The 136,664-nt window shown below is 42.9% G+C and overlaps 2 protein-coding genes and 1 long non-coding RNA gene across 5 annotated transcripts; 1 reads left to right on the plus strand and 2 right to left on the minus strand.

The window, feature by feature from the left end:
* The first annotated feature begins 39,052 nt into the window (after positions 1–39,052).
* On the plus strand, positions 39,053–110,346 carry HK1 (hexokinase 1). Of its 2 annotated transcripts, XM_058187052.1 has the most exons (18): positions 39,053–39,668; positions 54,790–54,952; positions 65,704–65,852; positions 74,489–74,608; positions 77,194–77,289; positions 78,237–78,336; positions 78,422–78,605; positions 80,639–80,794; positions 81,276–81,509; positions 87,142–87,446; positions 89,853–90,001; positions 90,093–90,212; positions 92,560–92,655; positions 95,920–96,019; positions 99,590–99,773; positions 102,319–102,474; positions 103,708–103,941; positions 107,387–110,346. In XM_058187052.1, the coding sequence occupies exons 1-18, from the start codon at positions 39,606–39,608 to the stop codon at positions 107,529–107,531; spliced, it is 2,754 nt and encodes a 917-aa protein (XP_058043035.1). In that variant the 5' UTR covers positions 39,053–39,605; the 3' UTR covers positions 107,532–110,346. The 2 variants fall into 2 exon arrangements, with proteins under 2 accessions (XP_058043035.1, XP_058043033.1); XM_058187050.1 differs by lacking the exons at positions 39,053–39,668; positions 54,790–54,952; positions 65,704–65,852 and adding an exon at positions 69,548–69,693.
* On the minus strand, positions 47,706–53,811 carry LOC131200386 (uncharacterized). 2 transcript variants are annotated; one of them, XR_009155603.1, is made up of 4 exons: positions 53,773–53,811; positions 52,897–53,077; positions 48,906–49,062; positions 47,706–47,911 (listed from the first exon to the last, which is right to left on the minus strand). It is a non-coding gene; the product is annotated as an uncharacterized LOC131200386 (long non-coding RNA). The 2 variants fall into 2 exon arrangements; XR_009155602.1 differs by lacking the exons at positions 52,897–53,077; positions 53,773–53,811 and adding an exon at positions 51,626–52,806.
* Positions 110,347–114,531: 4,185 nt separating the features above from the next.
* On the minus strand, positions 114,532–134,950 carry TACR2 (tachykinin receptor 2). The gene is made up of 5 exons (XM_058187053.1): positions 132,231–134,950; positions 124,178–124,372; positions 119,600–119,756; positions 115,641–115,837; positions 114,532–114,759 (listed from the first exon to the last, which is right to left on the minus strand). The coding sequence occupies exons 1-5, from the start codon at positions 132,626–132,628 to the stop codon at positions 114,627–114,629; spliced, it is 1,080 nt and encodes a 359-aa protein (XP_058043036.1). The 5' UTR covers positions 132,629–134,950; the 3' UTR covers positions 114,532–114,626.
* Positions 134,951–136,664: the final 1,714 nt, after the last annotated feature.

The raw sequence follows: 136,664 nt of genomic DNA on the forward strand, positions 1-136,664 counted from the left end.
GATAAGGCCAGAATTACTCACGAATATATTCTTTCCTCCATTGAAATAGTTAGCTCGCGCCAATTCATTAGCTCGCGCCAACTCATTACTTTGTCCAAGACAAAAAACCAGGAAGTCCGGCTTGGTGGGTATGGCAGGGGAAGGATATTGCAAAATCTCATTCCCACCCCACTCTGAGACCAGCCGGTTCTCCGAACTGCTCAAAATTTCCGCTACTGGTTCTCCGAACTGCTCAAAATTTCCACTACTGGTTCTCCAAACTGCTCAAAATTTCCCCTACCGATTCTCCGAACTGCTCAAAATTTCCACTACCGGTTCTCCGAACTGTTCAAAATTTCCGCTGGTTCTCCAAACTGCTCAAAATTTCCACTACCGGTTCTCCAAACCGCTCAAAGTTTCCCCTACCGGTTCTCCAAACCGCTCAAAATTTCCACTACCGGTTCTCCGAACTGCTCAAAATTTCCGCTACCGGTTCTCCAAACTGCTCAAAATTTCCGCTACTGGTTCTGTGGGCGTGGCTTGGTGGGTATGGCAGGGGAAGGATATTGCAAAATCTCATTCCCACCCCACTCTGAGACCAGCCGGTTCTCCGAACTACTCAAAATTTCCGCTACCCGTTCTCCAAACTGCTCAAAATTTCCCCTACCGGTTCTCCAAACTGCTCAAAATTTCCCCTACCGGTTCTCCAAACTGCTCAAAATTTCCCCTACCGGTTCTGTGGGCGTGGCTTGGTGGGTATGGCAGGGGAAGGATATTGCAAAATCTCATTCCCACCCCACTCTGAGACCAGCCGGTTCTCCAAACTGCTCAAAATTTCCCCTACCGGTTCTCCAAACTGCTCAAAATTTCCCCTACCGGTTCTGTGGGCGTGGCTTGGTGGGTATGGCAGGGGAAGGATATTGCAAAATCTCATTCCCACCCCACTCTGAGACCAGCCGGTTCTCCAAACTGCTCAAAATTTCCCCTACCGGTTCTGTGGGCGTGGCTTGGTGGGTATGGCAGGGGAAGGATATTGCAAAATCTCATTCCCACCCCACTCTGAGACCAGCCGGTTCTCCAAACTGCTCAAAATTTCCCCTACCGGTTCTCCGAACTGCTCAAAATTTCCACTACCGGTTCTCCAAACTGCTCAAAATTTCCCCTACCGGTTCTCCGAACTGCTCAAAATTTCCACTACCGGTTCTCCGAACTGTTCAAAATTTCCCCTACCGGTTCTGTGGGCGTGGCTTGGTGGGTATGGCAGGGGAAGGATATTGCAAAATCTCATTCCCACCCCACTCTGAGACCAGCCGGTTCTCCGAACTACTCAAAATTTCCGCTACCCGTTCTCCAAACTGCTCAAAATTTCCCCTACCGGTTCTCCAGAACCTGTCAGAACCTGCTGGATTTCACCCCTGGTCTAACACATCCTTGCTCAAAGAACTTCTTCTGCGCATGCGCGTAATGGCGGTGGCGTTTTGACTCTCGTGGTGACGGCGGCTGGTGTTCCCAGCCGAGATTTTATTTTATTTGCATTTATATCCGCCCTTCTCCGAAGACTCAGGGCGGCTTACACTATGTCAGGCAATAGTCTTCATCCATTTGTATACTATATACAAAGTCAACTTATTGCCCCCCAACAATCTGGGTCCTCATGATTGTCGTTTGGCCATCCGCCAGGCTGCGTGGACTCCTGCCCCGGGTTGTTCATCGTGCCAGCAGCCGAGAGCGAGGTCTTTGGACCTCGGCGAGCTCTCGGCTGCTGAGAACGGGCCGGAGCCTTGGATGAGTCTTGGTGAGCAGCGGATGGCAGCGGCCATTTTGGGGTGGGGTTGCCATTCGGATGGGCCCTGGCGTGATTCCGGCCGTGTGCAATGTCGGCAGCGTGGAAGGCCGTTCGGGCTGGAGTTTTGAGGGCCCAAGATCAGCCCTCCCCAGCTGACTTTCAGGTCAGGCTTAGCCCCTGCCGCAATTTCCATCAGCGGCAAGCTGGAATATGAATTTAATACGGTTCTAGCGAGATTAATCGCAGCCTTAGAAGTGGCGGCGGCATCGACGGCAATGGCGGTACTGGCGGTATTGGGGCGTGTGGTATTCCATCTGACCACCAAGCGGCATGAGCCCCTTCCTCAGGATGGAGTTAACCCGGGATTCCGAGGGAGACTTTTCCATCTAAGCGGTCGGCAACCGAAGAGGATATTATTGTACCATCTTTGGGGGGGAGACCATTGGGTTTGGCCGGACCTCTGGACCCTTTGGTTGTCTCCTGGATCATCTGGACTTGGGCCGGTTCTCTGGCTCCCCGGAATTCAACGGACTATAGGTTGGCATTTTAGCCTCCCTTCTCCGTCTGTGATGAGGACAGGAGCAAAGTGGACAATATGGTGGTCTATGTTCTCAAGACCCGATTTTACCATCTTATTGCGGGTCTTGATGGACTATTAGAACACGTTTAACATCTTTGCCGGTCTGGGATGTACACTTTTGCTGTCCTAATTGATATTCTTTCATGAGATATTCGTCCACCGAGCTATTACGACTGCGAGGTTCCCCCGCCTCGCAGGAATGGCCCTCTAGGTTATCGAGAGCTTACCTTAACGAAGGGTCTTGGGACCCAGAGAGGTGGCATGCGGCCAAGAAGAATTTTTGGGAGTTTTTAAATAGGTTTTTAAAGAGGGGTCTTTTAAGGGGGGGGAGGGATACGATGGGTGGGGGGAATAACCCGTCGGGAGCGGTCGGCGGACCGTTTGTAATCCTCCTTTGCCCGATTCAGCTGCTGACGTACCAACTGTTGGACCGCATGCAATTCCGTCCAGGAAGGTCTGCGTTCGGGAACAGGAGAGTCCGGTGGTGCCAGAGGGAAGAGCCCACATTGGCAAAGAACAGGGTCATCTGAGTAGAAGTGTGCTGAGAGTTGTTAAAAGCAAACTCCGCCAGGGACAGGTAGTCGGCCCAGTTGTCCTGTTGCTGGTTGATGAAGCAACGGAGATACTGTTCCAGTATACCGATGACCTTCTCTGTACCCCCGTCGGTCTCCGGATGGTGCGATGACGACAGGCATACCTGCTCCTCCAACGCGCCATCAGGCTCTTCCAGAAGCGGGCTGTGAACTGAACTCATGGTCCGAAACCACCCTGTCCGGTAGACCATGGAGGCGGAAGATGTGCTGCAGAAGGGCCGTTTTTGCGGCTGTGGGCAGTCCGCGGCATGGGATGAAGTGTGCCATCTTGGTGAGCAAGTCCACCACCACCAGCACCGTGGTGAACCCAGAGGACGGCGGCAGGTCTGTCAGGAAATCCATAGAGATCCCCCCCCAGGGTCTGTCGGTGTCGGCAAGGGTTGGAGGAGCCGGGAGGGGCCCCGTGGCGGTCTTGGCTTGCCGGCACGTGCACGCAGGATGTCACGTAGGCATGTATATCATGCCGCACTGGGCCACCAAAGGTCCGTGTCACCAGGTGGAGGGTCTTGAAGAACCCAAAATGTCCTGCTGCAGGGTTGTCGTGGCACTGGGTCATGACGAGGGCTCGGAGTGGTCCTGTGGGCACATATAATCGCCTCAAACTTGAGTAAGTCCTCCTCCAAGGTCCAAGGAGGCGTGGGGCCCACCTCCGCTCTCCTTTGCTGCGACCAGGCGTCCTGGCGCTGCGCCTCGCACCTGGGCCCGCAAGTCCACTGGCTCCCGTGCTGCGGCCAAGGCTTCTGCCGGCAGCACTGTCCGTGGAGGAAGGGGTCCTTGGCGCAGGTACTCTGGCTTCGGGACAGGGCATCCGCCCTCCGGTTGTGACCGCTGGGAATGTAGGTCACGCGGAAGTTGAACGGGCAAAAACAGCGACCACGGATCTGCCGCTGGTTCAACTTCCGAGCTGTGGTGAGGTGCTCGAGATTCCGATGGTCCGTTCGGACCTCCACCTGATGTCGGGCCCTCTCAGATGGTGTCGCCAAGCCTCGAATGCAGCCTTGATAGCCAGCAACTCTTTTTCCCAGATAGTGTAGTTGCGCTCGGAAGGGTTGAGTTTCCGGGAGTAGTAAGCGCGGGGAAAAAGTGTGCCACCATTGTCGAGCCTGTAGCAGCACCGCTCCCAGAGCCACATTGGACGCGTCTGTTTCCACCACAAAAGGCCGGAGCGGGTCGGGATGCCTCAGGGCCGGGTTCCGTGTGAAGGCTTTCTTGAGGGCTGTGAATGCTTCTTGCTGCGGGGACCCCACGGAATGCAACCTTCTTCCTGAGGAGCTGGGTAAGTGGAGCTGTCAGTGTGGCGAAGCCGGGATGAAGGTCCGTAGTAGTTGGCGAAGCCCAGTAGGCGCTGAACATCCTTCACCCGACGAGGGGCTTCCCAGCTACACAAAGCTTCTACTTTACATGGGTCCATGGCTATGCCCTCGGGCGAGATGATATGCCCGAGGAATTCTATGGAAGTCCGGAAGAAGACGCATTTCTCCAGCTTCGCATTGAGTTGTTGCTCCATAAGCGTTGCAGAACCAGACTGGCGTGTCGAAGGTGGCTTTCCTGGACCGGGAGTAAATCAGGATGTCGTCGAGGTAGATAACCACGAACCGATCCAACATGTCTCGGAACACGTCGTTCATGAAGTGCTGAAAACGGCGGGAGCATTGGTCAACCCAAATGGCATGACAGTGTATTCGTAGTGTCCGTATCGGTGCCGAATGCCGTCTTCCATTCGTCTCCTTCGTATCCGCACCAGGTTGTAGGCCCCGGAGATCGAGCTTGGTGAAGATCGTGGCCTCGCAACCTTCCAGTAGCTCCGGGATGGCGGCAGGGGTAGCGATTCCGCACCGTAATGGCGTTTAGCCGGCGGTAATCACACAGCAGCGCAAGTCCCTGTCTTCTTCTTCACAAAGAGGACCGGGGCCGAGAGGGACTTTGAAGGCGGATGAACCCTCGGGCCAGGTTTTTGTCCAGGAAGTCCCTGAGGGCGGCCAACTCGGGCTCCGACATGGAATACAGGCGCCCCACAGGCAGTGGTGCGTTGGGCAGAAGGTCCACGGGGCAATCGTAGGGCCGATGCGGGGGTAGTCGGTCCGCCTCCTTCTCGCTGAACACGTCGAAGTCCGTCAGCTCAGGAGGCAAGGTGATGGCAGCGGTGGGGCGTTCTGGCGGCACAGGTGTGGCGGATGTGATCGACGCACTGCAGACTCGGGAAAGAGATGGCGTTCGCGACCAGGCCACCTGAGGATCGTGGGTCCGAAGCCAGGCCATCAAGGACCAAGGAAAATGAAGGTCCGCCGTGACATTAAAGCAATTGGTTCAGTGGTGGGATTCAATTTTTTTTACTACTGGTTCTGTGGGCGTGGCTTGGTGGGCGTGGCAGAGGAAGGATACTGTAAAATCTCCATTCCCTCCCCACTCCAGGGAATGGATACTGCAAAATCCCCATTCCCTCCCGATCAGCTGGGACTCGGGAGGCAGAGAATAGATGGGGGTGGGGCCAGTCAGAGGTGGTATTTCCCGGTTCTCCGAACTACTCAAAATTTCTGCTACCGGCTCTCCAGAACTGGTCAGAACCTGCTGAAACCCACCTCTGAAGTGGTTTCAAGAAGAAGAGCCTTTTCTGCTGTGGTCCCATTCTACCTTTTGGCCTTCTGGAAGGGTATTAAAACCTGGCTTTGCCAATTGGCCAGGAGCCCTGAGGGGGGCGCTCACCGCTGGAGGTGGCTGATGGGGCAAGAAGTCCTCATTCCTATCCTACCTGTCTCTTGGGTCTCTTAACTGAAGTTTTAGTACAGTTTTCAATAATATTTTAATTTCTGCAGCTTTAATGTTTTCAATAAATCTATTTAGGTTTTAACTTGTTTTATAACTGTAAGCCACCCAGAGTCACTTTATAGGGAGATGGGTGGAATAAAAATTTAATCAATAAAATAAACATATATTCTCCAAATGCTTCAGGCACTGCAGAATGGGAATATGAGATCTCGTAATTCCAGTCAATCTATTCTAGAAGACACTAGGACTTAGTGACTCGGTTGAGGAAGGCTGGAGTAAAGAGATCCCTGATATAGTTCCTGCTTTATTAGTAATGATCACATTTGGCTGACTTTATAGTGCTGTCATTTGTTACCCAGGCAGACTTGTTCTTTTGAGTGATGATGTGAATTAATCTTTGGTTAGGTTCCAGTTTTGCCTGGTTTAGCTCCAGGGCCTTCAATCTCCACTTTTGTGCTGGTATCAAGCCTGAAAGTTTAATCTTGCACAGTGTCTGTAGCAGTGGTGAAATCAATTTTTTTTACTACCGGTTCTGTGGGCGTAGCTTGGTGGGTATGGCAGGGGAAGGATATTGCAAAATCTCATTCCCACCCCACTCTGAGACCAGCCGGTTCTCCAAACTGCTCAAAATTTCCCCTACCGGTTCTCCAGAACCTGTCAGAACCTGCTGGATTTCACCCCTGGTCTATAGTGTCTAACACAGTGGTAGTCAACCTGGTCCCTACCGCCTACTAGTGGGCGCCCAGCTTTCATGGTGGGGGGTAGGGTTTTTTTCCATACTGAAGCACTTTCCTTTTTTTTAATTTAATTGACTTTTTAAAAAAAAAATCATAGCATTATTTAAAAACATTTTCATTAGGTTTTCATAAAATTCCCTGTGACAATTTAAATTTCTGAAAATATACTATTTGTATCGCCGCATAAGTTTAGTTCACGTTACGTAAATGAAACTAAATGGCGCTATAGTGCTAACGAACAAAAGAACCACATCCAAGAAGAGCTCGCGCATCTCCCCCAACACCACCCAGCTGTAACAGACAAGCAGAGCTGGTAGCCTGCACCCCCTCCCCAAAAACCCGATCCACGATGCGCGAGAGGCATGTGCAGACGATGATACACGGCGCATTACTGCGGAACCAGTGGGCGGTTAGAAAATTTTATTACTAACAGAGATACAAAAGTGGGCGGTAGGTATAAAAAGGTTGACTACCCCTGGTCTAACACATCCTTGCTCAAAGAACTTCTTCTGCGCATGCGCGTAATGGCGGTGGCGTTTTGACTCTCGTGGTGACGGCGGCTGGTGTTCCCAGCCGAGATTTTATTTTATTTATTTATTTTATTTATTTTATTTGCATTTATATCCCGCCCTTCTCCGAAGACTCAGGGCGGCTTACACTATGTCAGGCAATAGTCTTCATCCATTTGTATACTATATACAAAGTCAACTTATTGCCCCCCAACAATCTGGGTCCTCATGATTGTCGTTTGGCCATCCGCCAGGCTGCGTGGACTCCTGCCCCGGGTTGTTCATCGTGCCAGCAGCCGAGAGCGAGGTCTTTGGACCTCGGCGAGCTCTCGGCTACTGAGAACGGGGCCGGAGCCTTGGATGAGTCTTGGGTGAGCAGCGGATGGCAGCGGCCATTTTGGGGGTGGGGTTGCCATTCCGGATGGGCCCTGGCGTGATTCCCGGCCGTGTGCAATGTCGGCAGCAGCGTGGAAGGCCGTTCGGGCTGGAGTTTTGGAGGGCCCGAAGACACGGCCTTGGTGTGATTCCCGGCATGATCCCCGGCCGTGCACAATGTTGGTGGTAGCGTGGAGGGCCGTTTGGTTTTGGAATTTTGGAGGGCCCGAAGATCAGCCCTCCCCCCCCAGCTGACTTTCAGGTCAGGCTTAGCCCCTGCCGCAATTTCCATCAGCGGCAGGATTCTTTGGGCCGCGTTTTCATCAGTGGCACATTGGCGGTCTGGCCTGATTTTTTTCATCAGCGGCAAGCTGGAATATGAATTTAATACGGTTCTAGCGAGATTAATCGCAGCCTTAGAAGTGGCGGCGGCATCGACGGCAATGGCGGTACTGGCGGTATTGGGGCATGTGGTATTCCATCTGACCACCAAGCGGCATGAGCCCCTTCCTCAGGATGGAGTTAACCCGGGATTCCGAGGGAGACTTTTCCATCTAAGCGGTTGGCAACCGAAGAGGATATTATTGTACCATCTTTGGGGGGGAGACCATTGGGTTTGGCCGGACCTCTGGACCCTTTGGTTGTCTCCTGGATCATCTGGACTTGGGCCGGTTCTCTGGCTCCCCGGAATTCAACGGACTATAGGTTGGCATTTTAGCCTCCCTTCTCCGTCTGTGATGAGGACAGGAGCAAAGTGGACAATATGGTGGTCTATGTTCCCAAGACCCGATTTTACCATCTTATTGCGGATCTTGATGGACTATTAGAACACGTTTAACATCTTTGCCGGTCTGGGATGTACACTTTTGCTGTCCTAATTGATATTCTTTCATGAGATATTCGTCCACCGAGCTATTACGACTGCGAGGTTCCCCCGCCTCACAGGAATGGCCCTCTAGGTTATCGAGAGCTTACCTTAACGAAGGGTCTTGGGACCCAGAGAGGTGGCATGCGGCCAAGAAGAATTTTTGGGAGTTTTTAAATAGGTTTTTAAAGAGGGGTCTTTTAAGGGGGGGGAGGGATACGATGGGTGGGGGGAATAACCCGTCGGGGAGGGGTCTAGCTCCCATGCCCGTTCGCGGCACTACGCCATCTGGTCCGAAGGCAGAGGTGGAGGGGTCCGTTCCAAGAGTAGAGAGTTGTTCAATCTGTACGGTAAGTGGGAGAGGCAGATATGGCGGAAGCGGGGGGCCATATCGAGTGTTGGGAGCACGTGCTCGCTGTTACAAAGCGATCACGTGCTCCGGCCCCTCAGTCTTCACCCGTTCCCCGGGCGGTCATGGTCCTCAGAGCTTGGGTTTCCGGTTGATGTTATGTAATGCTAGGTCCGTGGTGAATAAGGCCCCCCTGATTTGTGATCTTATTCAGGGGGAAGCCGCGGACCTTATGGGCATTACGGAGACCTGGTTGGGTCCAGAGGGGGGGGTTCCCCTTGTGGAGATGTGCCCTCCAGGTTTCCGAGCATTTCATCAACCGAGAGCCCAAGGTAGGGGTGGGGGGGTAGCGGTTGTTATTAGGGAAAGTCTAGAGCCGAGGGAGGCCACTGTACCTCAGATTGCCGGTTGTGAATCCCTCTTTGTGAAGTGGGGCCATCGGAATCAGTTGGGCTTGTTGATCGCGTACCTGGCTCCTTGCTGCGTGACTACAGCCCTACCCGAGTTGTTGGAGGTGCTCGCCGGGGTGGTGGTTGAGACCCCCAGACTTATAGTCATGGGGGACTTTAACCTGCCATCGACGGGCTTGTCATCAACGACGGCTCGGGAGTTCCAGGCTTCCATGACGGCCTTGGACCTGATTCAAGTAATTGATGGCCCTACGCACATAGGGGGAGGCACACTGGACTTAATTTATATCTCTGGACAGTGGTTAAATGATCTGAAACTAGATATGTTAGAAACAGAACCGGTGTCATGGTCAGATCATTTTCTCCTTCGCCTAGATTTTCAGACCGCTACCCACCACTGCAGGGAGACGGAACCAATGCGCTGGTTCCGTCCCAGGCACCTGATGGACCCGGAGAGGTTCCTGACGGAGCTTGGGCCGTTTCCTGAGGACCTGGCCCACGGCACGACTGAAGAACTAGTTGCGGCCTGGGAACAGGCCGCGGCTGGAGCTTTGGACCGTGTCGTGCCCTTGCGGCCTCTGACCCGGCGTAAATCTCGGCCGGCCCCCTGGTTCTCCGAGGGGCTGAGGAGATGAAACGCCGGAGAAGACGCCTAGAGAGTGTTTGGAGGTCCAGCCGTTCCGAAGCTGACCGAACACTAGTTAGGTCCTATTCTAGGACCTACCTAGTGTCAATGAGGGAGGCGAAGCGTTCTTACGCTTCCCCCCTCATTGCGTCGGCAGATAACCACCCGGCCACCCTGTTTCGGGTGACCCGCTCTCTCCTGCATCAGGAGGTGCGGGATGACCCGTTACAGGGACATGCCGAGGAGTTTAGCGGTTATCTATACGATAAAATCATTCAGCTCCGGGATGGCTTCGACCGAAATTGGGATGATCCGGATGAGAGGGCGGAATTGTGTCTTGTGGAGATTGTTTGGGATGAGTTTGACCCTGTGGCTCCCGAGGACGTAAACAGGTTTCTGGGGAGGCTGCATGCCATGACATGTTTACTGGACCCATGCCCTTCCTGGCTGGTGCTGGCCTCTTAGGAAGTGACACGAGGCTGTCTCCAGGGGATTATTAACGCTTCTTTGTTGGAAGGGGTTTTCCCTGCCGCCTTGAAGGAGGCGGTGGTGAGACCCCTCCTCAAGAAGCCGTCCCTGGACCCAGCTGTTTTAGGTAATTACCGTCCGGTCTCCAACCTTCGCTTTATTGCGAAGGTTGTAGAGAGTGCTGTGGCACGGCAGCTACCCCAGTACCTGGATGAAGCCGTCTATCTAGATCCGTTCCAGTCCGGCTTCCGACCCGGATATAGCACGGAGACAGCTTTGGTCGTGTTGGTGGATGATCTCTGGAGGGCCAGAGACAGGGGTTATTCCTCTGCTCTGGTCCTGTTAGATCTCTTGGCGGCTTTCGATACCATCGACCATGGTATCCTGTTGGGGGGGTTGGGAGTGGGAGGCACCGTTTATTGGTGGTTCTCATCCTACCTCTCTGACCGGTCGCAGACGGTGTTGACAGGGGGGCAGAAGTCGACCGCAAACCACCTTACTTGTGGGGTGCCGCAGGGGTCGATTCTCTCGCCTCTCCTGTTCAACATCTATATGAAGCCGTTGGGTGAGATCATCAGTGGCTTCGGGGTGAGATATCAGCTGTACGCTGATGACACTCAGCTGTACTTTTCCACCCCGGGCCACCCGGTGTTTGGAGGCCGTATGGGTCTGGATGGGGAGGAACAGGCTCAAGCTCAATCCCTCCAAGACGGAGTGGCTGTGGATGCCGGCACCCCGATACAGTCAGCTGCAGCCGCAGCTGGCTGTTGGGGGCGAGTTATTGGCCCCAAGGGAAAGGGTGCGCAACTTGGGTGTTCTCCTGGATGCACGGCTGTCATTTGAAGATCATCTGATGGCTGTCTCCAGGAGAGCCTTTCACCAGGTTTGCCTGGTTCGCCAGTTGCGCCCCTTCCGTGATCGGGATGCCTTATGCACGGTCACTCATGCTCTCGTTACCTCTCGCCTGGATTATTGCAATGCTCTCTACATGGGGCTCCCCTTGATGCACTCGGAGGCTTCAGTTGGTCCAGAACGCAGCTGCGCGGGTGATAGAGGGAGTTCCACGTAACTCCCATGTAACACCTCTCCTGCGCAGACTGCACTGGCTACCTGTTGCCTTTCGGGTGCATTTCAAGGTTCTGGTTACCACCTTTAAAGCGCTCCATGGCTTGGGACCTGGGTACTTACGGGACCGCCTGCTGTTACCTCATGCCTCCCACCGTCCCGTACGCTCTCACAGAGAGGGACTTCTCAGGGTGCTGTCCGCCAAACAATGTCGGCTGGCGGCCCCCAGGGGAAGATCCTTCTCTGTGGGGGCTCCTACTCTTTGGAATGAACTTCCCCCTGGTTTACGCCAAATACCTGACCTTCGGACCTTTCGCCGCAAATTGAAAACATATTTGTTTATTCGCGCGGGGCTAGCTTAAACTTTTTAAACTGTTTAGTTTTTAAATTTTAAATTCTATTTATATTTTAAATTGGGGTTTTTAGATTTTAATTATTTTAATTTGTCGGCCAATTGTGTAATAAGTTTCTTAATTTAGTTTTTAATATTGTATATTGTATATGTTTTTAGCCTGGCTGTACACCGCCCTGAGTCCTTCGGGAGAAGGGCGGTCTAGAAATTCAATAAATAATAATAACAATAAAATAATAAAAAAGAACATCAATGGTTTTGAAGAGGAGTTTGTGCAAAGGGGAAAAAAAACCAACCCACCAGAAGCTACCCCCCTGCTTATAGTTAGATAATTTGACATTTGGGAGATGCATATGCTGGGTTCCCCTAAATGTTGCAAGTCTTAAATTTGCTTTCCCCAAAAGACCTTTGCAGGCCTGCCAACTGTCAGGGCAACGGCCGTCTTCTCGGGTATCACATTTCTCAAAAGAACTCCTTGTCCTTCTCACTCATATCACCGAAATAGTTTTTCCCATGGATGCCATTCCAGTTTGGACGGGTGTGATCTTTCTACCCACTGAAAGAACCCTTCAAGAGTTGCACTGCGATAAAAATCTCCTTACAGGAAATGTGAATAAAGTACTGAAATCTGTCACGCGGTGGATTCTTACATTTTCCCCTCCATCTACTCCGCTGCTTTCAATAAAGTGATTGTATTTTTTTTTCCAGGCATAGGCTAGCCAACGGAGGGTATGTGTGAGCTCTCCGTCAAATTTTTCAAATTGCTTATGATTCTTCAATTTTAAAAGTACAAATAAATGTGGGGCCTCTTTTTTCCACGTACACAAGTACTTTGACAATAATTTCATATCACATTTTATGCATCCCATCAACATAAAAATCATCTCACTCTCGGAGCAGATGCAGAGGTGGTATAAGCTGGTTCGGGCTGGTTCGGACGAACTGGTAGCAGAAATTTTAACTGGTTCGCCGAACCGGCAAATACCACCTCTGGCTGGCCCTGCCCCCACCCAGTGGCCCCGCCTGCTAGCCCGCCCGCCTGCTTTATTTCTCCTAAAATAAAGGATTTGTCACTCCCCCTTGTTTGGTTTTATTATGGCCTTTTCTCAATTCTGCAACAGTCATATTCTGCAGAGAATTGTCAAATTGGGAACTTATCCATCTTATCTGTGGAATGTCTCTAAAGGCGGAGCACAGAGAAAGAGAAAGTGAGAGAGGTTTTCTAATGGTGTTGTGAAATTGGGTTAAAGAACTGTAGCAATGCCTATGATAAGCGGTAAAATTTAGGAGAGAATGGCTAAGATGGGCAATGAAGAGGAGAGCTGGCTTCTAATATTTGTTTCCCCCAAGGGATTGTTAGCAGAAGATCTATGTCTACATTTAGATTTACAGCTCAGAAATAAAGGCGTTATAGTTCAAATCTGGGCATGCTCCCAGACAGAAAAATAGATTAAAAAATAAAAACCAAAGACAACAGCTTGACTTTGTGATTATAAAGTTGACCACGTAAAATCCCTCCACCCAATGGCTTTGCAATAGCTCAGCTTCCTCTTCATGCTTACATTATAAACACAGTAGAGCTTGTCACTTAACTTATGACCAGCAAGTGCATTTTTGAAAACAAAACTTAATGCATTTAAGGAGCTCTTAGAAGCAGGGGTGAAATCCAGCAGGTTCCGACAGGTTTTGGAGAACCGGTAGCGGAAATTTTGAGTAGTTCGGAGAACTGGCAAATGCCACCTCTGGCTGGCCCCAGAGTGGGGTGGGAATGGAGATTTTGCAATATCCTTCCCCTGGAGTGGGGTGGCAATGGGGATTTTGCAGTATCCTTCCCCAGGAGTGGGATGGGAATGGGGATTTTGCAGTATCCTTCCCCTGGAGTGGGATGGGAATGGAGATTTTGCAGTATCCTTCCCCTGGAATGGAATGGGAATGGCAATTTTGCAGTATCCTTCCCCCAGGAGTGGGGTGGGAATGGAGACTTTGCAGTATCCTTCCCCTGCCACGTCCACCAAGGCACACCACGCCCACCAAGCCACGCCCAGAGAACCAGTTGTAAACAAATTTGGATTTCACCACTGCTTAGACGTGATGATGAGCAGTAGCTTTGTCTGCCTGAAGCTTTGGCCAGCTTTAATATTATGTTCTATACAAAATGGGCTCATTAATAACCTTAAAAGTGAAGCTGCCAAAGGTTTAACGGTTCCCCTCACACATACGTGCTAGTCGTTGCCGACTCTAGGGGGCGGTACTCATCTCAGTTTCAAAGCCGAAGAGCCAGTGCTGTCCGAAGACGTCTCCGTGATCATGTGGCCGGCATGACTCAATGCCAAAGGCACACGGAACGCTGTTACCTTCCCACCAAAGGTGGTCCCTATTTTTCTACTTGCATTTTTTCGTGCTTTCGAAACTGCTAGGTTGGCAGAAGCTGGGACAAGTAACGGGAGCTCACCCCGTTACACGGCAGCACTAGGGATTCGAACCGCTGAGCTGCCGATCTTTCAATCAACAAGCTCAACGTCCTAGCCCCTGAGCCACCGCGTCCCTCGCCAAAGGTTTAAGTGGTCCCCAGATTCTTCACTTGTAGACCCTTTCATGAAGGTTAAATCCTAGAAACATTGTTAAATCCTAGAAAAACTGTATTGTGCAATAGATAAAAGGAAACACTGGCATATGGAAAGGATATTCCACTGTATCACCTCTGGGAGGAGTGATCTTCAACTGAGTTCCAGGGAAAGAATATTTCCCAAAATCGATTGCAAGGGACCATGTAAGTTGTATTATCATTTGATAGAGCAGATAGATCAATACCATTCGTAATAAGGAAAAGGGAGGCCTATTCAGACATAGGTTGCTGCTGAGGCTTTCAGCCAATTGAAATACTGGCTTAAATACTGTGGCTAAATACTGGAATTTTCATATCATACTGGCTGGGGAATTCTGGGAGTTGAAGTCCACACATTTTCAACTTTCCCAGGCTGAGAAACGCTGGTCTGATGGGTACAGAATAATGTTGTGCTTGAACGCTGCTTTAAAAATTCTATATTTATCAGACCATACAAATGTGAGTACAGTTGAGCCATTAAGAACGTCTAGTCTAGAGATTGCAAATAACTACATTTCTATATATAGCTACTTAACAGCATGATTTATCAATATTAACTATTTACAGCTGAAACGATGTACCTTTTTCATTTGTTGTATTTTTTCCCTTTTTTAAAAGATAATTACAATGTGTTTTTTTCTTTTCTTTGGCAGTGTGTGCATTTTTATTTTTGTGTTTTTGTTTTTCTGTCACAATTTTAAAAGCAATGAAAAAACAATAGAATCATATGGCTGAAAGGGACCTCAGAGCAGGGGTGAAATCCAGCAGGTTCTGACAGGTTCTGGAGAACCAGTAGCGTAAATTTTGAGTAGTTCAGAGAACGTCAAATACCATCTCTGGCTGGCCCTAGAGTGGGGTGGGAATGGAGATTTTGCAATATCCTTCCCCCAGGAGTGAGGAGGGAATGGGGATTTTGCAGTATCCTTCCCCTGCCATGTCCACCCAGCCACACCACGCCCACCAAGCCACGCCGACAGAACCGGTAGTAAAAAAATTTGAATTTCACCACTGCCTCAGAGATTTTCTAGTCCAACCCTCTGCCCAAATTGAAGACCTTAGTGCAGTGATGGTAAATCTTTTCGGCATCAAATGCCGAAAAGGTTGTGTGGTAACATTGTGCACGCATGCGCACGCTCGTCGGGGCCACGCTCTGGAAAAAGCCGAACTTCCAGGTTCTAGTGTGCATGTATGCCTGACGATCAGCTGACCAGTGTGCATGAGCAGGCCAGTTTTCCGCACAGCCATGCACGCGAAGGGATCGCACTCTGGAAAAGCCAAACTTCCAGGTTCTAGCGTGCATTCGCGCCCGACAATCAGCTGATTTTCAGCACTGCCGCGCACGTGAAGGACAGCTGATTGTCATGCGCACATGTGTGCCAGAAACCCAGAAGACAAACAGGCGACATGGCCAGAAGTGCATCCTGGACAAATGGATGTCCAATCTCTTCTTAAAAAACCTCCAGTGATGCAGCACTCACAACGTCTGGAGGCAAGCTGTTCCACTGATTAATTGTTCTCACTGATAGGATTTTAATTCTAGGTTGGATCTTTCTTTGACCAGCTTCCATCCATTACTTCTTCTTGTGTCCACAGGTGGTTTGGAGAACAAGTCAACCCCCTCCTCCCTGTGACAGCTCCCCCACGTACTGGAAGACAGCTATCGTGTCATCCCAATCCAAGAAGAAATAAAGTTTTAAAAAAGAAATCTATGATATTGAACCTAGAATGTTACTCAACTTCAGCCAAAATACTGCAAGCAAGAAATGACTGTCTAATCTAAACTATATTTAAGCCTAGAGTGTATTCCCATATTTAGTAAGTTCTCTAAGTGCTTTGTCACTCACTTGTATCTATGTGCGAACGTGCACGTTGTCACATACTGTCAATCTTATGATCTTAAGAACCATAAATGCCTGAAGCCAGTGTTTATCTATGTTTCTGAAAGTAGGAGCCCTTTGGGCCAAATTACACCAGGATGGACAATCAGGGATTGGACGTCTTGATACTTTCATTTTCCTTCATTTCTTAAAAGACACCTGCAAGGAGGTTTCTGAGTTGGCCTAAAACATGTGGCAATGAAGGGGGAACTTTTAAATTCTTTTTTAGCATGCTTTTTTCCCCCAGAACTACCTTAACCTATGAAGCTATTTTATTCCATGACAAAAGAAAGCATGTAGATAAAAGCAGGCCCCAAGACCTTGTAGATGACACTCACTCTGTCAAGGACCCTGGAGTACTCATCTCTAATGATCTAAGTGCCAAAGCCCACTGTAACAACATTGCCAAAAAGGCATTAAGAGTTGTTAACCTAATCTTGCGATGCTTCTTCTCCGGTAATATTGTACTGCAAACTACAGCATACAAAACTTTTGCTAGACCAATTCTCGAATACAGCGCATCTGTCTGGAACCTGCACTGCATATCGGACATAATACAATTGAGCGTGTCCAGAGATATTTCACGGGAAGAGTCCTCCACTCCTCTGCTCGCAACAGAGAATATCTTATGCCACTAGGCTTGAAATTTTGGGCTTAGACAATTTAGAACTATGCCACCTTCGGTCTGACCTAAGCGTAGTACACAAAATTATCTGCTACAATGTCCTCCTACCTGTCAATGACTACTTCAGCTTCAACCGCAACAATACACGAGCACACAATAGATACAAACTTAAGGTAAACCGCTCCAAACTTGATTGCAGAAAATATGACTTCAGCAACAGAATGGTCAATGCCTGGAATGCACTATCAACTCTGTGGTTTCATCCCCAAACCAGACTGGATCGCCTGATCCGGTAGTGATGGCGGTGGGTGGTTCGGAGAACTGGTAGCAAAAATCCCTGCCTCCCCTTCCCCCCGCATGCCCAGCTGAGCCACACAAAGGGGCCTCTGTGGCTCAGACTGGTAAGACAGTCTGTTATTAACAGCAGCTGCCTGCAATTACTGCAGGTTCAAGCCCCACCAGGCCCAAGGTTGACTCAGCCTTCCATCCTTTATAAGGTAGGTAAAATGAGGACCCAGATTGTTGGGGGCAATAAGTTGACTTTGTATATAATATACAAATGGATGAAGACTATTACTTGACATAGTGTAAGCCGCCCTGAGTCTTCGGAGAAGGGCGGGATATAAATGCAAATAATAAAAAAAAAATCATCAGAGGTTTTTTTACTTTTAAAAGCATTTTTTTCTTCGGTTGAAGAAATGTTTTTAAAAGTTAAAAAAAAAAGCCTCTGATGATCGCACGACTCAGCTGGGATCATCAGAACCTTTTCAAAGCATTTTTTCTTCAACCTCTTCAGCCGAAGAGGCTGTAAAAAAAATGCTTTTAAAAGGTTCTGGTGATCAGGCAACTCAGCTGGGATCGTCAGAACCCTTTCAAAGCATTTTTTCTACAAGCTCTTTGACCTAAGAGGTTGTAGAAAAATGCTTTTAAAAGTTTTTTTTTTAAAAAGTTGGTCATGCCCACCTAGTCACATTACCCCTTCCACCAAGCCATGCCCACAGAACCGGTAGTAACAAATTTTACATTTCACCCCTGCCCCAAACCCCCATAACTTTAACTTTGGTCTGTCTACTATTGACCTCACCCCATTCCTAAGAGATCTTTAAGGGGCATGCATAAGCGCACCAGTGTGCCTACTGTCCCTGTCCTAATGTCCCCATTTATTTGTATCCATTTCCAGTATTCATACTCATGTTTATATATATATATCTGTTACCTTATACATGCTGGACAAATAAAATAAATAAATAAATAGAATAAAAAATAAATTTAAGATGTTTTTCAAACTTGGCAACTTTGAGATATGGGGACCAGCTCTCAGAATTCACCAACCCGCTTGATTTAAAATAAAAAAAGAAAACAGTTCCTAAGAAATCTTCTTCCAATCCATTTCAGCGTTGTGCAGATACCTCTGAATTAAAAGAATCGGTCATGGACATTCACACTCCACCACATCATTCAAAGTTTGGTCCTGAAGTAATGGGTTTTACTTTTAGTCCCACCCTTCCTTCCTGCCCAAAGTTGACTGAATCCGCAGCTGGAAGAGGAAATCCTAAATACTCCATCTGAATGAGGTTCTGTGGCTGAAAACACAAGACTTTCACCAAAGTATTTTTCAGAATATACTTTTCCACCAGATGTTTTCGGAATGTATGGAAATTCAATATTCCTAATCCCTACGTAAGGGACGTGGTGGCTCAGAGGCTAAGACGCTGAGCTTGTCGATCAAAAGGTCGGCAGTTCAGCGCTTCGAATCCCTAGTGCTGCCATGTAACAGGGTGAGCTCCCGTTACTTGTCCCAGCTTCTGCCAACCTAGCAGTTCGAAAGCACATAAAAAATGCAAGTAGAAAATTAGGGACCACCTTTGGTAGGAAGGTAACAGTGTTCTATGCGCCTTTGGCGTTGAGTCATGCCAGCCACATGACGACGGAGACGTCTTCGGACAGCGCTGGCTCTTCAGCTTTGAAACGGAGATGAGCACCGCCCCCTAGAATGACTAGCACGTATGTGCAAGGGGAATCTTTACCTTTTTAAATCCCTACATGCACTCATGGGGACTAATGAAGGATTCAGAGAAAATGCACCAGGTTTCAGAGAAAGGCACACTGATGATCAGGGGAATAAAATGAAAATCTGTGAAAAGGATCTGGATGAGATAAGCATGTTGTGCCTGGGGAAAAGATGACTGATCGGGGACAAGATAGTATATTTCAAATATCTTAAAGTCTGACTTAACAGTTGAAGAATGTCAGGCCATGTTGTCGCTCATTCCAGAATGTGGGGTATGCAATATAGTACTGGGAATTTATTTATTTATTTAACAGAATAAGGGAGATGGAAAAGATATCTTGGAGGTCTTTTAGTCCAACCCCCTACTCAAGCAGGAAACTCTATACCATTTCAGACAAATGGTTATCCAATCCCTTCTTAAAAACTTCCAGTGTTGGAGCATTTAGAACTTCTGGAGGCCAGTCGTTCCACTGGTTAATTGTTCTAACTGTTGAGAATTTCTCTTTAGTTCTAGGTTGCTTCCCTCCTTGATTAGTTTCCATCCATTGCTTCTTGTCCTGCTTTGGGGAATAGGTTGACTGACCCCCTCTTCTTTGTGGCAACCCCTTAATATTGGAACACTGCTGTTATATCACCCCCATTTCTTCTTTTCATTAAGCTAAATATATCCAATTCCTGCAACCATTTTTCGTATGTTTTATCCTCTGGTCCCCTAATCGTCTTTGTTGCTCTTCTCTGCACTCTTTCTAAGTCTCAATGTTCTTTATATTTCATCCTTATTCTTTTTACAAATTAACTCAAGCTGACGAACATACTTAATATTGCTTCCTTCTCCTATTTTCCCCCACAAGTCCGTGAGGTGTGTTGGGCTGAGTGACTGGTTAAGATCACCTAGCTGACTTTCATGGCTAAGGCTGGGCTTTTAACTGATGGTTTCCTGCTTTCTAGCTTTCTAGCCCAAACTGGGTTTCCAAGGATTTAAGTTATGGAAGCTCTCAGAACTTAACTCTCAGAAGAGTTTGGCATTGGAACCAACTGCTTAGAGCTGGTGGGTTCCCTACAGATGGAGATGGGCTGCTATCTGACTGGATGTTTTGATTTGGATTCCAGCACTGAGCCAAGGGTTGGACTTGATGGATCCATTCCAACCCCAACATTTCAAGCAGGCCCTCAAGTCCTGTGGCAGAGGATTTTGGATCAACAGATGTTTAAATAGTGTTGAAATTTTCTGCCAATCTTCTATCTAGCGACTAACCAGGTCTGTCTTTGCTGGGCTTGCTCATGATTAACCTAGATGCTACTACTATCTGCTGTAATATCCTCCAGATCATACTGGACTACAATCAACTGGAGTTAATTGACTGTATGACTGTAACTTTGTTGCTTGTATCCTTACGATTTATATTGATATTGATTGTTTCCTGATTGCTTATTTGTACCCTATGACTATCATCAAGTGTTGTATCATTAAGTGTTAAATTTGTACCCTATGACTATCATTAAGTGTTGTACCTTATGATTCTTGATGCACGTATCTTTTCTTTTATGTATACTGAGAGCATATGCACCGAGACAAATTCCTTGTGTGTCCAATCACACTTGGCCAATAAAAAAATTCTATTTTAGCCTATTCTATTCTATTCTATTCTATTCTATTCTATGCTATGCTATGCTATGCTATGCTATGCTATGCTATGCTATGCTATGCTATGCTATGCTATGCTATGCTATGCTATGCTATGCTATTAATTGTACTGGAAGCTAAAACATATAAAGAACAGTTGTTGGAACTGGGTATGCCTACTTTAATGAAAAGAAGGACTAGGTGACATGATAGCAGTGTTCCAATATCTAAGAGGTTGCCACAAAAAAGGAGTCAAGCTATTCTCCAAAGCACCTGAAGGCAAAAGAAGAAGCAATGGATGGAAACTCATCAAGGAGAGAAGCAACCTAGAACTAAGGAGAAATTTCCTGACAGTCAGAACAATTAATCAGTGGAACAACTTGCCTCCAGAAGTTGTAAATGGTTCAACACTGGAAGTTTTAAAGAAGATGTTGGATAACCATTTGTCTGAAGTGGTGTAAGGTTTCCTGCCTGAGCAGGGGGTTGGACTAGAAGACTTCCAAGCAGCGGTGGGATTCAAGTAATTTAACAACCGGTTCTCTGCCCTAATGATTTCTTCCAACAACCAGTTTGCCAAACTGCTCAGAAAGTTAACAACCGGTTCTCCCGAAGTGGTGCGACCTGGCTGAATCCCACCACTGCTTCCAAAGTCCCTTCCAAATATTCTGTTATTCTATTCTATTTAAAAGTATAAAGCACAGATGAAGCAAAATGCCCCTGCTAAACAACTGGGAAATATTTGACTAGATAAAGACATGGTCTCACTTAGAAGGTAGAAATATTAATCCAGAATGGTATAGGACTTCCCGCTCCAGCAGGGGGTTGAACTAGAAGACCTCCAAGATCCCTTCCAATCGCGTTATTCTATATTCTAAGGAATATTTCCTGTTCAGTTACTGGTTATCTCTGCTGCCCTCCCTCCTGGGTTACCCAAAGCCTTTAAGATTTGGCTTTGGTCTTAGCCTGAGGCTAATGGAGCCTCTGGTGTGGTTTGTTATTGTTATGATTGTTTTAGTCCAGGCTGCCTGTGGTGGTGAATGTTTTAAACTTTTTAAAAAAAAATTGTTTTGTATTTTGTAAGCGTCCCAGAATCCACCAGAATGGGTGACTATAATAAATTTAAATACAACTCGACAACCTGTAACCCATTGGATCATTCTTTCAGAGTGATTTTCTTACCAGATTCCTGAATGCCTTCAGCAACAACAGCTTCTAATATGCTGCCTTCACTGGAAAAATTGAGGATATATTCAAAGATGTAATATAGCCCATCTAGATCTGGATAACCCACTCAAGCATCAGCACAGAAATTGTTTTATGACATTTTCTATTACATCATAAATGCTTGATGGTAATTTTTATGTCATAAAACCTTTCATAAAATTTGCTAATTTTTCATTCCACGGGAGCCCTAGGTTTCGGATTTTGGGTGTGTTCTGCGCTAGTCCGCTTAATGTACCTTGGTCAGAAATGATTGTCGTATGATACATGTTTCACAAGGTTACAGATGTGAGTTTTAGTAGATAATCTTTTTATTTCATCACTGACATATTTATTTTGAGAGTGTGAGCCATTCAGAGTTTAGCTTAAGATAGGCAGCCATATAAATGTTTAAATAAATAAATAAATAGCAAAACAACATGCAGGAGAAATTTTGGGTAAGGATTTGAATCTAAAAAAAAAAAAGATGCAAGGAGTTCATTTTTTCTCTCTCCTCCAATTTCCCTACATTTGCAGTTAAAAGCAACCTAGAATGCTAGGGTGGCTCAGTGGCTAAGATGCTGAGCTTGTTGATTGAAAGGTTGGCAGGTCACCATTTCGAATCCCTAGTGCATAATGGGGTGAGCTCCCGTTACTTTTCCCAGCTTCTGCCAACCTAGCAGTTTGACTAGATAAAGAAATGGTCTCACTTAGAAGGTAGAAATATTAATCCAGAATGGTATAGGACTTCCCGCTCCAGCAGGGGTTGAACTAGAAGACCTCCAAGGTCCCTCCCAACCGTGTTATTCTATTCTATTCTATTCTATTCTATTCTATTCTATTCTATTCTATTCTATTCTATTCTATTCTATTCTATTCTATTCTATTCCTTATTTTCTATTCTATTCTATTCTATTCTATTCTATTCTATTCTATTCTATTTAAAAGTATAAAGCACAGATGAAGCAAAATGCCCCTGCTAAACAACTGGGAAATATTTGACTAGATAAAGAAATGGTCTCACTTAGAAGGTAGAAATATTAATCCAGAATGGTATAGGACTTCCCGCTCCAGCAGGGGTTGAACTAGAAGACCTCCAAGGTCCCTCCCAACCGTGTTATTCTATTCTATTCTATTCTATTCTATTCTATTCTATTCTATTCTATTCTATTCTATTCTATTCTATTCTATTTAAAAGTATAAAGCACAGATGAAGCAAAATGCCCCTGCTAAACAACTGGGAAATATTTGACTAGATAAAGAAATGGTCTCACTTAGAAGGTAGAAATATTAATCCAGAATGGTATAGGACTTCCCGCTCCAGCAGGGGTTGAACTAGAAGACCTCCAAGGTCCCTCCCAACCGTGTTATTCTATTCTATTCTATTTAAAAGTATAAAGCACAGATGAAGCAAAATGCCCCTGCTAAACAACTGGGAAATATTTGACTAGATAAAGACATGGTCTCACTTAGAAGGTAGAAATATTAATCCAGAATGGTATAGGACTTCCCGCTCCAGCAGGGGGTTGAACTAGAAGACCTCCAAGATCCCTTCCAACCGTGTTATTCTATTCTATTCTATTTAAAAGTATAAAGCACAGATGAAGCAAAATGCCCCTGCTAAACAACTGGGAAATATTTGACTAGATAAAGAAATGGTCTCACTTAGAAGGTAGAAATATTAATCCAGAATGGTATAGGACTTCCCGCTCCAGCAGGGGGTTGAACTAGAAGACCTCCAAGGTCCCTCCCAACCGTGTTATTCTATATTCTAAGGAATATTTCCTGTTCAGTTACTGGTTATCTCTGCTGCCCTCCCTCCTGGGTTACCCAAAGCCTTTAAGATTTGGCTTTGGTCTTAGCCTGAGGCTAATGGAGCCTCTGGTGTGGTTTGTTATTGTTATGATTGTTTTAGTCCAGGCTGCCTGTGGTGGTGAATGTTTTAAACTTTAAAAAAAAAAGATGCAAGGAGTTCATTTTTTCTCTCTCCTCCAATTTCCCTACATTTGCAGTTAAAAGCAACCTAGAATGCTAGGGTGGCTCAGTGGCTAAGATGCTGAGCTTGTTGATTGAAAGGTTGGCAGGTCACCATTTCGAATCCCTAGTGCATAATGGGGTGAGCTCCCGTTACTTTTCCCAGCTTCTGCCAACCTAGCAGTTTGAAAGCACATAAAAATGCAAGTAGAAAAAATAGGGATGACCTTTGGTGGTGTAGGAAATTAGCACCCACCCGTCTCCTAGAATAATGAAATATTTTAGGAAATATTAAAAAGGCAGCATATATTTCCCTGGATGAGATAAGCATGTTGTGCCTGGGGAAAAGATGACTGATCGGGGACAAGATAGTATATTTCAAATATCTTAAAGTCTGACTTAACAGTTGAAGAATGTCAGGACATGTTGTCGCTCATTCCAGAATGTGGGGTATAGTACTGGGGATTTATTTATTTATTTAACAGAATAAGGGAGATAGAAAAGATATCTTGGAGGTCTTTTAGTCCAACCCCCTACTCAAGCAGGAAACTCTATACCATTTCAGACAAATGGTTATCCAATCCCTTCTTAAAAACTTCCAGTGTTGGAGCATTTAGAACTTCTGGAGGCCAGTCGTTCCACTGGTTAATTGTTCTAACTGTTGAGAATTTCTCTTTAGTTCTAGGTTGCTTCCCTCCTTGATTAGTTTCCATCCATTGCTTCTTGTCCTGCTTTGGGGAATAGGTTGACTGACCCCCTCTTCTTTGTGGCAACCCCTTAATATTGGAACACTGCTGTTATATCACCCCCATTTCTTCTTTTCATTAAGCTAAATCTATTCTATTCTATTCTATTCTATTCTATTCTATTCTATTCTATTCTATTCTATTCTATTCTATTCTATTCCATTCCTAAATCAATTCAATTCTATTCTATTCTATTCTATTCTATTCTATTCTATTCTATTCTATTCTATTCTATTCTATTCTATTCTATTCTATTCTATTCTATTCTATTCTATTCTATTCTATTATTCTATTCTATTCTATTCTATTCTATTCTATTCTATTCTATTCTATTCTATTCTATTCTATTCTATTCTATTCTATTCTATTCTATTCTATTCTATTCTATTCTATTCTATTCTATTCTATTCTATTCTATTCTATTCTATTCTATTCTATTCTATTCTATTCTATTCTATTCTATTCTATTCTATTCTATTCTATTCTATTCTATTCTATTCTATTCTATTCTATTCTATTCTATTCTATTCTATTCTATTCTATTCTATTCTATTCTATTCTATTCTATTCTATTCTATTCTATTCTATTCTATTCTATTCTATTCTATTCTATTCTATTCTATTCTATTCTATTCTATGCTATGCTATGCTATGCTATGCTATGCTATGCTATGCTATGCTATGCTATGCTATGCTATGCTATGCTATGCTATGCTATGCTATGCTATGCTATGCTATGCTATGCTATGCTATCCTATGCTATGCTATGCTATGCTATGCTATGCTATGCTATGCTATGCTATGCTATGCTATGCTATGCTATGCTATGCTATGCTATGCTATGCTATGCTATGCTATGCTATGCTATGCTATGCTATGTTATGCTATGCTATGCTATGCTATGCTATGCTATGCTATGCTATGCTATGCTATGCTATGCTATGCTATGCTATGCTATGCTATGCTATGCTATGCTATGCTATGCTATGCTATGCTATGCTATGCTATGCTATGCTATGCTATGCTATGCTATGCTATGCTATGCTATGCTATGCTATGCTATGCTATGCTATGCTATGCTATGCTATGCTATGCTATGCTATGCTATGCTATGCTATGCTATGCTATGCTATGCTATGCTATGCTATGCTATGCTATGCTATGCTATGCTATGCTATGCTATGCTATGCTATGCTATGCTATGCTATGCTATGCTATGCTATGCTATGCTATGCTATGCTATGCTATGCTATGCTATGCTATGCTATGCTATGCTATGCTATGCTATGCTATGCTATGCTATGCTATGCTATGCTATGCTATGCTATGCTATGCTATGCTATGCTATGCTATGCTATGCTATGCTATGCTATGCTATGCTATGCTATGCTATGCTATGCTATGCTATGCTATGCTATGCTATGCTATGCTATGCTATGCTATGCTATGCTATGCTATGCTATGCTATGCTATGCTATGCTATGCTATGCTATGCTATGCTATGCTATGCTATGCTATGCTATGCTATGCTATGCTATGCTATGCTATGCTATGCTATGCTATGCTATGCTATGCTATGCTATGCTATGCTATGCTATGCTATGCTATGCTATGCTATGCTATGCTATGCTATGCTATGCTATGCTATGCTATGCTATGCTATGCTATGCTATGCTATGCTATGCTATGCTATGCTATGCTATGCTATGCTATGCTATGCTATGCTATGCTATGCTATGCTATGCTATGCTATGCTATTCTATTTTCTATTCTATGCTATGCTATGCTATGCTATGCTATGCTATGCTATGCTATGCTATGCTATGCTATGCTATGCTATGCTATGCTATGCTATGCTATGCTATTAATTGTACTGGAAGCTAAAACATATAAAGAACAGTTGTTGGAACTGGGTATGCCTACTTTAATGAAAAGAAGGACTAGGTGACATGATAGCAGTGTTCCAATATCTAAGAGGTTGCCACAAAAAAGGAGTCAAGCTATTCTCCAAAGCACCTGAAGGCAAAAGAAGAAGCAATGGATGGAAACTCATCAAGGAGAGAAGCAACCTAGAACTAAGGAGAAATTTCCTGACAGTCAGAACAATTAATCAGTGGAACAACTTGCCTCCAGAAGTTGTAAATGGTTCAACACTGGAAGTTTTAAAGAAGATGTTGGATAACCATTTGTCTGAAGTGGTGTAGGGTTTCCTGCCTGAGCAGGGGGTTGGACTAGACAACTTCCAAGCAGTGGTGGGATTCAAGTAATTTAACAACCGGTTCTCTGCCCTAATGATTTCTTCCAACAACCAGTTTGCCAAACTGCTCAGAAAGTTAACAACCGGTTCTCCCAAAGTGGTGCGACCTGGCTGAATCCCACCACTGCTTCCAAAGTCCCTTCCAAATATTCTGTTATTCTATTCTATTTAAAAGTATAAAGCACAGATGAAGCAAAATGCCCCTGCTAAACAACTGGGAAATATTTGACTAGATAAAGAAATGGTCTCACTTAGAAGGTAGAAATATTAATCCAGAATGGTATAGGACTTCCCGCTCCAGCAGGGGGTTGAACTAGAAGACCTCCAAGGTCCCTCCCAACCGTGTTATTCTATATTCTAAGGAATATTTCCTGTTCAGTTACTGGTTATCTCTGCTGCCCTCCCTCCTGGGTTACCCAAAGCCTTTAAGATTTGGCTTTGGTCTTAGCCTGAGGCTAATGGAGCCTCTGGTGTGGTTTGTTATTGTTATGATTGTTTTAGTCCAGGCTGCCTGTGGTGGTGAATGTTTTAAACTTTAAAAAAAAAAATTGTTTTGTATTTTGTAAGCGTCCCAGAATCCACCAGAATGGGTGACTATAATAAATTTAAATACAACTCGACAACCTGTAACCCATTGGATCATCCTTTCAGAGTGATTTTCTTACCAGATTCCTGAATGCCTTCAGCAACAACAGCTTCTAATATGCTGCCTTCACTGGAAAAATTGAGGATATATTCAAAGATGTAATATAGCCCATCTAGATCTGGATAACCCACTCAAGCATCAGCACAGAAATTATTTTATGACATTTTCTATTACATCATAAATGCTTGATGGTAATTTTTATGTCATAAAACCTTTCATAAAATTTGCTAATTTTTCATTCCACGGGAGCCCTAGGTTTCGGATTTTGGGTGTGTTCTGCGCTAGTCCGCTTAATGTACCTTGGTCAGAAATGATTGTCGTATGATACATGTTTCACAAGGTTACAGATGTGAGTTTTAGTAGATAATCTTTTTATTTCATCACTGACATATTTATTTTGAGAGTGTGAGCCATTCAGAGTTTAGCTTAAGATAGGCAGCCATATAAATGTTTAAATAAATAAATAAATGGCAAAACAACATGCAGGAGAAATTTTGGGTAAGGATTTGAATCTAAAAAAAAAAAAAAGATGCAAGGAGTTCATTTTTTCTCTCTCCTCCAATTTCCCTACATTTGCAGTTAAAAGCAACCTAGAATGCTAGGGTGGCTCAGTGGCTAAGATGCTGAGCTTGTTGATTGAAAGGTTGGCAGGTCACCATTTCGAATCCCTAGTGCATAATGGGGTGAGCTTCCGTTACTTCTCCCAGCTTCTGCCAACCTAGCAGTTTGAAAGCACATAAAAATGCAAGTAGAAAAAATAGGGATGACCTTTGGTGGTGTAGGAAATTAGCACCCAACCGTCTCCTAGAATAATGAAATATTTTAGGAAATATTAAAAAGGCAGCATATATTTCCCTGGATGAGAAATGGAGAAACATGTTTTAAAGACAAAGCAGCTTCCACCTTCCTGCCTCCCCTCTCCCTTTATCAATGGGCCAGAGGCAGAAACCCAATTTTCCTCTCCCCACCTTTTGTCAATGGACCATCATCTGCAACACAATAGGACCCATCTAGCAACAGAAACTCACCACATGACCCTGGGAAGATTGCATCAGCCAGCAAGGCTAGCTAAGACCCCCATCCCATGGGAGTTTGACAACCAATCAGGATACTCTTCCTGTGCCCCGAGAAGTTCAAAGCTCAGAGAGGGCATAAAACCAAGGCACGCTCAGCATCTCGACCCCTTTTATGCTCAGGAACTCAAACCATGTGATCCTGTCCACCATTAAACCATCTTTCCAAGCAGTCTCCATGTTTACAGTGTCCTTTTTCCCCACTTGGAACTGAACCCAGATGGACATTTGTTCCAACAGTGGGAAGGTAACAGCGTTCTGTGCGCCTTTGGCACTTAGTCGTGCCGGCCACATGACCACAGAGACGTCTTTGGGCAGCGCTGGCTCTTCAGCTTTGAAACGGAGATGAACATCGCCCCCTAGAGTTGGGAACGACTAGCACATGTGTATGAGGGGAACCTTTACCTTTCTCTCACATTACATGACCTCCTTCTGAAATTATAACCTTGTGCTAGGCTGTCTTAAATATCTAGGAAACAAGGTCTTAAGAGGCCACCAGTCTGGGGAGGGTGCCTCTTTTATTCATATGGGAGAATATTTTTTGTCAATTGAGCTCCTATTGGCAATCTGAAATGGTACCATTCTCTTTCTCATGCTTAAGAGTGATATTTTTAAGAGTGGAAAACTCTTAAAAATATCAACGGCTATGGCAAGCCTCCTTCCCAGGCTGAAGGTAATCAACAACTGGCAGATGACCTGAATGAGTTTTACTGCAGGTTTGAAAGGAAACTACAGCCACCTATCTCCACAACCCCCATCTCAGACACACCAACAACAGCCAAGCCTCCTACAACTGACCCCATTTCATTGGGTTCACAACCCCTAGTGATCACAGAAAAGGAAGTGCAGGACCTATTTCACAGACAAAAGCCAGGAAAAGCTCCAGGCCCAGACAAGATAACTCCTTCTTGCTTAAAAGTCTGTGCTGACCAATTGGCCCCCATCTTCACCCATATTTTCAATAAATCACTAGAGATGTGTTATGTTCCTTCTTGCTTCAAACGCTCTACCATCATCCCAGTGCCGAAGAAGCCCACCATCAAGGAACTGAATGACTACAGACCAGTTGCTTTAACATCTGTAGTCATGAAAACCTTTGAAAGGCTAGTGCTTTCTGTTAAGTTCGGGAAGTAACGAGGCTGGAGACCAGGGTAGTGACAACAGCTCTTTAATATATGGTGAACCCAGCAACAGGCTGGGGGAAAAACCTCTCCTTTTATACAGTTCTACTGGCGGTCAACCCAATCAGCACCGTGCTGATTTCCCGCCCAAATATTTAAAGGTACATACAGGAATACATAACACTCCTCCCCTCCCAGAAAACACTTTGCCTCTATTTGCATTTTATTTACATGTTATTTTTCGACGTAGTCACGCAAATAACCTGGGCGTCTCCTAGTTCTTTCAGACCTGCGCGGTTCAGTCCTGGGTGGTGTTTTGAGCTGTTCGGAGGGTCTGTTTTCTCCTCCCAGCTCTTTCTCTAGGCCATCGGCCCCTGGATTATCTGCAGATTCTTTTTCTTGGCCTGGATTACTTTTGTAATTTTCCCTGTCGTTTCCCTCGAACCTGATGGCGTCGCTGGACCTCCGGGACCTCAGCTAAGTCTTGCGCCTCCCGGTCATGGTCAGCTGTGGGTTCAAATAAGGAGGGTCATAATTTGTTTCCTGTGGCTTAGTTTGTTCAGTTATTCGTCTCCTTATCTGATCTATGTGGCGCCTCCATACTCGGTTGTCTTGTAATTCACCAAGTATGACTTTGGGCGGTTGCTTTTATTATTTGCCCTGCGAGCCAACTTGGGCCGTCCCCGTAGTTGCGGGCCCACACTCGGTCGCCTATGCCCAATTCCCTTGTTTTGTCTATTTCCCCCTTGTAACCCTCTGGTGTGTAATGGGGACTCAAGCAGTCAAGTGGGCACCGGATTTTCCGTCCATCAATAATTCGGCTGGGCTTCTGCCTGTAGCAGTGCTTGGGGTTCTGTGCTGAACGGCCAGAAAGAAGTCTATCTTTGTTTGCCAGTCACCTGGCTTGAGCCTGGACAATGCCTCCTTAGCGCTCCGGACGGAACGCTCTGCAAGGCCATTCGACGCAGGGTGGAAAGGCGCAGAGAGGGCATGTCGGATGCCCTCCTCTGCCAAGTATTCTTCGAACTGGGCTGCCGTGAATTGCGGCCCGTTGTCGGACACCAGAGTGTCAGGCAACCCGTGGGTTGTGAATAAGTGGCGCAGGGCTGCGATTACTGCCTCGGCCGTAGTGGATTTCATGAGTATGATCTCCAACCATTTAGAGAATGCGTCGACAACCACTAGGAAAGTTTGGCCATGGAAAGGGCCAGCAAAATCAATGTGGATTCTTGACCAGGGCCCTTGGGGTTTTTCCCATTCCCTGACTGGGGCTGTTGGGGGTAGGGGTCTGGACTCTTGGCAAGCCTGGCATTTCCCCACCCTCTCAGCAATCTCTGAGTCCATGAGTGGCCACCACACATAGCTTCTCGCTAGCCCCTTCATCCGGACGATCCCTGGGTGGCCCTCGTGGAGGTCCAGTACCTTTCCCTTAGTTTATCGGGATTACCACGATCACCCCATAACAGGCACCCCTTGAGCCGAGAGCTCATCCCGTTTTTAACAAATTCCTTAAAGCGTTAAGCCGGCAGCGGCCACCCTCTTGTACCCAACCGAGTACAGTCCTTAACATAATGTCGGTATGATGCCCGAGCCACTTCCTTAGATGTGACTGGGCCAGAGTCCAAAGAGTCAATAAGCAGGATGGGCGTCCCGGCGTAGGGTCTTCGATGGCCCCTGATGGGCATCTGCTTAACGGCCTGCATGCCCCACTTCTTTTCCTGGTCGATGCTGCAGCTTATGCGAATAAGCGGCTAAGAAAATAGTCCATCGGGTCAAGCGTGGCGAAAGTGCCACAGGCGTTGGGTCGCCAGCCAGTATCCCTAGTAGCGGTCTGTGGTCAGTCACGATTTCAAAATCCGCCCAAAAACATATTCGTGGAATTTTTCACCCCTGACACAATGGCTAGTGCTTCTTTATCTAATTGGCTGTAGTTCCTCTCTGGGAGGACATCGTTCTAGAGTAAAAGCTATAGGGGCTTCTGTGCCGTTTGAAGTCTATGGCTGAGTACAGCCCCACCCTGTAAGGGGAGGCATTGCAAACCAGCACTAGGGGCAATGAGTTATGATATTGGATGAGCAGGCTGTCACTTGAGAGCAGGTTTTTTACTGCTTCGAAAGCCCTATTTTCCGACTTTCCCCAAGACCAAACAGTATTTTTTCCTAAAAGCCTATGCAGCGGTTCAGCAACGGTCGCTTTGTTTTTTAAAAAGACCGCGTAAAAATTCACTAGCCCCAGGAATGCCTGTAGCTCTGCTTTGTTTTTGGGCGCTGGAGCCTTTCTAATTGCCTTGACCATGCTCTCAGTGGGGTGAATTCCTTTCTTGTCTATCCGGTAGCCCAGTGGTTCCCAACCTTTTCTTGTTTGAGGCACCCTTGGAAAGCCTTTCAAAAGTTCCCGGCACCCTTATAAGGAAATAGAGTCTAAACCCTAATAAGAGTTGGAACTTTAACTTTGGTCTGTCTACTATTGACCTCACCCCATTCCTAAGAGATCTTTAAGGGCATGCATAAGCGCACCAGTGTGCCTACTGTCCCTGTCCTAATGTTTTCTTTTATTTGTATCCATTTCCAGTATTCATACTCATGTTTATATATATATATATCTGTTACCTTATACATGCTGGACAAATAAAATAAATAAATAAATAGAATAAAAAATAAATTTAAGATGTTTTTCAAACTTGGCAACTTTGAGATATGGGGACCAGCTCTCAGAATTCACCAACCCGCTTGATTTAAAATAAAAAAAGAAAACAGTTCCTAAGAAATCTTCTTCCAATCCATTTCAGCGTTGTGCAGATACCTCTGAATTAAAAGAATCGGTCATGGACATTCACACTCCACCACATCATTCAAAGTTTGGTCCTGAAGTAATGGGTTTTACTTTTAGTCCCACCCTTCCTTCCTGCCCAAAGTTGACTGAATCCGCAGCTGGAAGAGGAAATCCTAAATACTCCATCTGAATGAGGTTCTGTGGCTGAAAACACAAGACTTTCACCAAAGTATTTTTCGGAATATACATTTCCACCAGATGTTTTCGGAATGTATGGAAATTCAATATTCCTAATCCCTACGTAAGGGACGTGGTGGCTCAGAGGCTAAGACGCTGAGCTTGTCGATCAAAAGGTCGGCAGTTCAGCGCTTCGAATCCCTAGTGCTGCCATGTAACAGGGTGAGCTCCGTTACTTGTCCCAGCTTCTGCCAACCTAGCAGTTCAAAGCACATAAAAATGCAAGTAGAAAATTAGGGACCACCTTTGGTAGGAAGGTAACAGTGTTCTATGCGCCTTTGGCATTTCCCCATCTAGCACTCCTTTACTACCCCTTTCCTTTTTAGTCAACCTAACAAATTTCCCGCTTTCTTTAAGAGTGGAAAGAAAATCTGACAAACCGACTGCAACCATGACTTGGGATCGGGAACTTGACCACCTACCATTTTAGACAGTAACCGGGAAAAGGTTCTAAAATAATGAAACTAGCAAAATGAAGATGTCAACCTGGGTACGTCTCCCATCCTCCAATGCTTTGCTAGTTCATTCCCTCCCACCCCACCCACCCCAAACTGTGGATTAAGAGCAGCAACAAAATCGCTTCAACCCCATAACTTAAAGCCAAGCAATGAACTTCAGAGCGAAAGCACGGTGGCACCTCTGACAAATACCGAAGAGCGAGACTCGCTTTGCAAAAATAAGCGAGCCGCATACATTATATATCCATACTTTCTCCACCAGCAGCGGCTGCTTACAAGCGCTTCGGAAGGGCGCCAGAGAAAATCGAGGCTGGCTGGGAGTCAAGGGGCGTAAGGGAGGAGATCGGCAAGAGGCTGAAACTGGGGAGGGAGAGGGAGAGGGAGAGAGAAAATCGACAGGCGCACAAGACTTTGGGTTGCTCTCCTCCTCGTGAAAGATTTCTCTACAAGCGAGAAGGGGAGAGAGAGAGAAGCAAGAGAGCCAGCAGTCCAGATACAACAGCTCGCTAAGTTTTGAGAAGTGCTTATTTGCTGCCGGAGGCAGCTCAAAAGACCGGTAGGAGTCGCCGCGCTCAACGGACTGTCCATGCTGCGAGGAGGCAGCCACAGCCTCGTCCTGGTGGAAGCCAGACAGCCGCCTCCACAAGTCGGACCAACAGCGGCGGCTTCCACGAAAGAAAGAGAGGGGGGAAAAAAAGAAGAAGAAGGACGGACGGGCGGGCGGGCGGGAATGAGGCACGCCGCCAGGGAGAGAGCCAGGGGCTCATCACATGATGCGCCGGAGCGCCCGCCTCTGCCCGCGCGTCAATCCACAACCCTCACTGAAATTTTGGCGGCACCCTCAAAAGATCTCACGGCACCCCTTAGTGCCGCGGCACACCGGTTGGGAACCACTGCGGTAGCCCAAGAATTCGACGGATTCGACCCCTATCTGGCATTTGTTTACCTTGACTTTTAATCCGGCTGTCCGGAAAATGCCCAGAACCTTTCTCAAACGCTCCCCCAATTCCTCTACGTTTTCCCCTGAAATCAGGACATCATTGAAGTAGGGAACTACCCCTGGGAGTCCTTGCAGGAGTCGTTCCATTAGGTTTTGGAACAGCCCTGGTGCCACACTCACCCCAAATTGCAATCGGGTGCACTTGAAGGCCCCCCTGTGCGTTACAATCGTTTGGGCTTCGGCTGTGCGGGCGTCTACGGGCAGTTGTTGGTAGGCTTGGGCCAAATCTAACTTTGCAAAGACTTGCCCTCGCCCCAAAGAGTGCAGCAAGTGTTGCACCACGGGAACCGGGTAAGCGCTTTTCTGTAAGGCTTTGTTAAGCGTCGCCTTGTAGTCAGCGCAAATTCTAATTGACCCGTCTGGTTTTATTGGGGTGACGATTGGCGTCTCCCACTTTGCGTGATCGACTGGCACCAAAATCCCCTGATTTATGAGCTTATCTAGCTCCTTGTCAATTTTTGGTTTTAGGGCAAAAGGGACTCTCCTGCCTTAAGCCTAATGGGAGCTACCTGGGGTCTAAGTTGAAGGAAATAGGGGTCCCCTTGTACTTGCCCAGGCAGTCCTTGAAGACATCTTGAACTCGTTAAAGAGAATGTCTTTCAGGTTACAGTCACTTCTGTAGATGCCAGTCACTCCCATGCCCAGGGCACGAAACCAGTCTAGTCCCAACAGACTGGGCAGGGTCCCTTGACGATCGTGATGGGCAGGGTCTTCTTGTGTGGTCCGTGCTCGACTCGGACGGAGGTGGTCCCTCGAACAGGGATGCGATTCCCTGGTAGTCGTGGACTCGTGGCCGTTGTGCTTGCAGGTGGCGCCGACTGACGGCAGTGACTTCGCCAAAGTGTCCCAGGACATGATGGTGATCGCTGATCCGTGTCTGCCGAGCCGGCACCGTACTCCCTCTATTTTGGTTTGGTGAAGATCTTCTTCTCCACTCGGGTTGAGGCGCGGCCTATGACCACAGTCGTTTGGTTTGAATCCGCGCCTTTTTTGTTTGAGCCAATCGCGGGTCGCCTTGCCGATTCCGCTCTGATTGGCGATTTGAATTTTCGGCAGGAAGGTTGGGCCGCTCGACAAACTTGAGCTAGGTGCCCTTTCTTCCCGCACCGCCGACATGTCGCGTCCTTAAACTTGCAGCGTTGGCGCTGGTGTTGACCACCGCAGCTTCCGCATTCGTCTCGGTCCCCTTTGTCGCGTTTCTCGGTTCGGCAGACCCCTTCCTCATCTTCACCGTCGGATTCGGTCTGAACCTCCTCCTGGTGCACTGGAGTTGGCTTCGCGCTCGCCTTTGGTGGGACAGGCTTTTGCAGTGTCTCCGCCGCTTGGGTGGACATTTCATGTGCTCTGGCTTCGTCCAGGCGTTGGCCAGCGTTAGGTTGCTCTTTGCTAGCAGCGCCGCGCAAGCGGATGTCTCTGACCCCTCGGATGAGTTGCTCGAGGAGCACCTCGTCTGGGTCGCGTATCCGCAGTCCTTGGGCGCTTTCCTTAGGGCGGCCATGTAGTCACCGATGGATTCGCCCTCCATCTGCCTTCGCTCTCAATTCAAACCGCCGCGTATTTGGGCGGCGTTGGTGCAGTGGTTTTAGTAAAGTCTGTAGAGTTGGTCACGACACCGATTGTAACGGCGTTGGCTCTGCCAGGGCTTCGCGATATCAATGACCTCGGACCACAGTGGCTTAGAAATAAGCCCTTTTCGGTTATCTGGAACTCCTTGCAGTTCGTTGGCTTCTAAAGCTTTCAAAGCGGGTCATATACGTTCCCCATTTCTCTTTAGCCGGGTCAAACGGTGCGGGCGGAGTGTAACTGGCCATCTCCGCTTTTCTGCCCTGTGTTTGCTGGGTTTGGGTCTATCGTGCTTCAGCTCGGTTCTGGTTCTCCTTAGCCTCGAAATCCCACCTTCGTCGCCAATGTTAAGTTCTGGAAGTAACGAGGCTGGAGACCAGGGTAGTGACAACAGCTCTTTAATATAGGGTGAACCCAGCAACAGGCTGGGGGAAAAACCTCTCCTTTTATACAGTTCTACTGGCGGCTTCGTCCAATCAGCAACGTGCTGATTTCCCGCCCAAATATTTAAAGGTACATACAGGAATACATAACACTTTCCTACCTGAAAGCCATCACGGATCCGCTGTTAGACCCCTTGCAATTTGCATACCGAGCAAATAGATCAACAGATGATGCTGTTAATATGGCTCTGCACTACATCCTACAACATCTTGAGTCTCCAAAGACCTATGCAAGGGTCCTTTTTGTAGACTTTAGTTCAGCATTCAATACCATCATTCCAGACATTCTCTTAACTAAGCTAAACCAGCTACAGGTACCGGAACAGGCTTGTAAGTGGATCACAAGCTTCCTAACAAACAGGAAGCAGCAGGTGAAGCTAAGCAAGATCACATCAAATACCTGTACAATTAGCACAGGGGCCCCCCAAGGCTGTGTGCTCTCCCCACTTCTCTTCTCTCTGTATACCAATGACTGCATCTCCAATGATCCATCAGTTAAGCTACTGAAGTTCGCAGATGACACAACAGTGATTGGTCTCATTCGAGACAATGACGAATCCGCATATAGACGAGAGGTCAAGCGACTAGCCTTGTGGTGCAACCAAAACAATCTGGAACTGAACCCAGATGGACATTTGTTCCAACAGTGGAAGGTAACAGCGTCAGCGCCTTTGGCACTTAGTCGTGCCAGCCACATGATCACAGAGACGTCTTTGGGCAGCGCTGGCTCTTCAGCTTTGAAACGGAGATGAACATCGCCCCCTAGAGTTGGGAACGACTAGCACATGTGTACGAGGGGAACCTTTACCTTTCTCTCACATTACATGACCTCCTTCTGAAATTATAACCTTGTGCTAGGCTGTCTTAAATATCTAGGAAACAAGGTCTTAAGAGGCCACCAGTCTGGGGAGGGTGCCTCTCTTATTCATATGGGAGAATATTTTTTGTCAATTGAGCTCCTATTGGCAATCTGAAATGGTACCATTCTCTTTCTCATGCTTAAGCTTTCTTTTCCCTTGCTCTTTAGAACCCGAACGGCAATTACCTTGTTCTTTCTTTGCACTGAGGCCATCAAAAACTGGCAGTCGGTCTTCTTAGGTAAGGAGGGAGCATAGGAATGTGGTCCAGCAGCTATTAAACATTAACTACATCATTAAAGAAAATACTTGAACTGGGCAATACTGGCTGTTGCCTAAGAAATAAGGAGTGCTGCTCTTGAATGTATTTCCATAGATAAATTGAATAGAAACTTTTTCTATTTAGTCATTTGATCATGTCAAAAGTGACCCATACAAATTGTTGTTGTTGTTAGTTGCGAAGTCGTGTCCGACCCATCGCGACCCCATGGACAACGTTCCTCCAGGCCTTCTTGTCCTCTACCATCCTTTGGAGTTCATTTAAACTCATGGCTACTGCTTCAGTGACACAAATATATACGTTAATCCAAGGGGGGGGGGGAAAGGACACGTCACCCCTACACTTAAATGTTCTGGCCTTAAAAACTAGTCTTTTATACAATAGCAGCAAAAGCCAGAAACAGAAAGCTCACAATTAATGCAATTGCTACATCTCAGTTGCACAGATGTTAAGGACAGAAAATTCAACTATTGTGCATGTTAATCCCACTATACGTTTAGGTGTCTTCATTGTCTTTTAAAAATTGTTGTTCAAATCCGGCACAGTAGTTGCTAAAGAAAAATAAGAGAGCAGTGATCCTCTGTGGCAAGGATGGTGGCTCTTTGGTACACACTGATCCATGCTCATTTGTGGGAGAGGTAGTAGATTGTGTGATTTTTCCCCCCCACCCAGCAGTGGCAGCGGGGATGATCAGAGCAAAAATGCATTTCTTCAGATGCCCGAAGCATGTAGAGTAGGTGCTTTTTCTTGGGTTTCCAAAACAAATCAAACTGGGAAATATAAGCTGCACCATCCTCATGCCAGACTCTGGAAAGCCAATGACGCATCTTAAGTTGGAGTGCGAAAAGGAATGCAAAATCACAAGTCCTGTTGTTTAGCTAAGAAATCCTCTCTAGAGGAACAGTGCCTGGCAGCACCTTTTTTGACTTTTTGTTAAAAGACATAATAAGCTATCCAGAATTGCTGCTCACAAAAGCCCACAAATCGCGTTAGCCCGAAAAGATGCCACAAGACTTCTAGACAGACACAGATCAGTGTCACTGCTATGACACAGCAGATTGCTGTCTGAATCAAAACACTTGTGGATGGAAATCTGTGCGCTAGTGCCTCCAAAGGTGGCGATGCAAATGGGATCCAGCGAGTGGATTAGGCCCGCATTTTCACAGAGCTATCTAACTAGCTAGGGGCGTGCATAAGAGCACCAGCTCGTGTCCTAATGTTCCCTTTGGCTGCATTCATTTTGTGCGGTTATTTCATGCTTATACTTACATATATTGTTGTGTTTGAAAAAATAAACAAATAAATAAGACTTTATTATTCCATTGTGCGGGACTGGCCTAAGGGTAATTTTAAATCGAAATTTTTAAATGGGTTTTACGTCGGTCTATGACCGTTTTAGTTTGATTTGGCCTATTAAATATTTGGTTTTAATTCTGTTTTAAATTTGCTGTTTGTATTTTGTGTTTTTAAATATGGCTGTAAACCGCCCCGAGTTCTTCGGGAGAAGGGCGGTATAGAAATTAAATTATAAATAAATAAATAAATAAACTATCCGTGGGCAACATTTGAGAGGTTTTTTGTTTTACTCCGCCTTTCCTCCAGACTCCCAAGGCGTCTCACGCAGCGGTTTCCCTTGCGCACCAAGGATCCCCCCCCACCCAAAGCCCCTCTGCGATAGGCCACCTCAGACAGATTAACAGAGTTAGAAGGGACCTTGTAGGTCATCTAGTCCAGGGGTCTCCAACCTTGGCAACTTTAAGCCTGGGGGACTTCAACTCCCAGAATCCCCCAGCCAGCAAAGCTGGCTGGGGGATTTTGGGAGTTGAAATCCCCCAGGCTTAAAGTTGCCAAGGTTGGAGACCCCTGATCTAGTCCAACCCCCCCAACCCCCGCCGCCCAAGCAGGAGACCCTCCACCATTTCTGACATATCAGGGGTCCGTTTTGGCGCGTGTTTTCCCCTCCTCCTCAAAGGCGTCCCCATACTTTCTCCCCACCCCCGGGGTCGGCCCCAAAGGCTCCAGAAACGCGCCAGGGTTTGTCGTCGTTTTCCACCCGCGAGTTTTGTCCCGACGAGGAGCGTTTTTTGTTTTTTTTTTACGCGCCGGCCTGGGCTTCTTCCGGAGCGGGGGGGGGGGAAAGGGCGCAGAGGAGAGGCGAGCAAACGCCACCCCGCCCGGCGGCTCAAATCCAATCCCTCTCCCCGGTGGCGGGGTGGGGGAAAGCTGGGAAGCGAGAGTCTCCGGGAAAAAGGCTTAGAGGACGTGGGGGACGTGCTGGAAAGGGATCCCTTTTTTTTTTTTTGAGGGGTGGAGGGGTTGGTGGACGGCCGGAGGGCCCTCCTCCCCTTCCTGCTGAGAGAGAAAGAGAGAAGGAGGCGACCGCCCGCCCGCCAGCCAGCCGGCGAGCCTCCTTTGCCAGCCCCTTGCCTGGCCATCTCTCCCGGGCTCAGCCAATGGCAGCGTAGGAAGGGGGCAGGTTTTCCACTTAGTCACTCTCGCGTGGAGGAAAGGCAGGAGAAAAGGAGCATCCTTTTTTTAAAAAAAAAAATTATTATTATTATTATTATTTTTAATCCCCCCGGCGGGGTTGAGGTTTTTTTTTTTCTTTCCCCGCGCCCCCTTTTCCTTCTCGGGGTCGGAGAGCCGGGAAAGCGGCGCGCCTCCTTTTTTCTCCATCCTCCATCCGGCCCAGCTTTTCTTTTTTCTTTTTTGGGGAGGTTGCCCTTCCTTCTCTCGGGGCTGCTGTCCGGCCGCCCCTTCCACCCTCCGGTTGCAGGATGATCGCCGCTCAGCTGCTGGCCTATTACTTCACCGAGTTAAAGGATGACCAGGTCAAAAAGGTACCCAAAAAAAGGAAAGAAAAGAAAGGCGCGCGGGGGTCGTGCGAGGTCGCGGGGGCGCCGCGCGCCACGGCGCTTTCCTTTAGTGCGCGCACACCTGGCCTGGGTGGGCTTGTTTTTTGGGGTGAAATGGGGCTCCCTTCGCTTTCCCGGGGTCACTGAGCGGCCGACAGAAGCGGCCGGCTGGCAAAGCCCGCTGCAGTGTCCTTGAACAGGGGATGGAGGTGTCTGTCATAGCGGCGGGGAAAGTCTAACGCCGCCGTCATGGTTTCCCCACCCTTGCTCGGGGCGTAACTTGTCGAGCGGCTCGTCCACGGGGGACGGAGGATTCAGGGCCTCCTCGGGTGCAAAAATCAGTGCGTGGGTGTGTGTGGGGGGGACGGGCTGGCGAGGCTGGTTTGAGTGCCCCCCCAATGATAAATTCCTCACCCTACCGAGCGGGAGCGAGAAACCCTCCCCCTCCCCAAAAGTGTGGCTCGGCACGCGCCTCAAATTTTGGTCCCCTCCTTAAAACGATTCTGGGGTTCACTCGTGGTATTCAAAGTGGCGATCCCACAAAAGCTTCTTCTTCCCGGTTTCCGAAATAAAGCGACCAAAGGCCGGGCGGAGATCGTTGGATGCAAAAATAAAAATGGGGAAAATGTAGAACCTCTTCTGCGGCTGTAATAATCATCTGAAAGTTGTCTAAAATACTGTTAGTCCTAAATTTTTTGCAAAATGTTTCCCTGCCTCTAGGATGGATAGGCTTGGGTTCAGGTGCAGGGCCAAGCTTTTTTTTTAAAAAAAAATTAATTTTAATTTGTCGTTTTCTTAGTGTTGTAGGCACTGCAGGCTTTGCAGAATGTATTTTTCATTAGGAATGGAAGGTGAGCAGTGCTGTATTGGAAGAAAGGGCTTACCATTACTTAAGAAAGGAAGTGATCCATTGCTATATTGTGACTTGCAAAAAAAATGTTGCTTGTGAACTCAAAGCAAGTTTCATTAATTACCCGTGACTTTAATCTGATCTTTAATGTATTTTGTGTCACTCAGATTCTATTAAGAGGATAATTCCATTAGGATTTTAACATGAGATTGAGACCCACTTTGGAGGTTTTAAGGTTTTTTTTCTAAATGGTAAGGTGTAGCTTTTGCAATAAGGAAACTATGCACAGACAGCAGTGGCAATAACAGAGGAAATAGTTTATGGCCAGGGTGGGGAGCCACTCTATTCTGCGTGTTATTTGTACGTTGTACAGTAATATCTTCTTCCTGGTTTGCTTCGTAGGAGGAGAGTCTATGGCAGCAGTCTGATGAAGGTTATGACCTTTTGCCTTTTAGTAAAACTTGCTAGTTAGAAAAGAAACTACCAGATTCCTTTGGATTCCATTTTTTGCTTTACTAAAAAATACCTGTATCGCCTTTTTCATGTTTCTGCCCCTGCTATCTCACAAATCTGCAAAAACAAAACAAAGCCGATACTTAAATCGATAAAAAAAGTAAATGAAGCTAACTGTGAATATGCAGAAACAATGATTTCATCTGCTGTGATAACATATTGGTGGATTTTTTTTTGGGTAGGAGAATGAACATATCTCCTTAGTACTAAGAAGAATAATTGGTATTAGTACTAAAATAATAGGTAAAATAATACTTTGCATTTAGCTGTTTTGAATTGAAAACTTTTAAACTTTAAAATAGAAATAATACTGTAAAAGTAATAATAATAAAGTAGTAAAGTAATACTACTTTAAAATAAACTATCTGTCTTCCTACAAAGAATAATGAAAAGAATCACGATGCTTCATAAAATATAAAGCAGGTCTTACTTATTAGAGGTCCTGTGTATATTCAGATTTCTTATATTTTGCTACCTTGTTGGAAAAGTGAATTCTTATTCTAGATGGAGAAGTTTTAGATGATCACTATTAGATGACTGTGCTAACTTGTGACTCTAGTGTTGTGTATATGTGAGAAAGAGAGAGAAGTTGGGATAATACATTATACTAAGCTATGGTTTGTTTTGATCATGGTTTTCTGAATACATTAGAGTAAGTGATTTATATGTCAGTGCTAAGCCATAAACTATGGTTTTTAAACTTAATATTTATGTTTAGACATAAATTAACAGCACAATGAACTCCATTGAAACAAAGAAAGATGAAAGCAATTACAATTCTGATAGTTGATGTTGAGACAACCCCTTAATGTTCCAGAATTCTTCATAAGAATTTGCTGTTATAGGAAGCCCCCCTCTCCCTTCTAAAAGAATAAAATATTTTGGGAAATATTAGAAGTGGCAGAATATTATATTTCCCCAAAGGAGAAATGGAGAAACATGCTTTTAGAGACAAAAAGCAGCCCCAATTTCCTGTATGATAAAACAGCTTCCGGCAGAAATCTTTAGAGATGGTGATGTTGGACCCATTAAGAAATCCTGGGGGATCGGATTAAAATTTACATCCTTCCCCCACCCAGATTCTAAGGAAGGACATGACCTTTTAGGACATAATAAGATTAACCCACCACCATTAGAATAGCAAAAGACATCAGGCTCACTACTCTGTTCCCCCCAAAATAAGACATTCCCTAATAATAAGCCCAATCGGGCTTTTGAATGCATGGCAATAAGGCCAAGCACTTATTTCAGGGTTCAAAAAAATATAAGTCTTATTTTTGGGGAAACAAGATACATTGCACAATCCCTGCAGCATTTCAGAAATTGTTTAAAAATCCTTGCATTCATCAAGCTAATTTGTCAGCTGTCCCAAAACTGCAGGCTGCAGTTCTTGCTCATCTATAAACTTTCTTACCAATCAGCCTCCATTTTCTATCCAGCGCCTTTCTCCCAGCTTGGAACTGAACCAGATGGATTTTTCTTCCTACAACATGTTTTTTTTTTAATCTTGCACAGAAGTATATGGTTGATAAAAATGCAGACAAATGAGAACGTTGATGTTTTAAGCAAATATAATAAGAAAGCCACTTGAATTAGGCTAGTCATAGAGGAGCCTAGATGAGATAGACGTGTGGCACAAATTGATTCAAAAAAACATGGAAAGAAACAATTTCTTGAGCACTAATATTTGCTTAAATTCTGATAGTTGCTAGCCATTGTAGATGGTAGAATTGTCAATATGCTGTGCTGCCAAATAAGTAAATGTTAACAAAATGCTGCTTTAAAATTGTTGCCTTTATTTTCAATTCCTCAGTCACGACAGTCTTGTCTGTAAAATTTCTAAGTGAAGCAAGGACTTAAAAACTTCTACAAGATCGAGATTGAGCATGTACAAGTTGTAACAGGCCTGTAGTAAATTCCACTTTGTCATGAAGGAGAAACTTCCTAACAGTGAGGACAATTAACCAGTAGAACAGCTTGCCTTCAGGAATGTGGGTGCTTTATCACTGGATGTTTTAAGAGGAGTCTGGACAATTGTTTATTGGAAATAATATAGGTTCTCCTGTTGTGGGAAGTGGGGGGTGGAATTGAAGACCTCCAAGGTCCTTTCCAGTTATCCTATCCTATCCTATCCTATCCTATCCTATCCTATCCTATCCTATCCTATCCTATCCTATCCTATCCTATGATGGTAGAAATTGGTAAATACCATCTTGAGTGTTTCAGCTATTTGGGCAATCTGGTTGCAATAGATGCAACATTCTTCCATTTTTGTTGGAATCTCATCTAACTCAGGTGTCCAGGTAAAGGGTAAATAAATAGTGATTCTTTTTGGATGGTTGAGGGTTTTCAAGTACAGTTTTCTTTTCCAGATAGCAGCTGAAGGTTCTTTTTACTGTCCATCTTGGAGAGATTGAAAGGGCTGGAACATCCTAGCAGTTTGATACGCTCCAAATACTTTGGTGTGTTCATGTTTCATGTGGCAGCTGAACCGGATCAAGGCACAACCTACAGTTTGTCCCAAGATTGCCTTATAACTTGGCAGCACCATGTAGAATCAGTAGATGGTATAGAGGGATAGTCATAATGTTTCCCTGTTCTTATCTTGTATTTAGAAAAGTTGTAATTTTGCAAAGAGATGGGCCAAATGGAATTTCAATTTCTGTATGGATTTCAGTGCTGACACTTTTATGCATTTGCATGGCCAACTTATATTTCAGAGTGTGAATGTTGATTGTTAGGTACAACTAGATACAAGTCATTGGTTTTATGTTACACACATGTGTACGTTTTTGGAGTTCCCCAGATAGCTTCAAACAAGAAAACAAAGTGCATATATAGATATTTTGCATTAAGACCATTTGACCATATAGCCAAAGCAACAAAGTATGTGGGACAAACTATGCCGCAATAAGATATAGGTAGCCTTCAACTTACAACAATAATTGAGCCGAAAATTTTCAGTGCTAAGCAAGGCAGTTGTTAAATGAGTTTTGCCCCATTTTTTTGATCCCCTGGGAATGCTGCAGTGGTCATAGGTATGAAAATCAGTCATAAGTCACTTTTTTCAATGCTGTTGTAATTTCCAACTGTCGCTGAACCTATGGTTGTAAGTTGACCACTAACACACACTGTGACCTTAGCTTTAGTCCATTTACCGTATTTTTCAGAGTATAAGACTCACCTTCATTTTTGGGGAGGAAAATAAGAAAAAAGCTGATTGGCAGGTGGATTGGCCTCCCAGAATACCCCCAATCAGCTGTTCTCAGAGGTGAATTTTAGCAAGGGGTTGCTTGGTTGTGAGCTCAGTGCCTTGCTTTTTTTTTCTGCCTTTGAAACTCAGTTTCAGAAAAAAACTTTTTTCTGCCTCTGAAAGGCTCCAAAACAGAACTTCAGAAAAAAAGCCTCTGAAGTTCTGTTTGGGAGCTTCTTGTCTGAAGCTCTATTTGGGTTTTTTTTTTCTGAAGCTGTGTTTGGGAGCTTCTTTTCTGAGGCTTCTTTCAGTCTCTGAAACCTCTGTTTGAGAAGCTGCGTGGGGCTACATCGGAGTATAAGACGCACCCAGATTTTCACCCTCTTTTTTTTTGGGGGGGGGGAAAAGGTGAGTCTTATACTCCAAAAAATACAGTAATTATAGATTGTCTTCCCCTTTGATATTTCTTTCACCTTGCTCAAGTACTATTTTTTTTTCTAGTCCATCATCTGCTTATATCACATGGTGACCTTATATGAGTTTCTGCTTGTTGATCATCATCTCTAGGGAACAGACAACCTTTATTTGTTCCAGGATAGATTCTTGTGGTCCATGGTACTTTAATACCCATCTCCAGATCCATAATTTGGTTTGTCTTTCTTCTCTTGTTCTTTTTTAGTATCTTCTTTTCACAGCTTTTCAGGGGAAAACTATTGCTTTAATTACACTGGTCCTCCCCACCCCCCTAGAAATGTCCTTTCCTTCATGATCTTGTCTATTGTTGCCTGCTCTCCTAGGATTAAACTCCTTTTTATTTCTCCAGCACATTTTTTAAAACTCGTCAACTGAGTTTACTAAGCAAGTTGGTTGACACGTCTTTTTGCCTTGAGTTAAACCAGTTTGGGTTCAATCATCATAAATTCTTCTTGTTGCCTAAAGCTTTTATTTCCTATCTTTGGCTATCAAGATAGCTTGCTCTATAAGACTTTCATCTTTTCTTCTTTGAAATGTGTGGAATATTTTTTCCCCACTTCAGTTTTAATGATGTCTCTTATATTTCCCCAAGCTCTTGGACTCTTTTTTACATGTGTTAAGAATTCTGAATTTGTTCCTTACATTGATCTTGTGTATCCTGACTGTGTTTCTCCTTAGGTCAAATCTTGCTTGTATTGTAGCTCCTGTCCTTAACTTTTGAAGTTTAACCCTGTATATTTGACACCACAAAATAACGTAAGATAAAACCTATTTTGAACTCATTCTACTATGTGCGCCTTCAAGATTTTCAGCAATGGATGTGGCATTCAAATAAATAAAATTACTCTAGATATGCCCTTGATTTAATTAAGAGTTGCTGTAAAAAGAATCTTGCATTTTCATTATTCTTCTCTGTGAGAACTATAGATCCTGGCCCATCTAGACAATTATTTGAATTTTAATTGTGCTAATAAACTCTTCCAAGATGGAGAAAAAACACATGCCCTCTGCAAAGCAAATAGTATTTCTTCAAACCGGTTACATTTAGAAATTCGTGCATCAGTGCACAACAAAAATCCTATGGGTTAGTTTTGGCTTTAGAACATGGTATGTAAGCTGATATACAACGGAGTTCCAGCACTTTTTGTCTGAAATACAAATAGCCAAGTCACTGCTTTATCTGGTGGTTTCACCTGTACCGGAGGTAATGCCAGTAAGGTTCCTATGGTAAAGCAAAGACAAGTGAATCATTCAACCTTCTCTAATTTTAGTTAGCTATGTAACAAGTCACTTAACTTAAATTCCAAATGACCAAATGTCTTTTTCAGGAAAGCTGTACCCAGTGATTCTGTTGGCTATTTATATGGCAAATGTAGTCTCTTTGGAGTGGAGCTCAATTCCCAGTCACATGGATATATCCTTGTTTTCTTCTTGGCAACAATATGGAAGAAAGTTTGCCATAGGCTTGGTTTTTTAAAAGAACACCACTTTCCAATCTACTTTATAGTTTTGGGATTTTCTTCCATCTTAAGTAATTGTTTGCATCAAATATTGGAAATAGTTGACAATAGTGCAAACCTAGATATTTTTTTTCCTCTTATCTCTCCTTGCCTTTTAAGTTTTCTTAAATTTGAAGTTTCCCATCCATCTTCAAAATTTACTCTCGACAATTTAAAATTCTGAAGGTTGCTAAAACCTCATATTGAACATCAAGTAAATACCTTTCTGGTTCTCAAATTCAAATTCCTACGACATCTAAGATTTTTTTCTATCCTGCTTGAGCTGGTGCAATATGTCCAACAATTTACAATAAGAGAATTAACAGTTGGAATGGATCTTGGATGCTTTCTAGGTCAATCCCCTGCTAAGACAGAAGACCCTATACCAGGGGTGTCAAATTAAATTTCATGCTCAGGGATTTCCTGAACTCAAAAGCAAGGTGGTCTTGTTTGTATATTGTGTTTATTTTTCCTGGGGGGGGGATAAGTGTTTCTTTGATGAAATTGGAGATGTGTAATGAATATTACCTGCTCTAAGCATTTTGTCTAGTCTCTAGAGCAGGGGTGTCAAATTCAATTTCATTGAGGACCGCATCAGGGTTGTGTTTGACCTCTGGGGGGCGGGGGGCAGTGTGGGTGTGGCCAGCTCGACATCACTTGTCTTGGGAGTGCCTATGGTGGCCCGAGTGCCAGCGAAAACGGGATTCCAGACATTCGTTTTCGGCTGCGATGGCCTCCAACCCTCTGCCAGTGAAAATGGAGCTCAGGAGGACTGCCTGCGGCCCTCATGAGTTCCATTTTCGGCTGCAACGGCTTCCTGCAACCCTGCCAGCAAAAACGGAGCGTGGGAGGGCTGTGTGCAGCTGGTCCTTTGCTGTTCTCTGGGCGGTCCCGCAGGCCAGATCTAAGCACCCCACTGGCCGGATCCGGCCCCTAGGCCTTGAGTTTGACACCCCTGCCCTATACCATCTCAGTGGCATGGCTGAATTGTTAAAAGAAAGATGCTATTTCATTAAAAACAAAAGTCAAGGTATTTTCTAGTTTGGGTGCATTCTCAGTTGTCATGATTTAGTTACAAAGGTGCCTTCATTTTAAAACAAGCATCATTTATTTATTAGTTTGTGCCTCCTAATTGTATTAAAAGAGACTCACTTGACAATTAGGTTGGATGCTTGGTGTTCACTGTGAGCAGAAGGGAAAATGCATTCTCTTTGGTAGAGGAGTATTTCAGTTATAGACCAAATATAAAACATTTGGCAAGGTGATGTTTTGGGCATGAGTTACTGAGCCAAATAGATTCCTAAAATAAATTCTAAAAAGTGACATTCCAAACACTTAGTGTATAGTATATTGGAAATACATGAATTATTTTTCCTGCAACAAAGACAGTTAATTGCACAATTACGTTTCGATTTGATTCCACTGTTGCAACACAAATCAGTGGATACACGCTTGGATTCCAGGATTTTAATCTTTGTTGATGTAATGTAATAATAAGCAAGCTACAATCAGCTGACAGCCTACGTAAATAGGCTTTAAAGTTTAATGTAAGGAATAAAAAGCAAAAGCAGATGTTGTGGACCATGTAAAAAAAGAATCTACAGGAAGGCAATTTTTTTATTAAGTTAACAAATTGTTAATTTAACAGTATGGAAGCTTTCAGGTTCCTAAGAGGTCTTCCTTAAGGGATATAGAAATCCTGGAAAGGAGAAAAAGAAGAAAAATACATTTTAAAATTGTGCCTGTTCCAGTGTTTGTAGCTTCAGTTCTACCTCTCTGTAACAGTAGTTGGAATAAATTTGGTGACAGGTGTATTTGGTCTAAGACAATGTAGTTAATGCTGATGATTGCAAAACGCCAAGCTTGCTGCCATGTAAAATATGCTTCCACCGATGCTTCTGTCATTTTGCATTCCTCAAGATTAAAACTGGGCTGGTTGTGCAAAAAGTTGCATAATGCTTTCAATTCTGTCCCAGATAAATTACAACGGAGAATTTTATATATTAGTGGTGAACAATGAACAAAATTCTTCCCTTGTGAACTCAGGAACCTGGTAGGACCTCTTGAATTTAACTTGAAATAGCTATGGGTCTGTGTGCCATCCCTTGCGTGCTCTTTCCAAAACACAATCTAGGACAGATTTATTTCAGATTGATCCATCGTGAATGACATCACGATTAAAGGCATGGGTCTAGTTAGCTTAAAAACCTTCTGTCTTTCATGCCAGCAGATGGCCTCTAGTCCTTTCTGGGAGGGATGCCAGGTGCTTCATTTGGGGTACAGTGCTGTGATAGCACAATCAGACAGGTAATCCAGCTAAAGTGCAGTTCCCAAAATGGGCCTTTGCATCTTGATCTCTGCATGCATTGTAATGAAAATCATTTTGCTAATGCCTTCAAAGCAACTACTTAGCCCAGTGTTTCTCAGCTATGGCCACCTTCAGATGGGTGGACTTCAGCTTCCAGAATTCCCCAATCCCCAAGGGAATTTATATTAGCTTAATATAAATAGAAGGGACACGGTGGCTCAGGGGCTAGGACGTTGAGCTTGTCGATCGAAAGGTCGGCAGCTCAGCGGTTCGAATCCCTAGTGTTGCCGTGTAACGGGGTGAGCTCCTGTTACTTGTCCCAGCTTCTGCCAACCTAGCAGTTTTGAAAGCACGTAAAAATGCAAGTAGAAAAAATAGGGACCACCTTTGGTGGGAAGGTAACAGTGTTCCATGCGCCTTTGGCGTTGAGTCATGCTGGCCACATGACCACGGAGACATCTTCGGACAGCACTGGCTCTTCGGCTTTGAAACGGAGATGAGCACCGCCCCCTAGAGTCAGGAACGACTAGCACATATATTACCTTTAATATAAATAGGGTTGTAGGGAAGCAAGCTACAAATTAGTTGAGCAAACATGGAAAACTATTTCTGACTTTGCTTTCCTACTGCTCCCTCCAAATCCTTGTAGCACGGGCCAGATTTAGGATAGATACTCAGACTCCTGGTCCATTTTTTGAATACTATTAATTGCCGGATGGCAAATTACAGCCTCAATTTCTCAAGAATTATCTTATCCTCTTGCTGGAATACATTTTAGAGATCTCTTCCCTGTATCGAAGTGTAGGAAGTTAGCACCTACCCTTCTCCTAGGAAAATGAAATATTCTAGGAAATACTTTCCCCCTAAAAGAGAAATAGAAATCTTAAGACAGAAACTCAGCCCCAGCTCCCTGCCACCAGGAGATACTTTGGTTACTTACAAGACAAAAGTCTGGGCCAGTTTATCTATAACACAAAAGTCATGGCCCTCAGGACATGATAGGATTAGCCCCTCACTTCAAGACCCAAATCAGGACAAAGCCATTAAGCCATAATAGGAATTGTCCAAAGCCCTTTTATTACATTATCACCCAGCAAAATTCAACCAGGCCTGGAGCACAGACAGCCTACAAAGTTAGCTAAGACCCCTGTCCCCTGGGACTTATTTATTTATTTATTATTTAAATTTGTATACCGCCCTTCTCCCGAAGGACTCAGGGCGGTTCACAGCCAGGTAAAAAATACACAATACACTATAAATACGATTAAAATACAATTAAAAAACTTATTAAATTTGCCACAATTAAAAATTTAAGATAAAAACCCATTAAAAACCCATAGACTTAAAAAACTAACCCAGTTAGTTTTTTAGCTGACAACCAATCAAGATACATTTCTTGCCACAGGAACAGGAAGCAAATTGAAAGCCCAACAGAGAGTATACATATCTCTCCCTCCCTCCCTCCCTCCCTCCATGCCTCCCTCCCTCTCTCTCTCTCTCTCTCTCTCTCATGTGCTCTTTTTGCCCAGGACCTCAAACCATGTGGTCCTGTCCACCATTAAACCATTTTTCCAAGCAGTCTCCATGTTCCCAGTGTTTTCCTCCCCACTTGGAACTGATCCCAGGTGGACATTTCTTCCAACAGAAGGTAGGGGCTTCTCTGTTCTCAATTTCTTCTCCACCAGGTTTCCATTTTCAATCCATTTACATTTTCAAAGAGTTACATAGCTCTTGATTTTAGTTTTGCTTTTATGGATTTGCTGTTTGCTTTGTGTGTCAAGGGCCTGAAAGCGCTAGAAGAGAGCACCTGCTTAAACTAAGTGGGTCTGTATTTGATTTGATAGTCTGATGGCAGGCTACTTAAACTGGAATCTATGGGAGAAAGTACTACAAAGTAAACGCTTAAATAAAAACATAGGGCATTTTAAAAGCAAATCGTTGGGGGGGAATGTTGGACTGAACAACACCTGGCATCTAATTTCTAAAACATGATATTGTTTGTAGAAAGTTGGTAGGGGGATAAAGTTCTTCCATAGGAACATTTTTTTTTCATCCAGATGTGGATTTTTATTGTTTGAAATACCGGTTAGAGTTAGTAGGTTTTATCTATGTCTAGCCAAACGGTGGGGCTCTTCGGTGGCTCAGTGGCTAAGATGCTGAGCTTATCGATCGAAAGGTTGGCAGTTTAGCGGTTTGAATCCCTAGTGCCACTTAACAGGGTGAGCTCCTGTTACTTGTCCCAACTTCTGCCAACCTAGCAGTTCGAAAGCATGTAAAAAATGCAAGTAGAAAAATAGGGGCCACCTTTGGTGGGAAGGTAACAGCGTTCCGTGCACCTTTGGCATTTAGTCATGCCGGCCACATGACCATGGAGATGTCTTCGGACAGTACTGGCTCTTCGGCTTTGAAACGGAGATGAGCACTGCCCCCTTGCACATATGTGCGAGGGGAACCTTTACCTTTACCTTTAGCCAAACGGTTAAGGAGAGTGATTCAACATTTTTTGGAAGATGCAACATCAGGAGCAATTCCGTTTTTTTGGATCATGATCATGGATGGAAGAAAGTTTCAAAAAATGTTGATAAATGCTGGCTGAAGCCATTAGATTGATTTAAAAAAGTTAAGGAAGACTTGATACTTAACATGCTTTGTCAAGATTAAAATGAATCTAGAATTACTGTGTTGATAGCAAATAGCATTAATGGGGCTTTCTTCATTTCTAGCATTGGGTTACCTTTTATTACTTTAAGCGTGCTTAACATTATCTATGAAAGAGGTGCTGTTTGGTTTCCTCCAGATATTTTGGGTCATCCTCTACTCTGCCCAACCTTGTCATCTGTCCTGCAACTTGAGATTGATGTGAGTTGAAGTCCAAAATGCTTGTGAGGAATTAAGTATAAATCATTTAGGGGGAACTGCTTCTCATCGTGTAATTTATAATTCCAAGTCTCTCCATAAACCAGGATAGCTCTATGCATGAATGTAGGAGATGATATTTTCACACTTGTCCATTGCCCAGGAAACACCTGTTCCTTACATATTTGTTATGGGAAAGGTTAGATTAACGCTTCCAACAAGAATTAAGAGATACGGTGATGTCTTTACCTGTTCTGTCCTCCTTCGCCTCCGTCCGAGCGATGGCTTAATTAGCCGGCACTATCAGCTCTGGCAGCAAAATAGCAAGCGTATGCCAAGTGTCTCTGTTATCTCCCTCGACGCCGATGAGTCAACCAGGAACAAACTTCAGCTCTTAGTTAATCAATTGATTTGCCTGCTACGAAGAGGCACACCAGCTCTTGCTGCCTTTATATCCTGTGGGATGTGGCTCCATGACTCAGCACTTCCTAGGCCTGCCCCATCCCTGCTTCTGTTATTCCGTCCTCTCCTGCCTACGAAACCTATGGTCCAACCAAGCCTGATTGCCATCAGCTGGGTCTGGAGGCGTGGCCTGGGGTGGGAAAGAGTCAGGGGACGGAGGCCTCGTTATCTCTTCCACCTGGCCTGCCTCTGGCTCCTTGAGCTGAGCCAGGGAAGCCGGTGCTCCCGAGGTAAGTCCTGACGGCCCTTCCCCCTCACTTTCCAAGTCACTTTCTGGCAGGAGGCCTGGTTCGGGGGGCGCAGACACAACAGTACCAGGAAAGTTAGTCCCAACTTACGACGATACAAACTTACAGCAGACTTTAAAAAGTTACTTCCAACCTGTTCTTGGAGTTACAACTCTTTCCTTCCTACAATCTCATTTCAGATGCTTGACAAGCAGTTCACATCTATGACGGATTGCAGCCTCCCACAATCACAACGATTTCTATTTTTATTGTCGATTTCCTATGGTTTTTTTTACTGGTTTCCAACAAAAAGGCCCATTTGGAAGAATAGATTTGCTTATCAACTATTTAATTCATTTTACAACTGTGGTGATTTGTTTCATGACCATTGTAAAAAGGTTGTAAAATTGAATTTGGTCACTGGTGTAGGAAGTCAGCACCCCATTCTCCCCCACAAAGAAGGCTTTCTTAGGATAAAATCATTTACTTCTTTCCATTATCAGGAAAGCACAATTACTTTTTATGAATGAGACACTTTTGTATCTAAGGAGAATGAAGTATTCCATTCAATATCCGTTTACAGAAATCCAGGGCAGCCTATTCACAAACAAACTCACCTTCAGCCACATCTCCCCCAGACTGGAGCTGATGGGATTAAGAATTTACATTCCCCCACTCAAATTCTAAGGACAGGACATGACCTTTAGGACATAATAGGATTTACCCACCACCATTAGAATAGCAAAAGACACAAGGCTCACTACATTGCCCAACCTCCTGGAGCATCTCAATCACAAAACCCCCAAACCTTATAAAGATCCATCCACTTACTCAGCCATTTTGTCAGCCACCCCAGAAACATGCTGCTGTCCCTGAAGTTTCTGGAAACCAAATAAACAGAGCTTCTCTCCTTGTAGCCAGCCTCCATTTTATGGAGTGATTTTCTCCTGGCTTGGAACTAGACTGGCTTTTTCTTTGCACACTGGTATCAGCTCCTGGTCTGCCTTTTACTCTGTGAAATATAGTATAGTATAGTATAGTATAGTATAGTATAGTATAGTATAGTATAGTATAGTATAGTATAGTATAGTATAGTATAGTATAGTATAGTATAGTATAGTATAGCATAGCATAGCATAGCATAGTATAGTATAGTATAGTATAGTATAGTATAGTATAGTATAGTATAGTATAGTATAGTATAGTATAGTATAGTATAGTATAGTATAGTATAGTATAGTATAGTATAGTATAGTATAGTATAACATAACATAACATAACATAACATAACATAACATAACATAACATAACATAACATAACATAACATAACATAACATAACATAATAAACAACAGAGTTGGAGGGGACCTTGGAGGCCTTCTAGTCCAACCCCCTGCCCAGGCAGGAAACCCTACACCATCTCAGACAGATGGTTATCCAACATTTACTTAAAAATTTCCAGTGTTGGAGCATTCACAACTTCTGCAGGCAAGTCGTTCCACTGATTAATTGTTCTGACTGTCAGGAAATTTCTCCTTAGTTCTAAGTTGCTTCTTTCCTTGATCAGTTTCCACCCATTGCTTCTTGTCCTACCCTCAGGTGCTTTGGAGAACAGCCCGACTCCCTCTTCTTTGTGGCAACCCCTGAGATATTGGAACACTGCTATCATGTCTCCCCTAGTCCTTCTTTTCGTTAAACTAAACATACCCAGTTCCTGCAATCGTCCTTCATATGTTTTAGCCTCCAGTCCCTGAATCATCTTTGTTGCTCTGTAAAGAAATTTCAGCTAGAACATTGTGTTCAATTTTGTCCTGACTGGGGGTTCCACTGGTGGTCATGTGTATTTTTTGCTTACTTCTTGTTTTCTGGACTCAGTTTAAGGTGGTGTTGACAGTGAAATCTGAACTTCTTGGAACCAATACACAAATGTCTTCTTTCGTTTACGTTCAGCTGAGAACCTCTCTGTTTTGTCATTCCTCTATCATTAGGATAGATCTACATTACAAAGAGAACAATTTTGAGCTGCTGCTTCTCAGCTCAGGAATTTCCTGAACCCAGAAGCAAGGTGATCTTGTTTGTATGTTGTGTTTATTTTTCCAGGGGTGGGGCGTAAGTGTTTCATTGATCAAATTGGAGATGTGTAATGAATATTACCTGCTCTAAGCATTTTGTCTAGACTCTAGAGCAGGGGTGTCAAACTCAAATTTCCTTGAGGGCCGCATCAGGGTTGTGTTTGAACTTAGGAGGGCGTGGTGGGCGTGGCCAAGGTGGGTGTGGCCAGCTCGACATCACTCGTCTTGGGAGTGCCTGTGGTAGCCCGAGTGCCAGCGAAAACGGGATTCCAGATATCAGGGTTGTGTTTGACCTCGGAGATGGCGGTGGCGTGGCCAGGTCAACATCATTTGTGTCAGGAGCACCTGTGGTGGCCCGAGCACTCTGACAGCAAAAACGGGCTTGCGAGCTCTGTTTTCGGCTGCGACAGCTGCCAGCAAAAACGGCGGCCCTCCCGAGCTCCAATTTTGCTGGCAGACGCGCTGCAGGCCAGTCCTTTGCTGTTTGCAGGGTGGCCCCCCGGTCCACATGCGGCCCACGGGCTTTGAGTTTGACACCCCTGGTCTAGAGCATGCCACACTTCAGCATTTTAAAAGATTAAGCAACCTTATGTTCAGAAACAAAATTGCACAAGGTTTGAATCTTCCGTATTTCTCTCTGCCTCCTATATAGATTGATAAATATCTATATTCCATGCGGCTGTCGGATGAAACTTTGCTGGATATTATGGGCCGCTTCAGGAGTGAAATGAAGAATGGCCTCTCTAGGGATTTTAACCCAACGGCCAGTGTAAAGATGCTGCCTACCTTCGTAAGATCTATTCCCGATGGCTCAGGTAAGGGTTACTACTCTTGCAATGCTAAAATTGTTAATGAAGATGGTTTCCTAAAACAAATCCAATATTGTCCCTGATTCCACTTGCGAATGAAATTGTAAGAAAAAAATATGTAGTAGCACGATAAAAAACTTTCCAGTCTAATAGAACACGTTATTTACCAAAACAAAAGTAACAACTATTTGTTTAGTGGCCGTTTGAAGTTACAGAGTCACCGTCAAAAATGATTTATGCCTGGCCCTCACACTTAACGACCGTTACATGACCGTTGTCCTCAGGGACACATGACCAGAATTCACGTGCTTAGAAACACGCACGTATTGACAATAGCTGCAGCATCTTGGGATCACGTTGCAACCCTCCCAGCCAGCTTCTGACAAGCAAAGTCAATGGGGGAAGCCAGATTCACTTAATGACCGCAGTGATTCACTTAACAATCGTGGCAAAAAGATAACAAAATACTGTATTTTACAGACTACAAGACGCACCGAAGTATAAGATACACCTTAGTTTTTGGGGAGAAAAATAAGAAAAAGGCGGATTGGGGGTGGATTGGCCTCCTGGAATACCCCCAATCAGCTGTTCCCAGAACTGAACTTTAGCAACAGGTTTGTTGGTTGTGAGTTCTATGCCTTTTTTTTTTCAGCCTCTGAAACCTCTGTTTCAGAGGCTTTTTTCCCAGCCTCTCAAACGGAGGTTTCAGAGGCTTTTTCCCCAGCCTCTCAAACGGAGGTTTCAGAGGCTTTTTTCCCAGCCTCTCAAACGGAGGTTTCAGAGGCTTTTTCCCAGCCTCTCAAACAGAGGTTTCACAGGCTTTTTTTTTTTCAGCCTCCCAAACAGAGGTTTCAGAGGCTGGGTGGGGCTACATTCGGTGTATAAGACGCACCCAAATTTTCACCCTCTTTTAGGGGGGAAAAGGTGCGTCTTATACTCCGAAAAATACGGTAGGCTTAACAACTATCATGCTTCACTCAAAAATTCTGTGTCAGTTGTGGCTGTAAGTTTAGGACTACTGTACCTTCAGAACAGGGGTGTCAAACTTGATTTTATTGAGGGCCGCATCAGGGTGGTGTTTGTTTAAAATAAAATTGCAACCAATTTGAAAATTTAATGTAATTTATATAATACATTTTTCCAGGCGGCCTAGCTTTTGGTACACTCTGAATATTGCCCTTCAATATTTGAACACTGAGTTTGTGCTGCTGAAATCGGAAGGCGCAACATGTTTGAATTTTTAGTGATGTAGGGTCCCCCCACCACCCTTTCTTACAAAAAGAAAAAGAAATCAGAGTGGGAATAGAAGCAAAAAGGCCCCAGGGAGCAAAATATTTTGAGCCTTCTCTTTAACCACCACCACTCTCTCTGAAATTGGCCCAATACATTTTCTGGGCCCTCTCCTATTCTTCCTTACTTGTCAGCTTCAGACAGAAAAAGCAAGTTGAAAAAATTCAGGATGTTGAATTGTGACTTTTGACCTCTCAGCTGTTGCCCAGCCCTAGTTTGGAGCTCACCCCGTTACGCGGCACTAGGGATTCGAACCGCTGAACTGCCGACCTTTCGATCGACAAGCTCAGCATCTTAGCCACTGAGCCACCACGTCCCATATGACCCATATCTAAATGCTTAATTAGATAAGCATGAGTTCCATATAATAATTGGTTCCCTCCCCAAACGTTACTGCCTTACAAACTGAAGAAGCAGCTTGGCGCTCCCTTTTATGTATTCTGTTCAGTGAAAAGAGAAATCTAGCTGTTGTCTTTTGATTTAATCTTCTCTTTCAAGCCAGCACTTGGCTTTGGGGCCTGAAGAGTAGTCATTGTGTTTTATCTTGCTTTGTTAAGGATCATAAAGAATTCAAGATGAGATGTAATTGCAATTAACACCTACATGCTGGCTGGGGAATTCTGGGAGTTGAAGTCCACACATCTTAAAATTGCCAAGTTTGAAAAAACTTCAATAATAGTTGAGAGATTTGAATATATCCAAAACTGTTTCGATCCTTCTTAATAGCTGTGTACAGAAATGTGTACAGAAAGGGTCCTATATGGTGTAGATAGGAAGTCCTGGGAGAAGAAATTACTGATAATTCTATGAATTTGTTCTCTTTAATTGTATTCATTTTATGTATTCAACTCATGCTTATATATATTATTTAATATAAGGGGCATGCATAAGAGCACCAGTGTGCCTACCATCCTTGTCCTAATGTTGTCTTTTATTGTATTCATTTTATGTATTCCAATTCATGCTTATACTTATATATATTATTTAATATGTATTCAATAAAATAAATATGTGATGGATTTCCCCCCCTGAAATACTGTAGTTTTACCCAATATGGTATATCCTCTGGAAAGCAAATTCTATGAGCTCTTGTAAAATTAGTGATGGATTGCTAATTTGGAGTGATGGATTCGTAGTCCAGAATATTTGAAGAGAATCAGATTGGAAGAAGCTAGCATAAATAATAGTTGCATTAATCATAAATACAGAATTTAGTAGTCAGGTTGAAGCATTACAGCATACTCATTCACAGACTTAAAGAATGTCACATTTGCTATGATGTCATTCATGTCATGAATTGTATCATTTGCATGATGATAGGAAGATCACACATTGTGTCTGGCTTTTACTAGATGTTTGTGAGTATACCAGCCATTTATTGATATCATGTGCATAGACAATCTGTGGTTTTAGCATCTTTCTTCTTACTTTTCTTATCGCATGATGTAAACTCTCACTTCTGAGATATTGGCAGACCACACTTTCTATCAAATCATAGTTAGTTCAAATTGCAGTTTGCTTGCATTTTTAAGAACAAAAGACAGGAGCAGGTAGGAAGAGGTGAAAAACAAATTTCGGGTCATAGCCGCCCATGCAGATAATATGGAATTAATTCCTTAACACCTGATTGTGATTTGCCTTTACATAGGAACATCCTTTCAAGTGTTTTGCTGACTGGGCATCTGATTTCTATTTTCAGGCTGCAGGTTAATTTACTAGCTATTACAAAATCCACGTTTGTTTAAATTGTACTGAGGCTTGTTTACATTTGCTGAAAAAAAAGGCACCATCTGTTCCGCTGTTTATCTTTGAGGTCTTATTTTGTGATAATGGCTTGTTTTTAAGCAATCAATGGGCTACAGTGATAAAAGTCTATTTGTGCACTTGGCATAATGTGAAGTACTTGTCCCCGACAGTGTCATTTCATATCGTTTGATCTCCAGAAGTGCCAATATGATGCATTGGCATTGGAAGAATTGTGGTGATGTCTGTCGCATATGTTATGATGGCATCACAGAAGTGAGGGCATGCTCTACAATTTTCATCAGTTGGGATTTTATGATGCTGTCTCGACTCATGTGACATCACTTGCTTTCCCTGTGAACCATCTATGTCAGGGGTGTCAAAATCACGGCCCGCAGCCCGGATGCATCATACGCAAGCCACACCCACCCCAGCTCCACGAAGGGGAAAGACGTCATGTGTCACATGAGGGCAACGTGACATCGCGAGTTTGACACCCGTGATCTATGTTCAGCTTGGAAATGATGCTGAGCCAACAAACATTGTGGTATTGCTTGGGAAGAAGTGCCTTGCATTCATCGTTGAATTGAGAGAGTGCTTGGCTTCAATCCTCGGCAGCATTGTGGCGTTACATGAATTCCTTGTTGGCTCTCAGATTTTGCACAGCTTCACTGCTCCTTCGGTATGGCTGGGGATTGAACAGCACAATTAACTATCCTACTGAATGACCCCACTTTCTTGATTTGCACAACAGATTGAACTGTACATAAATTGGGTTTTCAATATACACTAGGACTGGGGTGTCAAACTGGATTTCTTTGAGGGCTGGATCAGTGTTGTAGTTCTCCGCGGGCTGGCCAGGGATGGGGGTGGGGTGGGGAATAGGATGGGGAGCGCCCCGCTTTTGGCCTGGATGGCTTCCTGCTACACTTTGCCAGCCAAAACATTGTGGCCAGCAAAGTGTTGCAGGGAGCCGCCCAGGCTGAAAACGGGGCACAGGGGGCCACATCTTCCTCCCCCGGCCTGTTTTGGCTGTCAGAGGCACTGCAGGCCAGTCCTTTGCTATTTCTAGGCCAGCCCCACAAGCCAGATTTAGGCACCCAGAAGGCCACATCGAGCCCGCAGGCCTTGAGTTTAACACCCCTGCACTAGGAGAGAGGAAAATCAAAATCTGAGATGAACATTGACCATGCTTAACTGCCTGTGTGTGTCCCATGCATGCACATGCATCTCCCACATGCCCCCTGCCCCCATGCATGCACGGTAGAGAGCTGAAAACCGGCTGGCTGGCGGGAGGCGCACGCGTATGTGGGGCGGAGCTGAACTGGGGCGACGGCTCATGTGCCCGCAGAGGTTCGCCATCATGGTCATAGAATAAAGATTTAGGAGCTGCTTATGGCTGATACCAGATTACATACATCTGTGAGAATCTCTACATGCTTCAAAAAAGGTAATTTCAATGTAGGAGAGTACCTATGAAACACCTATTCTTGAATCATTAGAACAGACTCATCTTTTTCCAAGTTCACCTGGTTGCTTTAGAACAGTGGTCACCAACTGGTGGTCCGTGGACTGCTGGTGGTCCGCGAGAAAATGTTGGTGGTCCACAGAAAAATTATTTGCATTTTTTAATATTGCACTAAATATGGTGGCTCAGTGGCTAAGATGCTGAGCTTGTCGATCGAAAGGTTGGCAGTTCAGCCATTCGAATCCCTAGTGCCGCGTAACGGGGTGAATTCCCGTTACTTGTCCCAGCTTCTGACAACCTAGCAGTTCGAAAGCACGTTAAAAATGCAAGTAGAAAAATAGGGACCACCTTTGGTGGGAAGGTAACAGCGTTCCGTGCGCCTTTGGCGTTTAGTCATGCCGGCCACATGACCATGGAGACGTCTTTGGACAGCGCTGGCTCTTCGGCTTTGAAACGGAGATGAGCACCGCCCCCTAGAGTCGGGAACGACTAGTACATGAATGCGAGAAGAATCTTTACCTTTACTTTTAATTAAATGATCTTGATTTATGTTTTTTTAAAAATTTCTATTAGTGGTTTGTGGGATTTAAAATTACGAATTTAATGGTCCCTGAGGTCCGAAAGGTTGGTGACCCCTGCTTTAGAAGGTATTCCTTGCTGTCTCTTTAGGTGACCATATCCAAAGAGATACGCGGTTGAAACTCTTGTGTTAGCCTGGAAAAAACCATTATGATTGCCTTAATGATGAACAAATCTCACTAATTTCTTTTCAGAACACCTCTTTTGAAGGATATGCACAGCCTATTATGTGGGGTGGTTCAGATGTTTTGGAGATACTAATAGATAGTTGTGGCATTCTGCACATTTTTTTTTAATTTGCATTTATATCCCGCCCTTCTCCGAAGACTCAGGGCGGCTTACACTATGTTAGCAATAGTCTTCATTCTATTTTGTGTATTTATATACAAAGTCAACTTATACAAAGTCAATTTTGACACCAATATTGAGGGCCTTTTCTAGAATTGGGCAGGAAGATTTAGATAAGGCCCAATTAGACTTCCCCCTCCTTGCTGGGAAGCAGGATGAGGTCCTCTTAGAAGTGTGAGAAGTTTCTTCAAATATAATTTGATTGCTGGAAGAGGACCTCAGAGTGATAAAGAGCCATGGACTTCATTCTTCTGCTGCTCACCAATGCTGCCTACAAGGGAATCCAAACCCAGAATTCCGACCACATTTTTACAGACAGGGAAAATTAGCTGGCCCAGTTGATGTTCAAGCCGTATTGTGGCACATGTTTTGAGTATATTTCAACTCCCTAATCTTGACTATTTAAAATCAATGTAAAACAGTTTTTGGCAGACTGAGGTTCTCCCTGCATAAATAATCGTTTCCTTTGGGAGGAAGGAATTACTTGGAATCTTTCAGGTCTATTTTTGGCAATTAGTTTCGTTTCAGTCATACAGTAGGTTAGGGTGAGCTTAATTTCTGAATTAATTATCCTTTTTTTATTATTTTATTATTTGCATTTATATCCCGCCCTTCTCCGAAGACTCAGGGCGGCTTACACTATGTCAAGCAATAGCCTCCCATTGACCTGTGCGCTCCCACAGGGAGGGTCTCCTCGGGGTGCCGTCAGCTAAACAATGTCAGCTGGTGGTCCCCAGGGGAAGAGCCTTCTCTGTTGGGGCACCTACCCTATGGAACGAACTGCCTCTGGGGCTACGCCTTCTTCCCGACCTCCGGGCCTTTAAGCGCGAGCTCAAGACTTTTTTGTTTCAACGAGCAGGGTTGGCCTAAGAGTAATTTTTAATTGAGTGGTTTTATTTCTTGTTATTTTAATATTCGGCCTTATGGTTTCAGATTTTTAAATTTCAAATATTATGTTTTAATTTTTGTATATGTCTTTTTAACTTGGCTGTAAACCGCCCTGAGTCTTCGGAGAAAGGCGGTATAGTTCTTTCTGCGCCAACTCAGTAAGCTCAAACTGCCCAAGGAGCTGCTGATCCAATTCTACAGAGGAATTATTGAGTCTGTCATTTGCACCTCTATAACTGTCTGGTTCGATTCTGCAACCCAACAAGAAAAAAACAGACTTCAGAGGATAATTAGAACTGCAGAAAAAATAATTGCTACCAACTTGCCTTCCATTGAGGACCTGTATACTGCACGAATCAAGAAGAGGGCCGTGAAAATATTTGCAGATCACTCGCATCCTGGACATAAACTGTTTCAACTCCTACCCTCAAAACGACGCTATAGAGCACTGCACACCAGAACAACTAGACACAAGAACAGTTTTTTCCCGAAGGCCATCACTCTGCTAAACAAATAATTCCCTCAACACTGTCAGACTATTTACTGAATCTGCACTACTATTAATCGTTTCATAGTTCCCATCGCCTATCTCTTTCCACTTATGACTGTATGACTATAGCTTGTTGCTGGCAATCCTTATGATTTATATTGATATATTGATCATCAATTGTGTTGTAAATGTTGTACCTTGATGAACGTATCTTTTCTTTTATGTACACTGAGAGCATATGCACCAAGACAAATTCCTTGTGTGTCCAATCACACTTGGCCAATAAAAAAAAAATTCTAGATTCTAGATTCTAGAATTCTAGAATTCTAGAAATGTAAATAATAAATAAATAAATAAATAGTCTTCATCCATTTGTATATTATATATATACAAAGTCAACTTATTGCCCCCAACAATCTGGGTCCTCATTTTACCTACCTTATAAAGCAGGGGTGTCCAAACTTGGTCCCTTTAAGACTTGTGGACTTCAACTCCCAGAGTCCCTCAGCCAGCAAAGCTGGCTGAGGAACTCTGGGAGTTGAAGTCCACAAGTCTTAAAGGGACCAAGTTTGGACACCCCTGTTATAAAGGATGGAAGGCTGAGTCAACCTTTGGGATAAAATGTGGCAAGTATTAAAATCCTTTTCCCCCCCCAGAGAAATAATAAATAAATAAATAAATAGTTTCAATAGTTTTACAGGTAGTTCTCAACTTACAACCACACTTCAGCCCAATATTTCTGTTGCTAAGTGAGACATTTGTTAAGTGAATTCCCCCTCCCCCCCATATCTTACGACCTTTCTTTAAGTGAATCACTGCAGTCGTAAAGTTAGTAACATGGTTGTTAAATGAATCTGGCTTCTCCATTGACTTTGCTCGTCAGAAGGTCGCAAAAGATGATCACATGACTTCGGGACACTGCAGTTGTTATAAATATGAGTTGCCAAGCATCTGAATTTTGATCACATGACCATGGGGATGCTGCAACGGTCGTAAGTGTGAAAAACGGTGATCAAGTTACTTTTTTTTTTTTTTTGCAAATTTTTTTTATTTTTCCATAATAATTCCCACAATTTGACCAGTGTACAATACAATCACTTATCCAACAATCAGTCCTATACTCAAATTATACTCAGTCAGGGCTGCTCGACTGCCACTCCCCCCTTTAATCCTTTCTTCCCTTCTCATCCTTCTTAAACTTCCCCCACCACCTTCTCCTCACTTTCCTACTTCCCCTCCGATCAAGTTACTTTTCAGTGCCATTGTAACCGAGTTGTCACTAAATGAACTGTTGTAAGTCAAGGATTACGTGTACTTAATGCTCTTTCCTTCTTTCCTCCCTCCTCCTCCCAGGTCACATATACACATACAGAAAGTTTGATGTCTTTATACATGAAAATTTTAGTATAACTACCAGTAGTATGTCTTTTTTTTTTTTTTTTAAAGTTTAGCCTTTCATAATAATGTTTTCCAATCGGCTTAGCTCAGCTGAAATGGTTCTTAAAGTTTTTGTAGACTTTAAAATTGAATTTTAATAATTATAACAGGGTGCTTCCTGGAAGCCTGTATAAGGATGTACAAACTTTTGAAAGAGTTGCTTTACACCAGTGCATTTGTAATTATGAAGCACTTCTTTTTGGAGCCTTAAAGCAACCGCATTCTCTGCTAGGTTTGTGCAGATGCCTTGAAGACGCTCCCTGGTTGCTTCCGTAGATGTGTACATATGCAGAACACACATCCCTGAGCATCCTTGAGTGATTGTGCATGTGTAGGAATTTAGCACCTACCCCCCTCCTAGAAGAATGAAATATTTTAGAAAATATTTAAAAAGGCAGAATATATTTCCCTGGATGAGAAATGGAGAAACATGTTTTAAAGACAAAGCAGCTTCCTGACTCCCCCCACCTTTGTCAATGGGCCATTAAAGCCTCAGCCAAGCTCACTCATTTCCCCCCACCTTTGTCAATGGGCCATTAAAGCCTCAGCCAAGCTCACTCATTTCCCCCCACCTTTGTCAATGGGTCAGAGGTAGAAACTCATTCTCCCCACCTTTGTCAATGGGCCATCATCATCTGCAACATAATAGGACCCATCTAGCAACAGAAACTCACCACATGGCAAGGCTCAGGCAAGCTTGAGAGACAACCTACAGCGTTAGCTAAGACCCCTAAACCACCTGGGAGTTTGACAACCAATCAGGATACTCTTCCTGTGCCCCAGAAAGTTCAAAGCTCAGAAAAAGCATAAAGCCAGGGAGCACACAGGATCTCAGCCCTTTTTTTCTGTTCAGGATCTCAAGCCATGTGATCCTGGCCACCATTAAACCATCTTTCCAAGCAGTCTCCATGTTTCCAGTGTCTTTGTCCCCACTTGGAACTGAACCCAGATGGATATTTCTTCCAACACATGTATGCACATACAGGGGTAGCTGCAGAGAGCTTTCAGAAGAATTGAATATCTCTTGCAGTGAATGCAACTCATTTAATGCATCAAAGAGAGAGATGCTTTATTGGTGTATCCTTGCTTTGCAGGGCACCTCCATTCCCCTTAAGCATTTATTATTTGGAGCTTTCAATCCTGACGCAGTTGCTCAGTGAACTTTTAAGTATGGACCACATTATGGCTATGAGCTTGGGTCATTTGACTTCCAGCTGCTCATTTCTTAATCACTTTTGGAAATGGCTTTTTTAACCTAAAGCCATGTTTTTTCAGAGCGCTGGTGAGTCTCCTTCAATATTTAGTCAGAGTAGTTTTAAATCCTTGACTTACAACTACAGTTGGGACCAGAATTTTCATTGCTAACTAAACAAGCTGTTAAGTGAGTCATGCCCAATTTAGGACCATTTTTTTTCTATAGTTTTGTTCTGGTTTAACGATTTAGAAATGTTTTGTGAATAGACAAAAGGATGATTAGAACGTTGATGTTGGAAAGTTACAAATAGGCTCCGGATGGATTTGAAAAAAAAAAATCTTTTTCCAAATTAATTATAAGAATCCTTTCCTTGGGAAAATAATTGTTTTGAATTCCTAAAATAAATGAAAGGATGGGACTTTGAAGGCTGAACATTTAGAGGGCACCAAAAGGAACTAAAAATTACAATTAAAAGGAGAAGACCACTTAATTTGATTTACAGAATGCAGCAAAATATTTTAATATTGGATATATTGAAGGATATGAACAGTGGGCCTAGAAGTTAATTTTAGAAATGTCTGCCATTATAGACTGACTATATTTAAGGAAGAGGAATATGTTTAATCAGACAAGACTGATTTGAATGTGAAATACAGTACTAAATGCACCCATCTGGCTGATAATCTTAACTGGGGCTTATTTTGGGGTAGGGCTTATATTACAAGCATCCCGAAAAATCATGCTAGGACTTATTTTCCGGTTGGATCTTATTTTTGGGGAAACAGAGTAGTATTGTTGTAATTATAATCCTTAATAAAAGTATTGTTAAAACCTGATGCAGTGTTGCTATTTCTGGAAATATTAAATGTGGCTCCTCATTTGGTAACTTCATAAAATGTTGTCGAGTAGCAAAATTGATTCTGATTAATTATTCAGTCTTTGGAATAACAGTTGAATATGCTGTTTTATTACTATATTTTCTTCTATCTCTTTTATCCTGGAATTAGATCCTTTATTTTATTTTTTATATGGTTGTAAGGTTAATCAATTAATAAACTATCCATTTATTTTGTTTTTGTAAAAGAACAGGTTATTTTAAAAACTTAGAAACTACTCTCTTTAATATTAAAACATGGTTAACATAATGGAACATTTTATTTCATGTGCATTGGACACTTCTGAGAATGATAATTTCCTAGGTTAGAAAAGGTGAGAAGTGGATCTGTTCGTGTAGCACTAATGGTAGTTTACTTTAATGGGTGGGAAAATTTAAATGCCTACTTCTAATGGCTAAAGTGACATCTGTTTCTTCCCAACAGAGAAAGGAGATTTCATTGCTCTGGATCTTGGTGGCTCTTTCTTCCGAATTTTGAGAGTAAAAGTCTCACATGAGAAGAAGCAGATGGTGCAAATGGAAACGGAGATATATGAAACGCCAGAAGATATTATGCACGGCACTGGAACACGGGTAGATTCTTCTTTAAGTATATAATTAATGTTCTGAACGCTTCCCACATTGCTTGTTAAATTGAGTTCATCTCTTGGGTTTTCAGATACTTAATTCTGAAAGAAAAACAAAATTAATGTGTGATTTTAATATTCAAGGAAATGGAATATTAAAAATCCTAAGATATATCTCTTGACAAGTTAAAAAATATATTTGGGGATAAATTTCCTCTCATTATTTTCTTTTTGAAAAAAGGGGAATTTTATTACAAAAATTGTCCTTTTGTAATAATTTCTTCTAGTTCACCTATATGTTTTGCTCACCAGCATAAAAAAGTAGAGTGTACATCAAATATGCAATGAACGCTAGCTGAACTAGCAGACAGACAAGTGATGTCTGATGAGTATGGATGTTTTGGCATAGCTATGAGTTAAATATGTATTTCTGTTTATTTTGTTTCTTCATATGGTTTTTATACCCATCTTTATTTTTCTTTACTGTGTCCTGGAATGGGTGAGTATCATTAAATGTTTTTAAGATGTGACTTTTGGTTTAGAAGAAAATTCTTCAGTACAGTACCTTAGGCAGCAACCCTTTGCATGCTTATTTGAGAATAAAAAAAGTAAATATTTCCTAAAGTTGAACTTGATTCCAATAACTTCATGGATACATCCATGTGAATTTTGGGGGGAACAGTATAGGAATACCTGTACTGGTTGCAGCATCCTGCAGTCACATCATTGCAATTTCTGCCAAAAAGGCCTGTTTGTAAGAATAGGTGCACACTTAGGACAGCGGGGGTTGCTTAATGACCATGGATTCACTTAAGGACTGCTGGAAAATTGTTCTAAAATTGGGTTCAGTCAACTTATAACTGTAATGACTTACAACCCAAAATCTATATTGTGACTGTGACCAGTTGTAATCGTAAGTTGAAAACTACCTGTATTCCAACTTGTAACATTACTTGAAAGAAATAAGAGGGATGCTAACATCTTTATTAAAAGCATTGGCTGCTCAAAAATTGTAATAAATGTATTTGAGCTGATTTGATTAAAAGTAATAATAAGCAAAAATGTAAACAAGATTAGAGGTGCCTGAACATATTGCTTGTTCTGTGTTCAGATGGTATTTAATTAATAGAACAACCATACGCAAATGGGCGTGTTTGCAACTAACCAGCTTTTGTGTTTTAAGCATGCTGTGTGAACCCAGTCAGTGGGTGTTACAAGGGAGGGCTACTACAGGAGAGCCAAAGCAGTCTGTTTTAGGGAAACAGAGTCCTTGCTGAGTAAAACTCATCTCTGATGCACCTTTGCCTAATTGCCATATTTTGTTGTATGGTAGATCTTCTGTGTTAATTTTTTTTACCAAAGGACTTTTTCTGTCTTGATCCCTATGTATACATTTTGCAGCCAGCAGCTCAAGCTGCGGACATTATATGGATGGTTGGTGAAGCCAAGGAAGGCAGGAGAATTTCTCCTTACTTCCTCCACTTAAACTCTCTTATGTAAGTTACAGAATTGGTATCTGCTGTCACTGATGCTGCTTTTATTATTATTTTTTTGAAACCTACACGGCACCATCCATTGCCATTTCTCTTGCTTTTCCCAAGACGTCCATTCATGACTGGGGTTCTTCTGAGCCCTGACAGCATGGCTGTTGAGCCTAAAGGATGATGATGGAGCCTGTTTGGCAATGGCGCTCTTTGGCATCCTTTGGCATTGCTAATGCAGAAATTCTTAGTTTGAGACAGTCGATGCCAAGATTATTTCTGTTTTTGCTGCTGATTAGTTCTTGGAAACTTTAATCTGGTTGCTTCCAGCATGATCGTGGCAGAACGAGAAAGCATCTTCGATGGTACTGTGATCAAAGGTTCTGATTTGCGTCATAGGTTGTTTTCACGGAAGCACCTCACCTGTTTGGTTTTTTTTTGTAGGCATCACACAATTTGTGAATTAGCACGTGCAACAGCTGTACTTTTCCACCCCGGACCACCCCAATGAAGTTGTTGAAGTGCTGTCCCGGTGTTTGGAAGCCGACGGGTCTGGATGGGGAGAAACAGGCTCAAGCTTAATCCTCCAAGACGGAGTGGCTGTGGATGCCGGCACCCGATTCAGTCAGCTGCAGCCGCGGCTGGCTGTTGGTGGCAGTTATTGGCCCCAAAGGATAGGGTGCGAACTTAGGTGTCCTCCTGGACGATCGGCTGTCGCTTGAAGATCATTTGACGGCCGCTCCAGGGGGCCTTCCACCAGGTTCGCCTGGTCCGCAGTTGCGCCTTCCTTGATCGGGATGCCTTATGCACGGTCACTCATGCGCTCGTTACCTCTCGCTGATTACTGTAATGCTCTACATGGGCTCCCTTGAAGTGCGCCGGAGGCTTCAGTTAGTCCAGAATGCAGCTGCGCGGGTTATAGAGGAGCTACACGTAGCTCCCATGTAACACCGATCCTGCGCAGGCTGCACTGGCTGCCTGTGGCTTCCGAGTGCACTTTAAGGTGTTGGTTATGACCTTTAAAGCGCCCATGGCTTAGGACCTGGGTACTTACGGGACCGCCTGCTGCTACCACATGCCTCCCACCGACCCGCACGCCCCATAGAGAGGGACTTCTCAGGTGCCGTCCGCCAAACAATGCCGGCTGGCGGCCCCCAGGGAAGGGCCTTCTGTGGGGCACCCACACTCTGGAATGAGCTTCCCGGGTTTACGCCAAATACCTGACCTCCGGACATTTCGTCGCGAACTAAAACACATCTTTTATCCGCTGGGCTGGCTTAAATTAGTTTTAAGGGAATTTTATTAATTTTAAATGGGGTTTTTAGTATGGAAAATTTTAATCTCAGGCTAATTTAATAAGTTTTTAAATGGTATTTTAATCTGTATATTGTGTTGTTTTTACTTTTGCCTGTACACCACCCTGAGTCCTTCGGGAGAAGGGCGGTATAAAAATTAAATTAAATAAATAAATAAATAAATAAATAAAATAAATAAATATTTTTTTCTATCTCTTTTATCCTGGAATTAGATCCTTTACTTTATTTTTTATATGGTTGTAAGGTTAATCAATTAATAAACTATCCATTTATTTTGTTCTTGTAAAAGAACAGGTTATTTTAAAAACTTAGAAACTACTCTCTTTAATATTAAAACATGGTTAACATAATGGAACATTTTATTTCATGTGCATTGGACACTTCTGAGAATGTACAGTAACATTTGATAAAACTTCCAGGTATTTAAGGATGCTGGCTAATTGTACTTAAAAGGGGATTGTACTTAAAAAAGAATTAGGCATCTTTCCAAGATGGATTGACGTATTAGCTGGAAATTGTATTCCCATTACATCTGTTCTTCTTGTGGGCTAGTGCAGAGCCTGAAAATTTTTAGAGAAGTTGAAATACATTGATTGTGTGATCTTTTGTATTTGTCTAGTCGATGTATGCACAGAGCAATATATCTTCTTACAATGATTATGTTAATTGGTAATCTTAATTTCAAAATGGTTCAAGATTACTATCTTAGTCCTATTAGACAGGCTTGAGGCAAATGTTCTCAGTTATCAAGTTATCAAGCTCAGAAAATGATAATTTCCTAGGTTAGAAAAGGTCAGAAGTGGATCTGCTCGTGTAGCACTAATGGTAGTTTACTTTAATGGGTGGGAAAATTTAAATGCCTACTTCTAATGGCTAAAGTGACATCTGTTTCTTCCCAACAGAGAAAGGAGATTTCATTGCTCTGGATCTTGGTGGCTCTTTCTTCCGAATTTTGAGAGTAAAAGTCTCACATGAGAAGAAGCAGATGGTGCAAATGGAAACGGAGATATATGAAACGCCAGAAGATATTATGCACGGCACTGGAACACGGGTAGATTCTTCTTTAAGTATATAATTAATGTTCTGAACGCTTCCCACATTGCTTGTTAAATTGAGTTCATCTCTTGGGTTTTCAGATACTTAATTCTGAAAGAAAAACAAAATTAATTTGTGATTTTAATATTCAAGGAAATGGAATATTAAAAATCCTAAGACATATCTCTTGACAAGTTAAAAAATATATTTGGGGATAAATTTCCTCTCATCATTTTCTTTTTGAAAAAAGGGGAATTTTATTACAAAAATTGTCCTTTTGTAATAATTTCTTCTAGTTCACCTATATGTTTTGCTCACCAGCATAAAAAAGTAGAGCGTACATCAAATATGCAATGAACGCTAGCTGAACTAGCAGACAGACAAGTGATGTCTGATGAGTATGGATGTTTTGGCATAGCTATGAGTTAAATATGTATTTCTGTTTATTTTGTTTCTTCATATGGTTTTTATACCCATCTTTATTTTTCTTTACTGTGTCCTGGGATGGGTGAGTATCATTAAACGTTTTTAAGATGTGACTTTTGGTTTAGAAGAAAATTCTTCAGTACAGTACCTTAGGCAGCAACCCTTTGCATGCTTACTTGAGAATAAAAAAAGTAAATATTTCCTAAAGTTGAACTTGATTCCAATAACTTCATGGATACATCCATGTGAATTTTGGGGGGAACAGTATAGGAATACCTGTACTGGTTGTAGCATCCTGCAGTCACATCATTGCAATTTCTGCCAAAAAGGCCTGTTTGTAAGAATAGGTGCACACTTAGGACAGCGGGGGTTGCTTAATGACCATGGATTCACTTAAGGACTGCTGGAAAATTGTTCTAAAATTGGGTTCAGTCAACTTATAACCGTAATGACTTACAACCCAAAATCTATATTGTGACTGTGACCAGTTGTAATCGTAAGTTGAAAACTACCTGTATTCCAACTTGTAACATTACTTGAAAGAAATAAGAGGGATGCTAACATCTTTATTAAAAGCATTGGCTGCTCAAAAATTGTAATAAATGTATTTGAGCTGATTTGATTAAAAGTAATAATAAGCAAAAATGTAAACAAGATTAGAGGTGCCTGAACATATTGCTTGTTCTGTGTTCAGATGGTATTTAATTAATAGAACAACCATAAGCAAATGGGCATGTTTGCAACTAACCAGCTTTTGTGTTTTAAGCATGCTGTGTGAACCCAGTCAGTGGGTGTTACAAGGGAGGGCTACTACAGGAGGGCCAAAGCAGTCTGTTTTAGGGAAACAGAGTCCTTGCTGAATAAAACTCATCTCTGATGCACCTTTGCCTAATTGCCATATTTTGTTGTATGGTAGATCTTCTGTGTTAATTTTTTTTACCAAAGGACTTTTTCTGTCTTGATCCCTATGTATACATTTTGCAGCCAGCAGCTCAAGCTGCGGACATTATATGGATGGTTGGTGAAGCCAAGGAAGGCAGGAGAATTTCTCCTTACTTCCTCCACTTAAAATCTCTTATGTAAGTTACAGAATTGGTATCTGCTGTCACTGATGCTGCTTTTATTATTATTTTTTTGAAACCTACACGGCACCATCCATTGCCATTTCTCTTGCTTTTCCCAAGACGTCCATTCATGACTGGGGTTCTTCTGAGCCCTGACAGCATGGCTGTTGAGCCTAAAGGATGATGATGGAGCCTGTTTGGCAATGGCCCTCTTTGGCATCCTTTGGCAATGCTAATGCAGAAATTCTTAGTTTGAGACAGTCGATGCCAAGATTATTTCTGTTTTTGCTGCTGATTAGTTCTTGGAAACTTTAATCTGGTTGCTTCCAGCATGATCGTGGCAGAACGAGAAAGCATCTTCGATGGTACTGTGATCAAAGGTTCTGATTTGCGTCATAGGTTGTTTTCACGGAAGCACCTCACCTGTTTGGTTTTTTTTTGTAGGCATCACACAATTTGTGAATTAGCACGTGCAACAGCTGATAAATTTTCAGCAGTTTCTTAAAAGCTATGTTAGCGATTGGTATCGGATGAACTATAGTAGTGATGAAAACCCCTTTGGGTTTGGGGTATCAAAAATTTGGAAAGTGCCTAACTTGACTCTTCCTAGCTTGTCACCACAGCATCTTCCCTGAATAAAAGAGAGAAAATTCTCTATCTCTCCCTGTCCCTACTATACAATCTAGGTCAGGGGTCCCCAACCTTTCCGACCTCAGGGACCACTAAATTCATAATTTTAAATCCCAGGGACCACTAATATGATCTGCCTAATGACCAACTGGGTGGGTGTGGCTAGGTGGTCATATGACTGGGTGGGCATGGCCAACTTGATGTCACTTGCCTCAAAGGGTGCCTCGCCGGCCTCTATTCCTCCCCTCCCAGCTACTCCTCACCTGCCCGCCCGGGCTCCTTAGGGCCCCAACAGGAAGCAGTTGTTGGAGCTGACCAGCCACCATGAGAAATAGTTGGCAAAACAGCTCAGTTCAAATTGAATCTGGCTGAGAAGGAGGCTCAGCAGAAGGACCTCACTGAGGACTATAAGCATAGGCTTTCCAAGCAGAGGGAAGACCTGTGGGAGTGCAAGGCCAGGTGCTTGGAGGCTCAGCAGGCTGAGTTGGTCAGCCAGTTCCAGGCCATGAGGCAGTCCCAGTGGAACGAGGATCTCTTCACCACCAGCAGTGCTTCCCTCCAGCCTTTGCCCAAAGCCCCGGCACCAGGAGGCCAAAGAAGACCCCAAGTCAGAATTTATGCCCCCCTCCGACCCACACAAAAAGACCCTAAAGGTCTACTCTCTGCAGCAACACAAACGTTCATTGCACATATCCGGCCCAGCAGCCGTAGTTTGAGGACCCCTGATTTAGTGCAATATAAAAAATGCAAATAATTTTTCTGCGGACCAACAAAATTTTCTCCAGACCACAAGTGGTCCACGGACCTCCCAGTTGGTGGCCGCTGATCTAGGTTACCCCAAAGCAGTGTCAAGGCTGGTCCTGAAGTAGAGATGCTCAATTTCAGCTGTAGTACCACTGCTGCCACCAAAAAGGCTCTTCGTGCCATTCTCCAAGGTGGGTAAGCCTTGTGGAACCGTGCAGTTGCCCCCACAAACCCGGTGCTCCATGCTGCTTGCCTTTTCAGGCGGTGTTCTCTTTCTGTTGATAGACCCCTAGGACTTACCCGAGACTGCTGTGATCACACAAGAGGTCTTCGTTCTTGGTGCAGCAGGTTTGGAAAAATGCTCTTCCATGACATCTGCGGCCTCCAGAAACCTTGTGAAAGTGCCCCATGTTCTCGCATGATTTTAAGAGGGTCTGGAGGCCACACAATTTCTTCAGGGTCTGGAGGCTGCATGAGAATGGGGCATGCAGTGTATGCGAGTGTAGTTGTCAGATGTTGGTGAACATTGGTATAAATGCTACTGATATCATGCCATACAGAACATTGTGGTGTGTCAGCTTTGACACACGTGTATTAGGTTTGCCATCAAAGATATATCAAATCCCAGGTTGGGTACTTCATTCTTTTATTATTATTTTTAATGAACGAAGGTCAAACCATTTAAATTAATGCAATGTGGCTTGCCATTATTTTCAAGTTTGATTCTACTTGGCAAATGACATTTGATTTCCTGGTGACTTTAACAATTTAAGGAGATTTAGCGGATCTGATAACATTAAGATGCAAATCATCAGGTGTTTTTTTTTTTAAACCTCAAAACAGGAAACATTATCTTGATCTTCCCTATCTAGCACTGTTACGGGTCACAGCTGTTTTGGAATTTTGAAGTCTTGGTGCATCTGGAAGATGAAATGGTCATGTTACTACATCTTTTAACTTTGCTGAAAATGTACAAAAAGGATATTTTGCCTGAATGTTGAGGGAAAATAAATGAGAAGAATGTGGTTCAAGAGATTTGTAAAAAAAATGAAGTAATTTGCGTTTTGCTTAATGAAGATGAACTCTTTGTGAAGATGTAGTTCAGCCATATTATTGTACTGGGCTGCTAGTTCCTATTTCCCTTTTGTAGTGCTTGTTGTCAGAACTATTCCATAGCATGGGAAGAGACACAGCCTTGAAATCATATTCTAGTCAAACTCTGCATCATTTGCCTGCATTATGCTACATTAAATACACACCCATTTTGCATGTTAAATATTGAGCAATTTCTGGGTGTACTTTTAAGAAATCAGATTTTTTTTTGCATGGGATCAATATTCCGGGTAAATAGAAAAATACATCCTTGAAATGCCCTAGCCGACATTGGGCTTGTCTTCCTTAATAAAAAATGATCACACAATTACTTCACAGTACCACAATATTTATAAGTGGATCAGGAATACTGTATCAGATTTCATTTACTTTTTCAAGGAGGTGCTGTAATGCATTTCTGCTAGTGTAATTATCATATTTTTTGGAGTATAAGACACATCCTTTTCTCCAAAAAAAGAGCCAAACAGAGCTTCAGAAAAAAAGCCCCAAACAGAGCTTCAGAAAAAAAGCCCCCAAATAGAGCTTCAGAAAAGAAGCTCCCAAACAGAGCTTCAGAGGCTTTTTTCTGAAATTCTGTTTTGGAGGCTTTCAGAGGCAGAAAAAAAAGCCAAAAAAAGCAAGGCACGGAGCTCACAACCAAGGAACCTGTTGCTAAAATTCACCTCTGGGAACAGCTGATTGGGGTATTCCGGGAGGCCAATCCACCTGCCAATCAGCCTTTTTCTTATTTTCCTCCCCAAAAACTAAAGTGCATCTTATACGCTGAAAAAAATACGGTAATATTATTAGATTACTTCTTAACATTCTTTTGTCTTTGTTTTGCTTCCTTCTCAGCTTTTTGATCACGTTGCTGAATGTCTGGGAGACTTTATGGAGAAACAAGAAATTAAGGACAAGAAATTACCTGTTGGGTTCACATTTTCATTTCCATGTAGGCAAACTAAACTAGATGAGGTATGTCTAATCACAGGTTTGCAAAACCTACATGGTGGGTAGAACCTAGGAAACTGTTTTTATAAAGTGGGTGCACTCACTGAGTGCATTCACTTCAGACTTAGCTTTCTGGTGTTTAAATGGTGAATATATCTCCTGGGAACTCTGTATTAGGCCAATAACTGTTATTGCTGCCTATCACAGCTTTACAGAGTGAATTCATGATTAGTCGGATTCTTAGATTAGTCGGATTAAGTTTATAATAGAGGGGTGATTTGTAAGGAGCCTTCGGAATCAACAGTTCTATGAGATCCTAGAAAGGTGTTCTTAATGTATTATGTGATAGTCACTGAGTACCTTCCTGAACTATTTAGAGCTACAGAAAAAGCAATTAAAGTTATAATAGCTTTGTATCAACAAATGTGGAATGAAATGGTATGATCTACAATTTGAAAAAAGTTGTGAACACCAAAGAAACAGATACCCAAATTACAAAACCATTAAGCTCACTCTCAATGCTAGCCAAGCTTTGTGTAGGATCTTAAATAAAGAAAAAGAGGCACCTGCAAAGGGTCAGAAATGCTGCATTAATAGGAAAGTTACCAAAAAGGCAGAGGGACACGTCATACAGGTAGGTTAACTAGCCTGAAACGAATAATGGGGACAACAACAAGAAAATTCAAAGATTTCCTTTTGTTTCATTGACTTCAACAAGGCCTTTAACTCTGTAGATCAGTGGTTTTCTAGCTGGTGAATTCTGGGATTTGAAGTCTACACAATTTTAAGTTGCCAAAGTTGAGAAATACTGGGGCTAGGGTATGTGTGCGTATAATTAGGGATTATGAAGGATTGTGTAGAATGAGGAGGAAAATGAGAGAGGGATTTCCCAGACATTTGTATAATTTAAACACACAGCAAATATAAAGAATGGCAAGATAGAAAAAGATGGAAAAACTTAACAATTTGAGATTCTTAAGGAATCGAACCTGATTTGCTGCCATTAACCACTTATTATGTAAATATGGCCAAGTTCGCTTATCTGCTCTTGAGGATTTTCTAAAAGATGCTTGCTGGCTATACCAGAAGATGGTTAAGGTTTTATTCGGGGCTTCCTACTGAGCATTTATACTTTCTTAGCTGGAAGAATCTGACAATATGAATATAATATAGCTTTATAATAATAGGTACTATTCTGTTATCAAGACAACAGTGTAATTGCTTCAGAAAGCAATTTAATGAAAACCATCTTCAAAATGTAGTACTGTGAAGTTATCGGAAGCTGCAGAACTTCATGTATGCATCACTTTATATCAAGATCAGTGTAATTCCTTGCAAATCCTTGGGAAGAATTTGCATATCAGCACAAGTATATTTTTCAATGCAATCGCTCAGTCCCAGAATTATGGGGGTGTCTGAAATGGGGAGTCAAAAAATGGCAAGAATGAGCAAGGGGATATTTTATACAGTGACATTGCTTATATTCCGATTGATAAATCTAAACGATCCAAAATAAAATATTCTGATTTAATTTTGTTTTTAGTTGTATTGAGTATCTCACTTGGAAATTCAATAAGTGGACATGCAGGAGGTTTGCTGACATTGCCCCCCCCCCATTTGAACAGATTTTCCATTATTTTAATAATAATAATAATAATGATGATGATGATGATGTTTTAATCAAACACATTGATTAAATGTAATCAAAGCCAGAATAGAAAAAGAAAAATCTGCTGATGGTCCCAAATGCAGACTCTTCAAAGAAGCGGATGAAACCATTGATCACGTACTGAGCTGTTGTAAGACAGTAGCTCAGACCGACTATAAACGACGTCACAACACAGTTGCTCAGATGGTACACTGGAACTTGTGTCACAACCACCATCTGCCTGTAGCAAAGAACTGGTGGGATCATAAGCCTGAAAAAGTGATTGAAAATGAGCATGTAAAACTACTGCGGGATTTCCGAATGCAGACTGATAAAGTTTTGGAACACAATACCCCGGATATCATGATTGTGGAAAAGAAAAAAGTGTGGATAGTCGACATTGCTATACCTGGTGACAGCGGAATTGATGAGAAACAACTTGAAAAAGTCACCAGATATCAAGATTTGAGAATCGAATTGCAGAGACTCTGGCATAAACCAGTGCAGGTGGTTCCAGTGGTACTCAGCACACTGGGAGCTGTGCCTAAAGACCTAGGCAAGCACTTGAAAGCAATTGCCGCTGATAGGATCACCATTGGTCAGCTGCAGAAGGCCACCTTACTGGGATTTGCTCGCATAATTCGCCGATACATCACGCAGTCCTAAACGCCTGGGAAGTGATCTGTGATACAAAATCCAGCATAGTTATCTCGTTTGCTGTGTATACTGTCATTTTGTGTAAATAATAATAATAATAATAACAGAGTTGGAAGGGACCTTGGAGGTCTTCTAGTCCAACCCCCTGCCCAGGCAGGAAACCCTACACCATTTCAAACAAATGGTTATCCAACATTTTAAACTATTCCAGCTTACCTCCCAAAAATAAGTCATCTGTTGGTGCAAAGAAGTGTCATGAATGTCTTGTAATTTGGCTAGTGTGGTAATTGTTTAATTTTTCTAGGGTATTCTGATTACATGGACAAAACGTTTCAAAGCAAGTGGTGTTGAAGGAGCCGATGTAGTGAATCTCTTAAACAAAGCCATCAAGAAACGCGGGGTAAGAATGTATTTTGGCTATATGTATAAGGCATATATGAATTGGCTGATACCGTTTTAGGTGAATTAGATCTCTTTTGCTGTTGTTTCTCACTGTCATTGGAAAATAGCAATAGCACTTAGACTTATATACCGCTTCACAGTGCTTTACAGCCCTCTCTAAGTGGTTAACAGTCTCAGCATATTGCCCCCAACAATTTGAGTCCTCATTTTACTGATCTTGGAAGGATGGAAGGCTGAGTAAGCCTTGAGCCTGGTGAGATTCGAACTGCCAAATTGCAGGCAGCTGGCAGTCAGCAGAAATAGCTTGAAGTACTGCATTCTAACCACTGGGTCACTTGTTTATTTAAGACCATTTTTATTCCTAGCAAAATTATTCATTGACTTGTGGATTTTATTGACTTGTGGACTTCAACTCCCAGAATTCTTGGAAATTGAAGTCCATAGGTTTTAAAGTGGCCAAGGTTGGACACCTCTGTTTTAAACAATCCACTCTGAAGTAACATAAATTGTTGCATTATAACTTCTTTGACCCATTTTATGTAGAAACAAGTCCATTGGTAATCTCCATTGAATGAGAATTATTCTCAAACCGTTGTGGTAAGAACATACATTTATGTTAGAATGTTCGTTTAACAAGGCTACAAATCACAGTTGATATTTTTTTTTATTGGTCCCAAATTGGCTACAACTAGGACTGAGTCACAAAGTCTTTGACTTTTTGATGAGGGGCTTTTTTGAGAAGGATATAACACTACATTTCAAGGAGACAATCTGTGTTGTGTGTAAGAAGAAAATGTAATACCATGATCTGTTGCCTGAACTATTGATATCGGGGCTGACACTTGACATGCCAAAGTTTGTGGGGTTTGAGATTTAGAATATCCAGATCAACACTGATAATTAATTTGTCTGATATGTAAGAAAATGCTCTGTTTCATTCTAAAGGATTATGATGCGGATATCATGGCAGTGGTTAATGACACTGTTGGGACAATGATGACCTGCGGATTTGATGACCAGCGTTGCGAAGTTGGCTTAATTATCGGTACTAATTCTTTGTTCAGAATCACTCATAATAGAATTTTGATTTTGCATTTGTGATGACAAAGATCCCGTTTGCTTTTTTTAAGGTACTGGCACAAATGCCTGTTACATGGAGGAAATGAGGCACATTGATCTGGTGGAAGGTGACGAAGGCCGCATGTGCATCAACACAGAATGGGGTGCATTTGGAGATGATGGTTTATTAGAAGACATCCGGACTGAATTTGATAGAGAGATTGACCGGGGTTCCCTTAATCCTGGGAAGCAACTGTAATTGGAAATAATTATATCTTACATAGTCTAATCCTGTGTTTCTCTTTTAAGATGTGTCAACTTTAAGATGTGTGGACTTCAACTTCCAGAATTCCTTGGCCAGCTATGTTGGCTAGGGAATTCTGAGAGTTGAAGTCCACACATGTTCTGTCCCCCCTCGCCTCCGTCCAAGCGATAGCTTAATTAGCCGGCACTATCAGCTCTGGCAGCAAACTAGCGAGCGTCTGCCAAGTGAAACTGTTATCTCCCTTGATGCCAATGAGTCACCCAGGAACAAACAGTACTTCAGCTCTAGTTAAGCAGTTGATTTGCCTGCTACGAAGAGGCATAGCAGCCCTTGCTGGTTTTATATCCTGTGGGGTGTGGCTCTATGAATCAGCACTTCTAGGCCTGCCCCACCCCTGCTTCTGTTGTTCCGGCCTCTCCTGCCTAGGAAACCTAGGGTCCAGCCAGGCCTGATTGCCATCAGCTGGGTCTGGAGGCGTGGCCTGGGGGGGAAAGAGTCAGGGGACGGAGGCCTCATTATCTCCTCCACCTGGCCTGCCTTGGCTCCTGGAGCTGAGCCAGGGAAGCCGGTGTTCCCGAGGTAAGTCCTGATGGCCCTTCCCCCTCACTTTCCAAGACACTTTCTGGCAGGGGGCCCGGCTTGGGGGGCGCAGACACAACAACACATCTTAAAATAGTCAAGGTTGCGAAACATTGGTTTAATCCAGGGGTGTCAAACTCTATTTCATTGAGGGCCGCATCAGGGTTGTGTTTGACCTTGGGGGGCCGAGGTGGATGTGGCCAGCTCAACGTCACTTGTGTTAGGGGCGCCTTTGTTAGCCCGAGCGCTCTGCCAGCGAAAATGGGCTTCTGAGCTCCGTTTTTGCCTGCGACGGCCTCCTGCAACCCTCTGCCAACAAACATGGAGCTCAGGAGGACCATGGGCCGGTCCTTTGCTATTTCCAGGGCGGCCCCGCGTGCCAGATATAAGTACTCCTTGTCTAATCTAAAAGAGTTCCTTTCAGATTCTTACTGTAGCTATGGGCACCTTTGGACAATCTGTTGGTTAGTTCCATTAAACCTTCAGCATTCAATTTATTAATTACTTACACTGTTCAGTTGGAATTGGCACAGAACCAACAGTTCTTATTTGGAATTCCTGTCAGTGTTCATATTGACTGTCTTTCCTTGCTCCCTTGCCCCAAAGATAGTGTCCCTGAAACTCTGTGACCTAATCCAGCAGAAAAGTAATGAAATTATGTAAGTGTTCAGACAGGCTTAATAAAGCCAGAAAACGTATTAAAGGAATGGTCTTATTCACGAGCATGATGTCATGATAGCAACATCATGTGTTTCTAAAGCTTTGGGCTATTTGAAATAACACCAAAGAAAGTGAAAACAGATGGCTGCGGTGTTAAAAAAAAAGGCTACAGGTAATCCTCAATTTACAACTAGTTGCTTAAAAAGCATTTGAAGTCACAATAACACCCCCCCCCCCAAAGTTACTTAACAATCTAGTTTTGAAGTTCCGAGCTGGTATCTCCTGCCCTTTGGAGCAGTGATGAAATCCAACATTTTTCCCTACCGGTTCTGTGGGCGTGGCTTGGTGGGCGTGGCAGGGGAAGGATACTACAAAATCCCCATTCCCTCCTCATTCCTGGGGGAAGGATATTGCAAAATCTCCATTCCCACCCCACTCTGGGGCCAACCAGAGGTGGTATTTGCCGGTTCTCCAAACTACTCAAAATTTCCACTGCCGGTTCTCCAGAACCTGTCAAAACCTGCTGGATTTGACCCCTGCTTTGGAGTCGTATGACTGCAGTTTGGGTACTTGGTGACTGACCTGCATTTACAGCTGTTTGCAGTGTCCTCTGGTCATATGACTATAATTTGCAAAAAAAAAAACACCAAATATGGCACTTTTTACATGGATATATGGATTTTAAACATAAAACTGCAACCTTATATATTCTGAATAGGATGCTCTTTTGCGTATTAGTTTGAATGACTGAATGCCATTTTTTGTGTGTGAAATCTCTCTTCAGATTTGAGAAGATGGTCAGTGGAATGTATATGGGTGAACTTGTCAGGCTTATCCTTGTCAAAATGGCCAAAGAAGGCCTCCTTTTTGAGGGGCGAATCACTCCTGAACTTTTGACCAAAGGGAAATTGGAAACTAAGGATGTTTCTGCCATAGAGAAGTAAGTGCTTTAGACGCTTCCTCTAGAATAGAACAGAACAGAACAGAACAGAATAATTTATTGGCCAAGTGTGATTGGACACACAAGGATTTTGTTTTTGGTGCACATGCTCTCTCTACATAAAAAGACAAGATACATTCATCAAGAATCATAAGGCACGACACTTAAATTCAAAATTCTAGGTTTTGAAATGGATTTAATAACATCAGTGGGTTTTAAGAATAATTATTGGCTAACTTAATAGTAGATTTGTAGATTAGTTGTAAGTACAGTGAATCCATTGAAATAATAGAGATAATAGTCACGATTCACTTTAATGCCATTCATTTCATTAGTCAGTTGAAGTACAACCCAACTTGCTTTTAATCCATGTTTTAAAAAAAATTAAATTATAGTGTTAGCCAGTGTTAATTTTGCAGCATTCAGAGATCATTCAAGATGAATCGGGTTGTCCTCATATTGTCTTCGCTTCTGGTTTTAGGAGCAAGGAAGGTTTGCATAAAGCCAAAGACATACTGACACGTCTCGGCGTTGAGCCTTCCCATGAAGACTGCATTGCTGTCCAGCACGTTTGCACCATTGTGTCGTTCCGCTCTGCGAACCTGGTGGCAAGTACTCTTGGTGCTATCCTGAACCAGCTGCGGGACAATAAAGGAGTTGGCCGGCTGCGCACCACGGTGGGGGTGGATGGATCCCTTTACAAGATGCATCCACAGTAAGATCTTGTGCAGTTTCCATAATTATATCTTGGCACCTGTTAGGAGCCGTCTCTAGCAAAGGTCAGCTTTGCAACACATCGTGCTGGCATCTGATACGCGGTCTGAACTTGAGCTAAATAAACAGAATGCTTCATAGAGAGAAACGTGGGCGGTTAATAAGGCAGGCTAGAATCTGAAAGATAGTTAAAAACAGAGTCATTTTGGAAGCGGTGGCGGCTATATCAATTTGATAAATAAATAAACAGTATACTGTATATATGAGGACGCTCCATATCCTAATAGGGATAGCTACTTTTACAGTATTTGTAAACTGGTTGCCACCTTGAGCCTTAAGCATCTCTGTAACATACAAAGCTCTGTAGCTTCTATTGTATTTCTCTGAGTATTTGTAGGAGAAAAGCAGGCAGAACTGGGGGACGAAGTTAAATGTTAAAGAATTTAATTTGAAGTTAAAGAGTCCTTGCATTGCCACAAGAGATCCAAGTGCAGTCCCCTTCGAATTCTGTTGATTCTTATCTAGCACCTATTTAGGGCTGACTGTTATCGTATTTTTTGGAGTATAAGACACACCTTTTCCCCCCCAAAAAACAGGGTGAACATTTGGGGGCGTCTTATACTCCGAATGTAGCCCACGCAGCTTCTCAAACGGAGGTTTCAGACTGAAAGAAGCTTCAGAAAAAGAAGCCCCCAAACAGAGCTTCAGAAAAGCAGCTCCCAAACAGAGCTTCAGAGGCTTTTTTTCTGAAGTTCTATTTTGGAGACTTTCAGAGGAAGAAAAAAAAAGCAAAAAAAAAAAAGCAAGGCACAGAGCTGACAACCAAGGAACCTGTTGCTAAAATTCACCTCTGGGAACAGCTGATTGGGGGTATTCCGGGAGGCCAATCCACCTGCCAATCAGCTTTTTTCTTATTTTCCTCCCCCAAAACTAAGGTGGCTCTTATACTCCGGTGCGTCTTACGCTCCGAAAAATATGGTGATTGATCAGATTTTTGTGCCTTAGTTTGCCCAAATCTTCTATGCTGCAGCTTTACGGATGATCCTGATTCTTTGTGCCTGGCATTATTCCATGGATGCACGTGCATGAAGGAATGGAGAAGGTGGCTTCCAGAGGTGGGATTCATATACTGTAGCAACTGGTTCACCTAGCACCGGAAATGTGTGCGGCGTCACAAAACACGGCCATTTGCTCTCGTGTGCTGTCCACACATGGTGCAGCATCAAAAACACAGCAATATAGGACAGGACTGTGCCCAGGTGGGTGGGTGGGCAGGCCCATCGCAGGTCGCCACTACCGGTTCGCTTGAACCAGCCCGAACCGGCTGAATACCACCTGGTGGCTTCCCATGCTTTCTTCTCTCTTTATCTATTCAGGATCTGATTAATAATTGTATGGGAGATGTTCAGGAAATCCTAGGTTTCTAAGAAACATTAAGGAACTGAAAAATATCCTGGAAGAAGACAGTGTGGTCTGTCTATATGTCCACTCTCCCTCCATCCCATCAATTCGATTTAGGCACCCAATCAACTCCAAACTGAACAAAAGAAGATGCGATCTCGTTGATTTACCTCAGGAGCGTCAAACTTGATTTCATTGAGGGCCACATCAGGGTTGTGTTTGACCTTGGGGGAGGGGGGTAGTGTGGGTGTAGCCATCCGGATGTCAGTTGTGTCAGTGGCACCTGTGGTGGCCTGAGCGCTCTGCCAGTGAAAACGGGCTCCTGAGCTCCGTTTTCGGCTGCGATGGCTTCCTGCAACCCTCTGCCAGAGAAAACGGAGCTCGGGAGGGCCGCCTACAGCCCTCCCGAGCTCTGTTTTCACTGGCAGAGGCACCATGGGCTAGTCCTTTGCTGTTTCCAGGGCTGCCCGTGGGCCAGATCTAAGCACCCGGTGAACTGGATTCAGCCCCCAGATTCAGAGTTTGACACCCCTAATCCACATAAAAACATAGAGCAAAAGACATTCATCAGGGAACTCCAACCATCTTAAGGCAAGGCCCGGAAGACATCCAGGTTTTCAAGGCTTTATGGAACGCCAACAGAGTAGGAGTCCTATGAATATTAAGAGGCCCCTCTTTCCAAAGGGCAGGCACTGTGCAACAGAGAAAGGTATGCTTTGAGTAGATGGCCCTGTTTTATCAAGGGCATGCCAACTCTGCTGGCATGTATTCGCTGGGCATAAACAATGGTACGTGGCAATTCCTCAAATAATCTGGACCCGTTCCAGGTAGGGCTTTGCAGATGATGACCAGTAATTTGGATTATGCCCTAAAGCAGGGGTCTCCAACCTTGGCAAGCTTAAGTCTTGTGGACATTAATTCCTGGAATCTGTCAGCCAGCTTCGCTTCCCTGGCTGAGGAATTCTGGGAGTTGAAGTCCACAAGTTTTTTTTTTTAACTTTTTATTTTTTTAACAAACATACGCAAACAAACATGCATTTTTTTCTGAACAGAGTATTGGCCGAGTTCCAAATTTATACAACTTTTAGTTTTCTTCCAACACACTTTATATGTTTCACCTTTTGCCATAGTATTCTTTCTCTCTAATTTTTATTTTATTTTCTTTCTTTCTATTTTATAACTACTCTTACCCTTCACCCTAATTCTAATCCTTAATCAGTTTCTTTTTACCATTTTCCCCCTTCTCTCATTACTTCCCCAAATTAAACCCTTTAGTTTCAAATCAATCGATTTTCTAATATTTGACCCTAACCATCCTATTCAAATAATCTCCCATTACTCCCTTTTCATCTCAAAATATAGGTTCAAATATTTTCCCTAAATTCCATTATTCTAGTCACAAAAATTGATATTCATACAATTTTACATATACAACTTATCTAACATTTGGATCATTCATTTCCATTGCTTTTTGAACTATATATTTATATCTCTTCCAGAAGTCTTAACGTTGCCAAGGTTGGAGACCCCTGCCCTAAAGCACACTAAGAAAGCTCTGCAACTTTGCAAACGGTGATGCCTGTTTGCATTCAGTTGAAGCTTCTGAATGGTTTTTAAGGACAGCCCATGTAGACGGCATTGCCATCAGCTGACGAGCATGGGTTTACTGCCTGAATTTCTATCTTCCTAAGAAAAAAAAACACAATCTTTTTTTTATATTGGACAAACCAAAGAATTAATTTAGTAACCCGCTAGAGGTGCTATATGAACAAGTGGTGAGTTGCTACCGGTTTGTCCGGTTCGGGAGGCTCCGCCCACCTGCCCAGACATCATAAAAAATGCTCTGCGCATGCGCAGAACCGTCTGCATGCGCAGAACCGCCGCATGCTTCTGATAGCGAACTGGAAGCGCCGGGATTTGAAACCCACTACTGTCTGAAAGGAACACTTTTTAAAACGTGTTATTAATCTTGATTCCATTCCTTCTGTCTAAATGCTTAAAAATTGTGTTTTGAAGGAGTTGTCTTGGTTTCAGCCCTTAGAGATCTAACTCTAATTATTTTTAATTGTTTTGATACCAAGGGATTTCTTTCCCCTGAAGAAGTTACTTATGCCTTCTCTTACACCTCTTACTCCATAATTCATGCAGTGGCATTTCTCACAACATACGGGATTTTAGAGATAAGATTTTCTCTTGTTTTCTTGAGGGAAAAGCTATGTTAATCAGTTGAACAAAACAGGCAGGGATTACTTTGGCAGGCCTTAATTCCATTGATTTGTCTTCTGTTTCTCTGTATTTATTTATTTATTTATTTATCAAATTTTTATACCGCCCTTCTCCCGAAGGACTCAGGGCGGTGTACAGCCTAAATAAAACACGATATATATACAATTAAAATCCCAATTTAAAATAAAGCATATTACAAAAAGGCCAATGTATAAAAATTTAAATTTTAAATTTTAAAAATTTAAAACCCCACCACAATAAAACCCAATTTAAAATGTTAAAAAACCATTATGCCAGTCCAACTTGAATAAATAAGTATGTTTTTAGCTCACGGCGAAAGGTCCGAAGATCAGGCACTTGGCATAGGCCAGAGGGAAGTTCATTCCAGAGCGTCGCTGCTCCAACGGAGAAGGCCCTACTCCTGGGGGCCGCCAGCTGACATTGTTTGGCGGACGGCACCCTGAGGAGACCTTCTCTGTGAGAGCGTACCGGACGGTGGGAGGCATAAGGTAATAGCAGGCGGTCCCGTAAGTACCCAGGTACAAGTTACATTGTTGTTCTGCGGGACCAGATAAGCTCCTAGAGGTCTCAAATAGTAGGTTTTTAAATTAGATTTAACAGAGTTGGAAGGGTGCCTTGTAAGTCATCTACTCCACACACACACCCCGCCCAATTAGACACCCTACACCATTTCTGACAATGACAGTCCAATCTCTTCTTGAAAGCCTCCAGGGATGAAGCTCCCATAACTTCCGAAGGCAAGCTGTTCCATTTGTTGATTGTTCTCACTGTCAGAAAATGTCGCCTTATTTCTAGGTTGAATCTCTCCTTGGTCAGTTTCCATCCATTATTCCTTGTCTGGCCTTCAGGAAAATAGCTTGACCCCCTCCTCTCTGTGGCAGCCCCTCAAATATGGGAACACCGCTATCATGTCTCCCTGGTCCTTCTCTTCACTAGACTAGCTATGCCCAGTTCATTGTATGTTTTAGTCTCCAGTCCCCTAATCATCCTGGTTGTTCTTCTCTGCACTTTTTCTTGAGTCTCAACATCTTTTTTTATAGTGTGGTGACTAAAACTGGACTAAAACTAAGTGTGGTCTTATTAAGGCTTTATAGAGTGGTATTAGTACCACAGTTGATCTTGATTCTAGGGTGTTAGCTATTCCTGCCATCTTAATATCATCTTCAAATTTTATTTATTTATTCATTACATTTTTGTCCTGCCTTTATTACTTTATAACTAACTCAAGGCAGAAAAAATGTACAATATTCCTGCCTCCTAATTTCCCCACAATAACCATCCTGTCAGGTGGGTTGGACTGAGAGAGAGTGATTGGTCTAAAGTCACCCAGCCCATTTTCATGTCTAAGGCAGGACTCTAACTCATGGTCTCCTGGTTTCTAGGCCAGTGCCTTGATCACTACACCAAACTGGCTTAGTTACTCCTAGATACCATATGAATTGCTTTCATGCCTTTGTATGAGGAGAGATGCTGGTTAGCATAATGGGAGTGTTGCTGAAGATGGCACAGGCACAAGGTGACCTCAGCTGTGAGCTATGAATGTGGTTGTCAACTCACAAAGCATCCCTGGCCTGCCCTTGAGTTGCCATAGGTCAGGGGGGATGGCATGGCAGCCAAAGACAGATGCACATTCCAGACTTATCTCTCTCAAGGTCGTATCCCAGGGTTACCCACAGCAGCCTGGAGGGGAGTGACCTCTACAACCTGCGAAATAACTCTGTTGGCAAATGTGATTGATAACACACCCTGGGGGGAAGTGGAGGAAAACAGGGACAAGATTGGGGTGTAAATTATGCAGGGTCAGAGCTGGCTTCACTTGGGAACCTGCCGACATGAAGCTCCTAATAAATAACTGGATTTCTTTTGATGCATGGCTCAAGTCTCATGATTTAATTAGGGCATCTGTGGGAATCCTGACAGCGGTTGTGTTGTGCATTAAACAAAAGATGAATGTAACCCTTGTTTTTCCCCTTCTTGTTCTTTAGATATGCCAGGCGCCTGCACAAAACGATGCGGCGCTTAGTGCCTGATTCCGATGTGCGTTTCTTGCTCTCTGAGAGTGGCAGCGGGAAGGGGGCGGCCTTCGTGACCGCAGTAGCTTATCGGCTGGCAGAGCAGCACCGGTTGATTGCAGAGACCCTGGCAGAATTCAAGCTCACCAACGAACAGCTGCTTCAGGTGAAGAAGCGGATGAGGATCGAGATAGAGGCCGGCCTCAAGAGGAAGTCACATGACCATGCCAAGGTCAAGATGCTGCCCACCTTTGTCCGCAGCACCCCTGATGGGACAGGTAGCTCTTTCATGACCTTTAGGGGAGACGGTTGATCTGATGCCCATTACCATATTTTTGGGAGTATAGGACGCACCTTTTCCCCCCCAAAAAAGAGGGTGAAAATCTGGGTGCATCTTATACTCCGAATGTAGCCCCACCCAGCTTCTCAAATGGAGGTTTCAGAGGCTGAAAGAAGCTTCAGAAAAGAAGCCCCCAAACAGAGCTTCAGAGGCTTTTCTTCTGAAGTTCTGTTTTGGAGGCTTTCAGAGGCAGAAAAAAAAAGCCAAAAAAAGCAAGGTACAGAACTCACAACCAAGGAACCTGTTGCTAAAATTCACCTCTGGGAACAGCTGATTGGAGATACTCTGGGAGGCCAATCCACCTGCCAATCAGCTTTTTTCTTATTTTCCTCTCCAAAAACTAAGGTGCGTCTTATACTCCGAAAAATACGGTAGATATGTCAGAATACAGCCTCCATAAACCCCAACAAGTATATGACCATGGCTGGAATTAGGGGTATGGATATCAAAAAAATAAAAAGAGCCCCAAATGCAGAATGAAGATTAAAAGAAAAAAAAAATAAGGCTAGAACCCACCAATCAAAGATCTATTGGTTGTCAATCCACAAATTCTGTAATTTTCCTGAGATATTGATACACATACTTCAATATGCATGCTGGCTAGCTGGGGAATTCTGAGATAATCAGTGGAATGCCTTGCCTCCAGAGGTTGTGGGTGCTCCAACATTGGAGGTTTATAAGAAGAGACTGGACAGCCATTTGGCTGGAATGATATAGGACAGGGATGGCTAATCTTTTCCGGACCAAGTGGCCAAAGCGTCTGCGTGCGTGAATATACGAGCGTGTGCCTGAACCCCGAAAATGCAATGCTCACGTGGCCTCAGCACAACTCCCCCAGCACACCCCAGTGCATGCGCGGCAGAGACCCGACCAACTGGCTGGTGGGAGGCACACGCGCCATGCGCGGCAGCTGAATTGGGGCAACGGCTCACGTGTCCACAGAGAGGGTGCTGTATACCACCTGTGGCATGGGTGCCATAGGTTCGCCATCATGGGTATAGGGTCTCCACCCTGAGTAGTAGGTTGGACTAGAAGACCTCAAAGGTCCCTTCTCTGTTACTCTGTATTCTAGTCCAGGGGTCTCCAACCTTGGCAACTTTAAGACTTGTGGATTCTGGGAGTTGAAGTCCACAGGTCTTAAAGGTTGCCAAGATTGGAGACCCCTGTTCTAGTCTGTATTCCTTTCAATTGTAATAGAGCTGCAGCGCCACCTAGTGGCAAACCTTATCCGATGCACCTCAGTCATATTCAGCATTGTTCAGCAATCCAAATTTTGTGGGTGTGAGACATGCATTTTCAATACATTTTAGGTCAATTAACCAATTGGGAAGATACATGTTTGATTTTATTTCAGAGCCAGTAAACTTTTTCAGAATGGCTCTATATAGTATATATAGTCTAGTCAAGTGAAAAGGACTAGGGGTGACATGATAGCATTGTTTCAATATTTGAGGGGCTGCCACAAAGAAGAACGGGTCGGCCTATTTTCCAAAGTACCTGAGGGTAGGAGAGGAAGCAATGGATGGAAACTAATCAAGGAGAGAAGCAACCTAGAACTAAGGAGAAATTTCCCAACAGTGACAACAATAAACCAGTAGAACAGTTTGCCTTCAGAAGTTGTAGATGCTCCATCACTGGAGATTTTTAAGAAGTGACTGACAGCCACTTGTCTGAAACGGTATAGGGCTGTGATGGCGAACCTATGTCCCGCGTGCCAGAGGTGGTATGCAGCATCCTCTCTGATGGCATGCGAGCCGTCACCCCCGTTCAGCTCCACCATGCATGTGTGTGTGTGCTTCCCGCTGGCTAGCTGGTCTTAGGGTCTCTGCCGTGCATGCATGGGGGCAGGTTATATGTGGGGGGCCACACACGCATTCATGGGGGCGGGTCGTGTACGGGGCCCCCCACACGTGCATGTGCAGGGGGCAGGCACGTGGGTGGTGCACGTGCATGTACAGGGTGGGGCGCATGGGTGGATCCCACAAACGCATTGCATTTTGGAGGTTTGGGCATGCGTGCGCGCACTCGCGCACTGGCTTTGGGCACTTGGTCCGGAAAAGGTTAGGGTCACTGGTATAAGGTCTCCTTCTTGAGACTTTGGACTAGAAGACCCCCAAAGTCCCTTCCAACTTTTATTCAGTTATATTAATTATTTGTATTAATAATTAATATTAATTGTCTATTCTTGAGAAGACTTGTACAGTGAAAGACAAGTGTAGTGCAGTATTTTCCTCCTCCGGTGGCTAACCTGATGTCTATGAGATACTTACCAGCTGGCCGCATCAACATCTCCAACATAATTTAAGGACTTTATTCCTAATGTTTAAAACACCTTTGTTTGCAGAGAATGGAGACTTCCTGGCTCTGGATCTCGGTGGGACAAATTTCCGTGTTTTGCTGGTAAAGATCCGAAGTGGTAAAAGAAGGATGGTGGAAATGCACAATAAAATATATTCAATCCCTGTAGAGGTTATGCAGGGGACGGGAGAAGAGGTGAGCATTACGTGAAGAAAATAACAAATAATGTTATTATTTGTTAAACAAGATCCTCTAATTCATGATAGGAATTTCCTTCTCATTGTAGCTGTTCGATCACATCGTCACCTGCATTTCAGACTTCTTGGATTACATGGGAATAAAAGGAGCTCGCCTCCCTCTGGGCTTTACGTTTTCTTTTCCCTGCAAACAGACCAGCCTAGATTGTGTAAGTGGCTCTTATTGTTTACAAATGTAAACTTTCCTACTGCTGAGCATCCGTTTCCTTGGGCATTTTATGAACAGAAAAACAGTATAGATGAAAATGGGGAGAAATCCTGCCGTTGCTGGCTGAACCACAAACATGGGCTTGGAGCAAGAGAACCTTTGGCTTCTGATGAAGTCTGTCTTAGGGGAGAAAACCTGGGTGAGAGTTCTTGTCCACAGGTAGTCCTTGACTCACAATTGTTTGCTGAGTGATGCTTCAAAGTTACAATGGCATTGAGAAAAATGACAATGTTAACTTACAAAGCATCCTTGGTGTGCGCTCGAGTTGCCATAGGCAAAGGGGATGGGAAAATGGCAAAGCAGCACGGTAGCTAAAAACAAAAGCACATTCCAGAGATATCTCTCGAGGCTGTCTCCCAGGGTTACCCACAGTGACTGGAGGGGAGTGATCTCTACAACCCGCGAAATTGCTCCATTGGCAAATGTGATTGACTGGTGACCCTGGGGAGGAAAGGGGGAAACAGGGTCAAGATTAGGTCGTAAATTATGTGGGGTCAGAGAGGGCTTCACTTGGAACATGCCGGCATGAAGCTCCTAATAAATGACTGGATTTCTTTTGAAGCTTGGCTCAAGGTTCATGATTTAATTAGGGGATCCGTTGGAACCCTGACAGCAAGCCAACTCTAACCCCACGTAATTTATGTAACTGGTCCTTGTACTTATGACTGCTGCAGCATTCCTCTGGTCATGTGATCGAAATCCCAGCACTTGTCAACTGGTCCTTGCATTTACATTGGTTGCATTATCCCAGGGTCATGTGACCTTTCAGGTCGACTTCTGACAATAAAAGTCAACGGGGGAAGCTGGATTCATTTAACAAACCTGTAAAATCAGGTGCTACTCACTCAGTACTTGCCTTGCTTAGCAACGGAAATTCTGTTCCCAATTGGGGTTGTAAGTTGAGAACTACCTCTACATTGGTCTCTGTGTTTCAGGCATAGCAGAGAAGTTAAACTTTATCTTGAATTCCAGTGATTTGATCCGTATTGGTTAGTAGCGCCTGCATTTAAGTGGTAGCTGCTCTAGCTGGCGCTTCAAACAGAAACATTTCCCAGCTCGTCTGGAAATGCCAAATGTCAACCTGGGACTTCTTGCAGGTGGCATTAGTGCTGTGCTCATTGCAGTGATCAAAAACCTGCTCTCAGGTTAATTTCTGTCTGTGTATGGCTGTAGGCTGTGCTTTGAAAGTGATCCTGAAGTAGAAACCGAATAGGAATAATGGTTTCTATCAATTTATATTGCTGATTTATAACGCAGAGCAGTGATTTTAACCTGAGCACCTTTAGGATGTGTGGCTGAGGAATTCTGGGAGTTGGAGTCCACACATCTTAAAGATGCTGAGATTGAGAAATACCGGCATAGGAGGAAAAGTGTGTATCATATCGCGTGAGCCTTTGTTTCTTGTTTCATTTGGCTTTTCTGGATGATAGATTTAGCATAGTTAACACTGAAGAGTATCTTTCATGAGAGCTATCGGAAGAAATGTAGGTCGGTGTCTCCTTCTAACCCCAAGTACTGTATTTTTCAGATTATAAAACACTTTTTTGTCTTCCAAAAAGGGATTTCAGGCCATTTTTTGGCCCATTTTCAAGGCTTTTTTCCACCTGTTTTCAAGGTTGTTTTTTTTGTCTGATTTGGGGGCTTTTTCAGCCCGTTTTCAGAGCTTTTTTCAGCCTGTTTTGAGACTTTTTTCAGTCTATTTTTGAGGCTTTTTCGGCCCGTTTTTTGGGAAAAGGCAGGCTGAAAAAAAGCCTCGAAAACAGGCTGGAGAAAAGCCTCAAAAACAGCCCAAAAAGCCCCAAAAATGGGCCGCAAAAAGCCTTGAAAATGGACTGAAAATAAGTCCCCAAAATGGGCCAAAAAAGCCTCGAAAATGGGCCGAAAAAATCCCAGGAAACAGGCCCAAAAAAAAAAAAAAAAGACTGGAAAAGGCCTGAAAAAAGGCCCAAAAAAAGGTAGGTCAAAAACTTTTTTGTTGCTGTTTTCCTCTTCTAAATTTAGGTGCGTCTTATAGTCCAAAAAATACGGTAGCTTAGTCTAATGTTCCACAGGTGTGGCATAGATGTCGTGGACGGTCTTCTTAATGCCATCTTTTTCCAATCAAATGATAACCAAACCAATTGGGACTACGGGGCCAAAGAGATTTTGGAAGTTGTAATCCCAATCTATGTTGGGCATGCAATAATAAATGGCTGTCCAGTATTGCTTCTAGTGGCTATTTCTGGTTTGTTCTAATAACGCATGTTTAGAATCAGGCGTGAACTTTATTTATTTGTTTTGTTTTTCAGGGTATCCTTTTGACTTGGACCAAGGGTTTTAAGGCTACTGACTGCGAAGGAGAGGATGTTGTTAATTTGCTAAGAGATGGAATTAAAAGAAGAGAGGTGAGTTATATCTGTTTTTGGTTCAAGATTGAAGGATTGTGATAATTTTAAAATTAATATATTGTTGGTTGAATCACTGATGTATCATCACATTCCCTACATTGGTTAAAATATAGTACATACTTGTCTATAAAGTGAAGGATATGCAAAAAAAAAAATTGCTGATGAAACTAAGCAGGCAGATTTCAACAGCCTTTGCCAGTCCTGGATGGACTGGAAAGGATGGCCTTTGATGGTGATTTAATACTTATCTGATGTACCCAAAAATTATGTAAGTGAGCTTTCTATTATTGCTAACATCTTAGAATATGTTGCTTTTTGGTAAAATCTTATCAAAACAGTATAACCAGAAGTGTTCATTGAGGGAATATTAAAATGTTAAAAGCTAGATGTAGGTGATAAGGAAGTGGTTGAAGCTTTGTCTCTGTACATCTGTTGAATGTACAAAACATTTAAAAAGTGGGGAAAGCTTCAATTGCATGATCATGGCTTCCATCTTGATTTTGACACGTACGCTTCCAATGCCCCAGAAAATAAGATTGAACTCCTCATTCCATTTCTAAAGATTGGCCTTTTTCTATTAGAGACCCCAATATTAAGATCTATCCTAATTTGAATTAGATTATAGCAGAGTGTAGTGTAGTGATTAAATCTCCCTAAGTAGAAGGCAATTTCAAACCACTTCTGAAATCATTCATTCATTGATTCGTTCGTTCTGTTCATTCATATCCCACCTTTATTATTAGAATAGAATAACAGAGTTGGAAGGGACCTTGGAGGTCTTCTAGTCCAACCCCCTGCTGAGGCAGGAAACCCTACACCACTTCAGACAAATGGTTATCCAACATCTTCTTAAAAACTTCCAGTGTTGGAGCATTCACAACTTCTGGAGGCAAGTTGTTCCACTGGTTAATTGTTTTAACTGTCAGGAAATGTCTCCTTAGTTCTAGGTTGCTTCTCTCCTTGATTAGTTTCCATCCATTGCTTCTTGTCCTGCCCTCAGGTGCTTTGGAGAATAGCTTGACTCTCCTTTGTGGCAGCCCCTGAGATATTGGAACACTGCTATCATGTTTCCCCTAGTCCTTCTTTTCATAAGACTAGACATACCCACTTCCTGCAACCGTTCTTCATACAAATGACTCAAAGCAGGAAACAAGTCCGATACACCTTCCTCTTCCTGTTTTCCCCATAACAATAACCTTGTGAGGTGGGTTGAGCTAAGAGAGATAGACTGGCTCAAAGTCACCCTGCTGGCTTTCATGGCCAAAGCAAGACTTGAACTTATGATTTCCTACTTTCTAGCCTGGTGCCTTAACTACTAGACCAAGCTGAAATTTTCAGGAATTTGTCTAGGTAGTTACTAGGAGTCAACAATGACTCTTAAGGCACCAAAAAAAAAAAAAAAAAAAAAGCAGTACCCTACAGCATAGGTAAGTTGGGAGCATAGAATGTGACTAACTCTTAGTAGGCATAGAGAGCATAGACAGCTCTAGGAGCAGAATGTTAATTTGGAGAACTATGGAATATTTGGGACCTGACTGACCAGGCCATCCTGAACCAGTATGGAATGGCTAGGACAGAATGTCTAGAGAAGATAAAGAACATTCTGGAAGGGCAGGTTTTGTAGCTCCCTGTTAGTCATGCGGTAGCATGAAGGATTGGGAGGCAAAAAAAGGATTACCACAAGGTTCATGCATTTAAGTCTGTATTTTCACCAATTCTTACTATTAGAAAGTGTCAGGAAAGTGTTTAGCAAGTTTTGCCACGTTTTGCGATCTTTTCTTGCCACAGTTATTAAGTGAATCGCTGCAGTAGTTAAGTTAATAAAACGGTCATTAAGTGAATCTGGTTTCCTCATTGACTTCGCTGATCAGAAGGTCGCAACAGGTGATCACACGACCCTGGGACACAGCAACTGTCATAATTACATGCCATTTGCCAAGTGCATGAATTTTGATCACGTGAGTGAACATCGGGATGCTACAATGGTCATATATGCAAAAAACAGTCAGAAGTCTCTTTTATTCAGTGCTGTTGTAACTTAGAATGGTCACCAAATGAACGGGTGTAAGTCAAGGACTACCTATAGTTGCCCGTATGTAGGTTTCTTAGTTGAAAGAATCCCTTGCTGGAAGTCTTGTGCTATTAAAAGTAAAGGTAAAGGTTCCTCTCGCACATACATGCTAGTCATTCCTGACTCTAGGGGGCGGTGCTCATCTCCATTTCAAAGCCGAAGAGCTAGCGCTGTCCAAAGATGTCTCCGTGGTCATGTGGGCAGCATGACTAAATGCCAAAGGCGCACGGAACGCTGTTACCTTCCCACCAAAGGTGGTCCCTATTTTTTCTACTTGCATTTTTTACGTGCTTTCGAACTGCTAGGTTGACAAAAGCTGAGACAAGTAACGGGAGCTCACCCCGTTACACGGCAGCACTAAGGATTCGAACTGCTGAGCTGCCGACTTTTCGATCAACAATCTCAGTGTCTTAGCCCCTGAGCCACCGCGTCCCTTCTTGTGCTGTTACTAACTCCTAAGTAAACCTTTGTAATATGAACCCCGCTTTTATTCCCTTAAGATTAGCTATTTTATTCTAGATGGCTACCAGAAAACAGGTTTAGTTTTTTCCAGACCCTTCAAGTCAGATTGCAGTTAACATTTCTATGACGTTTCCTCAGCCTAGCATTCTCAGGTTGTAGAGGAAGGTGCTAGGTTGATACGTGGCTATATCTTTAATTAGTATCAAGAATCTGAAAGTCTGTAGAAATTCTGAGTCATCCAGATCAGGGGTCTCCAAACATGGCAACTTTTAAGATTTATGGACTTCAACTCTCAGAGTTCTTCAGCAGCTTTACTGGCTGAGGAACTCTGGGAGTTGAAGTCCACAAGTCTTAAAGTTGCCAAGGTTGGAGAACCCTGATCCAGGTCATAGTTGACCCAAAGGTTCTTTTTCAAGAGGTAACTGGACTTGTTTTTTCTTTTGAAGACATTTCATTTCTCAGATGAGGAGAAGCGAAAGATTCTTCATCCGAGAAGTGAAACGTCTTCAAAAGAAAAAAACAAGGAAGTCCAGTTGCCTCCTGAAAAAGCACCTTTGGGAGTATCAAGAATCTTTCGTTTCTACCAATTAAAAGAAAATCCTCTTTTCCTGATCATTTAGGGTATTGGCAAAAAAAAGCAGAGAACGGATAATAAATGCTAGGTTGACCTTTTCTTTTTCTTTTTTTTGCAAATAAAATAATGGTGTAGTCATGTTGTTTCTTTCAAGGAATTTGAACTGGATGTTGTGGCTGTCGTAAATGATACAGTTGGAACTATGATGACTTGTGCCTATGAAGATCCGAATTGTGAAATAGGACTCATTGTGGGTATGTCTGAGACTTGCTTTAAATGTTGCTGAGGAACTTAATGGTACTTATACAACCGAGCCTGTTTTCAACCATGCCAAAACTTCCTTTTTATTTTAATCTACTTTATATTCTAACTCAGGGGTCACCAACCTTTCGGACCCCAGGGACCACTAAATTCATAATTTTAAATCCCGCGGACCACTGATACTATCTGCCTAATGACCGGCTGAGTGAGCGTCGCAAGTTGGTCATGTGACTGGGTGGGCGTGGCCAACTCAATGTCACTCACATCGAGGGGTGCCTTGCCAGCCTCTACTTGCAACCCCTCGCCTGCCCACCTGCCCGGGCTCCTTAGGGCCCCAACAGGAAGCAGTTGTTGGAGCTAAGCAGCCACCATGAGAAAGAGTTGGCAAAACAGCTGGCTCAGTTCAAATTGGATCTGGCCGAGAAGGAGGGTCAGCAGAAGTACCTCACTGAGGACTAGGAGCATAGGCTTTCCAAGCAGAGGGAAGACCTGCGGGAGTGCAAGGCCAGGTACCGGCGCCTGGAGGCTCAGGGGACTGAGATGGTCAGCCAGTTCCAGGCCATGATGCAGTCCCACTGGAATGAGGCCCTCCGGCTCTTCGCCACAAGCGACACTTCTCCCCAGCCTTCGCCCAAAGCCCCACACTAGGAGGCTGAAGCAGACCCCAAGTCAGAATTTCTGCCGCCTTTGACCCACACAAGAAGACTCCGAAGGGGGAAACTCTCTGCAGCATCACAAACGTTCATTGCACATACCTGTCCCAGGGGCCGTAGTTTGAGGACCCCTGATTTAGTGCAGTATAAAAAATGCAAATAATTTTTCTGTGGACCACCAAAAAATTTTCATGGACCACCAGTTGGTGACCACTGTTCAAACTGATCTGACCTTTACGTTTCTCAATCAGAATCTTTTCTAGAAGCAGTTTCAGTCTTTTCAGTCCTTAGTAGCAATTCCCCTGGGAAGTGGGATTTCCCCCTCATGTGTGATTTCAGAAGGTAGATAAGAATAAATCTTGACAAGAATGACATTCATCTATGTTGGGGAGAAGCTGTTTGACTTGGTTTCTCATTGAACCAAAGTATTTCCCTCTTCCCTTGCCCTTCCTATCCAATTTTATTCCTCGCTTTCTGTTACCCTTCCTTTCCAATTCCTACTACCCCTCTTTTTTTTAAGTCAATTTTTTTAAATTTACCGTATATATAAGTATTTTGAATACAATTTGTTGTCCGAGATTTTATTTTACAGCAGAAAAAAAAAACCCCAGATATACTGATCGTAATAATAGTAATAGTAGTAATAATACATATAAGAATTATAACCTTATTTATAGTTATCTTCGCTTATTTATGATCATATTAATTCTATTAGCATACTTATAGTTACAAAGCAACATTCATATTTTACTTACACATAGCAATGCTCCATCTAATTTCTACCTCTTCTCTCTAACCATTGATAAAACCTATTCCACGTTAAATAATGCTGTCGTTTAGTTTCAGTGTCAATCTATCCATCTCTACACAATCCAATATTTTCTGAATTATATTTTTATTTGGTGGGGTGTTCTCATTTTTCCAATATTGTGCAAATACAATTCTTGCTGCTTTCAATATATGTAGCATTAAATATATAGTCCCTTTGTCATAACTTTTTAGTATTATACCTAACAAAAATATTTCTGGCTTTCAATCTATATGTTGACATCTTTTCCAGCCGTAGGTGTATTTTCGTCCAATATTTTCTTGTTTTCATACATATCCACCACATAGGATAATAGGTACCTGGGGTCTGATTGCATTTCCAACGTTTGGCAGACGTATTGAACATTTTTGCTAATCTTGCCGGTGACGGATGCCACCTATAAAACATTTTATAAATATTTTCCTTATATGCAGTGGCCATTGTCACTTTATAGTTTCTATCCCAAAGTTTTTGCCATTTGTATAGTATTTCTCTAGTATAGTGGAAGTTTTTTTGCCCATACTATCGTTGTTTCTTTTACTTGTTCATCTTCCATTCTAAAGGGCTGCTACCCTTTCTCTTGACCACACTGCATTCCACTTATTTATTTGTAATTGTTGTTTGTGTTGGAAGACAGAATGAGTGCTGTATAATAAGGCTTGTATGTATGAGGGAGAGTGGTAGTCTTCGACTTAAGACCGCATTCGGGATTGTAATTTTAGTTAGAAGGCAATGAAGTCTCAAGACCTTTTATTTTGACACTTATCAATGTAAAATAAGTGACCCAAATCAAGTGGGGTTAGAAATCAAGAACAAAACAGATGAGAATTGCCAGAGATAACAAGAGGTTGGGGAAAGTCTTGCTTCAAAATTTAGAAATTCACTGACCTGGGCAAAAAAGAAAGAACAAAAAGGAACGTTCTTGTAAGATTTCAAAACATTTGAACACAAGAGCTCAGCTGTTTTTAAAACCCTCCCTTAAAAAGAATATTTTACTCTTACTGAATTTAGTAAGCTGTTTTATATATAGACATAACAAAAAACAGTCCAGCTATGTAGATTTGTTAGAGTCATGCAGTGTAAACAAGACAGGTTGATCTGCAAGTCTATCTTTGCCAGATCCCCAACCTGGTGCTCTCCTAATATGTAGAAAGTGAAGCTGTTTGAATTTCAATTCGGTTCAAACTCAATTCCATTCAAATCTTTATTGTCAGTGTTTGTACATTGTACATATGTACAGTGAGATTGGTTGAGATTGAGAAGATGGCCAAATCTCCCATTTTCCTTTTTAATTGCCTGAACCACTTCAACTGCTAATACTTTTTCAGGATTGAATTTTTCAGAATACAGATTTAGCAATTGACCTACTAGCAAATACCGGGTAGAATTTAATAACTCGTGCAGTATGGGTAGTTCTTTATTATATTTTGTAAAAGCTAAAGTCACTTGTCGGGAACGTTGAAATCAATTAACAAAACAATCCACCAATAGATGCCTTTTGTTAGCTATCCATGTTTCTGAACACAGATCTAGGTTCAAATTTCCGTTTGGCTATGGAGATCACAGGATGACATTGGAAAACCCATAATAATAATAATAATAATGATGATGATGATGATAATATCAGAGTTGGAAGGGACCTTGGAGGTCTTCTAGTCCAACCCCCTGCCCAGGCAGGAAACCCTACACCATTTCAGACAAATGGCTATCCAACATTTTCTTAAAAATTTCCAGTGTTGGAGCATTTACAACTTCTGCAGGCAAGTTGTTTCACTGATTAATTGTTCTAACTGTCAGGAAATTTCTCCTTAGTTCTAGGTTGATTAGTTTCCACCCATTGCTTCTTGTTCTACCCTCAGGTGCTTTGGAGAATAGTTATTCAACCTAATTCAACCTAATTTCCCTGAAAGTATTATTTAAGAAATAAACAAAAATCTAGAATTCAGTTTGAGTGGAAGGTATTTTTATCTCCACCTCTGGGTTTGTATCATGACCACAAGATACATGTTTTTGTCTCTGGGGCTTCTGCCCCCTTTGGGATGTCCATGACATTTTCGACAGCCTTCAAGTTAAGAAAATCACCCGCTTTTTCCTAATTCCAGGAACCGGGAGCAATGCTTGTTACATGGAGGAAGCCAGAAATATTGAAATGGTGGAAGGAGACCAGGGCAGGATGTGTGTAAACATGGAATGGGGTGCCTTTGGGGACAACGGATGCCTAGATGACATCAGGACGATCTATGACAAAGCTGTGGATGAGTTTTCGTTAAATAGTGGCAAGCAAAGGTAGGTCCTGATGAAAAATGTGAAGTCGTGTGGTTTTCTTTTGTGGCAGAGGTGGTTATCCCGAGTTGTGTGCCGTACTGTTGGAGAACAGAAGGGTGTACGAGTCAGCCAGAGACTGAACACTTACAGCCAGAATGCAGATGTGTGGGTCAGTACAATTATTGTGGTTTCTTTCACAAGATCCTGATGATAACCTCAAGAACATCACCCAAAAATCTAATGTGAAGTCAGAAATATTTTTATCCGCCACCACGAAAGACGGGTAACAGCCATACTTAAATTGAAATGGGCTAGGACTTTCCAAAGTCAGCAATGGAGCCTCTGAGCATGCTCAGGAATCTTTACGATGGAATGAGAAATAACAGCTGTTGGTTCGGGAAATAACAAGCTTTGATTCCTGATCAACCTGGAAAAATAGAAACAACAAATTGTTATCATCGCTCCACCCCCTTTTTTTTCATGCTTTTTCTCTTTCCTCCCTTCCTTTGGCCTGTACTCTGCCAATTCATTGGTCCTTTAGTGAGCATTTGCAGTTATGGCAGTGTCAAAAATGTAGCTTTGCAACTAATTTTTGCACCTAGGAGCTTGACAGGTCTGTTAAACAAAGGGCAGTTGAAGTAATATTGTTAAGTATGGTCAGCGGTGGGTTTCACATTTGTTGCTACCGATTCACCATGTGCACGCTTGCTTTGCATGTGTGCGCACCTTCTGAACATGCGCCCGGCCTTCTGAACATGCACTTTGCCCACGTGCGCACCTTCCGCGCATGCAGTCAGCCTCAAAACTGTGCCTAAATAGAACAGCATAGAGCGGGTGGGAAGGCCCAACCTGCAATCTCCGCTACCGGTTCGCGTGAACCAGTACGAACCGGCTGAATACTATGTCTGTTGGTTTCCCTTACAGAGCATTTAATGATCAAGTTGCTGGTTCCTCTTGTGTTTGCTAAATGAGAACTACCCGTTTAGGAAGAATCAGAGGGAATTGGAATTCTGCGAAGTCGAAGGATTGTCATTCTCATTAACAGATGAGAAAGGGGCAAAGGTTAATGTGGCTTCTCAGATCACATGGATTTCTGAATTGGGGCTTAACAACAATTCGTTTAGTGACCGTTCAAAGTTACGACAACACTGAAAAAATGACTTGGGACTGTTTTTCACACTTACGACCGTTGGAGTATCCCCGTGGTCACATGATCAAAATTCAGATGCTTGGCAACTGATTCATATTTATGATGGTTGCAGTATCCTGGGGTCATGCGGTCTCCTTTTGCGACCTTCTGAGAAGCAATGGGGAAGTCAGATTCACTTAACAGCCACGTTACTAAGTTAGCCACTGCACTGATTCACTGAACAACTATGGCAAGACAAGGTCGTAAAATGGGGCAAAAGTCACTTAATTGTTTTCCCGAGCAACATAAATTTTGGGCTCAGTTGTGGTCGTAACTTGAGGACTGCCAGGAGTTTACTGACTGCATTGGTTTTACATTTTTTTGCTTCGTGTAAATGAAGCAGTGTAAAAATCCTCCTCCCCAATGTGCATGTGAAAAATGCAGTAGATTAAAAAAAAAAATTCTTACAAGAAAGGAGAATGAAGCTTGCATGTCACCTTTCAGAAAATCTCCTTGGTCTTTCTAAGGGCAGAGAGTTGCCATTCAGTTCCGAGCTGAATGACCCATTTTTTCTTAAGTCATCCAATAAGAAATCTTGTTTTCTATAAAAACACTTACCGTACTTTTCGGAATATAAGACACACTTCCCCTCCCCTTCCCCCAAAAAGAGGGTGGAAATGTTGGTGCGTCTTATACACCGAATACAGTCATTTTTGGCCTCCCAAAACCCTGCCCCAGATGTCCCGTTTTTCGCAAAAACGGGACGCAGAGAAGGCTTGGGAGGCCTGCAGAGTGCTCCTGGGGGCCGGGGAGGGCAAAAAATGTGACACGTGGGGGCTTTGGGAGGCCAAAAATGGGCCCATTTTTCGCAAAAACTGTATTTTTGCCCTTCCCAGCCCCCAGAAGTCTACTTTGCAGGCCTCCCAAACACTTTGTGTATTATAAACAGCCAGCGGCCATGTGATAAGGGCACATAGTCGATTGGTCCACCGGCAAGGCAGGAAAGTTGAGGGACAGCGGAGCACGCTGATTGGCTGAGATGCTGACAGCTCCACTATAAAAGAGCTGTCAGCACTGAGGGAATTGCTCGTTAACTCGCTATCCAATTGTCGGAGAAAAGAGTGAGTCACTGTTAGAGGTGTCTGTTAGTTTAATAAATAGTTGTTAATCGTTACCCTGCCTCGCCTCCGTCATCATTGTTCTGAGAATAGAATATTCTCATTTTTGCGAACAACGGGCCTGCACAGAGGGTTTGGGAGGCCTGCAGAGTGCTCCTGGCGGCCGGGGAGGGCAAAAACATTTTTTCCCCTTGTCTACCTCTTCAAAATCTTGGTGTGTCTTATACTCTGGTGCGTCTTATAGGCCAAAAAATACGGTAATTTCTAGCAATTCTTGCTAACAGTGTTTCTGAACTGGTATCTTTATCTACGATCGTAGGTATGAGAAGATGATCAGTGGAATGTATTTAGGGGAAATTGTCCGTAACATTTTGATTGACTTCACAAAACGAGGATTCCTCTTCAGAGGTCAAATTTCAGAAACATTGAAAACGAGGGGCATTTTTGAAACCAAGTTTCTTTCCCAAATTGAGAGGTAAGTGCACACAATATATCTATATATCTGGAATGGAGCTTGTTATTATCTCGATATATTAGCAGTTACTTAGGTATCTCATTTAACATTTTCTTTCCAAACTCACATCAATACTTTGTCCTCATCATCTAGCTTAGAGGTAGGGAACAATGGCTCTTTATGACTTCAACTCCATGCTGGCTCAGGAATTCTGGGAGTTGAAGTCCACAAGTCATAAAGGGGCTGTGCTTCCCCACCTCTGATCTAGCTGATTTTTTGACCGATTTTTGCAAAAGCTGCAAAACCGGTATCAGTGCTACTTAGTACTTAGAAAGAAATCACAGGAAGATCCTAAACGTGTGAAATCAAGAAACAAGTAAGAGGCAAGACGTGTCCATGTTTGGGGTTAATTGGATTTGAAGGAAACCATCCACTTTCTTTCTTGGAGTGTCTTTCTAGGATACGTAACAGGTTTCCGTAACACCAGTGTTCTGGTATCAGAACGAACATATTTTGCTTCAGCAGAAGCTCAGAAAGAAAACAGTTTGGTAACAGTATGGGGCTGTTTTCTTTTTTTGGTGGGTTCCTTCGAGTCAGTGTTGACTCCTCATGACTTTCTGGATTAGTCCCTGCAGTTTTCCTAGCAAGGATTTTTGGAAACTGGTGGCATTGCCTCCTTCCTAAGGCTGAGAGAGCGTGATTGTCCCAAGGTCACTTAGCTGACTGTATTAAGGCAGGATTAGAACTCAGAGTCTGCTGGCTTCTAGTCTGATGCCTTAATCTCCACACCACACCACATCACATAATGTTGTTGTTGTTAGTTGCGAAGTCGTGTCCGGCCCATCGCAACCCCATGGACAACATTCCTCCAGGCTTTCCTGTCCTCTATCATCCCCTGGAATCCATTTAAGCTTACGCCTACTGCTTCAGTGACTCCATCCAGCTACCTCATTCTCTGTCGTCCCCTCCTTCTGTAGGCTGAGATACGTTTTTATACCTTGCCTGTCCAGTCTGCAGTTCTCTTTCCTGCCTCCCAAGGTCATCCCCGCATACCATTACATTAGCCGAATATATATAGTGTGTAGAGTCTGCAGATTGCCTGCAAAGATACGTGAAATCTTTCAAATCTGTGTCGCCTAATAATTGAAAGTGGGCAGAGATCCCCGAGCTACTTTTGCCCTCAAATGATATGCTTAGCTTTTGAAAAGTTTGTCCAAGTACTTGACTCTGCCTTCTTCATGCCTTTCTCAACAGCGATAGGTTAGCGTTGCTTCAGGTCCGTACCATCCTCCAGCAGCTTGGCCTGAACAGCACTTGCGACGACAGTATAATTGTGAAGACAGTATGTGGAGCTGTGTCGCGGAGGGCAGCTCAGCTGTGTGGCGCTGGAATGGCTGCTGTTGTAGATAAAATAAGGGAGAACAGAGGCTTGGAGCATCTGGATATAACTGTGGGCGTAGATGGCACACTATACAAACTTCATCCACAGTAAGTATTTTGTGTGCTTGTCTGGGTAGGAGCAAATATGCTGTATTCTGAATGGTTTAAATCCCCAGGCCATGTGTGGGAAATGTTAATCAGTCTCCAAGTACCTTTATCATCACTACCACCATCATGTATGTTAATGTAAACATGGGATGATGTTCTGATGGTTCATGGTGAGTTTATTGTGGTTTTCAAAGGATGGAAGAGCTGACAAGATAGAACTCTTTCTTGGAGGTTCAAGGTTGACACACTGAGTTAAAGCTATCACAGATTACTGTATTTTTCAGAGTATAAGACGCACTTTTTTCCTCCCTAAAGAAGGGTGAAAATTTGGGTGCATTTTATACACCGAATGTAGCCCTGCCCACCTGCCGGCCCCCACCCTTTAGCCTCTGCCTCCCAGCAATTTGCTTCTTTGCAGCAAACAGCCTGTTGTGACTCGTCCTCCCTCCTCTCCTCAGCCGGGCCCCTCCCGTCTCCAACTGGGCCTTTTATCAGACTCCGAGTCTGATAATGAAGATGAACGGCCTGTCATGACTCCAGCCCCCGGCCCTGGCCCCATGCCCGGAGAGGATTCAAGGAGTGAAAGGAGAAGCCCAATAAACCTCACTCATACAGCGTGTGTTCCTTTGGCTCAGCCTTCAGAGCAGGAAGCCAGCCAGGTGGTAGAATTACCCGGGCCTACTCCCTCTGACCCCTCCCTTTCCCAGACGCTTGACAGCAGATCCAGCTGAAGACAATTTAGAGTGGTGGACCCTCGCTTCCAAAGATCTGAGAGGCGACGCCAGCAGAAGGAAGGGTAGAGCAGGCCTGGATAAATGCTGAGTCATGGAGCCACACCCCACAGCCTATATAAAGGACCTGCTTTTGGCATTCCAACCTTGAGTCAAGCAAAGTCTTATCTAGTTTGCTGATATCGGACCCTATCGCTGAAGTCACAACTTGGACTCCTGCCTGCCCTGATAAACCTCGAAGGAACTTGGCAAGCTGCAGAGGCTTCGTTGCCAAGTTTGTTACGGACTTCCTTGACTCGTTCGTCGGAGTGGGGGTGGGACACGACACAGCCTGTTTCAGTTTCAGCTTCAGCACAGTCTGATTAGCACAAGCAGCGGATTGTCGGTTGGATTGGCCTCCCGACCATCAGCTGTTTCAGGCTGCAGGGATTGCCATTGCCTATTGCTGCCTCCCTGTGCCCCATTTTCGGCCTCCACATCCCATTTTTAGCCTCCGCACGCTCCATTTTCTGCCCATTCCGATCCCCGCTGCGGAAAACGGCATGTGGAAGCGGCAACAGGCTATGGCAATCCCTGCTCCTGGGAAGGCTGATCCAACCGACAATCAGCTGCTTGGGCTAATCAGGCTATGCTGAAACTGAAAAGGGCTGTTTGCTGCAAGGAGGCAAATTGCTGGGAGGCAGAGGCAGACTTTTTTTCCTTGTTCTCCTTCCCAAAAAAGGTAGATGCGTCTCATAGTCCGGAGCGTCTTATGCTCCAAAAAATACGGTGTGTTTTTCTTCCCATGTTGTGCCATCTTTTATTATTCTTTTATTATTTATGAAATTTATTTGGTGTCCATCTCACCACAAGGTGGCTCTTTTTTATGTGCGGTTTATGCACATGTGTATAAATTATAGTTATTTTAAATATACATTACTATATAAAATTTATAATCTCCTGCCCCCTTGCTCTGTATTCTGCCATCTTTTGGTCATCATAGTGATGTATTCTTGCTGTATTCCTTTTTCATTGTTTATTTTATGAGTTGTATTATTTTATTTCTGTTTATACTCCTTTCATTTTCTTCCCTTTTATTATTTATCATAAGTCGCCTAGAGTAGCCCCAAGGCGATTTAGGCAGCAAATAAATTTAACAAGTAAAATAAATAATAAATCCATTTCCAAGTACAAAATATGGTATACGTGATCACTGTATCCTCTCTTCCGCCAGCATTATTTACTGAGTGATAATGAGGATGTATCTACATCCTCTGAGGATGTATGTAATTTGACAGGATGTTCATTTTTGTTTCTGTGTGCCTGAAAATAAGTGCCTGCCTATTCCATCCACATCCTTGTGTACATAGAGCAGGGGTCTCCAACCTTGGTCCCTTTAAGACTTGTGGACTTCAACTCCCAGAGTTCCTCAGCCAGCAAAGCTGGCTAAGGGACTCAGGGAGTTGAAGTCCACAAGTCTTAAAGGGACCAAGGTTGGAGACCTCTGACATAGAGCACGTATCAATCTGTGCCTCTGGCTTTCCATGGATAGTTTCTGCCAGGCATTCCTGTATTAACAAGATTGTTAATCTTCAAGATCGTTGGTTGGCAGTTCTAGGAAAAGCAGGCTCAACACATCTTGAGAACACCAGGTTGGAGAAAGCTGTTGTATAAAACAGGGGTCTCCAACCTTGGCAACTTTAAGACTTGTGGACTTCAACTCTCAGAGTTCCTCAGCCAGCTTTGCTGGCTGAGGGACTCTGGGAGTTGAAGTTCACAAGTCTTAAAGGGACTAAGGTTGGAGATCCCTGGTATAAAATGTATACGGTATTATTCTATATCCATAATGGCAAACCTATGGCATGTGTGCCAGAGGTGGCGCACAGAGCCCTCTCCATCGGCATGTGTGCCGTTGCCAGCTGCTCTTCTGTTTTTGCGCTGGCTAGCTGGTTGTAGTGCATGGGGGGAGTGCTGGAAACCCAAAGACCAGCTGGCTGGTGCAGATGCAACCTGACCCAACAAGCCTATCGAACACCGATGTCCTTTTCTGCACCGAGTGCTGAAACTGGAATGTGCGCATGTACACCAGAGCGCAGGAAACCCAAACACCAGCTGGCCTGTGCGCATGCATGCGCTGGCCACCTGGTCTTTAGATTTCCAGTGCTCCAGCGCGCATGAAGACCAGCTGGCACGCCGGAAACCTGAATACTAAGTGGTCAGCACGCACCCCGGCCAGCTGGTCTTCGGGATTCCAGCGTGCGTGCATCCCAGTTTAGGCACTTGGTGCCAAAAAAGTTCGCCATCAGTGCTCTACATAATATGCATGGCCACTCATTTGCACAACCATCATATTTTAGTCGTAATGTTGGAAAAATATTTTCCAGGGTCTCTTCAGTAAGATGGGTGGTGTCGAAATGTGATAAAACAGACAAATAAAATTAAAAATCCCGCCTACCTGGGCATGCAACAATTGATCTGAAATCAGCAAGATGGAGGGTGTTGTGTTGCAATAGATGCCCTGTTGCTTTTGTACATGAGTGACATTGTCACAGATTGGAAAGAGCAGGGATTCTCATGCACCACCGCACCTGCCACCGGGCAGACGGTGACCTTCCCGCCACCGGCTGCAAGTCAAGTGAAGCCCCACCCCATCCTCCTCCAGCATATTTAGATGATGGTGCCATTTTCAGTTGGGTAGAAGAAGGACGTTTTCACCCCTTCTCTGCTTTCTGCAGCTTTTCAAAGGTCATGCACCAAACGGTAAAGGACCTGGCGCCCAAATGCGACGTGACATTCCTGCTTTCGGAAGACGGCAGCGGCAAAGGAGCCGCCCTCATCACCGCGGTGGGATGCCGACTGCGTGATGCTGAGCACAACTGAACTCTTGCTCCCTGGGCTGCTTATGACTTCCAAGCACTTTCTTGACAAGCAGCGGTTCTGTAGCCTGAACTGGCGGGGAAGAGCCCAGAATTCACTGCTTGTGGTGGAAGAGTTGGGGTTTAAGGAGAAAAAAAAAAAAAGTAAAATAAAAATAGAATGCTGATTAAGTATGCTGTTGCTGATAATATCTTCCACTTTGGGTCCTTTTGTCTGCATGTGTCTTTTTCTGCCCTATTTAGTACATTCCCCATCTGTAGATCATGAAAAAAAAAAGGGGGTGATTTAAACGAATGTCAGAAACTAATTTATGATTTTGAGGTTCTAAAATTACAGCCAAAAAATTGACGTGAGCGAGAGAGCAGGTGGTGGTACCATGTCAAGTGTATTCTTTGCAGCTGCTACTATGTCCACATTAAATAAATATACCACCAACAGTGCTGACTTATGAGGCAAATGCTTATGCAAAGGGAATTTAGCAATTCCCATCTGAACTTTTCACCCTGTATTGTTTTATTCCCTCATCTTGAAGTTTCCACCGCAGTCTGATAGCATCTGAATCTTCTGGACTTTAGACTTCCCTTAATGATCTGAATTTTCTTCTGTTTGCACTGAACCAAGGGATGCGCAGATCAACTGCATCATTTCTTTTGGCTTTGATAATCAATGTCAAAATCTCAAGTACCATTTCAAAAGGCAAGTCTTTACTAATAAAATCAAATGCCCTAAGGTGATCCAGATCTCCAGTTTTGAGAAACCCTTTTTGCCTTTATAGCTTTGCTATTTTCCAGGTTTCTCCCTCCCCTCCCCCCTTTAATAAAAAAGTTGGGAATTCCCTTGTGATTTTATGTCCTGCTGAAAGCCATTTCCAATTTACTAAGGTCTTGAATTCTGGGAGAAACCTGAGAGCTAGCATGGGAGAATATAACATGTTGTGGGCAGAGACCTGAGTTTCAGTCGGATCCATATCACAGATGCACAGCCAGAAGAAGCAGATCGGTGTAAGGCTACGGCAGTGATGGCTAACCTTTTTGCTGTCGCGTGCCAAAAGCGGGGGGAGCACAGGGAGTGTGTGCGCGCGTGCCTACACCCATAATTCATTGTGCCCCACCCCTGTGCATGTGCGCATGACCCCCCCCTGCGCTCCCCCCTTGCTTTGACATGCGATGGCCCGGTAGGCCTGTTTTTCGCCCTCTGGGGGGGGGGAGGCCGTTTTCACTCTCCCCAGGCTCCTAGAAAGTCTCTGGAGGCTGGAAACAACCTGTTTTCTGACTTCTGGTGGGCCCAGAAGGCTCGAAAATCAGCTGGCTGGCGCATGCATGGGCGCTGGAGCTCAGTTAAGGCAACGCTCGCGTGCCCACCAATATGGCTCTGTGTGCCACCTGTGGCACGCGCGCCATAGGTTCCCAATCATGGGAAGCTATAGGCATCTGCAGAACAGTAGCCCCATCTTTTTTTCATGTATTGTATGTTGAGGTAGGACTTTGATTGTGTAGTGCTGGCTTATCATTTTCACTTTTTAAAAACAAAATCCCACTCCTGCCTTTCCTCTAGAGTAAAGCAGTATTTTTCAACCTCAGTAGCTTTAAATTGTGGGGACTTCAGCTCTTTGGTTGGCTGAGGAATTCTGGGAGTTGAAGGTCCACACACCTTAAAGTTGCCAGGTTGAGAAGTATTCCTCTATAGACGAGTGTCAAATTCGCGGCTTGCGGGCTGGATGCGTCACATGCTGGCTCCGCCCCTGCCCGGTTTAGGGAAGCGGACAAAAGTCCCGATACGTCATGTGACGATGCCGTGAAGACGTGAGTTTGACACCCCTGCTCTAGACTGAAGATACCAGTGACTACAGATCTGATGACCATTTTGATTTTCTCTTACAGCCTAGGGTGTCTGATTCATTAATTCTAAAATTGGCAGGAAACTGAATAGGTATGAATGGCTTCCTACTTCGGATGCTTCTGTAGGAATAATTTACGCAATTGCAAAACATTAAAATAGTCTTGACTTTGCTACAGCCAAAGAATCAGAGGGGAAAATGTCATACACTCTACCTTCTATGATGATTACAGTAGAATTCCTAGTGAAATGATTTTTATGGAGTTGAATTGCACCAATTATACTTCTGAAAATGCACACTTGGAGATAGTTAGGCATGTGGGCAATTAGTACTCTTTTAACAATTCTAGGAGCATTATCTTTCAAGGCCTGGTTTATTCCGTGGTTGGATTTGATGGTGCGCTTTACCAAGATACTTGAAAAATATTGTTACAGGTAGCACCAAAGAAGATAATGTGCAAACAAACCACGGGTATCTCAGTTACAAGATATCTCAGTTTGATCTAAACTTGAAATTTAAACTAGCACATGATTATAGACACTGAACTCTGTTCTCTTGTTAGTAATTACCCCAAGTAGCAAAGGGGTCAGCTGGTCTTTTTAAAGACTCTCCAGCTATCTCCATTCCAATAAGAAATTCTATTGATCGCATCATTGGCAACAAAAAACAGCAACAAGAAAAAAAAAGAAAACCAAGTTTAGCGGATTACTTTAAATCTCAAGATTCGGATTGCTTATCTCTTAATAAGCATTTTCAGTACACATTTTGGTGCATTGTGATCGAATGTTGTGGTAAAATGAGTCTCGCCCAGTATTTTGCAGCTTTCAGTGTGTGTGCGTGTGTACGTCTTCCTGAAGGATCGCATGATTCCCGTGGTTTTCCTATGCTGGAAAGTCTTTTTATATTGCCTACTGGTAGTGATGATACTACATAGTGCAAAGTGGATATTTGTGACATAATTAAACTTTATTTTGAAGTGTGTTTATTGGTGTCTGGTGATTCTTTCTGACAAAGGTATTTATGTTGTAGAAATGCAAGAGAAACCAAGGAGGAATAATTTTCTCCATATTTTTAGACTAGAGCAGAGGTAGTCAACCTTTTTATACCTACCACCCACTTTTGTATCTCTGTTAGTAGTAAAATTTTCTAACCATCCACTGGTTCCATCGTAATGTGCCGTGTATCGTCGTCTGCACATGCCTCTCGCGCATCGTGGATTGGGTTGGGGGTGGGCACTGGCTACCAGCTCTGCTTGTCTGTTACAGCTGGGTGGTGTGGGGGGAGACGCACGAGCTATTCTGGGACGAGGCTCTTTTGTTTGCGATCGCACTATAGCGCCATTTAGTTTCACTTACGTAACGTGAACTAAACATGCGCGGGCTATACAAATAGTATTTTTTCAGAAATTTAAATTGTCAATTGGAAATTTTATGAAAACCTAATGAAAATGTTTTTAAATAATGCTATGAAAAATTTTTTAAAAGTCAATTAAATAAAAAAAAAAAAAGGAAAGTGCTTCAGTATCGGACAAAACCCCTACCGCCCACCATGAAAGCTGGAATGCCCACTAGTGGGCGGTAGGGACCAGGTTGACTACCATTGGACTAGAGCCTCCCTGAAGAATTTACAAATCTAGCCACTTTTGAGTTTCAATAAACATGTTTAGAAGAACTTGCTATATATTTCAGATCCTGGACGTGTGGTTGCAAAACTGAATTGTTTTTGTTAAGTCAGCAAACCTCCCTAGGGGTTAATCTGCAGAGAAAGTCCTGGATTCCAGAGTGAATTTTGACATGCAAATTTTGTTTTCTCTTCCAGGTCCAAATGCTGGGCAGGAATTTAGGTTTGCATTGTTACTTGGATGTTACGGTTTGCAGCTTCAGTGTTGAATCAAAAGTGGGTGGGTGCTTGGTTGGCATTAGAAAGGTCTCGGACAGTGGAGAAATGCGACCTGTTCGCACCGGTTTGAGAAAACCGGTAGTGATAAAAACTACCAGTTCGGGCAAACCAGTAGTAAAAAAAAGCTACCGGTTCCTGTGAACTGGTATTTCCAACAATCAGCTATGCCGCATGATTTAAAATCGCTAGAAAGCAGGAAATCCTGCTTTCTAGTTAATCTAAATTGCGCAGCACAGCTATTCCCCCCCCCCTTGCTGTTCTACTTACCTTCCCATGCCTCCTTTCTCCTTTTGGTTTGTACTGCGCATGTGCGTGCGCGCAGTGTGCATTTGTTGCGCACTGCTCATGCGCGGCCAGCGAACTGGTAGCAAACCGCTTCAGATTTCACTACTGGTCTTAGCTATTCATTGTGCAGAGCTAGAAAACCCTCGGCTTCATTCCTTATAAGCAGAAATTCTGTGTTCAAAAACAGGATAAAAACCTTGCATGTTAAGGGCTTTAATGCTGACACGCTAACGAATGTCTGGTTTAAATTGCAAAATCTATGCCCATCTGCAAACGTTTTAAGTTTGGTAATGTTTATGCGCACTTATTCAATAGGGTGCTCATTTTTTAAGCTGTAAAAATGGGTCTAATTTTAGGAAACATATACATAGTGAATTGTCAATTGCTGATGCTGCTACTCATTGCAATCTGAAGATTTTTATTTATTTTTTTGGAAGATAGTTCCAAAGTTTTAAGAGAGTTAAAAAAAAAAAAAACTCCTAGCATTTTATTTTATTTTTTTCCTAAAAAGATAAATCTCAGTCCATGATTTTATTTTGTGCTGCTTTCCAGTCTGCTGGAATCTTTGATACGGAAGTTATTTCCAAAATTATTCAAAAATTTTTTTTGATTATAGTATATAAATCACTATTTAATAAATTTATATAAACCAATAATTTTCCTTTCATGAGTGAAATATTCTTACCGCATAAATTATAATAAATATTTAAAGCATGTCTCACAGTACACTGTTATTGCTACGTTTATTGAATTATAATAATGAATGTTAAATCTGATGGTCAAACAAAAGAAACAAATTCACCCGAAAAGAAAAGAAAGAAAACAAAAATCCAAAAATAAGAAAAAAATATCCAGGGAATAATATAGCTCAGCTCTAAAACTCTGGAGCTAAAAATTAAGCGTCCATAGCTGAGGCTGAGTTGAAAAAAAGCTGGGGAACGTCACCAGGGAGGCGGATCCTCAGAATTTTTTTCAACTCAGTCCATAGAGCTAGAACCTAGAATAACCCACTTGGCACCTCCCATCGCCACACTATGAGAAAGGACGTATTATGGTAAGACCAATGTCCCTTCTTTCCAAGAGATTTTCAGGGATTTCTCCAATTATGGAGAAATACAAGGAAGAATTATTTTTTTCACTTTCCCAAGTTTTTAGATCTTTGCAACATTTAGGCTTCACTTAAGTTTTTGTTGGGGATTGAAGGAGGGCTGCACCCAGTGGTGGGATGCAACAGGTTTAACAATCGGTTCGGTGAGCATGCGCGTGCCCACCTAACATGCTTGCACGCAGCATTCAAAATGCAGCAATTTGAAGCTCAGCTGCTTATCTTCTAAGGCAGCCCGGTAAGTAGAACAGCGGAGGTGCGGAAATCAGCTGTGCTGCGTGAATCAGCTGAGCCAGAAAGAAGGAAATAAAGGACAAGAGAGGACAGGGGTGGATGGGTGGGGCCAGCTGATCGTCGATGCTACCGGTTTGCCCAAACCAGCTGAATACCACCTCTGGCTGCACCAGTTATAACTTCAATGGGAAAGAAAACCAGGACTGAAGTTAACACCTTTTCCGACTAAAAGCCTTTTAGTAAAAGTCATTTCCCCTATATGCTTTGCAGTGAAAAATAGAAGGCTCTGTTGGAAATTATAGCTTGGATTTGATCCTTCTTCCTAGGACAACTCATGATGTTCAAGATAGTTTGGTGCAAGGACCTTAATACATAATAGTCCTCAACTTATAACCGTAGTTGAGCCCACAATTGGCTGTAAATCATGGTCATTAATGTAAAACTGCCTGATTTTATGATCTTTTTTTGTGGTGGTCATTAAGTGAACCCATTGCTTGCTATGGAGTGCTCTTGGAAGAAACAGAAATAAATGCTGGTTTCCACCAAAAACATAAACCATGGTGATGGGACTCTAGGATGCTTCAAATGGCTATGATGCAGGCCAGTTGCCAATTGCCCAAGATGTGGTCTTATGGCAGCCATTAAGAGTTTTGGATCCGGATCACAAGTACCTTATGATGGGTCCATCATAACTTTGAACTGAGTCGCAGGGTATTTATTCTTTTAAGTTCTCATTCTCAAAATCCCAATTTTCAGGACTTCCAGCCCTCCCACTCCTAACTTCTGTTACAATTTGGTTCGGTGTTCTTGAGGAAAAGTTATGAATAATTTTGATTTTCCATAAGTACATTCTGCACAGCCTGTAAAACACAGTTTGATTATTGCAATGTGTATGTAGAGGTAATTGCGTATATGTAGGCTTTTTTAAAAAATGGAATTTGGTTGTTCATGGATCGGTTGTTTCTCGGGAGGGGGGATAGGGGCCAAGGGACCGACATCCAGTATGATTTTCCGGAACTCATCTTCCCACTTGATTATGGGGGCCCTAAAGAGGACATTTGTCTAGAACAAAGTATTTTAAACATCAGCTCCAGGATGACGAATGGAATCAAAGAAAATATTTTAGGGAGAAAATGAACTTTAGATTACCAGTGCCCACGAAGGGATTGCGCTCCAGAAAAGCTGAACTTCCGGGTTCTAGCGCGCATGTGTTCCCGACAATCAGCTTTTCACCGGTTTTCGGAACCACCGTGCCCACGAAGGGATTGCGCTCCAGAAAAGCTGAACTTCCGGGTTCTAGCGCGCATGTGTTCCCGACAATCAGCTTTTCACCGGTTTTCGGAACCACCGTGCCCACGAAGGGATTGCGCTCCAGAAAAGCTGAACTTCCGGGTTCTAGCATGCATGTGCTCCCGACAATCAGCTTTTCACCGGTTTTCGGCACTGCTGCGCGTGTGAAGGACAGCTGATTTGTCACATGCACATCACAAACCTGGAAGACAAACAGGCGAGGCTGTGCGTGCCGGGCAACATGGCTTCACGTGCCACTTTGGGTACGCGTTACTATAGGTTCGCCATCACAGACCTATACAAACCTGCCATGATCTAGTGCAATATTTTTGATGCTACAACCAGAACTAGGGCAATGAAGTCGTTACTCAAGTATTTAGGATAAAAATCATGCCACGCAATACATATGAATAACTGACAAAGTGATCAGTTATGTACGTTGCTAAGTTCATAGCGAAGCTGGATGCTTGTTCTCTTTGGATTTTCCGTATGGGTCAGGATAGCTAAGGTTAAGCCGGTCTCTTTCTGTAGCTTTGACGCAGGGGCACCATTGAAAAGCAATCCTGAATCCAGATCGGAACCTGCCAGGGGCACAAATATTAATAAAAATGCATGTTATCTAACCCAGAGACAAGAGAGCGAAGCCATCGATTATTTTTTGCCTAATTTCTATCACACCTTTCTATTTTTTTAAAATGTGTTCTGCGGTATTTTCCACCACCATTTTATGATTTAGTATCTCTCTGCTTGACTCTGGCCTGACCTCTCTAACCAAACAGGTGTGTGTACAAAAGTGGGCTCAGAAAAATCAAGATGGCCGGCCTGGCAATTAAGTCCCATGACCTTATAAGGTGGTGTATTATGTTCATAAAGAAGGGTTGGTCATTAATCCCATGCTTGGACCACTATTTTGATTTTTTTTTACGGCTATCCTTCCTCTGTGTGTCAGAGATTCTAGATATATCAATGGTGTTTGGGTTCACCTATGACAGGGGTCTGCAATCTTGGCTCTTTTAAGACTTCCCAGAGTTGAAGTCCACAAGTCTTAAAAGAGCCAAGTTTGCAGACCCATGACCTATGAAAAGCAGTAACTGCCACATACAACAGGCTTAGCACCCTGTGAATCCAGCCACTGTGGCCATTACACAATGGATTCATGAGTTATTTTTATATAGGAATTAGCTCAACATCTTTTGTTTATCAAACTGTGGCTTAGTATGTGTGAGCTAACCTGTATCTCAACTCACCCTTGGGCATTTGCCACTTTCCAAAATGTAAAGCTGATTTTTTTATATTTTTAAAAAAGTAATGTTAAGGAAAAACGTTATTTGGTGTGAGTGACGGCACCAAATTACATTACAGTAATTTTGAAGTGAACATTTAATCTGTATGTCGTTTTATACTGGGTGATATATCTTTTCACCCACTGAAGCTGTAGTCCCTTGAGCTACACAATACTCACCTGTGATTTAGACAGCAATAAATAATTGGACTATATATTGCAGAACTCATGGCCAGCAAGAACACAGCCAGATAAACTTGCTGGATGTACTTCTGCCTGTTGACTTCCTTCCAGATGCTTCCCAGGATGAAGTAGAAATGATAAGGGAACCAGCAAAGGGCAAATGTTATCACAACTGCAACCATTGCCCTGACGAACTAGGACAAAAACAACAACAACTTAGGGTTGCTTTTATGACTGTTTCACTCTTTCTTTCCCACTGTATAATCTAACTACCATAAAGAATTGGTACAAAATATTCTACATGAGAAATTTTCTGAGTGTTGTGACCCAGGCCCAGGTAGGTAGTAGGAAACTCAGTCAGTGTAAAAACAAACAAACTTTATTAAAACAGCAGAGAATCACTTCGTTCTCAGCGTAGTTCAACTAAGTTAAAGCAAATTCCTCCCAACACCATTCCTCAGTCCTATCACCAACCTTGGTCCAATTAGGTAAACTGCCAAAGGCCTTTCTTGGCAAAAAGAAGGCAAAGCTATCAATGTTGTTTTCCGACAAAGAGCTCAAATGCCATCGCTGGTCTTTTAAGCCTCATGGGAGGGGCCAATCATCTATTGGCCCTACTCCCGAGTCATCCTCTTTGCTTTAGCTGCTTTAGCTCCGAACCGGGAGCATTTCACGCCTGGCTTTGGAGGAAGAAAAGATTCACTCAGTGCTGGTATGTGCTTACCTTCGCTACCAGTTCATAAATGTGTGCATGCGCAGAGCGTCAAAAGCGGGATGTGATGACGTCCGGCCGGGTGGGTGGAGCCTCCCGCAGCCGCAACCGGTTTGCCCGAACTGGTTAGAACCGGCAGAATACCACCACTGGATCCACTGTTTCCTATGCAGAATTCTTGAAACTTTCATGGGATACTCTTGGTAGCATCCTTAGGGAATGGACAAGTGAGAAATTTCACCGTATTGCAAGAGCTGCAGTAGCGCAGTGGTTAGTGCAGTACTACAGACTACTTCTGTTGACTCTGCTGCCAGCAGTTTGGCAGATCGAATCTCACCAGGCTCAAGGTTGACTCAGCCTTCCTTCCTTCTGAGGTGGGTAAAATGAAGACCCAGATTGTTGGGGGCAATATGCTGACTCTGTAAACTGCTTAGAGAGGGCCGTAAAGCACTGGGAAGCGGTATATAAGTCTAAATGCCATTGCTATCATGGTGTTGTGATCACGTGTTTCTACATGTTTTGCAACATTGCAGGCACACCTCGAAGAGTTGGAACCTGACCCGGAAGGACACAATTCACATTCTCATGGAGAGACAAACAGTCTGCAGATGCCACTGGAGACTCAAATCCTTCCAACGAAACATTGCAAGTGAAGCTGTTTCATTCCAATCTCAGAACAAAGCAGCTATTCATATTGGATAGAGTAGTCAGCCTTTGACCAGTTTTTATGATTGTTTATTGACCTTGGCATGCCTTCGCTACAAACCAATGGTTGGTCAGTAGAAATGAGTTCTCTGTACAGTTTTTATGGTTAATATAGTTGACCTTCACCTTTGGAAATCTCAGTCTATGGCCTCAGCTCAGTTCCTCAAGGGTTTGAACCTGATGTTATTTGCAATTTATGATTGAGTGGCTTTCAAACACAGCTTATAGAAAGAGGATTGCAATGAGGATGTGATTGTCCTTTGGTGCAACCTTCATGTGAAGCTCTTACTAATATAACACTGTGGTTGTTGGGACTGTTTTGCTCTTTTTCTTGTTATTTTGCAATGGTGAAATAAAACTAATTTTAATATCTAGGCTACAAAAATCCAGATTATGACTGTATTGCTGAAAAAGAGGAACTAAGAGTTCTTTTTTTCTTTCTTGCCACGTCTAGTTGTCATGTCAAACTTTCAGATGTTTGCGGTCCAGACATGCCAAGCGGTCACTTCATGATTCTCAAGAAAACTAATTTATATAGCACCTTAATTTTTTTTACCTTGGAGTTCATCAAGCATGACAGACTGAGGTTCTTTTTATCTTAATAATTAACATTAACCTGAATATTCGATTTTAATTTCTGAGTAGGCTCTTCTGAATCTTTTTATGTTTACCTAAGAAAAGTGGCTACACATAAAAAACCCCCACAAAGTTTTTTAAATTATTTTTTTAATGTTTATTTTATAAACATAAAAAAACCGAAGTGGACACGGTGGCTCATTTCCTGATAGTCAGAACAACTAATCAGTGGAACAACTTGCCTCCAGAAGCTGTGAATGCTCCAATACTGGAAGTTTTGAAGAAGATGCTGGATAACCACTTGTCTGAAGTGGTGTAAGGTTTCCCGCCTAAGCAGTGGGTTGGACTAGAAGACCTCCAAGGTCTCTTCCAATTCTGTTATTCTAATCTAAAATCCTGAAGTTCATGCTGATTATTGTTGCCTAGGAGTTAGCAGACCAGCAAGATTTTAATGGATGACCCACAGATGAATTCCCTGCTCTCAAATAAACCTACTGACGCTGTCTTGATCCCCAACCTGTACCTCAACTCAGTTCCAGACTAACAATCTTACGTAGGCACATAAAAGCAGGGAGCCTTTTGTGAAAGCTTACTCACTGTGCCTGGCTTTGCCATATACAGTAACCTTTCCCCACATACTGAGCTCTAAGCAAAGCTGGTTCTTCCTGTCTGAAGTTCAAGATAACACGCACAACACTGATTGGCAGGTCCCTCACGTTCATTTCAAGAAAAAGAAACTTTCTCCCAGACATTCTTTCTTGGAGCAGTTCATGAGGCTGCTACATGCTGCCAAAATGATTGGAGTTACTGCAACTGGTACCTTTTATATGAAATCGCAGCGTTTTGTCAATGTCAGTGCCCTGAATACCAGAATTAATATTACTTGATCATGCAACTATAAGCTGTTTATAAAAACTAGATGCTGTGTTTACTTTAGCCCTGTAAGATATTGCTAATGAAAAATTATCCCAATTCATGCTGAGGCATGTCAGCTATGCAGAATTCATTTGTTACCTTTTTAAGGACTCAAAAAAGTGCAAGGTTGGGACTGTCAAGCTGACAAGAAGTGACATCCCCAAATTCTTGCCACAAACTTTACAAAGTTGGTTTACAATTTACTGAAGATATAATTGATTTATAATCTTCTGGGAATAAATGCACAACTGTGCAGTGGTGTGAGACTTGCAGGGACATGGTGGCTCAGTGGCTAAGATGCTGAGCTTGTCAGTCGAAAGGTTGGCAGTTCGGCAGTTCGAATCCCAAGTGGCACGTAATGGGGTGAGCTCCCGTTACTTGTCCGAGCTTCTGCCAACCTAGCAGTTCAAAAACACATAAAAAAAAATAGGGACCACCTTTGGTGGGAAGGTAACAGTGTTCCGTGTACCTTTGACATTTATTCATGCCGGCAGAGGTGGGTTTCAGCAGGTTCTGACCAGTTCTGGAGAATCGGTAGTGGAAATTTTGAGTAGTTCGGAGAACCGGTAGCAAAAATTCTGACTGGCCCCACCCCCATCTAGTCTCTGCCTCCCAAGTCCCAGCTGATCGGGAAGAAATGGAGATTTTGCAGTATCCTTCCCCTGGAGTGGGGTGGGAATGGAGATTTTGCAGTATCCTTCCCCTGGAGTGGGGAGGGAAAGGAGATTTTGCAATATCCTTCCCCTGCCACGGCCACCGAGCCACAGCCAACAAACCATGCCATGCCCGCCAAGCCACACCCATAGAACTGGTAGTAAAAATATTTGAAGCCCACCACTGCATGCCGGCCACATGACCACGGAGACGTCTTCGGACAGCGCTGGCTCTTCGGCTTTGAAACAGAGATGAGCACCGCCCCCTAGAGTTGGGAACGACTAGCATGTATGTGCGAGGGGAACCTTTACCTTTACGAGTCTTGCAATGGATTTATATTACAATTCCACCTTAAGGTACTTTTTTTGGGGAGGGGGGTGAACAAATTACTAACCTTTTTCTTGGCCATGATCTTATGCTGATAGTACACCATGTTAGTATGGTCTCCAGGAATATCATTATGCCACAGAGTCATTCCTATCGCACTGTATGTGACAAACATCACAGTGAGAGGCAGTACATAAACCAGGAGAATGACAGCTAAGTGATACCTAAACAAGAAAAAGAAAGAAGAAGGAAAAGGAGAAAGGCTGAGTGTGAATTATCAGGGATAAATATTTCCTTTCCTCTGGTAAGAAAATTCTCTATGATACTGAGGGCAGTCTACGTTTACATGATGAAAGCGATGATGGTGCAATCAAAACTCTGCCTGACTTTTAGGTGTGTCTCACTGTAAATGTGCATTAAGTATGGCACCACCCCAGTGTTGAAATTCAATTTTTTTTTACTACTGGTTCTGTGGCCGTGGCTTGGTGGGCGTGGCAGGGGAAAGATACTGCAAAATCCCCATTCCTTTCCCACTCCAGGGGAAGGATACTGCAAATCCCCATTCCCACCCCACTCCTGGGGGAAGAATATGCAAAATCCCCATTCCCTCCCCACTCCTGGGGGAAGGATATTGTTATTGTTATGGGGAAAACAGGAAGAGGAAGGTGTGTTGGACATGTTTCCTGCTTTGAGTCATTTGTATGAAGAACGGTTGCAGGAACTGGATATGTCTAGTTTGATGAAAAGAAGGACTAGGGGAAACATGATAACAGTGTTCCAATATCTCAGGGGCTGCCACAAAGAAGAGAGAGTCAAGCTATTCTCCAAAGCACCTGAGGGTAGAACAAGAAGCAATGGGTGGAAACTAATCGAGGAGAGAAGCAACTTAGAACTAAGGAGAAATTTTCTGACATTAAACAGTGGAACAACTTGCCTGCAGAAGTTGTGAATGCTCCAACGCTGGAAGTTTTTAAGATGATGTTGTATAACCATTTGTCTGAAGTGGTGTAGGATTTCCTGCCTAAACAGAGGGTTGGATTAGAAGACCTCAAAGGTCCCTTCCAACTCTGTTATTCTATTCTATGCCCTCTGGGCTTTTGAATCTGAGCTTGTATTCTGATTGGTTGTCAGACTCCCATGGGGCCATGCAGGGGCAACTCTGTAGGCTGTCCTGAGTCCCAGGCTTGGTTGAGCCTTGCTGAGTGATGCAATTTCCCCATGTGCCAAGTGGTGAGATGGGTAGAGGGCTAATCCTATCATGTCCTGAGGGCCATGTCTTAATCCCATCACCCTGGAGCTGAAGGGGGGGGCGGGGGCGGGCAGGGAGCTGAAGGAAGCTACTTTGTCTTTAAAAACACGTTTCTCTTTTTCTCATCCAGGGAAATATAATATTCTGCCTCTTTAATATTTCCTAGAATATTTCATTCTTCTAGAAGAGGGGTGGGTGCTAACTTCCTTCATCATGATAGCAATATGTGGGACATAAGGAAACAAAGAGCAAAGGAAATGGTGAGAATTTGTGAACAAGACTTGGTCATAGTAATTGTTGTTTTTCCTTCCGAAAAGAGAAGGAATGGAAAGTATTTTAAGACTGCGCAGTAAAAGAGCTTTTGTTTCTTGTAGCACTGGAAAATACTTTCAGTTTCCTTTTTTTTTTCATGCATTCTTATCTCTTCCTATATCTGCCTTAGTTTTGCTCTCTCTCTCCTTGCTCCAGAATCACCAAGTTGTGGAAAGTTGTAGATGCTTCCCACAAGAGTAGTGAAATCCAATTTTTTTTACTACTGGTTCTGTGGGCGTGGCTTGGTAGGCATGGCAAGATAAGGATACTGCAAAATCTCCATTCCCACCCCACTCCCGGGGAAAAGATATTGCAAAATCTCCATTCCCACCCCACTCTGGGGCCAGCCAGAGGTGGTATTTGTCGGTAGTTCTCCGAACTACTCAAAATTTTTTTTTTTTTTTTTTTTTTTGCATTTATATCCCGCCCTTCTCCGAAGACTCAGGGCGGCTTACACTATGTCAAGCAATAGTCTTCATCCATTTGTATACTATATACAAAGTCAACTTATTGCCCCCCAACAATCTGGGTCCTCATTTTACCTACCTTATAAAGGATGGAAGGCTGAGTCAACCTTGGGCCTGGTGGGACTTGAACCTGCAATATTGCAAGCAGTTGCTGTTAATAATAGGCTGCATTAGCCTGTTGCACCACCAGAGGCCCTTTTATTAAAATTTAAATTAAAATTTCCGCTACCGGTTCTCCAGAACCTGTCAGAACCTGCTGGATTTCACCCCTGCTTCCACATTTTTAAACTGATAAAATAAGTATTTAGACAAACTCGTTTTCATAATTCACATGCCAGGAATTGCATGCAGCCGTTAATTCACTTCTGTAATACTAGGTGGGTATCTTTCTTAGTGTGGTTCATGCACTTCACATTCCTATTTCAGCCATCTTTACAACACTGCAGCCAGTAGACCACCGTTATTAGCTAGTGAATTATTTGGGGCTCCATTGGGACATAGTGTGCATATGTGTTTTGAAAATGACAAAACTTCAGGGCCCCAACTGTTGCCTTGTTTTTTTGATCCTGTCCATAGAGACTCATGCAAACACTCTAAATGTTTACTGCTCGTAACTTCAAATGACATGGGTATGACACTGGCAGTCTTCCTCTCAGCTGTGTTACATATCTCATGTCTACACAGAAGGATTTTCTTATAGCTGCTGTGAGCACCAGCAATATTGAAGACAACAAATGTGAGAAGTTCTCAGTAGCAAATGGCAAAAACTATTTGACTATCTCAGAGCTGCAAAGCTGGTTAAATCGGGCAAGAGATGATGGATAGATGATTTCTCTTTTTTGTTGTTGTTCTGGTTTGCTTTTGCTTTTCTCTCTCTTTCTTTTCTTTTTTCAGGTAGGTGACATGATTAAAAGTTAGGTAGGATAGAAAAAAAAAGTCTTTTAATACAGGGTGACATGATTAAAAGTTAGAATAAGAGATAGAAATAAGAGAAGGGGGAATATTAGTGTATGCCCTTTTATATAATAAAGTAAAAGCAATAACAAAAAAAAGTGGAATAACTGAATAATGACAGATTGCAACTTAATATAAATGTGAATCATTATTAGAAATATGTAAGTTGATTGAATGTAATAATTATGATTAATTCTATTTTATTTGTATTAGAATGTATGACATCCAGGTGCCACACTGTTCAGGCATTGATATGTTTGTTAAAACAAGGCTGGTTAAATCTGATGAAAACTTGGATAGGAATTTCATAGTTAACTACACACTTGAGTTCAACTCTTAATAATTATTGTGTCTGGTCATCATTTTTTTAATATATTGGGTAGTTTTTTAAAAAAATATGTAATGTTGGTTTGTTTGGAGGAAGGGTAGTTTTTGTTTTTGCTGTGCACCATCTGATCACTTTATATGAGTTGGGTGGCTTCTTAAACCCATTCCCCTCCCTCCAAAAATCTCTATGGGAAAATACTTGTCTTGACTTATATATTTCATCACTTTTTCAAGAAGATTCCAGAATTTTTTTTTATGTTATCCATCGATTTTTCTTCTCCCTCTTCCACTTTCCCCAATGTTGCCAAGCGTAATTATTTTCTTGGAGGGTGGGTATATATATGTGACTTTTCAAAAATATCAGGCATAGTCTTCCACAAAATTTCTTTTCCCTCCTTGTCTTAAAGTGGGATTCAGAACTTCTAAAGCAGAGGTGTCCAACCTTGGCAACTTTAAGATGTGTGGACTTCAACTCCCAGAATTCCCCAGCCAGAGAATTGGTGTCCACAAAGCCTTAAAGTTGACAAAGTTGGAGAACTCTGTTCTAAAGTCTGGTTAGATAAAATTTGAGGCTTTGACTAAATTCCAAGAGCTTCACATTTTGGGGGGGGGGATTCAGGGGTGTGTTCCTGGGGGTTCGGCAGGGTTCAGGTGAACCTCTAGTCAAGGATCACTGGAGTTCGGCAAAGCCCCAAATGCCACCCCTGGCTGGCCACGCCCCTCCCACCCCGCCCCTCCCAGGAGTCTCCACGAGGCCCGTTCATCATTCCAGGTAAGTGTAAGGGCACAAGGGGGGCTGGGAGGGCAAAAAATGGGCCTACCAGAGGTTCCGGAAGTCCAGAAATGGGCCTGTTTCTAGACTCTGGAGGTCCTCTGGAGCCGGGAGAAGCAGTTTTTGTCCTCCCGGAGGCTTGAGGAAAGCCTCCAGAGTCTGGGGAGGGCGAAAAACTCCTGCCTGTTGTGGTGCAGGCGGCCGACTAGGCCACACCCACTATGGCCACGCCCACCCAGCAATGGGGCAGCGAACCCATTGCTAAAGGATCTGAAGCCCACCCTTGGGGGCATTCCTGATCCTGGAATGTCACAACCCAGTGAAGATAAAAACAACTTTTTTGTCTGTTGAGGAGAACCTGTGGTATTTTTTTATCGGTATTCATAAGTACAAACATGATACAGTAGACCTTTAAAAAGCCAGTGGGCTTTTTACCTGACCGTTCTGAAAACAGATGTAAGGCAGAGCTATCAATAATTTGGCATTTTCGTTCCTCCTCTTTGCTTGGATTAGATTTGTCAAAATACTGCACATTTCTTACTTCAGTCTATGTGGGAGACTTACATGAGCTGCTGTCTTTGGCTGTGATTGTGTGGCCAGCTCACAGCACATTTGACCAGTCCGTGATCAGTAATGACTTGCGCATAAAAGAACTGTGGAAAAGCTAGTGCACAAGCCACCAACCAGATTATTCCTATGATCCGTTTTGTGTTTGCTGCGGAAAGTTTTTGCTTGAAAGGGTAAACGATTGCCATATACCTGAAAGAAACAGGGAAGAAGCATAAGGAATGGATTTTTCCATTGAACAACTACACTGAGAAGGTTACAGCTGAGACAAAGTCATTGTTTCTAGATTAATTCTTAGAAAATGTCAACCTAGCTTCATGTAAATCCAACAGGTTTTCTACAGTTAATCCCTCCTGATTTATTTTAAGAGTAATATGGGCCTTCCCGTATACTTTTCCTAGGTAACAAAGGGATTATCAACCCTGAAGCTGACCTGACCGAGGCCATTTTGAGGCTTCAGTGTTGCCACACTGGAGCTGGGGGATAGGGAAGGGGGAATAGAGATAGCTGGGGTTTTGTAGCCAAAGCAAAATATTTTCTCTTGGGAACCAAGGACATTTCCACAGGTGGCCGGAGAGAGGAGGAGTGAAGTTACCAGGTAACTGGAAGGCACGTGAACCATGTGACTGATTGTTTGGGGAAGGGAAAAAAACTTTTAATTAGGTGAAAACCGCGGGAACCTTCAGGGTCGGTTTTCACCAGCCTGTGCCAATATATATCCAATTAAACTATTCCTTGAGGAATCTACCTGCCTTGGGGTTCTGTTTGCTATGGGTGTATTACATGGAACATTGACAGAGATCTCAAAAGTGAGAAAAAAAGGAAGAACGAAGATGATAGAAAAAGAATGGGAAATCATTTGCCCAAACAGCAGCTGTTTCAACCCTGCTCACCTTGAGCTTCTTTAAAATGCTAGAAAAAAAGATGACCATTCCTCTGATCCCCAAAAATTGAAGGGGGCCTTTAGTGCATGCAATTAAATCTTTAAGGATCTGTGCTCCACAATTATTTCAAAATATATATCCAGGAATATGCACAATTTGTAAAATGTAAAAAAATGAAACGAAATAAAAATACTGCAAGATGCAAAGCCATGATTTTCCATCTCAGGTTCTGAGGGCCATAATGTATTTTCTCTTTAGTGCTCTATGTGCCAATATGTTTCCTTGATTATCTCAACTCGGCTTGTAAAACAAGAAAGATTAATCCATCTCTTCTGCCCATCTCTCCAGCATATTACTACCGACTCTAGGAAGAAATGTCCATCTGGTTCAATTCCAAGCCAGGAGAAAGACACTGGAAACATGGGGGCTGATTGGAAAGATGGTTTAATGGTGAACCACCAAGCACATGGTTCTGGGCAGCTGACCACATGGAGTTGAGAGTGGGTGGCTTTTATACCGTCTCTTGGGCTTTGCACTTGAACTTCCTGTTCTTGTGCAAGAACATGTATTCTATTGGTTGTTGTCAGATTCCCATGAGGCCATGTAGGGGTGATGCTTGTCTGAACTAAGATTGGTTGAAGTTTGGATTGATACAATGAAGGGCTTGTTGTGCCATGTGGTGAGCTCTGCTGCTTTATGGGTTAATCATATTATGTCCTGGAGGGTTATGTCTTAATCCCATCACCCTGGAGCTGGAGGTCTTTTGTCTTGTAGATAAGCTGGCCTAGTCTTTCTTAATGGACACCAATATCTCCTGGGGGCAGGGAGCTGCTTTCCTTCTTTAAAACATGTTTCTTCTTTTATCAGCCAGGAAAATACAATATTCTGCCTTTTTAATTTCTCAAAATATTTCATTCTTCTAGGAGAGGGATGGGTGCTAACTTTCTACACAACCATCTTGGATTGTGCCAATATAAATCTCAATGCAAGGTCTTCTGTAATTCTTCCCCACCCTGTTCTTTAAAATGACCCATTACTTTACCCAAACTCTAATCTCTTGTGAGAAAGAGAAAAATTAAAGGGCAATTTTTACAGGACCACTTTTCCTTCCATTTTTCTAACAGAAATAGGCAACGATGTCATGGTTTAACTCTGATTTGTGTATGTAGTTCTGGAAATGTTATGAGTCACTCTGCTTTTTCCCCGTAAGGACTGTCCAATCTTATCCCTTGCAGCTGAAAGCTGCATGTCGAAAAGCTTTCTATCTCACACCTGTTTGTCATTGTCATATCAGATGACTAATTTATACTTTGCTTGGTGGGCAACGAACAGTTGTGTATATCCATGTTATGATTTTAATGCAGCCATGAGAACATTTCATTTTTGGCAACACATGGTCTTCCCAATTCATTTTTCTGCCTCTGTATAGCTAATCTAGAATCCCTTGAGAAATAAAACTTTATCTGCCCTGGGCAATTCACGTACATAGAAAGTACCTGGAGAATATACCGTTTTCCCGAAAATAAGACCCTGTCTTATATTTTTTTGAACCCTGAAAGAAGCGCTTGGCCTTATTGCCATGTGCTCAAAAGCCCAATTGGGTTTATTATCAGGGGATGTCTTTTTTTTTTTTAATTTGCATTTATATCCCGCCCTTCTCCGAAGACTCAGGGCGGCTTACACTATGTTAGCAATAGTCTTCATCCTATTTGTATATTTATATACAAAGTCAACTTATTGCCCCCAACAATCTGGGTCCTCATTTTACCTACCTTATAAAGGATGGAAGGCTGAGTCAACCTTGGGCCTGGTGGGACTAGAACCTGCAGTAATTGCAAGCAGCTGTGTTAATAACAGACTGTCTTACCAGTCTGAGCCACAGAGGCCCATTTTTGGGAAAACAGGGTACTGACTTGTCTTTTTGATCAATTTTAAAGACTTTTTACACTTTTATTTAGTCAAATCAAATACTATACAAATTATATGCTCCTACTTAGTATTTCCTTTCCTTTCCTTTCCTTTCCTTTCCTTTCCTTTCCTTTCCTTTCCTTTCCTTTCCTTTCCTTTCCTTTCCTTTCCTTTCCTTTCTCCTTTCCCTTCCTTTCCCTTCTCATCCCATCCTATCCCATCATTTTATTTTTGTGGAAAGATCTCTAGGTTTCATACAGTAGCGCATAAAAGAATGTTTAGAGATGACAAGTATTTTTCCTGGCAATGTTTTTCAGCCAAAAAAATGCATGAAAAGCAAAAACTTAATAAGTGAACTTGGCCCTGAGCTTACTACAGGTCGTCCTCAAATTACAGTTCATTTAATAAACATTTGAAAAAAAACACCTTATGACCATTTTTACACTTATGACCACTGTAGCATCGCCATTTTCACATGATCAAAATTCAGATGCTTGGCAACTGACTCATAATTATGATGGTTGCAGTGTCCTGGGGTCATGCGATCTGCTTTTGTGACCTTCTGACAAGCGAAGCCAACGGGGAAGCCAGATTCTCTTAATAACCAGGTTACTAACTTAACAACTGCAGTGATTCACGTAATAACTGTGGCAAGAAAAGTTTTTAAATGGGGAAAAATTTCACTGAACTAATGTCTCAGTTAGCACTAAAAATTTTGGACTGGAATTGTGGTCATAAGACAAGGATTACCTGTATCGACCTGCCACATGCAGAAAACAAATGGCTGCATTTAATTGTAATGAAATCTGACTCATGTTTATAAAGTAATACAAGGAGGATTAACTTAGCTTACCTCTTTTTGTGAAAAAGGTTGCAACAGCTGTTTGAAAAGCAAAAAAATCAACAGGGGTGGCTTCTCTGACCTTCAAAAGTGCCAAGAATTTCCCCACTCAAAAGAGGTTCTTTGGCCTTTTAACTGCCGATTCCTCTCTGACCTACTTAGAAGCAGAGCACCTTTTACACACAGTAGTAGCAGTGTGTGTGTGTGTCTGTGTCTGTGTGTATGTACACTGTGTGTATGTGTGTATGTACACTGACAGTGTGTATGTACACTGTCAGACTATTTACTGAATCTGCACTACTATTAATCTTCTCATAGTTCCCATCACCAATCTCTTTCCACTTATGACTGTATGACTATAACTTGTTGCTGGCAATCCTTATGATTTATATTGATATATTGATCATCAATTGTGTTGTAAATGTTGTACCTTGATGAACGTATCTTTTCTTTTATGTACACTGAGAGCATATGCACCAAGACAAATTCCTTGTGTGTCCAATCACACTTGGCCAATAAAATTCTATTCTATTCTATTCTATTCTATTCTATTCTATTCTATTCTATTCTATTCTATTCTATTCTATTCTATTCTATTCTATTCTATGTGTGTGTTTCAAGGTAAAGCGATCAATATCAGCAAAGGCCAGTGAAAATTACTTAAAAGTGACTCATAGATAGCATTATATTCTTATACAAGTAACTAAAATTACTGGAAAAGACTCAAACACAGAGGTGGTATTCAGCCGGTTCGGATCGGTTGGGGCGAACTGGTAGCGGCGACTGTAGGTGGGCCTGGACATAATGATGTCCTATTTAGCCATGTTTTCGAGGCTGGGCGTATGAGCGGAAGGAGCGCGTGTGAGCAAAGCGCATGCACAGAAGGCCAGGCGTATGCGCGGATGGTGCGCACGCACGGAGCGAGCATGCAGAAGGCCACGTGCATGCGCGGAAGGTGTGCACATGCGAGCGAAGCGAGAGTGGGCATGTGTAGTGGAGCGGTGGCAAGAATATGTGAAACCCACCGCTGCTCAAACAGTATAAGAGTTAGAAACAAGGGTGAAATCTACCAGTTCGGAAGTCCACGTGCCGCGCGCATGCATCACATGCATGTGCACACCCTCTGTGCATGCACAAAATCTTTCTGCACATGCGCAGAGGGTAAAAAACACATTACTTCCTGGTTAAAACCAGGAAGTAATGACAGCCGAGTGGGTGGGTGGACCCTCACACCGCGATTGCTACCGGTTCTCTGAACCACCAGCCAAGATCGTTACCAGATTGGGAGATCCGGTCCAAACCAGGAGCATTTTATCCCTGATTAGAAGTGTGGCAAGTCAGAGGACACCTCTAGATAAACAGTGAGTCTTTGTTTAGTGTCCATTCATTCAGCAACTTTTTGAAGTAACAGTGCTGAAAAAAATGGACATAGGACCGGTCCACAAACTTAGGACCTTTACTGAAGTCACATTCAAACTCAAATTCAGACTTGTCTGCGTTTAGAACTAGCCGCTTGTCTCTGCCCATCCCCCCACTACCCTGGGGCTTTGCACTGTGGCATAAGAGCTATTGCAATCTTGTTTTTAGACCTTTTAAATTGGCAACCAGTGCAGCTCATAGAGTAGGGGAGTCAACTGAGCATACTGGAGTATAGCAATAATTGCTTGCACTGCTACTTTATAGACCCATTGAAGCTTCTAAGTGGTCTTCAAGGTTCATTCAATGTTGAATAGTTGAACCATGAAGGGAACAGGGAATGAACGACCGTCTGAAGGGCCTCTGGGTTCTGGAAAGGCAAAAAAGTCCCAAGACATCCTACAAAGAAGGGGTCTTGGGCTCACCCCGGGGTGAAATCCAGCAGGTTCTGACAGGTTCTGGAGAATCGGTAGTGGAAATTTTGAGTAGTTCAGAGAACTGGCAAATGTCAACTCTCTTGCAGTATCCTTCCCCTGCCATGCCCATCAAGCCACACCAAGCCCACCAAGCCACGCCCACAGAAACGGTAGTAAAAAATTTTGAATTTCACCACTGAGCTCACCATCTCCCAGTTAGCAACTATTGACAAGGTCCTTCCAAAATCCAGGTGTTTCTGCAATGCTTCTAACTTGAAGAAGTGAAGAGTGGTCTATTGGAAGTCCAATCACTTCCACTTTCCCTGGCTCTCCGGTTTTCCACAACTTTATAATTTTTAGCATCTCTAGCAAGTTAGCGAATGATTGTTTTTCCTTTTGAACTATACCTTGTGTTTGTTCTGGGAAGTGGGAGGGGGTGGTTTTGGAGGGAGGGGGGAGGGGGAAAAAAGGGGGGGGTGAAAATTTTTGTAAAAACTTTTTCAATAAAAAAAAAATAAACTGGAAAAAAAAATATTGCTCCATCTTCAAGGAGGCTAAACTTATTTCTGTCCCCCCCTCCTTGTTGAAGATTAACTGAAGTTTACACACCTTTCTCTTCCCATTAGTTTGCTCTGATTATGAATGCCATTATAGCAGACAAATAATTGGAACAGCAGACAATTAGCAGACAAATAATTGTTTGGGGACAGGGGTTGTAAATTGCTAGGATTTACTTATATTTTGTGAATTTTCTTTGCAAATAATCAAGTTGCCTATGCATGAACACATTTGCAGCTCAGCAAAGTAGCAGAAGGAAATACCTGTGAAAGGTAAGAAGTTGATTGCTGGGGTTTTTTTTTGAACCAATCAAAATTTAAGTTGGCTTTCATCTTCCTGCTGGTTCAAAGACAGCAAGACGCAGTCCTGGGTGGTAATAATGGACAGAGAGATTATACCCAAAGATTTTGTCTTTTTAATCTATTACGGACAGAGCTGAATAGCGCTGGGTGTCTGTGCAGGAAGGTGTTCTTTTACTTACAACTTCTCTTCCCTTCCCTGCCCAGCAGTTCTCTATCTACCTAGCCCACCACAGCTGGTGGGAACATTTTCCGTGGTCCTGGGGCACCACCTTTGTTCAGCATTGAAATGTTAATGATTTCTTTATTAATCACATTTATATGCTGCCCATCTCTTTGTATAAGAAACTTGGAGTGGCTTAAGGGTAGTCCAACCCAGTGGTGGAATTCAGCCGGTTCTATCCGGTTTGGGCAAACCGGTAGCGGCATCCCACCACCCACCCGGATGTCATCATGTCCCATTTTTGATGTTCTGCGCATGTGCAGAAGGTCCTGCACCTGCGCGGAGGTGGCGCATGCAAGTGAAGCACGTATGTATGTGTGCGTTTACGTTTGTGAACTTGTAGCGAAGGTAAGTGAATACCATCTCTGGTGCAGCACCATTACTACAATTTTACCCTACAAGATTTTCTGTCAACTTAAGGACATTAAAAAAAAAAATCAAAGAGGAAGATATCTCAGTTTCTCCTAGAGACCTGAAGTAATCCACTAATTTCCTTAGAGTTGACCCATTAAGGCAGAGTTTTGATGTGTGTTTTGTTTTCCACACAAGCAGGAGCATCTTTGGGGAGGATCAAAAAAGTCAGGACCTTGGCTTCCAATTCCTCAATCCTTTTCATGGTTGTAAGTCATGAAAAAAAAGCAGGGCTTTATTGTCATAGTCTTGGCTGCCATTTTGATTTCTTGATTTCCCCATTCCCTGTGGACACCCCTGCACATAAACATATAGCTTGTTTTGGTCAGAATATTGATCCCTGGGAAATGTTAGTACACAGTTTCTTTCTATAAAAGCGAGATTCTAGCCAAGGACAGAGCTGGAGAAACAACAAGCGTCTTACATGGTCTTAAAGTGCAAGCAAAGTACTTAAAGTTCGTAGAGTACTAACAAAGATGGAATAAACCTATTGCAAAAGGCTAATAAAGATATCCCTCTGGAAACTGTGAAACAACATTTGAGTAATGTTTAGTGGAATACCAGAAAGGAGTGAATTGCTACCAGAGGTTGTGAGGTAGGTCATGATTCTCTTGATGTCCTAATCAGCAGAATCTGAATGAATTATGTAAAACTGGCAAGCACGTTTTTGTAAGATGGTCACAGAAAGTGGATCTTATACAACAAAATAGCACAAAATGTACATAGCAGTAGATAAGGAATGCCTACTTGCAATTTAGGATTAGAGTCAGTTAGTTTTATGCATGTCTACAAGAAGTAAATATTTTTCAGTTCCATGGGATTTATGACCAGGTAAATGGGCACCATAATCTAGAACTATAACATTAACGCTTTACTTCAGTATCTGCACTCAAAACATCTGAATATGCAAGCTTTTACATATTCTTATTAGTCCTTGTATTCTTCCATATTCGTGTAGTTAGTTATTCATATTCTAAGAGCAACTATTTTCTACAATTATATATCGATATTTATTACAAACGAACACCCACCGGCAGATTTATAGTTGTTGTTTTTAATTCCAATGGTAAACTTTTCACCATCGTTTTTCTTACCTCTCCACAGAGACAGCAGTCATGGAATAAATGCTGACAAACATTGCAGTAACAGGAACGAAATTATGAAAACGGCAGAATCCTTCGCCAAAGTACCAGACATTATGACAGGCATAAATAAAATTAAAAACTGTGTTTAGGGCACTCATAAGCAGATCGGAAAGAGCCAAGTTCACAATGAAATAGTTGGTGACTGTTCTCATCCGTCGATGGGACAGGATAATCCAAATGACGATGGCATTGCCCCCAATCGATGCTGTGATTATCAATAAGTAGGCAATGGCCCAAAGTGCAATTTGCCATCCAGGCTGGTAAAATGTAATCATCTCAGTCAAATTAACATCATTCTCAAAAATCCGATCCTTGGAAGTATAGTTTATGCTTGAGAAGGAAACCATTGTCAGTTCTTTCTTCTGCTCAAAAAAACCAAAAACCAAAACCAAGAAACTGGCTGCAGTTGCCTCGATTTGAGGATCTCAGCCTTTATCCACAGAATAATGAGCTCATCATAATTTTGTAGACTGAATTTAGAAGCATTTGATTCATCACATCCCGGTCTTCAGTTGATGCAAATAAACGAGATGAGATTGCTGCTCATTTACATTCATTTGCAGCTCTTTTTCATTCATATCACCACAATTTGTGACAAAAAGGATTTTCTTAAAAATGTTTCCGTAATGTGTATACATGTGAAAGAGGCAGTGAGTGGAGAGAGATAGCGAGAGATTAAAGAAGATACTGATAATGCAGCATGGAGTTGGATAGACTTTAGTTTTCTGTTCCTTTTCAATTCAGACCATGACGGAAGCAGCCAAATGAGGATGGGAAATCTACGCTGGCATTTTAAAAGGAGGTGGAGAGACAAGAGTATACGAAATTATGCATCAAATCAGATTTCAGAAAACTGGTTCCTTGTTGCTCTCCAAAATTGTTGCATTAATCTGTGTTGACTCTACCCTCCACTTAAAGTGAGAAGACTCACAGATTTTACCCTACAAGGATCAAGACTTTTATTCCTTGGGTAATTTGACTTTTTGACTTCAGTGGGAGTTTTAATAAGCAGAACGTGGCTGTAGAACACCATAAATATTGCCAGAAGAGCTTGAGAACAGCCCAAAGCCAAGATACAGAAGACAGAAAAGTAATTTAGAAGTCCGAAGAAAACCCATATTTCAAAAAAAAACTGTCTACTGACTGCTCAATGAACCTCTCAAAACATTTCTAGGCAATCCCAGAAAATGTAACCAAGATGTCATGCAGGATATGTTGTCTTAGATTCCTAGAATATATTTTCTGCCACCTCTGTACCCCAAATTCAAAGGGCTCTTCAGAATTATTCCAAAACCAAGAAGCAGCTAAGGAAAAACTTGTGGTCTCTCTCCACAATATGTATGGATAATACTATTCCCTTGTGTGGGAATTTGTGACAATATCCTTCTGTCAAATAATCTTATATATTGCATTAAAGTTCAACCAGGTCAGTTGAGAATTACATTCACACATTAAGTGTGGTTGGTTTAAAGCTCGGTTAGCTTTTTTGTGGTTTAGCATTCTATAAAATTATCAAGTTATTTTATGGTCCAATGTACTGTGCAAATCCAGAAAAACTGGTTAATTCAATATTCATGTTCTGTAAGCGTAACCAAAGTTTGCATTGCATAGTGATTGTAAAAAAAGCTCTCAATATAGAAACACCACTCCCATTATACTAGCAGATTAATACAACTAAAACAAACAAAAACTAATGACGGTAACTTCTACCAAGATTAAAGGAGGAAGTTGCTTTAGCTTAGGATATAGCATGTTGCCTATGCTGCTGCATTTAAGTTTTTCCCTTATGCTGCTATTATCCCAAATGTTTAGTGCTACAGGCTGGGTTTGATTCATATGAATCAAACAGAGGAATTATTGAGTCTGTCATTTGCACCTCTATAACTGTCTGGTTCGGTTCTGCAACCCAACAAGAAAGACACAGACTTCAGAGGATAATTAGAACTGCAGAAAAAATAATTGCTACCAACCTGCCTTCCATTGAGGACCTGTATACTGCACGAATCAAGAAGAGGGCCATGAAAATATTTACAGATCCCTCACATCCTGGACATAAACTGTTTCAACTCCTACCCTCAAAACGACGCTATAGAGCACTGCACACCAGAACAACTAGACACAAGAACAGTTTTTTCCCGAAGGCCATCACTCTGCTAAACAATTAATTCCCTCAACACTGTCAAACTATTTACTAAATCTGTACTACTATTAATCTTCTCATAGTTCCCATCACCAATCTCTTTCCACTTATGACTGTATGACTGTAACTTTGTTGCTGGCAATCCTTATGATTTATATTGATATATTGACCATCATTTGTGTTGTAAATGTTGTACCTTGATGAAGGTATCTTTTCTTTTATGTACACTGAGAGCATATGCACCAAAACAAATTCCTTGTGTGTCCAATCACACTTGGCCAATAAAATTCTATTCTAGTCTATTCTATATGAATGAATAGAATTGTTCCATCAATTTCACTGGGAATAAATTTGACAAGGTCTCAATTCAGTCCACTGAGGCACATAACTCCAATTACTTACAAAGAATAAAAGTCTTGTATATACTGTAAAAATGATATAACCTTTTGTGTTGTAAATTACAGTCTGAGGAAACAAGCTAAAACTACACCCTATATCCCAAAGTTTCCCAGGTTCAATTTCTTTGAAACTTTGACCAGTTTTCAAACTCATTTGAACAAGATTTTAAAGGACTGTGGTTTTAGAATCAACTCATATAAACCAGTCCATAAACAAATATGAGAATGCACTTACTTAAATTTTAATCTTTAAAATTTCTGTTGAAAATATTTTTAGCAACTTTTGAGATTTTTCTCTCAGATTCAAATCTTGCACGACTCCATGAAAGAAGAGAAAAAGACCGACGTAATCGGATATTCTGTACTTGACCTGGGAAAGTACTTCATTAAATTCCAACTAAAATGAATTTATATTTATACAGTATCTTACTTCCTGGATTTAATGGACTTTTAATGATTATTTTAAAACAGCTGTACAGTATTCCCAATGGTAATTACATACTTTGATGGAAAGTTTCAAAACTCAGCTGTTAGGTTTTATTGCTAGGCTTAAGCATTAAGGGGAGGTCTTCCTTGGGTTTAGCAGAAAGATTTTGCTCTGCTACTAAAGAAAGAAAATACATCTAAAGGTCAAGTGTAGGAAGTCCAGAAGAATTTCAAGCAAGTTTTTGTATTTTTGCAGTGGAATTATTTATAAATCTTTAGTACAATTTATCAAGTAATACTAAAGTTTTAAGATACAGAGATGACCTGTGAATATAATTAAAAGAAGTGTGTTAGTAAACACAGGGGTTTTGTTAAAAGCCAAGTATAAGATTCAATGAGATGGACCATGTATAAAACCCGAAAGCTACTCAAATATGTTAATATTAAACACTGACACATTTCACAGCTCCTGTAATGCTAGTTATTTATTCTCAATCCCTTCATTCATTAGCTTGCTTGTTGGCAACGGGGCAAGAACAAATTCTGCAGTTGTTGGCCACATCAATGAGCTATTCTCCCTCAAGAAAATAGCTTTTTTGTGTAAGGTCTGAAGTGATACATTTCTCTCTTTCAGCTAGGTTAATATCAATCATGCTAGCTAAATGACATCATAACATTTCACTTTTTTCCTTTGAATTCAGCGTGGGGATATAATGAGATTAATAATAATGATGATGATGATGGTGATGATGATGAGGATTTTTGCCCTATAGAAAATTTCATTATGAGAAAAAGATTCTAACTGCAGGTTCTTTAGGCACCAACAATATATTCCACAGTGCTGGTGTATATAATGCTACAACGCAATAAATCCTTAATGTCGTGAAAACATTTTTCATCCTATCTGCTCTTAAAAAAAGTTCCTTGCCATAATTCTCAAAAGACACAGGCCCAAGCCAAGAGCTCCGTATCACTGCCAAACATAATAAAAATGACCTCCACAGCAACATCCAGATCTTTAAAGCACATTTAAAGGTAAGTGGAGGTAAGAGCGTGTATTAAGGATTACATTAATTAATTAATTAATTAATGCATGTGTATATTTCTCCACCTTCTTGCATCTGCAGATAAGCTACCTGGCAGTTCTATTTTGGATATCTTGGTCCCTTCTGGGAAAGGAGGGGTCAGGGAATCCCTTGCAAGATCGTTATGTGGCTTATGCTAGACACACTGATGGATAGAGTTGCGGAGATTTTCTTGGAGATGGGACTTCAACAATGGTGGGTTGCTACCCGTTCACTCCGGGTCAGGCGAATCGGTAGAGGCAGCGGCGGGAGGCTCCGCCCACCTGTTCTGATGTGCAGAAACATCGTGCACGCCTGCCCAAGAACAAACCAGTAGCAACGGGTTTTGAAACCT

Source organism: Ahaetulla prasina, chromosome 6 (assembly GCF_028640845.1).
Source record: "Ahaetulla prasina isolate Xishuangbanna chromosome 6, ASM2864084v1, whole genome shotgun sequence".
Lineage (NCBI taxonomy): Eukaryota > Metazoa > Chordata > Lepidosauria > Squamata > Colubridae > Ahaetulla > Ahaetulla prasina.

Bases quoted from the DNA above. Each gene is read 5' to 3' on its own strand.
- TACR2 (XM_058187053.1), bottom strand. From the start codon at position 132,628: ATGGTTTCCTTCTCAAGCATAAACTATACTTCCAAGGATCGGATTTTT. The intron at 124,373-132,230 runs GTAAGAAAAACG...TGTTTCTTTCAG, and splicing joins ACTGCTGTCTCTGTGGAGAG to GTATATGGCAATCGTTTACC. The intron at 114,760-115,640 runs GTGAGTATTGTG...TGCCCCTGGCAG, and splicing joins TATTGCTGTCTAAATCACAG to GTTCCGATCTGGATTCAGGA.
- HK1 (XM_058187052.1), top strand. From the start codon at position 39,606: ATGATCGCCGCTCAGCTGCTGGCCTATTACTTCACCGAGTTAAAGGAT. The intron at 77,290-78,236 runs GTAAGAATGTAT...TTCATTCTAAAG, and splicing joins AAGCCATCAAGAAACGCGGG to GATTATGATGCGGATATCAT. The intron at 103,942-107,386 runs GTAAGTATTTTG...TGCTTTCTGCAG, and splicing joins CTATACAAACTTCATCCACA to CTTTTCAAAGGTCATGCACC.